Source organism: Phoenix dactylifera, unplaced genomic scaffold, assembly GCF_009389715.1.
Source record: "Phoenix dactylifera cultivar Barhee BC4 unplaced genomic scaffold, palm_55x_up_171113_PBpolish2nd_filt_p 000117F, whole genome shotgun sequence".
NCBI classification, from domain to species: domain Eukaryota; kingdom Viridiplantae; phylum Streptophyta; class Magnoliopsida; order Arecales; family Arecaceae; genus Phoenix; species Phoenix dactylifera.
In genome coordinates, this window is record NW_024067686.1 from 1,166,255 (window position 1) to 1,267,290 (window position 101,036).

At 41.7% G+C, this 101,036-nt stretch overlaps 1 protein-coding gene and 1 non-coding gene across 7 annotated transcripts; both read right to left on the reverse strand.

Annotated features, from left to right (window-relative positions):
• Window positions 1-24,348: 24,348 nt before the first annotated feature.
• On the reverse strand, window positions 24,349-94,048 carry LOC103698297 (probable serine incorporator). Of its 6 annotated transcripts, none has more exons than XM_039116658.1 (13): window positions 93,438-94,048; window positions 39,482-39,714; window positions 38,541-38,617; window positions 38,157-38,316; window positions 37,676-37,700; window positions 35,261-35,350; window positions 30,450-30,621; window positions 27,765-27,838; window positions 27,150-27,219; window positions 25,742-25,813; window positions 25,533-25,669; window positions 25,358-25,431; window positions 24,349-24,634 (listed from the first exon to the last, which is right to left on the reverse strand). In XM_039116658.1, exons 1-13 carry the CDS (start codon window positions 93,446-93,448, stop codon window positions 24,549-24,551), a joined length of 1,281 nt encoding a protein of 426 aa, XP_038972586.1. In that variant the 5' UTR covers window positions 93,449-94,048; the 3' UTR covers window positions 24,349-24,548. The 6 variants fall into 6 exon arrangements, with proteins under 6 accessions (XP_038972586.1, XP_038972590.1, XP_038972589.1 ...); XM_039116662.1 differs by having other exon boundaries at window positions 24,373-24,634; window positions 38,541-38,569; window positions 93,438-94,047; XM_039116661.1 differs by having other exon boundaries at window positions 24,373-24,634; window positions 38,541-38,569; window positions 39,458-39,714; window positions 93,438-94,047.
• Window positions 82,807-82,912, reverse strand: LOC120104826. The gene has a single exon (XR_005507189.1). It is a non-coding gene; the product is annotated as a small nucleolar RNA R71 (small nucleolar RNA).
• Window positions 94,049-101,036: the final 6,988 nt, after the last annotated feature.

Consider the following 101,036-nt stretch of genomic DNA (forward strand, 5'->3'; position numbering starts at 1 on the left):
GCTCCACTGGTCGGATTTACCGGAGATTCGGTCCCGGTCGAGGGCGAGGTTGGCCTCCTCATCACGGTCGGGCTCGCTCTTCGAGAAAATACCATAAGAACGGATTTCCTAGTGGTCCGCCTATCTTCGTCCTACAACGCCATTCTTGGACGATCAGGGCTAAATGCCCTCCGAGCTGTGGTCTCGACTTATCACCTACTTATGCAGTTCCCCACCGATCGAGGAATAGACGAAGTTCGTGGGGATCAGGCAATAGCTAAGCGGTGCTACATGGAAACTCACCAAGCAAAGCAACCAGCTAAGGCACCAAGCTGGGAGGAGCTACCAGCTAAGGCGCCAACTCAAATGTCAGATCAGATGCTGCCCATCGAAACCTTGGAAGTGCGAGACGATCTCCGAAAAGGACAGGTAGAACCTGGTGAGCTTCTTACCCAGATTTCTTTACAAGAAAATTGCCTAGAGCTAAATGTGCAGGTCGGCTCCAGCCTGAGCTCCCTTGAAAGAAACTGCCTGATCGAGTTCCTTCGGTCCAATATGGACGTCTTCTCTTGGTCGCCCGCCGACATGCCGAGGCTAGACCCTGAGGTTATGATTCTGTAATAACCCCAAAAATTTTTATATATAAAAAAAGGATAGAATAGTCCTTTAAAATTGATATAAGGGGTAAAATTGGAAGGAATCAAAAGATAATGGCATAGTTGTAGATGCGTTGAAGTGGTAAGGGTAAAATTGGAAGGAATCAAAAGTTAATGGCATAACAGTAGATATGTTGAAGTGTTAGGGGCAAAATGAAAATTTAATAATATTAAACAAAGGGTGAATGTGCCTGATGTGACTTAATTCATGGGTTGGTGCTGTGTCCGTGGGATGAAACAAAGGAGGAAAGGGAGTCTCAGGCGGTGATAGAGAGAAGGAAAAGAAGAAGAAGAAAAGAAAGGAAGAAAAGAAGAGGAAGAAGAAGAAGAAAAGAAGAGGGGAAGGGAGTCCCGGTTGCGCTGCCAACTGAAGGAAAAAACGTAGATCTCATTTCCCTCTACGCAAAGACCTCGATTTTTCGAAGAGAAAAAGGTAAATACCCATCCCTACCTAGTCTTTTGATGAAATTAGGCTATACAAAGGGTGGATGTAGTCTAGAGGGGTCGGATAAGGGTTGTAGAGGTGGTTAAAAGAGGAAGAATTGAATTTCGACAAGTTTTTCCGGCACAGCGGAAAAAATGTGTCGAAGTCCTAACTTCGGTGAATTATTTCGGGGGTCAATCGGCCTCCGATGGTGATGCATGTTATTTCTCTGGAAACCTCTATAAGTATAGAATATTAGGTATAAATTTCATAAAAATTGGAGTTTGGAAAATGGACCAAAATCGGGATGAAGTAACCCACTGTCGGTCCGATTTACTGTTCATCCAGGTGGGAAAATAAGGAATTTCATGCCATAATAGGGTATTAAGCCTAGATTAGGCTACGGGGGATCTTGTACTCATGCAAGAAAGTCCCTAATACACATAAATGGTGAATTAAAATAAAAAAAAGAAAAAGAAAAGAAAAGAAAAGATTTAGGAAAGGGGGGAGTTGAGTCAACTAAAGCTTTCTATGTTATGATTGATACATAGATAATAAGCCCTTGATACAAGAATAAATGTGTTATTAATGCATGTTTCAGTTGGGCAAGAAACTAAGGATCAAGAGGAAGAAGTCCCCTACTGCCTTCCATAGAGTTTCGGAGGCGTATCGGGACCGTGCCGGATTGGCAGGTGAGTGGGAGTTTGTACTTTGCACCATGAGCACATTCCTTATTCATTTTCATGAATGTTGCCAAGTGTGACTTGATTCTACCTGAACTTATTGATTAATTGTTGTGGTAGATTCTTCTATGTTTTGTTCTCCATGCTTGATTATTTTGTACATGCATTTGAGGAAACATTGAGAGAAATTACGAGGGGTAGATGAGTAATTAAATTGGTTCCGAATTGTGAAATGACCTCTTTTGTAAATTGATTTCATTTCCTCTATTTCAAAGACTTGTAGAGCCCTTCCTATGGTATATTGAGTTGCATTCTACTCCCATGATTCCTCACTCCCAACCCTGATGTTAGTTATGATTGGATCGTGGCCGAGTGAGTGGTAGTCTTGATTATGCTCCATTTTAGTAGAGTATTGGGAGGGTGCATTATGGCATTTATGCATGGCTTGGCAGTATCTACAGGACACCTATAGTCGATGGGGTTAGACATCGGCCTGTATGCACATAGTAGCCTTCTGGGTGGGCGGAGCCCAGTCCCTTCCTAGGGGGGACACGGCCCTAGGCGTAGGATCGGCCGGTCCTACGACTTATATTCTGCTTGCCACCGGGCATAATAAGACCCCGCGAGGTGCAGTATGGCTTTTCGCGGATGTAGAATTCCCGCGAGGTGCCATTTAGTATTCAGATGTGAGATGAGTCTCACGGTTTTCTATGGATTTCTGTTCTAGATACTGGCCAGCATTTACATTATCGGTATGGTGTCTTGTCCTGCATATGCATGTGACAGTAGGGAGTTGTTGTGGTTCGTCTGGGGCGTAAGACCCACCTTCCGATAGCTGTTTAGTGATGACTTCGCATATTGACACCCGATTTGTATGTTCCAGCATTATGATCTGTTGAGCATATTCATGAGTAGCATATATATTTACTTGATTATTCTATATATGCTCCGGATGAGTTGATTGTGATTGTGATGATTTACTCCATATTTCTTATGTTGAGTTATACGTATCTTGTTATTGATGACTGCTCATATGTTCTTGAGATTTCACCTCGAGCCATGATTATATCTTGTCTCATGTGCATAGTACTCACTACTCCACTCACTGAGTATTCATATACTCACTCCCCAGTTTGGTGTTTTTGATTGCAGGGCAGGTGTTGTATAGAGAGGAGCAGTGTTAGAGATTGCCTGCTAGCTGTGCCGCTCCATAGTATAATGTAGATAGAGGTTTATAACTTTTGGTGTATTATAAACCTTCTATTGTATATAGTGTATAGTTACAATCATAGATCCTGTTGTGGATATGGGTTTGACCATGGATGGAATGGAAACCAGATTTTTATACAGATGAGTTATATGCCTGTGATGATGTATTGATATATATTGTCCAGGTTCATTATGTGACAGATTATGTGATTGCTGCTCTGACAGGTAGTGTTGTTGTATGTATTGAGATAATCCTGACAGGTCACCATAGGAAAGGTGATCATGTTGTGCATGCATCATGCCAAAATTTTTCAAAATTTATTGATGATTGATAGGTAGTAGGGTTTTACGTGGTGGCTGGTGGCCTTATGCCTACCCGCACCCTAGGACCGTCGCGGCCGCCCGCCGGGAACGGGGCGGGGGTCGTGACAGATTCACTGACTCTAGGTGAAACCGACCTGCAGACCTGTGTAGCAAAAGAAACGGGGCTCCACCCCGGAATGACAACGAGCAGCGACCGAGGAAGTAGACAAACTTCTCGAGGCTAGCTTCATCCGGAAGGTCTCCTATCCAGACTGGCTCGCCAACGTGGTCGTCGTGAAAAAAGCTAACGGGAAGTGGCGCATGTGCGTGGACTATACCGACTTGAATAGAGCCTGCCCAAAGGATAGCTTTCCCCTCCCCAGCATTGACCAGCTCGTGGACTCCACCTCGGGACATCAGTTGCTGACATTCATGGACGCCTTCTCGGGATACAATCAAATCCGAATGGCGCCGGAAGATGAGGAGAAGACGGCCTTCATCACCAACAGGGACACTTACTGCTACAAAGTGATGTCTTTCGGGTTGAAAAATGCTGGGGCAACATATCAAAGGCTGGTCAGCCAAATCTTTAAAAACCAAATTGGCCGAAATATGGAGGTTTATGTGGACGTGCTGCTGGTAAAGAGCCGAACAGCGAAGGACCATGTGGCTGACCTCAACGAAACATTCTACACACTTAGAAAGTACCAGATGAAGCTCAATCCCGCTAAGTGCGCATTCGGAGACACCTCGGGCAAATTCCTTGGCTTCGTAGTCACCCAGCGTGGAATCGAAGCAAATTTCGAGAAGATCCGAGCACTACAAGAGATGGTGCCACCAAAGACGGTTAAGGAAGTACAGCGGCCCACAGGGCGGGTCGCGGCTCTGGAAAGATTTGTTTTTAGGTTGGCCGAGCGGTGCCTCCCATTCTTCACAATCCTCAAGCGACCGAAGGACTTCTTGTGGTCGGAGGAATGTCAGCAAGCTTTTGAAGAGCTTAGGCACCTCCTTGCTTCCCCTCCATTACTCACAAAACCCCAACAGGGTGAGCTCCTCTATTTGTACTTTGCTGTCTCCCCGGTTGCGATAAGCTCAGTCCTGGTCCGAGAAGAGAACAAGCTTCAAAGACCAGTGTATTATACCAGCTGGGTCCTGAGAGATGCCGAGACCCGATATTCCAAACTGGAGTAAACAATCTTCGCCCTGGTCATCTCGGCTCGGAGGCTCCGGCCCTACTTCCAGGCCCACACTGTGGCCATACTAACCGACCAGCCTATGAAGCAGATTCTGCAATACTCGGATCGCGCCGGGAGGAGTTCGACCTCGAATACCGTCTGAGGCTGGCGATCAAAGCCCAAGCGTTCGCCGATTTCATCGTGGAGTGCACTTTGTCGGACGATCCCGAGCTCCCACTCATGCCAATGGAGGAGACCCCGAGACAGCCATAGGTCCTATATGTGGACGGCTCCTCGACCTCGGGGGGTAGCAGAGCAGGTCTTATCCTTACAAGCCCAGATAGGATAGTTGCGGAGCAGGCCCTACGCCTCGAGTTCCCAGCCTCGAACAATGAGGCAGAGTACGAGGCGCTCATCGTCGGGCTCAAATTGGCAAAGGAATTGAAAGCCGAGGACTTGAAGGTCTTCAGTGACTCCCAACTGGTCGTGAGCCAGATCCTAGGGGACTTTGAAGCAAGAGAGCGATCGATGCAAAGGTATCTCCAAAAGGTGCGAGACCTCACATCCACCCTGGGCTCCTTCAATATCCAGCACATCTCCAAAACAGAGAACCTAAGGGCAGACCAACTATCGAAGCTGGCGACCTCCCGCATGAGCGAGCTTCCTAAGGCAACAATGCTCGAATATCTCCAAATGCCCGGCACGGAGGAGCCTGAGCCGACCCTCTGCATCGAAACCGAGCCGAGCTGGATGGACGAGCTCATCAGTTATCTACGAAATGAAGCCCCTCCCAATGATGAGCTCGAGGCTCGCCGAATCAGGCGTTTAGCCTCCTGATACATATTATATGAAGGCAAGCTCTACCGGAAATCCTTCACCTCTCCTCTCCTCAGATGCCTCCGCCCGTCAGAGGCGGACTATGCCATGCGAGAGGTCCATGAAGGGATATGCAGGAACCATCTGAGAGGCCGAGCACTAGCCCATAAAATCTTGCGCCAAGGATACTGTAGGCCCACACTTCAAAAGGACGCAACGGACTTCGTCCGAAGGTGCGATCGATGCCAGCGGAACGCCAACATCCAGCGCCAACCCTCGGCCCCACTGACCTCGATCAGTGCCCCCTGGCCATTCGCCCAGTGGGGGATCAACATCCTGGGGCCATTCCCCCTGGCAACCGGGTAGAGAAAATTTCTGGTCATCTCCATCGACTACTTCACCAAATGGGTCGAAGCCGAACTAGTGGCCTGGATCACCGAGCAGAAGATGCGGAACTTTGTTTGGAAGTCGATAATCTACATATTTGGACTCCCCCGCATCCTTATATCTGACAACGGCCGTCAGTTCGACAACATCCATTTCAGAGAATTCTGCTCCGAACTTGGCATCGATCACCGCTTCACCTCGGTCGCCCATCCACAGACAAATGGAGAAACCGAGGTGACGAATCGTACCATCCTCTAGGGGCTCTAGGCTAGGCTCGACCGATCCAAGGGGCAGTGGGTCGAAGACCTCTACAATGTTCTCTGGGCCTACAGAACCACATTCCGACTTCCTACCGGCGAGACCCTCTTCAACCTGGTATACAGAACGGAGGCTGTCATCCCTCTGGAAGTTGGACTCCCTTCACCAAGAGTGGAACATTACAACGCAACCTCCAACTCCTCCCAACTCAGGGGCAACCTGAACCTCATCGAGGAGACAAGGGAGGCAGCCCGAGTTCTTATGGAGATATCAACGAAAGACGGCGCAGTACTACAACTCCAGAGTGAAGGCCAAGCTTTTCAAAGTAGGAGATCTTGTCCTCAGGAGAGCAGAAGTTTCCCAGCCCACCGAGCAGGGAAAACTTGCCCCGAACTGGGAAGGACCCTACCGGATCGCGCGGTCCAGCGGCCCGGAGCATACAAATTGGAGTCTCTCGAGGGGACCCTCATTCCACGAAGCTGGAATTCCGAAAATCTTCGGATGTACTACCAGTAAAGCCCCCAGGGGTCTTCAACGATTGGGAATACAACTTTTGCCCCCTACTTATGATAATTCGCTTACAGCTCTCCCTTAATTATTCCATACTCTTTCTGATATTGGGACACTCGTGATTTTCAGAAAACCCGACCAAGCTCGGATGCCCGACCAAGCTCGGATGCCCGACCAAGTTCAGATGCCCCAGCCAAGCCTGGAACGCCTCGCCACATCGATGTCGAGCTCGGTCTCGATCTCCCTCAAAGACCTCGACCAAGATCGGGATACCCCGTTGTTCGACAGTGAGCCCAAGCTCCCTCGACCTCGGAAAGCGTCACCAGGTCGACAGCGAGCTCAAGCTCCCTCGACCTCGTGCTCGATCCCCCAACTAAAGTCGGGATGCCCTGCTGAGTCGACAGTGAGCCCAAGCTCCCTCGGCCTCGGAAAGCGTCACCAGGTCGACAGCGAGCCCAAGCTCCCTCGACCTCGTGCTCGATCCTCTGACTAAGGTCGGGATGCCCCGCTGAGTCGACAGTGAGCCCAAGCTCCCTCGGCCTCGGAAAACGTCACCAGGTCGACAGCGAGCCCAAGCTCCCTCGACCTCGTGCTCGATCCTCCGACTAAGGTCGGGATGCCCCGTTGAGTCGACAGTGAGCCCAAGCTCCCTCGGCCTCGGAAAGACAATAATGGGATAGTACCTTCGCGAATCTCCGAGGCCTTCAACAACGGGATAGTATCTTCGCGGACCCTCGAGGCCTTCAACAATGGGGTAGTACCTTCGCGGACCCCCGAGGCCTTCAACAACGGAGCAGTACCTACGTGGACCCCCGAGGCGTGTGCAGACGTGCCCAAAGCGGACTACGGGCCGAAGAGCACCGCTGAAAGCCAACTTCGGAACGGAGTCGCTTACCCAAGAGGGGCAGAAACCTCTGGAACCTCCCGGAAGAAGAAAAAAAAAAAAAAAGAGAAAGGAGGGCCTTAACGGGCTAGCGGGTCGGATCCAAGTCCAGATCCGAAACCCGTTAGGCCCAAATGGTTCAAATCGATTGGGTGAGCCCAAATGAAGGGTCGATCCAAGCCCAATCAGATTGGATGGGTCAATTAGGCCTAATTGGTGTTGGGCCTGAATCCGACCAAGCCTGAATGAACCCAAATTAAGTAAATTGGGCTAAATCCGGACCCGATTAAACCCAATTCAGCTGGGTCCGAACCATGTTCATAACAGGTTGACCCCAGCAAGCCCAATCAGCCCTAAATCAAGCCCATACCATGCCCAATTAAATTGGCAGAAGGCCAAATTGGCTAGGAAAAGTGGACTTAACCACAAATCAGGCCCAACCTTTCCCTTAGAGGCCCAATTAGGCCTGGTAGACTCAAATTTACTTTAATTGGGCTAAAATTTATGATAATGTGAGTCTTATAAATGGTTCCAGAAATTAAAGACTCGTCGTTCGGATCCAAGAAATTTAAATACTACTTATTGTAAGTAACCTGTTCTAATCTTGTTATGGATCATGTCATGTTATTAATGTTTCCTACGCATTTATTTTAAGTATATATGTTTCATGCATGACATGTTACTATGCATAAATAACTTGCATGATCTCAGAAGCTATGACTATGCATGCAACATGATGATGCTGATATTTTAATCATGCATGTAAGTTTATAAAGTCTTAGCTAGCCAAGAGGCACTATAATGGGCTCAAAGATGCTACTGCTCGAATGCAACTGAGCTGGCCTTGCTAGTGGCCGAGAATAACTTCGCTGGCCTTGCTAGTGGCCGAAAATGACTAGCTGGCCCCGCCAGTGGCCGAATGGACTTCGGAGTAGCATCCGAGAGAATGGACCACGGCATGCCGGGGGCACGGTTTCATATGCATATCTATGAAAATTTTGTGACTTGCACTGCTGCCTTGTTTAATTTGCATACATATTATGCCATGATGATTATTAGATAAATGTGCATGTCAGCTTCTCAAACCCTGATATACATGTTTAGCCTACTAGTTGATCCGGTAAGATTATGCAGGATTACTTACTGAGCCGTGTAGCTCACGTCAGTTTATGCTTCGTTTTCTTTCAGATCCTCACCAGTGATCGCCATCAGATATGTTTTTGTCTATTTTGTTACAGAGCTTCATTATTTTTGGGAAGCTTATATACTTTTGTATATTTGAATAGCAAGAAGTTCTGTATTTTTGGTGTCAGACTTAAAGGTTGTACTACAAATATTTTAATATATAAAAGTTTGAATCCTTTTTGGCTACCTGTTACCCCTGTATGAGGCTGCGTGCTACTGTGGGCAATAGTCGGCAATAGCACGGCCGTGTCACGGATCCGGGTTCGGGGCGTGACATGGCCAAATTAGATTTGCCCCAAAATTATTTCCCAAAAGCACAAAAGAAATGAACCTGATTCGGATCCGAACCCGACTCGGACCCGACCCGATCTTCAACCGGGTCGGATCTGGGAAGGGATCCTTCTTTAGTCAAATTTGTACTCAATGTGTATTTTATCTCTAATTTATGAAAATCTGTGCCAAACCCAAATATAATATTAATCCAGTGAATTTATCATTATCGGTTAGCAATAATACTAATTTAGGTGACATGTAGGTCGCACTTTTGTGCTCTCATCAAGTGGTCTTCGATACACCGATGAGTTCTAATTTATGCATGATATACAGGATAGAGACTATGGTGCACAATCTGATAGAGCCCGCGAGGATACGATTGTATATATGAGACGGACTCCTCGAGATCATTCAGGTTGACACGATGCAGCTGTAGATGACCTCGCACGTGAAGTAGGATCCATAGTTGTATCAAGTTCCGAGTCGTATACTAAATTCTATTATCCGCAGCCACAAGCAGCATATAACCCATATGGATACAGATATAGATATGATGCATCTGAGGTAACTTTCAGTAGCTAATACTCTACGCAGTCCGGAGCATCTCACGGGTCGAATTTTGCTACTGGCATATTCGGATAGCCCCTTTATAGTCGTATTATCAGCCAGATGACACCTCTTAAAGCCAAAGCTTCAGAAAAAGAATCGAGAGTGCTTATAACCTAGCGCGCATTTCTTATGTGATGGATGTACAAGACTCCAACGCCACTTGATTAGAGAAGTGGGTTGATGTGCCTCCTGACTATGCTTATGATCTATATATCTATGAGAGCCATCGCTACGCAATCCGATTTTAGATATCGGCATGTATGTTGTACTTTAAATGTATATAAGTAATTGTATAATTTTTATTTTTTATGTCACTACTTGAATTGAGAATATTTTATAATTTATATCATTTTAAAGCAATAAGATGTATCATCTAGGTTAAACCGGAATCATAGAAACATCAAAAAATATCAAAAAAAATCAAGACAACATCAAAAATGCATCAAGTTTATAGAGAAAGTTCAAAGAGTGATTACCAATTAATTTTTTTGAGAACTGCAAAAAAAATTAGGGTGTGTCGGTCCGTGAACCGGCATGCCCTACCGATTCGATTCAGCACTGAACCACTACCTAACCGTACCGGGCGCCGATTGATAAGGGACCTAGTATTGGTTCGGCGAATCTTGATTGAAAGCCTAACGATTATTATTAACTACCCAATGAGAAGTAACAAAGGAAAATAACGAGAATATTTAATGGATCCACTTCTCACCAAATAAACAGCTACTTTTCTTGCTGCCATGGTTCAAAAATAAAAATGCCTAATGAAAATTCGACCAAGCAGAAATTACTCATCAACTTTTTTTTTTTGTAGTACATAAGAATTGTTATAGGAGTCTTCTAAAATAGTTATAGTAGTTTTTTAGCAATTAAAACAGTCATGCTAGTTATAATGTTATAAAGGTTGTTATTGTGAAACCTTGGATGGCCGTTGGGAGAGAATAGAACTATATGAACAACAAATAGAAGAAAATTAGAAGATTAGTATAACATAGAAGAGAAACTTGAACCAAGCCAACATGGGAGGGAGACCAGGAAATCTCGAGAAAGAGTATCATATCAGACCAGCAGGCCAGGATCAACAAACAGGTGAACAATGGGCGGAAGGAGGCCAGATGAAAATGCTTCTTTTAGTAGGGTTCATCGATAACATTTTCCTATTCATCCTTAATATTATCATGCACCCAAAGCTTTTTATAGTAGTCGACAAACTGTAGCATAATCTTGTCTTGTAATTCAAAAATCCCACCATTTGCCTACTCAATGAACTCGATTCAGATTCTACCGCTTCTCACTAATGTTATAGAGTGAAATAAAGGTGTGTTTCTATCACCATTCTTAACTCAAAGCTTAACCTTCACTTCCATATTATAGTTGTTATATTACTTGATAAAAGAATAGGAAAGGATGTTCCATAAAATGATTACATGTGTTGGGGGAATATAAATTGCCCCAAAGCACGTGATCAGAAGCGCCCGACCTCGGACGCCCGACCAGGCGCTCGACCTCGGAAGCGCCCGACCTCGGACGCCCGACCTCAGAGCGCCCAACCTCGGACGCCCGACCAGGCGCTCGACCTCAACATTCTCGACCTCGGAAGCCCGGCCTCACCATCCACCCGCCGTGGTCACATCCTTCTGCAACTCGACCGGAAACCATGCCCTGCTTCCGCTACCAACAATTAATGCGCATGACCTCTGCTGATCTCCGGCTCACTCAATAATCAATGCGCATGGCCTCTGCTGATCTCCGGCTCACTCAACTATCAATGTGCATGGCCTCTGCTGATCTCCGGCTCACTCAACAATTAATGCGCATGCCATCTACGGATCTCAAACCCTCCACGGCAAACAGCTGACCCACTCGGCTACGTCCGATCAGCCACGACGACTCGTTGGCTCCGGCCTGATCTCCTACGGTAATGCATTAATTCACACGATCGTGCATTAATTCATACGATATGCTCAATCATGACGGTAATCCGTTCGCCCTGTCACATCACAGGTAATTCTGTACCCCTCTATAAAAGGAGAACCCCTCCATTTTAGAGGGAGTTGGACTCTGAAACTCCGAAAATATATTTCTTCCTCTACTCTCATACATTTGCCCCCTCTGACTTAGGCATCGGAGGGCCGGCGCCGGAAACCCCGGCCACCGGCTTTTTTGCAGGCCTCCCAGAGGATGCCGCCTGCCGACGGACCGCCACCCGCCATCTTATGCCGGAGCTCCTCCTTCTCAGCCGACGGCCGCCTCCAGATCCAATTTCCTGCAACAGTTGGCGCTAGAGGAAGGGCCCGAGTCGTGGCCATAAAGTTGAGAAGCAAAGGAGCCTCCAACGCCTCCCGACGTCTCTCACCAAGTCCTGGACACTCTATCCAGAATTCGCCATCTCCGGCTGTTCCAGTTCCCCAAATCCAGCCGAAACATTTCAACATCCTGGTGCAGCAGGTTTAAGCCTTGGTCGCAGCCGTCCAAGGCCTGCAACGTAAGGAAACCCCACCTGTGCTGCCTCCGCAGGCCCAGGTCCAGCCAGTGCTTCCTCCAAACGGACCGGTGCCCCAGGGTCCAAACCTCCACGGCTCCTTGAGGGCCAACAATGAAGAATGATGCTGTCGCCAAGGCTCAGCCCGGGCGTCTCCCCAGAGAGAATTGCCAGGGAGGAGCATAAACAGAAGGCCACAGCTGTCGGAAGCCGAGTCAGCCCCGGACCGTCACGAGCCGGAGCAGACTACGGTGGCGATCCCCCAGGCCGGGGAGCTCGACAGGAAGGTCGAGAACCTTGAGCGCCAGATTGAAGCGCTTCACAGCAGGAAGGCAAAGCGCGAGGGTGACTTTGAGTTTACCACCAAGTCTCCCTTTTCTCGCCAGATCGAGGATGAGCCGGTCCCACCAAGGTTCAAAATGCCCCTAGTGGAACCCTACAACGGAACTACCGACCCCCTCGATCATTTAGAGAGTTACCGAGCCCTCATGGCATTGCAAGGGTCCTCGGAGGCTGTGCTCTGCAAGGCTTTTCCAGCAACTCCTTGGAGAACGGCTCAGCTTTGGTTCTCTGGTTTGAAGCCGAGCACGGTATCCTCCTTTGAGCAGCTCAGTAGGCAGTTCGCCACCAACTTTGCTATCAACCGGCGCCAGTGGCGAACATCAGATTTTCTTCTAGACGTCAAGCAAAAAGAGGGGGAATCCCTCAGAGAATACCTCGACCGCTTTACCGCCGCAACCTGAGAGGTCCGCGAGCTCGACCAGTCGATAGCCACGTCGGCACTAAAGACTGCGGCTCGCTCCTACGGATTTCTCTTCTCCATTGAGAAGAGCTTCCTCGCCGACTTCACTAAAATGCTGGCCCGAGCTTGGAAGTATGCGAAGGCCGAGGAGGCTATCGCCTCCAGGCGGGGCGCGACCGAGCAGGCCTCAAAGAAGCAGAAGAAGTGCCGTGAAGAGCGTGGCCGCCCGAGAAGCCGATCTCCCCGCCGAGATAAGAAGCTGCCTCGACTGAGGAGCCCACCTCGACAGCGGGGACGGCTTGGACCAAGGTCCCCGCCTCGACCGAGATCTCCACCGCGGCCACGAATGCCCTCGGGGAGGTACGAGAATTACACCCCCCTGAATGCCCCCCAAGCAGAGGTCCTAATGGAGATAAAAGGTCGAGACTATTTCCGACCTCCACTCTCGATGTGGGATACCGGAGCTCGGCGCAATCCTAGAAAGTATTGCCGTTTCCACCGAAACCTCGGCCACGACACGGAGGATTGCTTTCAGCTCCGGGATGAGATCGAGGCGCTTATCCGTCGTGGAGTACTCAACCGGTTCGTGCGAAACCGGCATGAGAAAAGGAGGCCAATGGAAAATGCCGCATTGCCCGAAAATCCGAATGACAATGGGCCTATCGCCGGCACCATCAACACTATTGGAGAAGGAAGCTCAGCTGAAGAACCAATCGAGGGAAAGACCCCCCCGAAACGCCCGTGCACCTCCGAAGCCATCTCATTCTCGGACGAGGACTTGGAAGGAGTTGAGACTCCTCATGATGACGCTGTGGTCATCTCCATGATTGTAAACAAATTTGATGTAAAGCGCGTCCTAGTTGATAATAGAAGCTCAGCTAATATTTTGTACTACGATGCCTTTAAAAAAATGGGGATGATGGAAAGCCAGCTTCGGAGAATGAACACTCCACTGGTCGGATTTACCGGGGATTCAGTCTCGGTCGAGGGCGAGGTCGGCCTCCTCGTCACGGTCGGGCTCGCTCTTCGAGAAAATACCGTAAGGACGGATTTCCTAGTGGTCCGCCTATCTTCGTCCTACAACGCCATTCTTGGACGATCAGGGCTAAATGCCCTCCGAGCTGTGGTCTCGACTTATCACCTACTTATGCGGTTCCCCACCGATCGAGGAATAGACGAAGTTCGTGGGGATCAGGCAATAGCTAAGCGGTGCTACATAGCAACTCACCGAGCAAAGCAACCAGCTAAGGCACCAAGCTGGGAGGAGCTACCAGCTAAGGCGCCAACTCAAACGTCAGATCAGATGCTGCCCATCGAAACCTTGGAAGTGCGAGACGATCTCCGAAAAGGACAGGTAGAACCTGGTGAGCTTCTTACCCAGATTTCTTTACAAGAAAATTGCCTAGAGCTAAATGTGCAGGTCGGCTCCAGCCTGAGCTCCCTTGAAAGAAACTGCCTGATCGAGTTCCTTCGATCCAATATGGACGTCTTCGCCTGGTCGCCCACCAACATGCCGAGGATAGACCCTGAGGTTATGATTCTGTAATAACCCCAAAAATTTTTATATATAAAAAAGGATAGAATAGTCCTTTAAAATTGATATAAGGGGTAAAATTGGAAGGAATCAAAAGATAATGGCATAGTTGTAGATGCGTTGAAGTGGTAAGGGTAAAATTGGAAGGAATCAAAAGTTAATGGCATAACAGTAGATATGTTGAAGTGTTAGGGGCAAAATGAAAATTTAATAATATTAAACAAAGGGTGAATAGTGCCTGATGTGATTTAATTCATGGGTTGGTGCTGTGTCCGTGGGATAAAACAAAGGAGGAAAGGGAGTCTCAGGCGGTGACAGAGAGAAGGAAAAGAAGAAGAAAAGAAAGGAAGAAAAGAAGAGGAAGAAGAAGAAGAAAAGAAGAGGGGAAGGGAGTCCCGGTTGCGCTGCCAACTGAAGGAAAAAACGTAGATCTCCTTTCCCTCTACGCAAAGACCTCGATTTTTCGAAGAGAAAAAGGTAAATACCCATCCCTACCTAGTCTTTTGATGAAATTAGGCTATACAAAGGGTGGATGTAGTCTAGAGGGGTCGGATAAGGGTTGTAAAGGTGGTTAAAAGAGGAAGAATTGAATTTCGACAAGTTTTTCCGGCACTGCGGAAAAAATGTGTCGAAGTCCTAACTTCGGTGAATTATTTCGGGGGTCAATCGGCCTCCGATGGTGATGCATGTTATTTCTCTGGAAACCTCTATAGTATAGAATATTAGGTATAAATTTCATAAAAATTGGAGTTTGGAAAATGGATCAAAATCGGGATGAAGTAACCCACTGTCGGCCCGAATTACTGTTCATCCAGGTGGGAAAATAAGGAATTTCATGCCATAATAGGGTATTAAGCCTAGATTAGGCTACGGGGGATCTTGTACTCATGCAAGGAAGTCCCTAATACACATAAATGGTGAATTAAAATAAAAAAAAAGAAAAAGAAAAGAAAAGAAAAGATTTAGGGAAGGGGGGAGTTGAGTCAACTAAAGCTTTCTATGTTATGATTGATACATAGATAATAAGCCCTTGATACAAGAATAAATGTGTTATTAATGCATGTTTCAGTTGGGCAAGAAACTAAGGATCAAGAGGAAGAAGTCCCCTACTGCCTTCCATAGAGTTTCGGAGGCGTATCGGGACCGTGCCGGATTGGCAGGTGAGTGGGAGTTTGTACTTTGCACCATGAGCACATTCCTTATTCATTTTCATGAATGTTGCCAAGTGTGACTTGATTCTACCTGAACTTATTGATTAATTGTTGTGGTAGATTCTTCTATATTTTGTTCTCCATGCTTGATTATTTTGTACATGCATTTGAGGAAACATTGAGAGGAATTACGAGGGGTAGATGAGTAATTAAATTGGTTCCAAATTGTGAAATGACCTTTTTTGTAAATTGATTTCATTTCCTCTATTTCAAAGACTTGTAGAGCCATTCTTATGGTATATTGAGTTGCATTCTACTTCCATGATTCCTCACTCCCAACCCTGATGTTAGTTATGATTGGATCGTGGCCGAGTGAGTGGTAGTCTTGATTATGCTCCATTTTAGTAGAGTATTGGGAGGGTGTATTATGGCATTTATGCATGGCTTGGCAGTATCTACAGGACACCTATAGTCGATGGGGTTAGACATCGGCCTGTATGCACATAGTAGCCTTCTGGATGGGCGGAGCCCAGTCCCTTCCTAGGGGGGACACGACCCTAGGCGTAGGATCGGCCGGTCCTATGACTTATATTCTGCTTGCCACCGGGCATAGTAAGACCCCGCGAGGTGCAGTATGGCTTTTCGCGGATGTAGAATTCCCGCGAGGTACCATTTAGTATTCAGATGTGAGATGAGTCTCACGGTTTTCTATGGATTTCTGTTCTAGATACTGGCCAGCATTTACATTATCGGTATGGTGTCTTGTCCTGCATATGCATGTGACAGTAGGGAGTTGTTGTGGTTCGTCTGGGGCGTAAGACCCACCTTCCGATAGCTGTTTAGTGATAACTTCGCATATTGACACTCGATTTGTATGTTCCAGCATTATGATCTGTTGAGCATATTCATGAGTAGCATATATATTTACTTGATTATTCTATATATGCTCCGAATGAGTTGATTGTGATTGTGATGATTTACTCCATATTTCTTATGTTGAGTTATACGTATCTTGTTATTGATGACTGCTCATATGTTCTTGAGATTTCACCTCGAGCCATGATTATATCTTGTCTCATGTGCATAGTACTCACTACTCCACTCACTGAGTATTCATATACTCACTCCCCAGTTTGGTGTTTTTGATTGCAGGGCAGGTGTTGTATAGAGAGGAGCAGTGTTAGAGATTGCCTGCTAGCTGTGCCGCTCCATAGTATAATGTAGATAGAGGTTTATAACTTTTGGTGTATTATAAACCTTCTATTGTATATAGTGTATAGTTACAATCATAGATCCTGTTGTGGATATGGGTTTGACCATGGATGGAATGGGAACCAGATTTTTATACAGATGAGTTATATGCCTGTGATGATGTATTGATATATATTGTCCAGGTTCATTATGTGACAGATTATGTGATTGCTGCTCTGACAGGTAGTGTTGTTGTATGTATTGAGATAATCCTGACAGGTCACCATAGGAAAAGTGATCATTTTGTGCATGCATCATGCCAAAATTTTTCAAAATTTATTGATGATTGATAGGTAGTAGGGTTCTACGTGGTGGCTGGTGGCCTTATGCCTACCCGCACCCTAGGACCGTCGCGGCCGCCCGCCGGGAACGGGGCGGGGGTCGTGACAGATTCACTGACTCTAGGTGAAATCGACCTGCAGACCTGTGTGGCAAAAGAAACGGGGCTCCGCCCCGGAACGACAATGAGCAGCGACCGAGGAAGTGGACAAACTTCTCGAGGCTGGCTTCATCCGGAAGGTCTCCTATCCAGACTGGCTCGCCAACGTGGTCCTCGTGAAAAAAGCTAACGGGAAGTGGCGCATGTGCGTGGACTACACCGACTTGAATAGAGCCTGCCCAAAGGATAGCTTTCCCCTCCCCAGCATTGACCAGCTCGTGGACTCCACCTCGGGACATCAGTTGCTGACATTCATGGACGCCTTCTCGGGATACAATCAAATCCGAATGGCGCCGGAAGACAAGGAGAAGACGGCCTTCATCACCAACAGGGACACTTACTGCTACAAAGTGATGTCTTTCGGGTTGAAAAATGCTGGAGCAACATATCAAAGGCTGGTCAGCCAAATCTTTAAAAACCAAATAGGCCGAAATATGGAGGTTTATGTGGACGACATGCTGGTAAAGAGCCGAACAGCGAAGGACCATGTGGCTGACCTCAACGAAACATTCTACATACTTAGAAAGTACCAGATGAAGCTCAATCCCGCTAAGTGCGCATTCGGAGACACCTCGGGCAAATTCCTTGGCTTCGTAGTCACCCAGCGTGGAATCGAAGCAAATTTCGAGAAGATCCGAGCACTACAAGAGATGGTGCCACCAAAGACGGTTAAGGAAGTACAGCGGCCCACAGGGCGGGTCGCGGCTCTAGAAAGATTTGTTTTTAGGTTGGCCGAGCGGTGCCTCCCATTCTTCACAATCCTCAAGCGACCGAAGGACTTCTTGTGGTCGGAGGAATGTCAGCAAGCTTTTGAAGAGCTTAGGCACCTCCTTGCTTCCCCTCCATTACTCACAAAACCCCAACAGGGTGAGCTCCTCTATTTGTACTTGGCTGTCTCCCCGGTTGCGGTAAGCTCAGTCCTGGTCCGAGAAGAGAACAAGCTTCAAAGACCAGTGTATTATACCAGCTGGGTCCTGAGAGATGCCGAGACCCGATATTCCAAACTGGAGAAAACAATCTTCGCCCTGGTCATCTCGGCTCGGAGGCTCCGGCCCTAGTTCCAGGCCCACACTGTGGCCATACTAACCGACCAGCCTATGAAGCAGATTCTGCAATACTCGGATCGCGCCGGGAGGAGTTCGACCTCGAATACCGTCCGAGGCTGGCGATCAAAGCCCAAGCGTTCGCCGATTTCATCGTGGAGTGCACTTTGTCGGACGATCCCGAGCTCCCACTCATGCCAATGGAGGAGACCCCGAGACAGCCATAGGTCCTATATGTGGACGGCTCCTCGACCTCGGGGGGTAGCAGAGCAGGTCTTATCCTTACAAGCCCAGATAGGATAGTTGCGGAGCAGGCCCTACGCCTCGAGTTCCCAGCCGCGAACAATGAGGCAGAGTACGAGGCGCTCATCGCCGGGCTCAAATTGGCAAAGGAATTGAAAGCCGAGGACTTGAAGGTCTTCAGTGACTCCCAACTGGTCGTGAGCCAGATCCTAGGGGACTTTGAAGCAAGAGAGCGATCGATGCAAAGGTATCTCCAAAAGGTGCGAGACCTCACATCCACCCTGGGCTCCTTCAATATCCAGCACATCCCCAAAACAGAGAACCTAAGGGCAGACCAACTATCGAAGCTGGCGACCTCCCGCATGAGCGAGCTTCCTAAGGCAACAATGCTCGAATATCTCCAAATGCCCGGCACGGAGGAGCCTGAGCCGACCCTCTGCATCGAAACCGAGCCGAGCTGGATGGACGAGCTCATCAGTTATCTACGAAATGAAGCCCCTCCCAATGATGAGCTCGAGGCTCGCCGAATCAGGCGTTTAGCCTCCTGATACATATTATATGAAGGCAAGCTCTACCGGAAATCCTTCACCTCTCCTCTCCTCAGATGCCTCTGCCCGTCAGAGGCGGACTATGCCATGCGAGAGGTCCATGAAGGGATATGCAGGAACCATCTGAGAGGCCGAGCACTAGCCCATAAAATCTTGCGCCAAGGATACTATTGGCCCACACTTCAAAAGGACGCAACGGACTTCGTCCGAAGGTGCAATTGATGCCAGCGGAACGCCAACATCCAGCGCCAACCCTCGGCCCCACTGACCTCGATCAGTGCCCCCTGGCCATTCGCCCAGTGGGGGATCAACATCCTGGGGCCATTCCCCCTGGCAACCGGATAGAGAAAATTTCTGGTCGTCTCCATCGACTACTTCACCAAATGGGTCGAAGCCGAACTAGTGGCCTGGATCACCGAGCAGAAGATGCGGAACTTTGTTTGGAAGTCGATAATCTGCATATTTGGACTCCCCCGCATCCTTATATCTGACAACGGCCGTCAGTTCGACAACATCCATTTTAGAGAATTCTGCTCCGAACTTGGCATCGATCACCGCTTCACCTCGGTCGCCCATCCACAGACAAATAGAGAAACCGAGGTGACGAATCGTACCATCCTCTAGGGGCTCAAGGCTAGGCTCGACCGATCCAAGGGGCAGTGGGTCGAAGACCTCTACAATGTTCTCTGGGCCTACAGAACCACATTCCGACTTCCTACCGGCGAGACCCTCTTCAACCTGGTATACAAAACGGAGGCTGTCATCCCTCTGGAAGTTGGACTCCCTTCACTAAGAGTGGAACATTACAACGCAACCTCCAACTCCTCCCAACTCAGGGGCAACCTGAACCTCATCGAGGAGACATGGGAGGCAGCCCGAGTTCTTATGGAGATATCAACGAAAGACGGCGCAGTACTACAACTCCAGAGTGAAGGCCAAGCTTTTCAAAGTAGGAGATCTTGTCCTCAGGAGAGCAGAAGTTTCCCAGCCCACCGAGTAGGGGAAACTTGCCCCGAACTGGGAAGGACCCTACCGGATCGCGCGGTCCAGCGGCCCGGAGCATACAAATTGGAGTCTCTCGAGGGGACCCTCATTCCACGAAGCTGGAATTCCGAAAATCTTCGGATGTACTACCAGTAAAGCCCCCAGGGGTCTTCAACGATTGGGAATACAACTCTCGCCCCCTACTTATGATAATTCGCTTACAGCTCTCCCTTAATTATTCCATACTCTTTCTGATATTGGGACACTCGTGATTTTCAGAAAACCCGACCAAGCTCGGATGCCCGACCAAGCTCGGATGCCCAACCAAGTTCAGATGCCCCAGCCAAGCCTGGAACGCCTCGCCACATCGATGTCGAGCTCGGTCTCGATCTCCCTCAAAGACCTCGACCAAGATCGGGATACCCCGTTGTTCGACAGTGAGCCCAAGCTCCCTCGACCTCGAAAAGCGTCACCAGGTCGACAGCGAGCTCAAGCTCCCTCGACCTCGTGCTCGATCCCCCAACTAAAGTCGGGATGCCCTGCTGAGTCGACAGTGAGCCCAAGCTCCCTCGGCCTCGGAAAGCGTCACCAGGTCGACAGCGAGCCCAAGCTCCCTCGACCTCGTGCTCGATCCTCTGACTAAGGTCGGGATGCCCCGCTGAGTCGACAGTGAGCCCAAGCTCCCTCGGCCTCGGAAAACGTCACCAGGTCGACAGCGAGCCCAAGCTCCCTCGACCTCGTGCTCGATCCTCCGACTAAGGTCGGGATGCCCCGTTGAGTCGACAGTGAGCCCAAGCTCCTCGGCCTCGGAAAGACAATAACGGAATAGTACCTTCGCGAATCTCCGAGGCCTTCAACAACGGGATAGTACCTTCGCGGACCCTCGAGGCCTTCAACAATGGGGTAGTACCTTCGCGGACCCCCGAGGCCTTCAACAACGGAGCAGTACCTACGTGGACCCCCGAGGCGTGTGCAGACGTGCCCAAAGCGGACTACGGGCCGAAGAGCACCGCTGAAAGCCAACTTCGGAACGGAGTCGCTTACCCAAGAGATATCCGGCTCCGATGGTGCGAGAGGTATATCCTATCCAACACCTACACTATTGTGCTTACTTGCTTATATTACACGACGGTCAGCAAAACCCCGACTAAGGCCGGGATGCTCCTCCGAATCGATCACGAGCCAAGGTTCCCTCGACCTCGTGAAGCTCGTCTCCGCCAATCTCTGGCTCAATTTTAGTCTGGGCTCCCCCTAGATGAAGGCTTTGCCAAGTCCGAACGTCAGCTCAAGCCGAGATGGCCTGTAACAACGGCTTCAAGCTCTGCCCGATGATACTATGGCCAAGCCCGGAAGTGCCAAGTCACTCACTGTGAGTTTTGATTCTACTTATTGATACTCCGACCAAGTTCGAGATCAAAAACCACGAAAGCTCTAGCGATAGCCCGACCTCGGTCTAGGATCTCTTCGGAGTCCGACCTTAAAGCTTTGACAAGCTTATTCTGGAAGCCGAGCCCAAGGACTTGGCAAAAATTTTCAGAAGATAAACCTAAAGGTCTAGCGGGATCTCTTTGGAGTCCGACCTTAAAGCTTTGACAAGCTTATTCTGGGAGCCGAGCCCAAGGACTTGGCAAAATTTTCCAGAAGATAAACCTAAAGGTCTAGCGGGATCTCTTCGGAGTCCGACCTTAAAGCTTTGATAAGCTTATTCTGGTAGCGAGTTCTCCTAAAATCTAAGCCCAGAGCTAAGCCTAACAACTTAGCGAATACTATCGGGATCTAGGTCTAAAAACTTAGCCGAGCTCGAAGACTTGAAGAAACTCGCCAAAAAGAATCCGACTTAAGCAGCCAAAAATAAAAGTCTATCACTTATGCAAATAAAAGCAGACACAAGTTAAAAAAAAAAAAAGCTCTTCATTAATAAAAGCCCGAAGGCTAAAGTACAAAATTAAGGTTCAGCCATACAATGACTTCAATAGCCGACCTCATTTACAAAAAGGAAAACAAAACAAAGAAAAAGAAGAGACCAAGTCCTAAGAGGCTGCGGCTTCATCGGTACCGGGGTTGTCCACGATGATCACCTGGGGGTCCTCGGCAGGAATTGGCTCGGGACCTTCCGCGGCGGCCTCAGACGGAGCTTCGCCAGCGGCCTCGGGAACGCCCCTGGCAACTTCCCCAACGGGAGTCTCTTGAGCCGTTCGCTCGGCCTCGCCAATCTCGGCCTCGGCGACCTCTTCCTCGGCCTCAAGGGTTGCGGGGAGATCGAACTCGCTCTCTTCGCCGATCCCCGACCTAGGCCGAATCCCCCCGAGATCGAGCTGGGGGCAGAACCTGTGCATCTGCCTCCGAAAATTTTCGAAGCCGCGGAGAAACCCATCCACGGCCTCCTCCTCCAACATGTCACGAAACTCTTCCGACTCCTTGAAGAGTTCCACGGCGTTCTAGGCCTGCTCTAGCGCCCTCTTCACTCGAGCCTCGAGCTGCTCGACTTTTAGGCGGAGGACCCCGCCCTCGTATCTGTGGCCGGCGGCCTCCGAACGGGCCTTGGCCAGACGCGCCTCGGAGGCGCGCAACTCTGACCGCGCCAAAGTGTGCGCGGCCTTCTCCTCCGCGAGCTAGTCGAGCGCTGATCGCCGCTCGGCCTTGGCAGCCTCCATCCGCGCGATGGCCTCCGCCCGCGCGGCCTCAGAGTCAGCGAGCCTTTTCTCGGCCATCTCCAGCTGCCTCTAGAATCGCCGAGCCTTATTCTGGCATCCCGAGGCTATGAATACCAGTGTGTCGATCTCGTGGAGATGCTGCAAGAGAAACAACAATAAGTAAAAGTGGAGGAAATACCAATAACCAAAGCAAAGAAAAAATGATGAGAAAGCGACTTACCCGGGCAGCATTACAGTACGTCTGATCGACGATATCCGCAAGCTTGATGGCTTCGAACTCGGCCCGGTCGGCTGGGAGCAACGCGCGGCGAAATACTGCGCGCGCAACATCGCTGTCTCGGAGGGCCGAACCGCCCTCACGGATCGGGGAGTCCGGGTCACTAGACCCCCTCCCGGAGCGATCTCCGGCCCCCGACCCATTTCAAAAAGAAGGGCGGAGAAGAAAACAAAGAACAAAGAAAGAAAAGAAGAAGAAGAAGGGGAATCCCCGAGCCAACGTGGGAAAATGACCTATGGAGGGGTCGTCGGAAATCGCCTCAGGACATCGCCGGGAAGGCCCGGTCACAGCTGGGAAAAGAGAAAAGAAACGAAGGAAAAAGGGGGAGCAGCAACAACAAGCGGCCAAGCAAGACCTTTCTAGGGCTAAGCTAAGGGGTTTATATAGACTCTTCCGACGGCCCAGATCGACGGGACTGGATCCCGCCTTCTGTCCAGATCGTGCCACGTGTCGGCCCCAAAAATCGAAGCGACATATTTAATCTGGATCGACGCTTCGAATACAGAATCAAGGCAGCGTCCCATCGGATCTCGGAGCCCCATCATAAGCCCACCACGCGAGGCGGCCTCGAAGGGCGAAAAGGCGTCGCCCCATCTCCTCTCATTAAAAGTGCCCCGAAGCGCGCGGAACGCCAGAATAATTTAAGGTTCCCTGGCCCCCACCACTGCAATAAAGGCAACTACTTCCCACGCCCGAACTCGCAAACGGCTCGAACTCGGAAGTCGGGGGTAGTGTTGGGGGAATATAAATTGCCCCAAAGCACGTGAACACATCGCCAGCACGTGATCAGAAGCGCCCGACCTCGGACGCCCGACCAGGCGCTCGACCTCGAACGCCCGACCTCGGACGCCCGACTAGGCGCTCAACCTCGGAAGCGCGCGACCTCGGACGCCCGACCAGGCGCTTGACCTCAGAGCTCTCGACCTGGCGCCCGACCTCAACATTCTCGACCTCGAAAGCCCGGCCTCACCATCCATCCGCCGCGGTCACATCCTTCTGCAACCCGACCGGGGACCATGCCCTGCTTCCGCTGCCAACAATTAATGCGCATGGCCTCTGCTGATCTCCGGCTCACTCAACAATCAATGCGCATGGACTCTGCTGATCTCCGGCTTACTCAACAATCAATGCGCATGGCCTCTGCTGATTTCTGGCTCACTCAACAATTAATGCGCATGCCATCTACGGATCTCAAGTCCTCCACGGCAAACAGCTGACCCGCTCGGCTATGTCCGATTAGCCACGACGACTCGTTGGCTCCAGCCTGATCTCCCGCGGTAAGGCATTAATTCACACGATCATGCATTAATTCATACGACATGCTCAATCATGACGGTAACCCGTTCGCCCCGTCACATCACAGGTAATCCTGTATCCCTCTATAAAAGGGGAACCCCTCCATCTTAGAGGGGGTTGGACTCTGAAACTCCGAAAACATATTTCTTCCTCTCCTCTCATACATTTGCCCCCTCTGACTTAGGCATCGGAAGGCCGGCGCCGGAAACCCTGGCTACCGGCTTTTTTGCAGGCCCCCCGGAGGACGCCGCCCGCCGACGGACCACCACCCGCCATCTCACGCCGGAGCTCCTCCTTCTCAGCCGACGGCCACCCCCGGATCCAATTTTCAGCAACAACATGCATGTGAATGAATTATACTAGCATCAGGGAAAAAGGTTTTCTACCATTGAATTATATACATTGACTTTGTTATATGAAACAAATATATGGGGCTTGAAAAATTGTAATCATATATAGGAGAAATAAGGAATATTTCATGGCTATGAATGTACAATGCTAAGTTAAGACTGAAGTCCCACTGGAACAGAACATGTTCTGGACTAATCTGGATATCATACTGATACTTGAACATTCTGCACATGCTGTTCCGGATTGATGGCTTTGTCCCTCATTACAGCAGGGGAGATCAGTTTCCACACTGCATGGTGACAGATATGAAGTGTCAGCTTACTTACTGAACAACATCAGTATGAAATGGAACTTCAAATACTGAATTTGTCTGATCAAACACTCAAGTAGAATGAAATCAATTTATAGTACCAAAACAATGAGGCTAATGCTGTTTTACTTAATTTGATTCGATTAGAAATTTCATGATTATTTTGGTTTATCAAATATTTATCTTTTTTTTTAGAAATACCAATTCTTTTTTTTTAGACTGTAAGAAAATGTGGTTTAAAGATAGTTCAAATATGATTGAAAAAATTCAAGACGTATGAGAAAATAATGAGTTATATGCTGCTTGTAGCCAACACACACACATATATATAGTCGGTGGACCTATGTTCTTTGTCATTCTAAAAATTAAAGGATCACAAAACACTAATCCTATATTCTTTTAAACAAAAAAATTCAAAGTTTGACAGTTAAAGAAAATGTTGAAATCTGGATAACAAAATATCACCAAGAACCTTTTTCTTTATTTCATTACCATTTACAAGGTGACAAGCTGCTATCTGAGTACATAAATCTCTAACAGGTTTATTTTATCTTAATTATTTTTATATAGGAGTCCGACTGATGAAACTATAGGAGTTTTGACAAGCACTGTTTTTATATGGTGTTATTAGTTAAAAAAGATATTTTACCAAGATAATATCCAATCCAAGTGAAAAATAAAGGAATATATATGAGCACTTACAATATATGCTGGCAGCAAACCATTCGTTGAGAATTTTCACCCATGTACTTGCCCAACCAACATCGATGCTCCATCTGATACAATGATAATAACGCTAAAAATCCAAATGATACGAAACCAACCTTCATACATATTAGGATACATTGAAAGCACATCTTGGTGAAGGATTTCTTACTTTCTAGTTGGTTGATCCATTTCCCAGCTAATGAATAGCATTGCAAAATACATTGCTCCCATAGAGAATATGAAGTGGAATATCTCATAACTATATGGAACATCATCGTCTTCTGATTGAATGTCATCCTTACGAAACTGAATAGCGAATTATTAAAAATCCATCGAATAATTAATTAAACTAAAGATACTTACTTCACAGAAACTCACCTGAAAAGATTGTGAATCAATCCCAGTTGAAAAAGTTGCCATTACAATTGCGCAGATAGCAATTAGAAAGCTCTACAGGGTAAGAATCATGGAGAAAGTATTACACTCAGCATGAATTTCAACATTTGAAAGACAACATTTAATTAACTACAACATCTATCATCCCGAATGATGAAATCTGTCCAGATAATCATATAATAGCATAAATTCAGAAGAAAGATTGATTGAGCATGAATCATAAATAGATTCAATATCCTGCAATGATGCACCTCACTAAGTTCCTTATCTTACAATTTCTTTAAATATTGATATACATAGACTATAGAAGTACAAATTGGTTTTCCATTTTTCCTTCTCAGATAAAATTGATATAGCAGCCAGTACAATGAAAACTACATCAAATCTCTTTGTTTAATATGTTCTCGAATATTTAATCATTCATTCCATATATTGCATTCAATTTTTGTCGCAATGCCTGTAGGAGTTAGAAAGCAACATTCTTCTATAGTACTATTGACGTTCATCATTAGATATAAAGCCATCTTTTTTCATCACAGGATCAAATTCTCATAATGATGCTTTTGGAGTAGTGATTTCTACAGAAGTAGCTCAAAGTCTAGCTAGCGCTCGTAACTATTGTTTGTTTACTAAAAGATTTCAAATTTGATGCTTAATCTTAGATTAAATGATAACAGTTCCTTCTTTTCTCACATTCTTGACAATCAAAAATAGCAGTTGTAAAGAAAACTTCAGATCCGTCTGTCACTAAGCGAACATTGACGCTGCAACTACTGTTTTAAGGTTTCATTGGTAATCAACTTTCTGTTTTAAACGGTTCGATAAATTATAAGTGGCTGATGCTAGGAATTATTTTAAGGTAGTACTATATCAGAGAAATGAAGAGTTACAGTAATAAGACTTATCATCTTGGGAGGATACTGATGCATCAGAAACTAGCAATGTTTAAAAATTTTCAGGAATATAACCTGTTCAACATCCACGAAATCAGTTACAGGCGCAAGCAAGATGTGATTAAGGTTATCTGAAGAAGGATACTAATAATGGGATGCTGATATATGGAAGCATGTTGTAATGGAGCAGGGATCATAGACAGGAGGATTCTTAGATGGAGACTATGTATCAGGAAGGAAAAATGATGCTAGTGAGTGCATGGAGAGCGTTGACATGAAGAAGAGGGTTAATAAAGTAAATGATGTTACTTAGGAGTTACACGATGAGTTGATCACAAGCAGCACAGAAGTAGACCGAGGCACAATGCAGTGAGAGCAAGCAATAACGGAGGTCTTACAAGATCTCTAAAGTGTAAATATCCGATAACTATGACATACCATGGCCATCAACGGCCTCATCATACAATCAAACAAAAGCAAAGATCTATCCTTCTTACCAGTATGGTAGTCCAGTCACCATCCTCAGCCATCATCTTTTTTGTGTTGCATTTCTGGGTGTGAGGTTCACTGTAATGGTGCAAGTCATGTTGTCAAGTACTTTAGTGCATTATACAAAATAAATTGCTGCTATCTTACTAGGGCACGCATGAATATATTATATATAAAGATATATAAGAAAGGTGTTACCACATAGTTTAAAATCTGGTATTAGCATCAAATATCAATATTGTATTATTAATGACAATAAATGCCAAATTTATCTTGAATAGTTAAAGCCCTTGATTTATCTCTAGAACATGACAATTTGTCATCTTAAAGCAACTAAAATGTCCTATATCAGTAAAGGGTTTTCGTAGAAGATCATGGCATGTTGCATATCTTTCAGCAAAGGCCCAACCTGCTGTACTTTTTTATCATTGTATATTTCTTGGATAATCTTTTACAGTTAAGAAGCATCCTCTATGAACTCTAGTCTTCTGAAGTATTAACTTGACCATATAGTCTTCTGAAGCATTAACATTTTAGGAGATGATGACAGGTAAATAGTATAGTAAGTTAAAAGATACTGCAAAATTAAGGGCATGAACCAAGTCTATAAAATGAAAGCATACCTTTGAATTGCAGACCAGCAAAGGAAAACAATGTACGAACACATGATTCCAGAAGATAAAAGGCCCCGATTAACCTGTTACATACAAAAGGGGTACTGAGACGTTCTTTTGGAACATTGCATACGCATTTTTAACTTCGTATCAACCATATAATTATAAGTTCCAACTAGATACATTCTTTGCATAAAACATGACTACAAACATAAGGATAACCAGAAGTATCATAGCCTATTTATATGTCAGTGCAATTTCGAAATCCATCTAGTTTGGGAATAAAAGAAAAAATTCTGTTCTGTTTCGAACCCCATCCTCTATGATATTTTCAGCAAAAAAAGAGTAAAAAGAAGAAAATTTGTGAAAAAGCAAGGATATTAAATCACGTCAAGGGGATAGAGACATCCTAAATCTTTGCATCAATTTTTTGATCTGATTGCTTGAATTACTAGCCCCTAGGGTTTATATGTTTTCAGGTTACTACAATTCAACTAACAAGAGAAAGATGTAATCCTAAAAATACCAGGAAAACTAAATAAAAAGAAATTGTGGAAAATAAATAAGTTTTGCTTAGGAGGTTTTCTTTTCAGATCAGGATTTGCATTGGTCTAAAGGCTTTCCTGAAAACTTTTGGTGATTTTCCCAAATGTTTCCATGATTTATTCAGTGGTTTGTTTTTATATTTGTGTTTATGCTTTATAGCTGATCCTTAAATCTTATAAAGCTTCAGAACTTCTGTTATCTTGGGCTGAAGCCCAAAGGTGGTTGCCCACCCTTGGACTAGCCATCCTACTGTACAAGTGAAGCATGGGGGTTTGACTAAACCAGCTCCTTACACTCTTTAGGTGTCCTAAAAATAGTGTACCACAAAAGACCGTTTCCATCATGTAGATGAAACCAAGTCTGCTTTCATGTTAACATACCCAGTTCAGATTCCATGAAGGGTGTCTTCACACCCTTTGGTTCTCTAACACTCATCTTGAGATAAAAGACCCACAAGATAATGGAAAACAGAGATCAAAATAGAGGCTCTTGAACCTTATTTTGTGAAAATAGACATGCTGTGCCATGTCATGCTGTGTCATTCACATGCTTAGACACATGCTACAGCCCATGATAAACAAAATGCATTACGCTGACTCATACCAATGTATGCCAATGTATATTAGATGCTCACAAGCTTACACCAGCTAGAACCTAGCACTAGAGACAAAATAAGGGTATCCCTGGACCATGCTTGTATCGTGGTGAGAATAGATTTCTTAACTTTGACTAGAATATATTGAGTAAATTAGGCTCAATTTGTACATGAGGATTTTATTGCAATAGGTGACGGATGAAATTCATGAAAGCTCTATTATATTTATTTTGGATACAACTGAAAAATCAAGAAAGCTCTGTTATGTTTGTTTTGACTAGAATTAAAAAAAAAAAATCTATTGATTGGATTACTAGAAGGGATGCATGCATGCATATACATATGTACATATTCAGATCTATATGTGTTTTAGATCACAATCAACAGTTTGAATTTTCAATTTATATGTCCCATCGTGTATTTTAGAACAATGGCACAACTGAAATTATCCATTCCTGCACCCACTTGATGCACAGGTAGGTGGTGCAAGTCAAGATATATAGTGTGATCTCCAAATAGGATGGACCATATTAATTTTGGAATCATTACTTTTTACCATTCTATTTAACCAACCATTATGTAGCTCTTCTGTGTGAATTTATGTATTCAAACATACGTATGAGCATATAACTGCTTTAGTGTTCCAATGTTATTCTGTGAAAGCAATAAAATGGTGTGGACATGTGTAGTAGGATATGCATCATAACCACTACTTAGTTAAGGCGGTACATTCTTCAGCTAGTTCTGTTATTTTTGGAGAAATAAACTACAGATTTACTCTTATGCCCCTTTCTACGAAAGCAATAGAATGGTGTGGACATGTGTAGTAGGGTATGCATCATAACCACTACTTAGTTAAGGTGGTATATGCTTCAACTAGTTCTATTATTTTTGGAGCGGATTGGCTCTTATGGCCCCTCACTACTGAATGCTAATGTTGCACTAAAAGGCATAAAAGTCAGTTTGTAGTTCGTTGCTATAGAAACAACAAGACTAGCTTTGACATCATCACCCCCCTTTAATTAAGGATATGATTGTTTCAACTTTCAACACCCTTCCTATATTGAAGTCTAGTGATATGGCTTAGGAGATATAACAATTATATTGTTACATCTTGGAAATCTTATTTAGCTAATGAGTGAATAGTAGGCATATTTGATCTTTGGGTTTAACTGTAAAAGGAATTCCTACTGCAGTTCACAATTCATATAAATGAAGTAATAAAGAGAATGTTCATAAAAGCATGTAACTAGCGCTTGAAAACTTCTGTAAGTGCTTATTTACTATTCTCTAGCTGTCTAGCATTTATGTCATGTGCCAGATCATATCCCTACTCAGTGTGAGAGGAAATTCTTAGCCTAGAATTTCATATCTGGATTAAGATTAACCAATTTTAAATAAGTAAAATTCAAGTTAATACAAAATTTGGCTCAAGAATGGCAATCATTCTTAAATAAACTACCTATCTTGAAGAAAGTAAGGGATTAAACAACAACATCGTGTCTACAGAAACATAGAAAACAGTGCTGGTGAAAATTCTCCATGGTTCATACCTTAGAATGTAATGATACAATCATCATTACTTTAACCAAGATTGCAGTCCATGTGATGAAGAATATGTTGATAGCGCAAGATGTATCCAGAGCATACATAATGTACATAAGAACAATCCCACAAAAAGAACCAAGGTAGAAAATGGTTGACAAGAACAGCCCAAAGAAGCCACTGAAGGTAATAAAAAGATTAATATTGCATCAAGCTCTAGAATTTAAATAAAATAATCTCATTTTTACGTGCAAAAGAATATCTGAAATGACAAAATAATTGTCATTTTTGGGAAAAAATCCTAGGATTTAAATAGCATGAATATCACAAAATATCATTTATCATAAGTTCTGCCGCAAATATCTAGGCTATATTGACCTCAATTTTATATATTAGAGAATATCCAATGCAGTTCTATCCATTTAATTAGATTTATATGTTAATGTTGGAATCCATGCCTAAAAACCATTTGCATCAAACACACAATATAGCATTTCATTTCAAAATTTGTTTTATGGATATGTTTTCATATTGGTATAAAAGGATACTGAAAAATGGCCTTGTGTTGTGAAAGGATGTACATCTTCTATTGGTTAAAATGAACAATGAGATTCAAGCTACACCATAGGGAGGATTTGTTTACTCTACTCGAATTATTTATAGTTATAGCTGAGTTTTTGTATGTCAAAGTATCTTTGCGATGCATAGTTCCTAGGCTCATTAGAGTGTTTAATCATCAAGAGCTTTGCACTTAGAAGAGATTCTCCTTCACTATGTAGTCAATGCCAAGTATTCACTTCCAAAAGCAGTAAAATTGGTAGGGAGGCACCAAGTTCTTCATGCAATAGTTTAAATGCGGCTGCTTAAACTCAAGAAATATTACTTTAATGTAGTATCAGTCCAGTCACTATGGATTATCACAGTGTTCAATAGTGCAATAAGTGGGACCAGGATGTGTGATCCATTTTAGGATATAAACCTACAAGAAACAATTTTCTGAATCTAGTGTTGAAATTATAATGCATGGCTTCATAAATATATATAAATGACTGTGAACTTATGAAAATGTCTAATCATGGTTTTTTTAAAAGATTGATTTCTAGATGATTGATGTACAATTGCATCATAATGCTCTTTGACTGCTCACTATATCGCTATACTATGCAATCTTCACCATATTTAGAGGGCCAATTAGTCACTCAATTTTATTTTCTTTGTTACTACAACGCTAGACTTATGCGCCCATAGTAGAGCTGAGTAGGTAGGTAATACTATCATTTGATGTTCCACACTTCCACTACTACCTTCTCTATGTTTTCTCTCATATATTGCTCATCTAGAAGCATCTTCAAAGTTATTGTGCTGGTTTTGGAAAGATGATCCAGCACTAAAATAGCATGGAACTTAATTTGCAAGGCTACTTGAGCTGTAAGTAAATGAAATAATTCATTGAAAGATCCAATAATCCTAAACTCAAATAACTGACCCTCTCATGTAGTGTGTGAATATCATAAATGTAACTGTAAGTCTTAGTGGGGGCGTTTGGTAACCCCAACAGGATCACCACGGTGATCTAAGATCCCCGGTGATCCGAATACTGGGGTGATTTGATCCCCAGTGATCTAAGATCACTGTGTTTGGTTGGCCATGATCCAGTGATTAAAAATCTCCAGATATCCATGAGTAACTTATTTGGTATGGTACGGGGATCCAAGATCACCGACCACATAATACCACAAATACCCCTGATATATCTTAAATAGATTTTTTATGTGTTTTTAATTCTCATAAATCAAAAATGTAAGTCAATATGCTAATTTCTATAATAGCTCCATAACTTTGTCACATATTCTACTTTTGCATGCATAAGTATGTATTACATACATGTGAACGTACATAATATGTAACCTTCCTTGTCACTCTCTATAAATCTACTGGCAATAGATTGAGGCTCTCCATTATACTGCACTAGCCTGGTATGGCCTGATAAACCTTAAATTGATGGATATTAGTCTTGTACCTTACTGTTGTGGCTGATGTGCATATATACAATTATACATCATAAGATGGCAACAATATTATCTGGAATCTTTGATTTATCTTAAAGTATGACACTTCAAAATGGGCCCACAAGAAGAAATTCTTAAATATTAAAGGGATCTAACATTGAGACACATATTTGCACTTGACATTCATACCCAAGTCCATGTAAATATCTGTACCTAAGATAATCTAGTAAACCACATAATGAACTTATCTATGAACTTATCTTTACCATGTCAAGCAAGAGCAGAATAGGAATAGGTTATCCCACAGCACTTCATGGTCAAGGTAAAGGGGCATTATGAGAAATTCACTCCATCTAACTAATAAAAATCCCATCCCACCATCTCCCCTTCGAGTACCCAAGCAGCAACTGCAACATCACAGCACAGCAACCATTCAACCCCAAGCAGGAAACTCTCCACCTCCCTTCCATCAAGGGGGAAGACTCGTAGCCAACTCCTGTTTCCGTTTTATACGGGGCCTTTGCTTCCTCAACTCTTAAGACATAGAAAACAGGGCAAGAAACCTCCCTACCCCGCCTCTCTCTCTCTCTCCCTCCTCTCCTCTCTTTATTTCATCGCAAGTCGGTGCCTTTTTGCCTTCTCCCTTCCTTCTGTAGTTATCTTCTCTTTGCCTCCCGAAAGATTTTCTTTGGGTGGAGACCTTCCTTTTTTATGGATCAATTCGGTCAAAAAAAAAGGTAAAAATGAACGCGATGGAGAAAGAAGCAGACATGCCTGGATCCTTGAGGCCTCTCAGATCCCTGCCAGAAGTCGCCGTCGACGGCCGCTTGTCGCCTTCGGACGCCTGGTAAAAACGAACACGATGGAGAAAGGAGAGCAAAGAGATGGGAGAGATCGAAGCGAAGATAGGGAAGAGGTAACGACTCAAGCATAAAAAATAGTTGAGGGGTATTTTGGTCTATAATTTTCAACCTATGATCATTACCCTAGGGTAATCTTGGATTTCCGACCTCAAGGATGGGTACCCCATCACCGGGTTGGGCGGTGATTTGAGAAGTGGAGGTAATTTAGCATCACCGCCACGTTGGATCACTGTGGTGCAACCAAACGCAGTGATCTCATCATCTTTGCACCACAGTGATCTCATCATCTCCACCTCCATCACCCTTAATCCTGGGCCGATCACCCCATACCAAACGCCCCCAGTAGTGTATGTGTTTGCGGTGATTTGATCACCATAAATCATAAACAAGCCAGAAATCTAATGACAGTAAGCCTTTATAGTAGTTTCCAGTAAACAGAAGGGTGTGATCTATCCTTTTCCTCCTTTCGATAATGGATAGATGGACAAAATCAGGCTACTTTCTCTTTTTATGGACAGATTTGATCATCCAATTGCTGCAAGTCCTTCAAATAGATAAATGGACCAGATTGCTCTGTTTCATCTATTTAATAGACAAATCCAACCACCCAATGGCTGCCAAAAAAAGCCTTTCTAATAAATAAATGGGTTAGATCAGCACATTTTGTCTATATTAGGAGACAAAAAGCTTCTCTACTAAATAAACAGACCAGATTTTATCTTAAAGGAAGCAACCGATCATCTAACGGTTCCTAAAGCCACATCTAATGATATATGGACCAGATTGGATTGTCTCATCTATTTAGTGGACAAAGCAGAATATCCAAGAGCTACAAAAAGCAAGTTCATGAATCTTGTGTTTGGAAAAAGATACACCCTAATGCAATAAGCAAGTGTGATCCTCATGCGTTGAAGCAAGTATATGGCTTCTTAAAGGTAATAATCCTGAGAGGGCTCAGATGATTTTCTTGGTAACCAAGGAAGTATAAGTTAAGATAGATATGATACCTGCAAAACTTACCAATTAAAACTTAACTTCGAGTGTACCTTTAAATAAAGGATGTTTGCAGTTACGAGTACCAGCATAGATATCTGTATTCTAGGTACCTTATCCATATGGTATTGACCAGTATGCCACAGTATGGTAGTGTTCCAATTCATGATAATGCCTCCATGTGTTGGCATGGCAAAGATCAGGTTACTACAGGTATTGGCAAGGCACTGGTACAGGGACTATAATTGGTACCTTGGTGGTACGATGTGGTACTTAAATCCTTGTCTAGGACCATGCTCATCAATATAATCAAAAAAGTTTGAAATCCAGCAGTTAATGCCAATTTTGGTTGGTTTATGATTTGTAGTTTAGTTTGGGCCTTAGTTTGGTCCCAAGACCATACAGGTATGAAGAGACAGATTAGGGCAAGAGCATGTGATCTTGTCAAGGGCCACAAGGCTTTATGTAGAAAGAAACCAAGTTGAAAATCCTTATTCTAGGATTTAGAGCTTGTCCAAAAGTCATTCAGCTGGATGCTGCGACTGATAATTGTCATCCACATCTATTGTTCATTATCAAAGGGAGTCGTAAGGACCAAAACAATCTTTCTAATTTCAGTACCTCTCTACAGTCATGCCCTTGATGACTATTAGATCCAGAATGCCAAGCATATAAGGAGGCTATTTATCAGTTGGTTAGATGGTGAATCATGTCCCTTGGAGGAAGTGGTGTATGATGCTTTTATCCCTATATGCTAAGCAAAAATAGTTCTTTTGGCGTTCTAAACAAAATATTAGACAATTATTGTCAATTGCAAATACTCAAAAACTCAATACTCATTGTTTATACTTATTTGTCATTATCCATAAAAATTCAAAACCATAGTAATTAAGAATATAAAGAGGGAGGAAGAAAATTAAATGCATTGTTGTGATTGTGGAGATAATGTTTTACCATTTTTTTGACTGCAAATCTGGCATCCATTTACTATCGCACCATGAGAGGAAGTGAATCAAGCTTATGAGTTGGAGAAGAAGAAATATCCTATATAATTAAAAGCAAAATAGGTCAAATATGCATTAAACATCCTGTAAATTTTCATTCATGAGAACATAATGGCTATAAACTAACCATCTTAAAGACAAAAGTCAATAAATACTTCTTCAGGATTCCTAGAAAAGAAAGGAATAGAAAACCATCATAGTGAATTTATGAAATATGCATGTTCTATATATTGTCTTATATTAGAGTTCAATAAATTTGGTGCGGTTTCTTCATTCATAGGTGGCAACATATATGATGTGCGTATTGGTTTTGACTCTGCTATAATAAAATAACTCATAGAATCCAACAAGACTCTTTACATTTCACAATAATAAAGTATTGAGGCAGGTTCTCCATCTCGGTACCAGACCCCGTATCGATGTCATACTAGCATAGTGTCAGTACAATACCGTATAGTACGATCCGTACCGTCCGGTTCGGACTGGTACAGCATACCATCCGTGAGTATTGCATGCAAATCATCTCCTACATCCTCCATTTGACCCATTTCCAAGTATCAACATTCTGCCATTGCCGACCTCCCTATCCCTAGTACCAACCAGAAAGTATCATGCGTCTTCGGCTACCCAAGACCCTCAATGAGCTCCCACCTAGCACCATCCTATGGCTTAAGCTTCAGGATGCACTAATCAGCCAACCTGTGATCTGATATCTAGAATTGTCAGCTAATAAACTACTTTGCATTAAGAAGGATGAAAGTTTCATGCCAATCACCTATCAGCCAAAGGGACCAGTAACCCGAAGATGCCTTTTGATGGCAAGTCCTAGCCTCTGGCCTATCACTTGCCTCTTCTTTTTGTGCTACAAAAATTTTTAACATTTAGCTTTTTGCTCCAATTCCTTTTTGGTTAGACATTCATTATCAAATGTTCACTCAATTTGAATTTATTCTCATTGTCTCTTTGATATCTGTTTTTTCTTAATATACACATTAAGTTCAGAAATCATATTCAAGTTATAGCATTATCTATAAAATTTTGTGAGATATTTATACACATTCCTAAACCTAGTGATAGTTTATGCTATATTAATCTCCAAGTTCAAAATTTTCAGTATTTTAATTCATGTTTACAAGTTTTATAATTTTTTATCTATTTCCCTATAGAGTTATAATCATCAAGAGCCAATAGTTGAAATACATTGCTTATGCTTTGTTATTGAATATATAGTTCAGATGAGGAGACTTGTTTTTTTGTTTTAAATCCCAATTCAAGGTCACATTCCAAGCCATATACATGGAACGAGTCTAGGCACACTAGCTGAAGCTGGATTGCACCATTTAACTCAATTTGTGCATTGCACACTCATGCCCATACTCAGAGTATGACCAAGCTAAATTCTCAAAGTCAACTATTGGATATCCTAGCATCATAATGATCGGGATACAGGACAGGCCTCATAGAGAGGTAGGGCCTTACCAACTAAACTAAGGATTGGTTAACAAAATTAAATAACCCTCAAGCCTCTTCCCGCCTCCCCCCTCCCCCTCACAAAGACAGCCACCACAACAAAAGAGACATCATGGTTCCATCCCTGCATTACGGTATGGTACCAATGGGTGTAGGGTGCTGGTATCTTACCAGTATGATACAGTACAAGCACCATAGAAGGGACCAGCATCATATGGTACTTTAGTCCTTATTGAACCCTATATTTAGCAAGACATGTACCAGCTATCCTTTAGAGCATCATAAGTTGAATCCCAAGCTAAAGAAGATAAAAATAATATCATTCAGCATCTTGTTAAGACAAAAATGTATACATAGCTGTAAGCATGACAGAACCTATAGGAGATCAAATGTCGTGACAACCTACCTACAGATCATCCTTTTCTAAGCTAACTATACTGTTCAGCATGTATCTGTGGGCCTGCAAACTTAAGCATGTTTGACATATGTATCTTATGTGGGTCATGCATTTGACATATTGAAACACAAAATTAAATTATCTAGGATTCTAGGTAGTGACTTGTCAATAATATACATAAAAGACATGTAACTGTAACGGAACATCTTTTGGAAAAGTGGCAACTTATCATTAATTGTAATTAAAACTATTTTCTTTAATCACTTCTTGATTTATGCTTTTGATCAAATTCAAATTCTACATTAGCAATTTCGATGGAAAATTCTGTAAGTGTGAAAATTTGCAGAAGACAGATAAAATATATAAATTTAATTGTCATAAAATAAGATTATAACTGCAATTTCAAATTCAAATTACACATGTATGCATTTAGAACATGTATTTTGCATTATTAGAATTTACATAAATAAGAAGTGCATGGAAGGATTACAAAATTACCCTGCACCTACGTGAGCAAGTTGACCTGCACAAAGAAAAAGGTAAAATAGCTGTTATCTCCTGTCCTTTTTTCCCCTAGAAGATTTTTTTGGTTCTTGTTTTCCTAGCTTCATGGTGGATAGAGAAATAAAACCCATACACACACAACTTATTAATTTACACATGCTGTATTCTCAGTAAATTAGCTTCCTAATGTCAAAAGGTGGAAGGACATACAGAAAATTTGAAATTTTGTTAAAGGTTTATATATTAGCAGCTCTGCATAAAATCCAACAACTTAGCATCCTTCTGACGTTATGAATTGTGATGCAAAAAAACATGGAAAAAATTGGCATAACAATAAAACAGTTTTGTAGATTAAATAAGAACAGGAAAAAAACCTCCATGATCTAGAGAAACTGCATAAACTGTTTCACTTAAATTAAATGATACAATTACATTCAGTAAAATAAATGTCACGCTCGATAACTTCTTAGCATACCATATAATTGGATGAAACCTGAAGGGATGATGAATGGAACCATCACTGACAATAGATATATAGCAACCTTTAAAGCCCAACATCTAGAATGCCATGAGTTGCGAGCTTCTTGCAGCTTCTCAGCTCTAAGTGTAGTGACAAACATAGATGAAAAAAATATCTGAAAATATTTGTCAAGGTTCCTAATAGATTAACTTTTCAGAAGTTTATACCCATTGAACCATTTCTTCCACAAAATGCAAGTGTGGAATTACAGCCATGAAGGACTTTATTTGAAACAATTAGTATGTCATATTCTGATAATAATGATAATGAATAGCTATATACAAGACTTTAGCTAGAAGAAAACTGGAAGCTCATTGAATTGTATTTATTGAAGGATATGAAGCACCCTAAGCTTATACGAAGCACGCCTGCAGCATGAAAACATTCATCACCATCAATTCCACATACTGTAATATCTGGAAAGATAATTAAAACATAAAAACATGATTTAAATGATAATAAGCTTGTAAATCGTATGGCACATCTCCTTCTCAAACTTTCTATTTATGATCCACCATGTGGTTAGGAAGGGAAGAAGTTTGTTACTGTAAATATATTGGATTAGTGCCCAATGTGAGATAAGCAGCCTAAAAATTAAAAGTGCTACTCTTCCCAGATTGATTGAACTAACTGTTTTTTAATAAAATAAGGAAATGCATTATAGCAGATTACAACTAAAAGATACTCTTTTCCCAAAATAAAAGAAAGGTATTTAATATACCAGTGTAAATATATCGGGTTGCTTCCCAATGTGAGATAAGCAACCTAAAAATTAAAAATGTTATTCTTCCAAGATTAATTGAGCTAACTGTTTTTTAGTAAAATAAGGAAATGGATTATAGCAGATTACAATTACAAAGATACACTTTTCTCAAAGGAAACTTAGAAAGGTATTTAATATACGCATGATATATCTGTAAAAGCATGCATTATTCATTTTCCTTTCAAAACAAAATTATTTATTCATTGAACTAGTACTGTTGTGATAATTAAAGATGGTTCAAGAGAAGAAAATTTTAATATCGAGGAAGTTTTGTGTACATTATAATTTGGTTATGGATAAGAAAGAATTGCAAAGGATTTATCCATTCCATATGCAAAGTTCGGAACTATTAGCCAATAAGTAGCTGATCTGAGTATAAAGATCACAGCTTAGAGTAATCTTCATATTAGTTATGAAGTGCATATCAAAATTATTAACTAAAGCATGAACTTATTTAATATAGTTGTCAAAGGCTCAATAGGAAGAGGCATACATGATGGACTGGATAGTGACCTACAATGAAGAATATGAAGAAATTTGTGCCCGTAGTCACGAACAAACCAGGCCAATAAATTTGTTAGAAAAAATATAAAACCATATATGTATCGAGCTTGCAAAGATTGTTTTCTTTTGACCGAATATATTGCACTTTCTTGTTTTGCAAATATCGATTGCTCCCAACTCCGTATTTCCTCACTCCTGTCACCTTCTACCAGAATATTTTCAGCTGGCTCATCAGGCTTTCTCATTCTGCAAACAAACAATGCAAAAGATTAATGATATGTAATATTGGAATTTTTTTTTCAATTATCTGAGATAATCTAGAGTATTTGGGTTGGGGTCATGAAAGGACTAGAACATGGATAATAAGGGGAATTCAGTGACAAGATGTGGCCACTGGGTTATGCCATCATTGAAGTGTCACAAACCACCTTTTTTATATATTCCTGATTCAGACTCCACCAAACACCCATCTCTGTTTTTGATAACTAGAGTCGTTGATTAAGGGCCCTCATTTTCCTTAACTTAGGGGGTCACCCACAATCTAAACTTGGACAAATAAAAATTAGGTCCATGATATATAGAATAATTCCTAGCAAATTTCAAGATCAATGCAGTGGGTCTGGTGACTAATTTAGTGCAAGTGACAAGCTGAGGTGTTGCTTGAACTTTGCACACACATAGTCAAGAGAGAAAGCAAGAGCCTCAAGGGGAGGTGTAAGAGAGAATGCAGATTGAACAAGATTTTCATTCTTTCCTAGGGTCTTGATGAAATTTGAGCCAAAATGAGCTTAGTATATTAAAGGTTATCGATTCTTAAAATTTTAAAGCTTTAAAAATATCTAAAAGATGTATAAAGGATTTGACATGGCTTGGATGGATAGTGTCAAGGCAAAGACAGTCTTTTTCATCACAATGCTAATCTTTAATGCCCATCACAATTCTTTCCAAAAAGCACCTTGCTGATTCTTAAACACCACCATACTTGAAAACCCCAACCAAAAATTAAGAAAACCATTAAAACAAGCAACTTCCTTTATCCAAGAAACAACACATCAAACAGAACTCATGTTTCACCGTCAGTGTCCATTTTTTTAGGATTAAACCAATAATAAATAATCGAATCCTCAATTCTCATCAAACATAGATTCAAAAATCCCAACGAGCAGCATATTTATTCAATTATTCCAGAAAAACAACATACTTGTAAAACAGAAAACGTAAAAAAGGAGAAAAAACATGTAACTTTTTCAATTGAAAGCCGAAAGAATTACAAAAGGTCATAAAAAGAAGAACGATAGAGTTGGGTAATAAAGAACTCACATTGTTCGAAGTTGAATACAATAAACCAGCGATACCAAAAACGCAGCTGCTCTTCTTCAACTCTTCCCCTCCCTCCCTTTCAATCCCTTCAAGTAACAGCCTTGGTCCGCGGTGGGCCCCCAACATCCTTCGGCAAATCGGCAAAATTACCGAAAGACCAAGAAACCCACTGGATATCAAAACAATCTGATCCGTTCTAGAGATCTCGCGAACCATGAAGTGTCAGCCATCGGATCGGGGGCAAGATAAGGGACCGACCAATCGAACGGTTGCGATTTGATTAGTAGGGACGGAGAGGGAGAGGTGTACGTTGGCCCACCCAAGGCTAGTCGGGGTGTCTTCTAGAAACGAGACATCAGTGACCGTCGGGCAGATCGCTCAGAATTTTTTGTTTAACGTTGTTGCCCAAAAGAAACCTCAATTCGAATCCTTTCTTTTAGTACTCTTCAGTCGATTGTTAGTGGCTGGCGGTGGCACGGGAGATGGATTTGAAAAGGTTGGTGAGGTTTGGTGAATTGTTTGTGAATGTTTGCGTGCAAGTTAGTTTGATTTCAAAACCTTTTTCTTGTTAGAGTAGCATGTAGCTAAAGAAGATTTGAAACTTTGAGATGGGTATTTCGTGAGGGGCACATTAAAATACGTTATTAGGTCGAGCACTTGCGAGGGATTTTAGGGGCTTAGTTGAACTTGGACATGCAAGTCATGGTAGGAGACATTATATCAATGTCTAGTATATTGAGCCTTGAGGTAATTCTATAAAGTTGCAATCAAGGTTCACCGTACCGATATCGGTAGGCATACCGATAGATGTACTGGTTGCCTACTGGACCGATATGCTTCGGTTCGTATCGGAACCGGTCCAGCATGAATCAATAGATTTTTTTTATGTTTTCGTTTTCACATCCGCGCGCGGACACGTGGGATAAATGCTACAGAAGCGCGTGGGCCTTTCGGCCACGCGCTTTCCCACCACACCACATAAAAAAAAAATTACGTATTGGTACCAGCTTAAGAACAGCTAGAACCAGTTTCCACGCTGTCCGAATATCAGTTCTAGTACAAACCCGTATTGGGCCGAACCGGCCGGTACGGACTGGTTCGACAGATCTTGGTTGTAATACTTGGATTATGATTTTACTACTATTCTTTTTAATTTTAACAGAACTTGAGTATTAATACCGGTGCATCGTAATTTCATTAACTATGATTTCTATAAAAAAAAATTTGTACAATTACTTGAGTATAATACAATATTCTTTCTGCATTGCTTTTTTTCATTTTATTTTTCATTAAGAAAATATGGTACAAGTGCCACCTTTTAAGCAATGGTTGTCTTGGTCGATGGCTGACTTGGATGGTTGGGGAGAAGAAATACAAATGAGTAGAGTAGTAGTAAACTAGTAAACTGCTTGGGTTTGTATATACATCCATATATATCTATATATACCTATCTATCTATCTGTCCATCTACCTAGCTATATATATATAGAAATCCAAACTTGTCTTGTTTGTTTAATTGACCAGTACGTTATCAATCTAAGCCCAACCTTTTATTTAGTTTTGCAACTTAATTTTCTTTTTTAGCAAATTTTCAAGCACAAATTGTTAAACTCCTTTCTTTTCAACAAAAAAGTTTAACTATTTATTCATTACCAAATATCAATGCATTTCCATCACTATAGTCACGTATGACTGCATAGTTGAATCTCAAACTTCAAATCCTACGTTACAAATATCATTATATTTTTTAGCAAATTAAGGAAACCTATTATATTATTTTATTGATAAATAAAATGAAGTACAAATAGAAGCCAAAAAATGAGAAAGCAAAAAAAAGAAAGGAAAAGACAAAGATAAACAGAGGAGACGAAGGGGGGACATAGGATGTCCAAGCCTAAGAAACCATACAATCCAATATCAGTCCAATGAATAAAATCTGATCTAGTACAATTCCAGTTTAAACAGAGCATCGAGATAGCAACTATCCCGACCTAAATGGCCCACTATACTTTTTTTCCCCCAAAATTTCTAACAAAAACATGCCAGTTCGCATATTTTCTTCGTAAATGTGAGTGAGTGCTTACAAGTATATTGCTCCGTGGTAAACACAATTTCTATAGTTGGGTGCATATTGTGCCAGGTTGATAAGATATTATTGCCTACACTACATGCAGGCAGCCAATCACGGTCATTGATTTCTGTGGGCTTTATTCATCAAATATGTCCATCATCATAGGAACCAGCGGTTGTGACTAGCTGCAAGCATGGCCATATTAGGCAATAATTTTTTCTAGATTGACTAGGGCAATAAAATGCTTGAGTATAAATTAATTGTTGTGACAACCCAGTGAAGATAACTATACAGTTTCCAATAGTAAAAGAATGAAGGGATCTATCCGTTGGTTGATATGAATTTACTACATAAGAACTTATCTGTACAACATATAAATAAGAGAATCAAGTTCTGCAAACTCTCTTGAACCGAAAAAAGGAGATAAACTGTATATTAAATGGTGGCTATTTTTAGCAAAATATCTATTTTCTATCATACCTTGACATGGATTGGGCGACATAACTTAATCATGTCCAAAAGTTGGGAGTTTGGTCGTGCCCCGATGGTAGATTGCTGTTGAGATACATTTTGCATCGTTGGACGAGAAAGCGGGTTGTTATCCAAACATGGGAATGTCGTCATAACTACTTTCACGGGTCTAATATATCTTTCAGAAAGATGTTTTCACTAACTGGAGAAGATAAAGTAGAGATAAGATCTCTTGGATACTTTCCCATTACAATCTCAAGTGCTACTACTCCAAAACTATATACATCACATTTCTCAATAACCCTCATTGTGTATGCAAACTCTGCAACAGCTATGGAAAAATATATAATCAAAGTTTTATTGTCAACCACTTCTAATAGAGCTAGTTTCGCCCATTTAGTTAATTCTAGAGTCTACTTGTAACTGCAACATAAGGTATCTTGTAAACTTCAAAACATTCTCAAAATTGTGTATGTCCTCACGAAAGCAAGTCAGCATATAATCAATAGTTTACCATGTATTATATAGTCTAGGACAAATTATAGCTTTGAAAATGTAATAGTATTAAAAGTTAAACAAGCATATCTTCATATCAACTTGGTCACATGAATGTCATGGAGAGTAACATGCAATTAGCTAATTCTAATAAGAACAAGAAAGAAACAATAACTCTTTTTGAGGAAAAAATTGTACTATTTCTTTGAGGAGCATGGAAGTGTGTGATGCATTGATAAGTTACCATGGTCATAGATATGTTACTTTTTTTTTCTATAGACATAAACCTAAAGATGCTCTTAACATATCTTGAACAATGTATTAAAAATTATAAACAAATTTGTAAGGCCATTGTTCTTACATTACAAAAATAGAATTGCAGTATACCTGGGGCTAAATATCCTATTGTGCCTGCAAGCATACTCCAGTTAAATGAATCAGGCTTTAGAAGTCTAACACTACCAAAGTTAGGAATACAAGACTTGTATTTTGAATCAAGTAGAATATTATTACTTGTTATGTCTTGGTGCACTAATGGCAAAGCACAATCATGGTTGCATGTATGATAGAGCATGAGCAATATGTTTTACAGTGTCCACTCTCTTAGACCAAACCAATTCAGTGGCACCTTCACTTTGGAGAGTATTTGCCAAGCTCTCTCCATGTATTCACAAACAAAAAACTTATGTCGAGCACTGGAGCAAAAACCATAAAGCTTCACAATATTCCGATGTTGGATCTAGGTTAGTGTCCGAACTTCGTTCCAAAAAGTTTGTGATGTAGCACCAGTGCGGGGGAAGAGGAGAAGAAGGAAGAACAAGAGAAGGAGAAGGAAGAATAGGTTGTAGAGACGCAGGAAGAATAGAGAAGGAGAGGAGAAGAAGAGAAGAAAGAACGTAGGGAAAAGAAATTCTTAATCATTCATTAAACCCTAATCATGAAAATAGTTCCCTATATATAGGGCCCAAATACACAACTTGCATAAACCCCCCTTACACAGAAATAAATCCTAATGAACCCACAAATAACACAAATAAGCCCTAAAATGCAAATAAGCCCAGAAATAAAATAAACCACAAATAAACCCTAGAATGCAAATAAGCCCAAAAATAAAATAATAAAATAAATATGCAAATAAACGAGTCTGGCTCAATCCGGGGGCTCAGGATCATCTGGATGAAGGGCTCTGATGTCCCCATCAACTCCTCCCGGGTGAGAAAAACTCGACCCCGTCGAGTACAGGTCTGGCCGGCTGTCATACTGCTCCAGAAGATCGGGGTCAATGCGCTGCAACTGTGCTTTGGAAATCCACGTCACATCAGACTTTGGTCGACCTTTCCACCGAACAAGGTAACGTTGGTAACCACCGTTCCTGCTTGAAATAACCTGCTCATCCAATATATGTTCTATTTGTTCTCTGCGTGCATGAAATTTGGGAGGTGGTGGCTCAACAGCAGGTAATAGGGCAGGGTGTCCAACATGGGCAGGTATAGCAATAAAGGGGTCAGAAGGCAGGAATATTATCTTTTTGTATGGGACTAAATCTTCAATATTAAATGTCGCACTAATCCCATAGTTGAGGATGATAGTGTTATTTTGATGATTAACAAGCAATTATCTAGAGTATGCTATAAGTTAAATTGATACTTCATTTATAAGTTCATTACTCTCAGTATATTTGGTTAATTGAAAATAGATACATGACCTTGTTCATTTGAATGAATCTAACCTTGAGAATGCAGCAAAGTGTGGATTGAGTCGACCCAAAGGTTGATTGGGTCAACCCCGGCACATCAAGAAATCATTTGGCACACTCCTGCAAAAATGGCACAAATGAACAGTGAGTTGGGTCGACCCAAGGTAAGCATGAGTCGACCCAACCTTGAAGAACCTCAAAAACACAACTGAAGAATACTCTCTGGATTTACTGAGAGGGTCGACCCAAACAGTGGTTGAGTCGACCCAAGCTTGAGTCGACCCAAACCCTGAGAGGGTCGACCCAAAGGCAAGACAGAAAGACAGACAGAAAATGGTTCTCTGGAATTACTGAGAGGGTCGACCCAAGAAGAAGTTGAGTCGACCCAAGTGGACTTTGAGTCGACCCAAAGAATGGTTGGGTCGACCCATGGGAAGGAAGGCTGAAATTGAAGTTTCTGTGGTTTCTGAGAGGGTCGACCCAAGGAATGTTTGAGTCGACCCAAGGCAAAGTTGGGTCGACCCAAGGACAGGTTGAGCCGACCCAAACACGGGCTGAACAGTAACGGCTAGTTCTGCAACTGTACTTTTTGTCCTTCCCAAGGTGAGTAACGGCTAGTTTTTCAAATCTAACCATTGGGACTTGTCCTAAGAAGGTGGGAAGCTATTTAAAGGGGCACTATTCATCAGAGAGAACAACTTTTGAGTGGAATATCAAAGAGTACCCAAGAATACAAAAGTGCCCTAATTTTCTTCATCAAGAGCTTCATTCAAGAATCAAAGAAAGAGATTGAGCAGATTCAAAGAGGCATCAAGAGCTCCATCCCCCTTAAAGTGTGAAGCATCCTTGACAAAGAAGAGCAAAGCGACTTCAAAGCGATAAATACTTTCTAACTCTTCCTTGTAACTTATATTGTTTCATATGCTAATTTAGGAGTTTGAATCTTTCCTTTTGTTATTAAACACTTTGTAAAGGTTCGTTGGTGAGCCCGCAAAACCAACAAAGGTTTTTGGTGAACCCGGAAAACCAAAGTGTATAGGTTCGTTGGTGAGCCCGTAAAACCAACAAAGGTTTTTGGTGAACCCGGAAAACCAAAGTGTATAGGTTCGTTGGTGAGCCCGTAAAACCAACAAAGGTTTTTGGATTGTGAGCCCGGAAAACAATCCAACTGTAATCCGCGAGATTATAGTGAATTCCCAAGGGGACGCTTGGAGAGTGGACGTAGGTGCTAAGGAGAGCACCGAACCACTATATATTGTTGTGTTTGTGTTGTGCTTGTGTTTTCATTTACTCTTGCATCATCTTCTACTCTTGCGTTAGTTTAACTCACTCAAATAGCTTAAGAAAGCGTCCACCGCACTTAATTAAGAAAACGTTTAAAGCACCAAAATTTAGAAGAAACCAATTCACCCCCCCCCCCTCTTGGCTTGTCACCTTGGGCAACAAGTGGTATCAGAGCGAGGTGCTCTAATAGTGCTCATTGATCTAACAATCAAGAGTTAAAGATCATGACAACCCAAGTGGGATGTGCAATGAGTGAGGGGCAATCCACAAATAGACCACCTCTATTTAATGGCACAAACTACACATATTGGAAAGCTAGAATGAGGATATTCATTCAAGCTTCGGACTATGAACTGTGGCAAATCATCACTAGAGGACCTCACATACCCACACTTAACATAGATGGCACTATCATACCCAAACCAGAAATGGATTGGAATGAAAGTGATAGAAGATTAGCATAGTTAAATGCAAAAGCTATAAATACACTTTACTGCTCTTTAGATGTAAATGAATTTAATAGAATATCCACTTGCACCACCGCCAAAGAAATTTGGGATAGACTTGAGGTCACACATGAAGGGACCAATCAAGTTAAGGAGTCCAAGATAAACATATTAGTACACAAGTATGAACTGTTTAAAATGGAATCTACTGAGTTCATAACTGATATGTTTACTCGTTTTACTGATATTATAAATGGGCTTAAAAGTTTAGGAAAGTCTTATTCTAACTCTGATTTGGTGTGTAAAATTCTCAGGTCTCTACCAAGGAATTGGGAGGCCAAGGTAACCGCTATTCAAGAGGCAAAGGACCTCAACACACTGCAGTTAGAGGAGCTCCTAGGATCTCTCATGACCCATGAGTTGACAATGAGGCAAAATTCAGAAGATGAGGTCAAGAGAAGAAAACCCATTGCCCTAAAGACTACCACCCCTAGACAACAAACTGAATCGGAAGATTCAGATGATGATGAAGATATTGATGAAGAAGGGATGGCAGTGCTTGGAAGAAAATTCAGAAGATTCATGAGAGGTAAGAATAAGTTCCATAAAAAGAAACCCTTTCTTAAAGGTAACTCAAGCAAAGAAAAGGTTAAGGATAAGGAAAAAGAAAAGGAGACTCCCATTTGCTATGAGTGTAACAAACCCGGGCATTATAAGATAGATTGCCCAGATTTGAAGAGGATGGCAAGAAAGTTGAAAAAGAAGAATTTTATGGCCGATTGGAGTGAAAGTGAGGAATCAAGTTCGGAGGACGAAGATCATCAAGACACGGCCCAAATATGTCATATGGCCAATGACGATGAGGTAGATTCTGAACTTGACTGTGATTTTACTGTTGATGAATTGCATGATGCATTCTTAGAACTCATGGAAGAACATAAGAAAGTAATTAATAAAAATAAAGCTCTAAAAGAAGAAAATCAATCTCTCATTAAAGATAAGATAAAACTGTCTCATAACTATGAAACATTAAGTAGGAAACTTGAAAATGAAACCAAAAATCTAATTGCTGAAAATGTCAAGCTAAAAGAAGATGCTGAAAAATATAAATCTTTGGTAGATAGATTTACTCTTAGTTCTACCAAATTAAACTTGATTCTTGATAGCCAAAAAGCTGTATATGATAAGGCCGGTTTAGGGTATAGAACAAATAGGAAACAAAAACTCTTAAAGAATATTTTTGTAAAAGCTAAAAGGGAAAATATTACTTGTTATTGTTGTAATAAGATAGGACATAGAGCATATGAATGTAATTTTAGAAAGTCTAGTCAAAACAGATCAAGTAATAATCAAAAGATAAAATTCAAGAAAGTTTGGGTTCCAAAAGGAACATGGAGTACTAACCCTAAAGGACCCAACTTAGCTTGGGTACCTAAAGGTTCTTCTTGATCTTAATTGCAGGTGTGTCTTGCAGCTGATAAAATGGAAAAACGATGGTATCTAGATAGTGGCTGTTCAAGACACATGACCGGTGACGAAGATCAATTTGTCACCTTGGAACCAAAGAAAGGTGGAGTAGTGACCTATGGAGACAATGGTAAAGGGTATATCATTGGAAAGGGTAAAATTTTCATTGCTCCATCTATTTTTATAGAAAATGTTTTATTAGTTAAGGGTTTGAAACATAACCTTCTTAGCATAAGTCAATTTTGTGATAAAGGATTTAAAGTTACATTTGAAGCATCTGTATGCATAATCACAAATCCTAAAGATAATAGCATTGTACTTGTAGGACAAAGGCAAAGAAATATTTACTTAGTAGATCTTCATGAGTTAGGCAAGAAAAATGGTTTATGCTTAATTACTAATGAAGAAAAGAAAATTGAAACTAGTTGGCTTTGGCATCGAAGATTAGGACATGCTAGTATGGAATTAATATCAAAACTAGTTAAGAAGGAATTAATAAAGGATGTGCCAAAATTGATTTTTGAAAAGGACAAAATATGTGGACCATGTTCATTGGGAAAACAAACTAAGTCATCTTTCAAATCGAAAAACGTAGTATCAACAACTAGACCATTTGAACTCATACACATGGATTTATTTGGACCTACTAGAACTACAAGTCTAGGAGGAAAGAAATATGGACTAGTTATTGTTGATGATTTTTCAAGGTATACATGGGTTTCATTTTTGGCACATAAGAATGAAGCATTTTCAGAATTTTTGAAACTATATAATAAAATCATAAATGAAAAGAAACTCACCTTAGTAGCCATTCGAAGTGATCATGGTACTGAATTTGAAAATCAACACTTCGAGAAATTTTGCACTAAAAATGGAATATCACATCAATTTTCAGCACCTAGAACGCCTCAACAAAATGGGGTTGTTGAAAGGAAAAATAGGACATTGGCAGAAATGGCACGCACAATGTTGTGCGAGTCAAATCTTCCAAAGTACTTTTGGGCTGAAGCTATAAACACCTCTTGCCATATTCTAAATCGAGTTTTAATACGACCTATAACTAAGAAAACTCCTTATGAACTTTGGAAGAATAAGAAACCAACTGCAAAATATTTTAAAGTGTTTGGATGTAGATGTTTTATCTTAAATAATGGCAAGGAGGACTTAAGTAAATTTGATGCCAAGTCAGATGAAGGTATCTTCTTAGGATACTCCACATCTAGCAAGGCATACAGAGTATTCAACAAAAGAACCTTAGTAGTAGAAGAGTCAGTCAATATTATATTTGATGAGTCTGATAGTGAGTCTGCTAGGAAAGAAAATACTATTGATGATGATACAGAAATTATCGACTTTGAAAAGTTGAAAATTGCTGACGTGCCAAATCAAGATAAGAGAAATGATTGCGTGCCACCACAACCCCAAGACGTGCCAAAAGAATGGAGGTATGCACATGGACATCCTAAAGATTTAATCATTGGTGATCCATCTCAAGGGATAAGAACTCGATCATCTCTTAGAAATTTAAATGATTATCTTGCTTTTGTTTCACAATTAGAACCTAAAACTTATGAAGAGGCTGAAAAAGATACTAACTGGATAAATGCCATGCAAGAGGAATTAAATCAATTTAAAAGAAGTAATGTATGGACATTAACTGAAAGACCAAAGCATAATTCAGTAATTGGAACAAAATGGGTATTTAGAAATAAATTAGATGAAAATGGATTAGTTATAAGGAATAAGGCTAGACTTGTAGCTAAGGGATACAATCAAGAAGAAGGAATAGATTTTGATGAGACATTTGCTCCTGTAGCTAGATTAGAGGCTATTAGATTGCCTCTGGCATTTGCATGTTTCATGAATTTTAAATTATATCAAATGGATGTGAAGAGTGCATTCTTAAATGGTATTATTGAGGAGGAAGTATATGTAGAACAACCTCCAGGATTTGAAAATCATGAATTGCCAAATCATGTGTTTAAACTACATAAGGCATTATATGGATTAAAGCAAGCACCTAGGGCTTGGTATGATCGACTAAGTAAATTTCTGCTTGAAAATGATTTTTGTAGAGGAAATGTAGATAAAACTTTATTCATCAAAAGAAAGGACAAAAATCTATTAGTGGTGCAAATATATGTAGATGACATAATCTTTGGTGCCACTAATGATACTCTATGCAAAGAATTCGCTGATTTAATGCATGGAGAATTTGAGATGAGTTTGATGGGAGAACTAAGCTTCTTTCTAGGATTACAAATCAAACAAACCAAAGAAGGCATTTTCATTCATCAAACTAAGTATACAAAGGAAATACTGAAGAAGTTTGGGAATGAAAATCATAAGGGAATTGGCACTCCAATGAATCCTACTAGTAAGCTAGACAAAGATGAAAAAGGGAAAAGTGTTGATATTAAGCTCTATAGAGGACTAATTGGATCCTTGCTCTATCTTACTGCTAGTAGACCCGACATTGTATTTAGTGTAGGGATATGTGCTAGATACCAATCGGATCCTAAGGAGTCACATTTAAGTGCTGTTAAGAGAATCCTTAGATACTTAAGAGGAACTACCACCATTGGATTATGGTACTCGAGAGACTCCTGTCTAGATTTGCTTGCATATTCAGATGCTGACTTTGCTGGATGCAAGTTAGATAGGAAGAGCACAAGTGGCACATGTCAATTCTTAGGAAATAACTTAGTATCATGGTTTAGTAAGAAGCAGAACTCAGTGGCATTGTCCACAGCTGAAGCTGAATACATAGCTGCTGGTAGTTGTTGTGCTCAAGTATTATGGCTCAAGCAACAACTAGAGGACTATGGAGTCAAACTAGATAATATTCCTATTAAGTGTGATAATACTAGTGCTATCAATCTCACTAAAAATCCAGTTCAGCACTCTAAAGCCAAACACATAGAAATAAGATACCATTTTATTAGGGATCATGTGCAAAATGGAAATGTATGTATTGAGCATATATGCACGGAAAAACAATTGGCCGACATATTTACCAAACCATTGAGTGAAGATAGATTCTGTATGCTCAGGAGGGAATTAGGCATATGTGATCCTTTTTATTAAAGAAATATAAAAGGGAGATAGTAGTCTCATGATACATTCCTCTAATTTCAAAAATCCCATGAAACATGAGTCAAATTTGTTATCTATAGATTTCTTACTCATGTATCATTGTTCCATAAAGAGTTTATAAGGATTGGAAGCAAGGAAAACTTTTTAGAAGCAAAAAGGAAGAGAAAAGAAAATTTCTGCACTTGGGTCGACCCAACCCAGAACATGGGTCGACCCAACGTTGAGTCGACCCAAGAAAAATCTTGAGTCGACCCAACGTCGGGACCCCACTGTTAAAAGGGGGCCCAAGAGCACATCTAGGGCACTGTTTGCCCTTTGTCTTCTTCCGAAAAGACTAGCTCCCACTCTCCAATCTCCACTAAACTCCTCCAAACAGTAGATTTCCTAAGGATCTTGGAGAAATAGGACCCAAACGAGCCGTAGCCAAGAGATCCGGAAGAGTGACCCGGGTCCAACCAGAGGAAAGGCACCCTACCGAGCCTTCTCCCGTGTCTCCAAGACGTGAGGCACGTGCGGAGGTCCCTCCTCCTTCTTCCCCCTCAGTGATCCTTGCAAGATTTGCGGGGAGGCCGGTTACTACCGGGAGAAGGATCCATTCGGAGTTTTTCAATCAAGAAGAGTTTCGGATTTGGGAATGGATCCAAAGACAAGGTTGGGAGTATCTTTGCTCCCTAGATGTGGTCATCTACCCCGGGTTGGTACAAGAGTTCTATGCCTTCCTCAAGACTGGTATGGGAGGGCTTGTGTCGGAAGTTCGAGGGGTTCGGATCCGTGTGTCCGAGGAGAGCTTGAGTGAGTTACTACACCTACCCTGCATAGGAGCCACTCCGGAGAGGCCAGAAGACAAAATGAGAGCTCTGCAATTGATCATGGAAAACGAGAACTTCGATTTTTCTCAGAAGGTAATAGCTAGTTCTCTTTCCGCTGAGATGAGGTTATTGCTCAATATGATAAATAGGATTTTATTTCCGAAGACCGGGAGATTTGATCTCATCTCAGAGCGAGATCTAGCAGTTATGGAGTGCATGATTCGGGGGACTCCTCTAAATCTTCCGGCTATGATATTAAGGCAGATGAGTAAGGTGATGTGCAGCAACAGGGTATCACTACCTTATGGTATGATACTTACATTGATCTTCCGTCAGCATGGTTTACCTCTTGAGGAGGAGGCATCCAAGAGTCTGCATCACACGGACACGTACACTGCACGGACACTCATACGCATGGGATATGCGAAAGTGAACGGGCAGTGGATTCACACCGGTGCAGGCATTCAGGGTGAGGCGCCAGAGGGAGAGGCACCAGAGGATGAGGATGAGGAGCCTATGGATCATCCTACTGCACCCTCAGAGGCTGGACCATCGTCATCCGCTCCTCCGACAGATACGGATGACTTCTGGAGCAGGATGACAGAGCTCATGACAGCTCAGGCGAGGACTATTACTGACGGGCTCACGAGCCGATTGGACGCCCGGTTGGATGTCATGTCTGCTGAGATCAGTGATCTGAGGCAGCAGATAGGAGCACTCCGGAGAGAGAGAGACACATGGACCGTCTGTGCCACAGGCTGCTGAGTCAGAAATATCGGCACAGAGTCATCCCGCTCGTCGTGCTCCACGCCAGACACAGTCTCACCAGGCTCGACCTCCCCTCGCCACGTATGCTAGGAGGATGAGGACTAGATCCCAGCCATTAGATTCCCCCTAGGCTGATCTTAGCGTCTATGTTTAGAGCCTAGGCTAGATATCTAGTTCTCACATGTATCTTGCTTTTCTCCTATGTATCTTGTTTTTATCTTATGTATCTTTAAATCTTGATTAAGGAACATTGTATCTGTCTTTGTTTTTGACATGAATGTATGAAAATGTTCCTATTTTGATCAATGAAGTTTGAAGTTTATTATTTATTGCATCTTTTCCCATATATATATTTTTGATGATAACAAAAAGGGGGAGAAGAAAAGAAAGAGTATTTAAGAAAAGAAAGAGTATTAAGAAAAGAAAGAGTATTCAATTTAAGTAAAGAAAGAGTATTTTATTTAAGAAGTAAAGAAAGAGTATTAATTTTGGGAGAAGTAAAGAAATATAACAAAAAGGGAAGAAATAAAGATAAAAGTTATGTAAAGAAAAGAGAAATAAATGGGCAAACAAATTGAAAATTATATAAGAAAGCTTATACATCTAAGGGGGAGCAATTTGTAACAATGAAATTGACTAAATCAAAAATTTCCATCAAAGTTCAGAATTTGGCACGCACCTCTCGCACCCCGATACATAACCTGAAACTCAGAGTTTATCTCCAATTTTTGAAGTTTCATTGCTAATGAATTATAAATGAAAGGGGGAGCAATTCAAAAAGTCAAATTGGCAACATTTGAATGATATAGGGGGAGATTTCACAAGTATATATGAAAAGCTGAAATTCAGCAATTTAATCCCTTTTATAAACTGATTTTAAAGACAAGTATCAATAGACTTATACTCTTTATTTTGTAATCATCAAAAAGGGGGAGATTGAGGATGATAGTGTTATTTTGATGATTAACAAGCAATTATCTAGAGTATGCTATAAGTTAAATTGATACTTCATTTATAAGTTCATTACTCTCAGTATATTTGGTTAATTGAAAATAGATACATGACCTTGTTCATTTGAATGAATCTAACCTTGAGAATGCAGCAAAATGTGGATTGAGTCGACCCAAAGGTTGATTGGGTCAACCCCGGCACATCAAGAAATCATTTGGCACACTCCTGCAAAAATGGCACAAATGAACAGTGAGTTGGGTCGACCCAAGGTAAGCATGAGTCGACCCAACCTTGAAGAACCTCAAAAACACAACTGAAGAATGCTCTCTGGATTTACTGAGAGGGTCGACCCAAACAGTGGTTGAGTCGACCCAAGCTTGAGTCGACCCAAACCCTGAGAGGATCGACCCAAAGGCAAGACAGAAAGACAGACAGAAAATGGTTCTCTGGAATTACTGAGAGGGTCGACCCAAGAAGAAGTTGAGTCGACCCAAGTGGACTTTGAGTCGACCCAAAGAATGGTTGGGTCGACCCATGGGAAGGAAGGCTGAAATTGAAGTTTCTGTGGTTTCTGAGAGGGTCGACCCAAGGAATGTTTGAGTCGACCCAAGGCAAAGTTGGGTCGACCCAAGGACAGGTTGAGCCGACCCAAACACGGGCTGAACAGTAACGGCTAGTTCTGCAACTGTACTTTTTGTCCTTCCCAAGGTGAGTAACGGCTAGTTTTTCAAATCTAACCATTGGGACTTGTCCTAAGAAGGTGGGAAGCTATTTAAAGGGGCACTATTCATCAGAGAGAACAACTTTTGAGTGGAATATCAAAGAGTACCCAAGAATACAAAAGTGCCCTAATCTTCTTCATCAAGAGCTTCATTCAAGAATCAAAGAAAGGGATTGAGCAGATTCAAAGAGGCATCAAGAGCTCCATCCCCCTTAAAGAGTGAAGCATCCTTGACAAAGAAGAGCAAAGCGACTTCAAAGCGATAAATACTTTCTAACTCTTCCTTGTAGCTTATATTGTTTCATATGCTCATTTAGGAGTTTGAATCTTTCCTTTTGTTATTAAACACTTTGTAAAGGTTCGTTGGTGAGCCCGCAAAACCAACAAAGATTTTTGGTGAACCCGGAAAACCAAAGTGTATAGGTTCGTTGGTGAGCCCGTAAAACCAACAAAGGTTTTTGGTGAACCTGGAAAACCAAAGTGTATAGGTTCGTTGGTGAGCCCGTAAAATCAACAAAGATTTTTGGATTGTGAGCCCGGAAAACAATCCAACTGTAATCCGCGAGATTATAGTGAATTCCCAAGGGGACGCTTGGGGAGTGGACGTAGGTGCTAAGGAGAGCACCGAACCACTATATATTGTTGTGTTTGTGTTGTGCTTGTGTTTTCATTTACTCTTGCATCATCTTCTACTCTTGCGTTAGTTTAACTCACTCAAATAGCTTAAGAAAGCGTCCACCGCACTTAATTAAGAAAACGATTAAAGCACCAAAATTTAGAAGAAACCAATTCACCCCCCCCTCTTGGCTTGTCACCTTGGGCAACAATAGTCATCAGGAAGATCCACAACATATGCATTCGAACTGGTTTTCTTTAAGATTTTGAACTGTTCTGCACTACAAATTTGCAATTTCTTAAACGTTTCCGAAGAAAGTCGTTCAAACCTAATTCTTATCATGATGTAATCTCTTTCACTTAACTCATTATAACGTCTGTGTAAATCAGCAAAGAATTTATATTTTAAGTTATTAAAGTGACTACAATTACTGATTTCTCGATGCAATGAATGTGGATGTGATACAATTGATTGTGCAGACTCAAAGACTCTATACTGATGAGACATGAAAAACAGGTCTATGGGTTGCCTAGGTTTGTAATCATGCACTACTTCGAATGGACTCGTACCTATGGACTTGTTAACCGAACTATTACATGCAAACTCAACTGTCGGTAACATTAAATTCCAGGTCCTAGCATATGCATTCGGTCTGAGCCTATGATGTAGAAGGTTGGGCAGAGATGCTCCGGGAACTAGATCGATTGCGCGTTGGATATCATGCATTGGAGAAAGTGCATCCGGAAGATCATCAGGGAGTGCATCATGAAACTCCTCTAGAAGGGAAACTACTACCGGAGAATGTTCAAGGTTGGACTCCGCATGGGTAACTTTAGCTACAAGTGCCAATTCAGATGATTGGCTCTCAATATCTGTCACTACCTCTTCCACAGTTGTGATGTGAAGTGGCTTGGTTGTACTTAGATCACTAGTCTCCCTTTGGGAATCATTTTGGACAAAGTCTAATTCTGTAAGTTCGTCTTCAAAGTCTTCTTCATAGTCTTCTATATTTGGTTCATAGACTTCTTCGACATATTCGGCCTCTTGGTTCCTAACTTCTGGTTCAGTAATCGAGTAGGTTTTAGTGGAACATTGGGGCGCTATGTGGCCGAATTGTTGACACCTAGAGTATTGGGTTTGGTGCCTAGGAGAGTGGGGAAGGACTACAGATGGTGCGACCAAACTGATTTTAGGTTGGGCTGTAACAGGGGTTGGCGATTTAGGGGTCCTAGAATTTTGCACGAGCTCACGGATCTCTTGTCTGAATTCCTTGTATCCAGCCCGTATGGCAACGATCTGTTCCTTGATAGACCTCAAAATGTCGGAATTCATGGTAGCTACAGGGGTTTTAGGTTGACTGAGATAGTACTCCATATCACTACAGGTTGGCATGCAATGATGACACTGGGTGATGATGTGAAATGCAGTGTCACTAATGAAACCTTAATAACTATAATGTAGGACCAAAGTTGATGCTGGACAACCTACTAATGCAATCTGTTATGACTTCAGAAATCAGCAAGTCTTCACAATAATAACTTAAAATTTAAATGTTGCTGATTTTTACTTCGGTTATTCAGAATTAAGGATTAAGATTATTCAATTTAAGAAGTTAGATTGCAATCAAGTAGTACAATTGTTCTGATCCTAAATCAATATGATCGAAGAATGTTGAGAAGCATCCAGTTGTTAGGGTGTGCTAATTTAATATTTAGATTTTAACAGGGCAAATAGGATGGGTTTGAAAGTAGGGGTTCTATATTCTGAATTTTGACAACAATATAAATTTTCAAGTATATGGCTATCACGCAAGAGAACTAGAACATAATTAAATGAACAAATCCAAGAAAAATGGAAACCTATCACCTGTGGTGGATGCAGTCAACCAGAATGGTGCGTTCGAGGTCTGGGGCGACTATCAGAAGCGAAGTGCAGCTGATGGGCTTGAAAAGGGAGGAGGGAGGGGGTGGTGTGGCCCCCCTGGAGAAGAAAAGGCCCGTTGAAAGGGGCTCTGCAGTGGCTCGGCCTGCTGACTTGGGCTCGTGAGAGAGAGTCGGGGCAGGCTCCTGCTGCGTGGGCCTGGGGTCGGCCCGTGTTGACTTTAGAAGGAGGGTGGGAGGCGCGTGGGATCGGCCAGATAGGAAGGGGTTTGAGGGGAAGAGGGGCGGCGGAAGGTGACAGGGGTTCGAGATGGGGACGGCCGGCGGCGGAGCAGAGGAGGCGGCAGGCAGGTGGCGGCGGTCTGGTGCAGCGGCAAACGGAGGGCAAGCCGGAGGCGGCGAGGGGCTTTGGTGGAGGGGACGGCGATGGGAGTTCGGAAGGTTGCGGCGAGGCGGAGGCAGCAGTGGGCGGCGTGCGATCGGAGAAGAAGCGGTGGGGGTGGCGAAGGCGGCCAGGCGGAGCGGCGTGGTGGAAAAAATGCTCGGACCGGCGGTTGCGAGGGCGGCAAGACGAAGGCGGCGCTGCGGTGGAACGGCGACGGTGGTCGCGGCAAGGACGGGCGGCGCTGTGGACGGCCGCGGTGACGAAGGCGGACGAAGGCGGTGGCAAGGCGGCGAGGCGGGCGGCGACGGCGGACGAAGGCGGTGGCGAGGGTGCTCACGGTGAGGAAGATGAACAGGTACCTTTTTTTTTTTTTTTTTACGCACGTGCAGTCACGTGCAAAGGTTTTTTTGTTTTTTTTTTCTTTTTTAGGCGGCACGTGCGGTCACGTGCGTCTTTTTTTTTTTTTTCCTCCGGAACGGATCCGGGCTAGTGGGGCGGGCTAACGGGTCTGAGACTTACCCGTTGCCCCAACCTTCTTCAACCTCCCGACGGATTCGGGAGGGCGTCGATCTTCACGGCGGCGGTTGCGGGCCGAGGCAGGGATCACAACGGCGGCTCCGCGACCTGCGGCGGCGGCGAGATCACGGCCACGGCTTCGTGGCCAGCGGCGAAGGTCGGCGGCGGTCCCCTCTATGGACCCGACGCCGACGGTTGGTGGCAGACGCGAAGCACTCGGGGCAGCGGCGCTCTCGTGGGGACGCGACGATCTCCGGTGGCGAGTCGGTGGCGCTGCGAGGTGGGGCGGCAGTTGGCGCAGACACGGCGATGGGCAGAAGGGGAAATCTATGGCGGGGCCCTTCCTTTGTTCTTTGTGACAACCGAGAGGGAGGATGGGGACCTGACCACACTTCGAGGTGGTGACCGCAGGTGGCCTGCGGCGGCGAGCGGGAGTGATGGTGGTCGCGGGTGTGTCGGGCGGTGGAGGATCCCGCTGCAGGGGTTTCTTTTTTTTTTTTTTTTCTCTGGTGAAAACCGACAGAGGGGAGGGAGGGGGGGCTGGTGAAAACCGAGAAAGAGAGCGCCTGGTGAAAACCGAGAAAGAGGGAAGAAAGGTAACGTTGGATCGTGGCTTTGGCAGCAGTGGCAAAGCCGAAGCTCTGATACCAAGTTGATGTAGCACCAGTGCGGGGGAAGAGGAGAAGAAGGAAGAACAAGAGAAGGAGAAGGAAGAATAGGTTGTAGAGACGCAGGAAGAATAGAGAAGGAGAGGAGAAGAAGAGAAGAAAGAACGTAGGGAAAAGAAATTCTTAATCATTCATTAAACCCTAATCATGAAAATAGTTCCCTATATATAGGGCCCAAATACACAACTTGCATAAACCCCCCTTACACAGAAATAAATCCTAATGAACCCACAAATAACACAAATAAGCCCTAAAATGCAAATAAGCCCAGAAATAAAATAAACCACAAATAAACCCTAGAATGCAAATAAGCCCAAAAATAAAATAATAAAATAAATATGCAAATAAACGAGTCTGGCTCAATCCGGGGGCTCAGGATCATCTGGATGAAGGGCTCTGATGTCCCCATCAGTTTGCTTGCTTAGTGAGTTTTCAATTTCTAATGGATGAATTTTCTTCAAAGTTGCTAACTTGCCATTTGGCAATAGTGCTTTGTAAACACTAAAATATGCTCTAGTGCCAATGCAGTACTTGGCATCAAAATCCTCTGTTGCTTGAATGATGTCATTATTTGCGTCTTCTCCATTGAAGTTCCAAATAGAGAATCCACCTTCTTCAATACTTGCATCATTTCTTTTATATTTCTTCCCCCTCAAATTAGCAAAGCAAATACAACAAATAGAAATAAGAGACTAGGAGAAATAAGAGAAGTTTGTGGTGCTTATTTGAATCATCTTTGCTGGTTGTAAATGAGCCACATGAAGGCAAACCTTTCACTGCACCGCACAAGCCCTTGTTGTGGGTAAACCACTCCATTGGAGCATTCTGCAAAATTCTGTTGTTGAGCAATGGACCTTCTAATTCATTGTATGATAAGTCTATTGATGGCAAGCTTATCATATCACTCAAAGAAAGTGGAACATGATCGGTCAGCTCATTGTGTAATAGATTCAAAACTTCTAGCTTATCTAGTTTGCCAAATTGTGATAGTATCTCTCCATTAAATGAGTTGTGACTCAGATCCAAGAAGTATTGCAGGTTTGTTGCCCAGTAGACAACCCAAGAGGGGGGGTGAATTAGGTATTAATAAAACTTAGGTACTTTTTAAGTAATCTAATGAGAATTGTGAAAGCTTTCTTGATTTTAATTTAAGAAGATAAATCAACCTATGAATAAAGCAATAAGGAAAAGTGCTCCAAGAACCATGACACAAACATACGAAATTTTATAGCGTTCGGAGCCAACCCTGCTCCTATGTCCACTCCCCAAGCCTCACTTGGGAGTTCACTATAATTTCTAGGATTACACCTGGTTGTTTTGCAAGCTCACAACCTAACTTGTTGTTTTCACGAGATCACAACGAACTCGATCGATTTTCATAGACTCACCGACTAAAACCAAACCGATTGTTTTTCCGGGCTCACAATCCAATCTAGTTGATTTTTTCCGGCTTACCAACTACAACCTAAACAACGTTGATTTTACACTGGCTCACCAACAATCCTTAATCCCCTTGATTCAATCCCCTGATCGAATCAAGAAACAAAATCAGAATATATGAGTTACAGCACAATATAAACAATATGAGAAAGGTAGAAGCTCTCAAACAGATTTTATGCTGAAGAAAGATGTGGCTTCTCGTTTTCTAGATCCTCTCTTGAATGCGCCGGTGCTTGAGGAATGAATAATCGAGCCTTGAATTTGAGGAGTACTTCTGAAATCAATGTAAGCATAGTTACTCCTCTTTCTCTTTTGAAAAAGGCTCTTAACTTTCTTTTAGAAAGATGTAAACTTGAATGCCCTTCAATAGATACTTTGTTCTTATCTCACTTCTCCTTTTAAACACTTTTCAAGGCTCTTCTTTTTGAAAAATAGCCGTTAGAGAGAGTGTGGAGTGATTGATTAAAACCCTATTTGATTTTGATGAGCTCAAAGCATTTGAGTATATTTCTTGTTTACTAATGAATTCAATTAAGTATTTCAGTGAAAATCTTGTCTAAGTGTCTCAAGACTTGGTTCATAGTTTTTGGATAAGTTAAGAAGTCAGCTTGAACCAAGGTCTGAGACTCGAGTCGACTCCAGAGTATCACGAGTCGACTCCAAGCGTATCAAGTTCACTGGCACGAGCTCGAGTCGACTCCGGATCAGTACGAGTCGACTCCGACTGAGAACAGACAGACGAACAGAAAGCTTCAACTCAGAACCTGTCAACGAGTCGACTCTCGAAGTGTGCGAGTCGACTCCGATGTTCACCGAGTCGACTCCAGGGTAGTAAGAGTCGACTCCAAGAGGAATACAAAGAAAAAGTCAGAGAGCAGTTTTCGGGTCTGAGATTCGAGTCGACTCCAGTGGAACGCGAGTCGACTCCGATGGTTGGCAGGTCGACTCCAAAGACAGCAAGAGTCGACTCTCAGCAGTACACAAAGAAAAAGTCAGAGGGTAGATTCTGGACTCTGAGATTCGAGTCGACTCCCGCATTACGCGAGTCGACTCCGAGACTCCGCGACCACAAAGAAGACAGAAGACCAAGTTACTGCCTCTGAGATTCGAGTCGACTTCCAGACAGCTAGAGTCGACTCCAAGGCAGCTTCACATCAAAAGGGCAGAAGACCAAGTTTCGGAAACTGAGAGCCGAGTCGACTCCGAGGAAGCTCGAGTCGACTCCAAGACTGGACGAGCCAAAAGACAGAAGATAGGGAGTTCGGGCTCTGAGCGCCGAGTCGACTCCCAGGACAGTCGAGTCGACTCGAGTGGACCAAATTCAAAAATACGTCCACGGACTTCATGGGATGAGCCGACTCCGAGAAAGCCAAGTCGGCTCCAGAAGTTGGCGAGTCGACTCTGGGTCAAGACGAGTCGACTCCCAGTCGCGAAGGCAACTTTAATTCAAATCTGGAACAGTTGCAGAGTCGACTCCGGAAAAGTATGAGTCGACTCCCGCTACAGACGAGTCGACTCCTGATCGCGCGAGTCGACTCCAACCCACCAACGGACACATTGTCAGACTGTACAGAGTGTGCAGAACGGGCAGAAAAAGCTCTCTAACGGCTAGTTTCCGTGGGGGTTGGTTTAAATAGCCACAGAGGACTGTAGCAAGGTAGAGAACAACCATTCCACTCCAAGTATTCAAGCATTCAACTCTGCAACTTGTTCTTCAACGAGAAAAAGGGAAGATCTGCATTTACTGCATCCACCTACATCTTCCCAGCAATTAAAGAAGCTCCTCCTGCATTCAAGTCGACTACACATTCAAGAGGAGACCGAAGTTTAAGAAGCCATTCCTTTTCTCCAACTTAAAAGCGTTTGAGGGCTTCTAAACTCCTTTTAGATTATATTGTCTTTCATCTGCTTTTGAGAAGCTTGTTTTTTTGTTTGTCTATTCTATTTACAACTTGTATTTGCTTGATTCAATCGGGGGATTGAATCAAGGGTATAGAGGTTAGTTGGTGAGCCTAGTTATTAAAACCAACGTGCGTAAGGGTTTGATTGTGATCCCGAAAAAATAATCGGGGTGGTTCTAGTCGGTGAGCCTGGGAAAACCGACCGAGTTCGTTGTGAGCTCGTAAAACAACAAGTTGTGAGCTTGGAAAACAACCGGCTGTAATCCAAGGGGTTATAGTGAATTCCCAAGTGAGACTTGGGGAGTGGACGTAGGAGCAAGGGTTAGCTCCGAACCACTATAAAACTTGGTGTTTGTGTTTGATTGTCTCTCTTCTTCCTCCTCTCTTATCACTCACAGCACATAGCATTTAATTAAACAACTTGCAATAGTTTTAATTAGTCATCCACAACGTTTTAAATATCCAAATTATTTTTAAAACCCAATTCACCCCCCCCCCCCTCTTGGGTTGTCTATCTGGGCAACAAGTGGTATCAGAGCCTAAACTCTTTCACCCAAGAGTAAAAGATCAAAATGACAACCCCATTTGGATCTTCCCACATTGAGGGTCAGTCCACTCAAAGACCCCCATTCTTTAATGGATCCGACTACTCATATTGGAAGGCTAGGATGAGAATATTCATCCAAGCCCAAGACTATGAGATGTGGACCATTGTAGTAAATGGGCCATACATCCCATCCATATATGTAGAGGGTGTCACGGTACCCAAACTAGAAAAGGATTGGGATGAACATGACATGAGAAAGGCACAACTAAACTCTAAAGCTATGAATGTGCTTTATTGTGCCTTAGATAGAAATGAATTCAATAGGGTCTCTACTTGCAATTCTGCAAAAGAGATTTGGGACAGACTTGAAGTGACCCATGAGGGCACGAATCAAGTCAAAGAATCCAAAATAAATATTTTGGTTCATAAATATGAACTATTTAAAATGGATTCTAATGAAACAATTACATGCATGTTTACTAGGTTTACTGACATTGTCAATGGCCTAAAAAGCCTTGACAAGAACTATACTAACAGTGAGCTTGTCAGGAAAATCCTTCGGTGTCTACCAAGATCATGGGAAGCTAAAGTGACCGCAATCCAAGAAGCCAAGGACCTGAACAAATTACCACTTGAGGAGCTTCTTGGATCCCTAATGACGCACGAGCTAACCATGAAACAACACAACGAGGAAGAGTCCTCCCATAAGAAAAAGGTAATAGCTCTAAAATCTACTTCATCTAACAAGGACTTATCTTGCAGTAGCAGCAGTGAAGAAGAAGAACATGAGGAAGATGATGGTGAGGCACTTCTTGTGCGCAAATTCAGAAAATTCATCAACCACAAGAAGTCCTATCATCAAAGGAGAGGCCCCTCTAATTCCTACTGCAAGGACAAAGGTAAGGAAAGGGAAAATGAGGGGATTGGGTGTTACGAGTGCAAGAAGCCGGGTCACATAAGAGCTGAGTGCCCTTTACTGAAAAAGGGGAGCAAGTACAAGAAGAAGAAGGCTCTTGTCACAACACTATTCGACTCCGACTCATCATCCTCTTCATCGGATGATGAACAAGAAGAAAAGGCCAATTTCTGCTTCATGGCCAATGAAAATGAGGTAACTTCCGAATCGCATCTTGATTTTTCTTTTGATGAACTTTATGATACATTTAATGAATTAATGATAGAATATAAGGCCATAAATCTTAAGAATAAAGAACTAAAAACCGCTAATCAATCATACCTACATAAATACGATAAATTAGTTAAGGATAAGGATTTAATCACCAAAGAAAATATAGAACTTAAGACAAGCAACCAACTTTTAACTCAAAAGACTAATACCTTAACTAAAGATAATGAAAAACTAACTAAGGAATTTTCAAAACTTAAAAAACATAAACAAATCTTAAATAAGGATCTCACAAAAGAACTTAATGATCTAAAAGTAGAAAATCAAACACTAACTAAAGAACTTAACAAATACAAACCCTTAGTTGAAAAATTTACATATAGCTCTGAAAAGTTAAATATGATACTCAATAGTCAACGAGCAGTATTTAATAAAGCGGGTTTATGGTATAAACCAAGAAATAAACAAAAACTTCTTAGCAACTTCTTTGTTAAAGCGGGGAAACTAAAACTAAGAAAATAACCTGCTTTTGTTGTGGGACTATAGGACATAAGGCAAATGTATGTGACTATAGGAAAAGTAAAACAAAAAGGAAAATTAAAAGGGTATGGGTTCCAAAAGGAACCAACTTGACTAACCATGAAGGACCCAAGAAAACTTGGGTACCTAAGATTATATGATCTACTTGTGTAGGAGTGTCTTGCAGCCAAGGTCAACAAAAACTGCTGGTACTTGGACAGTGGCTGCTCAAGACACATGACGGGTGACAAGGATCAATTTTTCACCCTTGAAGCTAAGAAGGGAGGTGCTGTGACTTTTGGAGACAACAACCAAGGTCACATCATTGGTATTGGTAAAGTTCAAATCACCCCTTCTACTTATATTGATAATGTTAGATATGTTGATGGTCTTAAGCATAACTTATTAAGCATTAGTCAATTATGTGATAAAGGGTATGATGTTATGTTTAAACCATCACTATGCATTATAACAAACCCTAATGATAATAGTTTAGTTTTTAAAGGAATTAGACGAGGAAATGTATATGTTGTAGACCTTGAAGATCTTGCAAAACATAACCAATGTCTAGTTGTTAATGAAACTAAGGATAATGATGCTAGTTGGTTGTGGCACCGTAAGTTAGGTCATGCAAGCATGGACACAATAACTAAACTAGTTAAAAGAGATTCCGTGATAGGGTTGCCAAAATTAAAATTTGAAAAGAACAAAATATGTGAAGCATGTCAATTTGGCAAACAATCTAGGAACTCATTTAAATCCATAAAATGTGTCTCTACCTCTAGGCCTCTAGAATTATTACACATGGACCTATTCGGATCAACTAGAACAACAAGCCTAGGTGGAAATAAATATGGTCTAGTTATTGTAGATGATTATTCTAGGTACACATGGGTCATGTTCCTAGCACATAAGGATCAAGCATTTTCTGTTTTTAAGAAATTCCATAAAGAAGTAACCAATGCTAGAGATACCTCAGTAATAGCTATTAGAAGTGACCATGGTACCGAATTCGAAAATCAGTCATTTGAGGAATTTTGTAGTAAAAAGGGGATAACCCATAATTTTTCTGCACCTAGGACACCACAACAAAATGGAGTTGTGGAGAGGAAAAATAGAACTCTAGAGGAAATGGCTAGAACTATGTTATGTGAAAGTAACCTCCCTAAGTACTTTTGGGGAGAAGCCATTAATACTTCTTGTCATATATTAAATAGAGTTCTATTGAGACCCATCATAAAGAAAACACCTTATGAACTTTGGAAAAACAGAAAACCAAAAGTTAATTACTTTCATGTTTTTGGATGTAGGTGTTTTGTTCATAATAATGAAAAAGATAATCTAGGTAAATTTGACTCTAAATCTGATGAGGGAATTTTCTTAGGCTACTCTACAACTAGCAAAGCCTATAGAGTCTTTAACAAAAGAACCTTAGTTATAGAAGAATCTATACATGTTGTATTTGATGATTCTAGTGACATCTCCTCTAGTAAGAAAGATAATTTTGATGATGATGTTGAAATTTTTGAAGAAAAGATAGATGAGATGGCATTACAAGATGATAATCAAAAGTTGAGTGAAGGAGCATCATCAAGCCAAGAGGCTTTTGTGGATCATGGGCTAACTAAAGCTTGGAGGTATGCTCACGGGCATCCTAAGGAACTAATTCTAGATGATCCATCTCAACCGGTTAGGACTAGAGCATCCCTTAGGAATTTGAATAACCATCTAGCTTTTGTCTCACACTTTGAGCCCAAACATATAGAAGAAGCCGAAAATGATGTAAATTGGATAAATGCAATGCAAGAAGAACTAAACCAATTTACTAGAAACAAAGTGTGGAATCTAGTTGAGAGACCTTCTGAATATCCAATTATAGGTACTAAATGGATTTATAAAAATAAACTTGATGAAAATGGAACTGTTATAAGGAATAAGGCTAGACTAGTAGCAAAGGGTTATAATCAAGAAGAAGGTATAGATTTTGATGAAACCTTTGCTCCAGTAGCTAGACTTGAGGCTATTAGACTATTATTAGTATATGCATGCTCTAAGGACTTCAAACTATTTCAAATGGATGTAAAAAGTGCATTTTTAAATGGGTATATTAATGAGGAGGTATATGTAGAACAACCTCCTGGTTTTGAAAATCATCAATACCCTAATCATGTTTATAAATTGAACAAAGCACTTCATGGTTTGAAACAAGCACCTAGAGCATGGTATGAGAGACTTAGCAAATTCCTATTAGAACATGAGTTCTCTAGGGGTAATGTAGATACAACTCTATTTCTGAAAAAGAAAAATCAAGATATGCTGTTAGTACAGATTTATGTTGATGATATTATTTTCGGTGCTACTAACAATCGTCTCTGCGAAGAATTTGCTAACTTGATGCAGAGTGAATTTGAGATGAGCATGATGGGAGAGCTGACTTACTTCCTTGGACTCTGATGAGAGCACAAAAGTGCGATCTACACATCACTTAAATTAGTATTATTGCTAACAAATGATTATAGAAATGCTGTATTAATATTATATTTTTGTGGGGTGCAGGTGATCGTAAATTAAAGTTAAAATACGTATTGGGTCCAAAAAGATGCATCACCATATGCGACCAGCCAACCATATGGGTCAACCCCAGTTGCATACTAGAAGGAGGTTAAGTTCAGCCTTTCAGGTTCACTGCAGCCAATTCAAAGCAACCTGTGCACCCGTTTATGATTCTCCCACTTCATCTCATGCGTGCAACCCAGCTTCTCCCGTGAGTGACCCTCCACGTGTTCATCCAGCATCGTGCGATCCAGCCTTCTCCGCATCCCTTCGCGTTGCAGCCCCACGTCTCCTTCCGTTCACGAGCATCGCCAGAATCAGCCGTCCACCTCTTTCGCATCATCCGCAGGCCAGCATCCATTCCCTATCTCAAGCTCCATCCGACTTCATCCCAGATTCCTCTCAGCGTTGGATCCTCCCAGCGTCCGTTCGCGAGCAACTCCATCCAAGCGCCAGCAGTCCGATCCTCCTGCGACCAGCCGAGTTGTTCTTCCTCTGTTTCTTCCCAAAACGAAGCATCCCGTGTCCGTGCGATTCTCAGCTTCCTTCACACGTCCGCATGCAGCTCTTCTCGGATCTCCTTCCTCCCCATGTCATCCCGGTTCACAGCGCCTCCCAGCTTCCGTGATCTCAGCGCCAGCATCCCACGTATCTTCTCCTTCCTCCCCATGTCATCCCGGTTCACAGCGCCTCCCAGCTTCCGTGATCTCAGCGCCAGCATCCCACGTATCTTCTCCATATTCATCTCCTATGCATCCAGCTTCTCCCAGACTAGGTGCAGCCACATCCAGCGTCCGTAAAGCATCCTTCACGCGTCCCAGCTCCAGCTCCCATCTGAGTCCGAAGATTTCGCATGCAAGACCCGACCATCCCGAGATCCCAGCGTCCGCAACCATCCAGCGCATCTCCCGCGTCCCAGTTCACAGCAGAGTCCAGATCTTCCCTTCCGCATCTCGTGGCGATTTCCCAGCTTCCGTGATCCCTGCTACCAGCTCCCATCCGAGTCTGACTCTCCTGCGATCCCTCATCCCGTGTCCACGTAACCTCCCAGCGTCGGATCTTTGCCGCGTCTGCAAGCCAACCGTCCGTGATGATCTCGTGCATCAGATCCCCTAGCATCCCGCGAAAGGTTTCCGCGTCCGATTCTCCCGCATCCACAGCCTCATCCGGCCATCTCCACCGCATGTCACTCTGGGCTGAGAAGAGAAGGGAGGCTCTCGGGGGGTTTAAAAGAGAAGAAAAACAGAGGCTGCGGAGCTCTCATTTTGGAAAAAAAAAAGAAAAAAAACAGAGAAAGAGAGAAACAGGGGAGCCCCTGTTTCCGAAAATAAAAAGAAAAAAAAAAAGAAGGAAGAGGAACAGGGGAGTTCCTTTTATGTTTATGGCCGGCTAATTTCTTAGGGAGGGAGATGGATGAACCTTTGATGTATTGCTCTTTGAAGTAAACTCTAAACTTTTGCCTTGAATGAATTATATTTACTGATATGTTTTTGATCCATGCATAGTTATTTCGTAGATAGTTCTTAAATGGATTATGATTATTGATATATGGATTGCTTTAGTATTTGATTCGTCGTAGACGTAGAAAGCACGACGAATGCTTAGAAATTGAGTTCATATGTTCATGAAACATATACTATGATTAGATCTATCCTACCACTCATTTTTAATCAAGAACCATAGAGTTTATTTCTTGGATGCAATATCGTCAAGGGGGATTCCAGATCCCTACCATCTTTATTTTATTGAACTTTGTTTATTGCTATATTGTTCTCCGATTTTAATTTCTGAAGATCAAAACATAATTTTAATCCACAAATTTATTGAATTAATTAATCTAAAATTATATTAAATAATCTCATATATATTTCGTTCCCTGAGGATTCGACCTCGGACTCCCGAGAATTTACTACTTGTGCGATTCTCCTGCACTTGGGAGAACAATTTTATTTTTTCATCAAGTTTTTGGCGCCGTTGCCGGGGAACGGCTTAGTTATTAGTATAATTTTAGATTTAATTAGTACCCTATCAGTTAGATTGAACATTATAGTAAAACTAAAACTGAAAAAAAAAGTTTCTGCTGTTTTTATTTCCTGCACAGTCTGCATCAAACTCTGATATCTGAGTAATGCACCGTCTGATTGGACTCAAATTTTGTCAGCTGGTGTAGGACACAAGTTTCTTTCATCTGAACGGTCTGATTGATATTCTGAGATTTTTACGACCATTAAATTAATATACAACCTTGCTGCTGTCTGCTTTGAATTTTCTGTGTTTAATTTTTTTTAGAATCAGAATTTTATTATCATCATATCTCATTAACCCTTGTTGCTAATTGAAAATTGATAAGAACTTTAAGAAAATATCAAGGGTAATCATTGAAAAAAAAAAAAACAAACAAATAAATAAACTCTAAAATTTTGTATGCTAGGTTGGAATAGGGACAACGCTGGACGTCTGAGTCGACAACCTTTTGACAATTCCTTAGATCACATTATTGAAACTTTTTTGCAAAATCTCAGATCTTGTGAGATGGCTGATGATGATGTAGGAAGTCACCATGGTAATGAAGGTAGACCCCCAGTTATGACACTTCGACAATACTTACATCCCACTAGGACTAGTCAACCTTCATGCATGATTATTCCTGAAAATGTAGGATACTTTGAAATCAAACCAGGAGTAATTCAATTGCTGCCAAAGTATCATGGAATGGAATCCGAGAACCCTTATCTTCACCTTAAGGATTTTGAGAAAATTAGGCATGATAAATCAATTCTAAGAAAATCTTTTGAACCTACACAAAAAGTTCTTTGTTATGACTCTCGCTTACATCTGTTTCCTGGAAAGTTACGATCAAGATGGACAGGTCCTTTCATTGTAAAAACTGTTTTTCCACACGGGGCAATTGAAATTGAGAATCCACAGGATGGCAAAATTTTTAAGGTTAATGGACACAGATTAAAACCTTTTCTTGAAAATTTTGCAGATGAAGAGGACTCCTTTTCCTTGGGGGAGCCTTCTTATGACTGAACATGAAGGCCAAGGTATGTGTATATTAGTTAGAATTATTATTTTTTCTTTTATTTCTAGTTTTCTTCTTATTTTGTAGGTCTTCTTTTCTGGAAATCAACAGCTCAAGGTATTCTTCTTCTCTCTATTATTTTCTCTATTGTCTCTCATATATAGTTTTCTTGCATTTTTTTACATTGAGGACAATGCAATGTTTAAGTTGGGGGGAGGGAAAATTTTGATCAAAAAAAAAAAAAAAAAAAAACTTGTTTTTGCATTTGATTTATTCTATTACTTTCTTTTCTGAGCAAATGCACATGTATTTTCATATTGAGTGTGTACAACTATTAAGGCAAGGAACACATGCATACTATGACTGATCAAAGACCTATTATTAGATCCCCACACGTGTACTTAATGACAATAGGAAGGCCTCAGGAGTTCATATTTGTTAACTGCATTTTTGTTAGCCTTATCCATAAAAGAAGTATGAGTATCCTTGTTCGTACCATAAGGTTCAGGATTTGGTTTTCACATAAAGATAGAGGTTGAATATCCCGACTAGATTACTTAGGTGCCTTATGATCCGACTTTGGTTGACCTATAGTCACGATGCAGTCACATATATAATAAAAATATTTATATGGTTCAGTCTATCATTTCTTTTCTTGCATAATTATTATTCAAAAAAAAAATAAAAAAATATAATACTTATGATGACAAGTCTGGCCTCGTGGCGTAGTCTGGTTCGAGTAATTAAGTCCGAGGGGTGTTTCACCTAATGTCTTGAGCCAACTGGATCGGGGGTCATTGACTGAAAGCTCGCTACATGGACGTTACTAGAGCCTAATGGGGTTGGATAGCTGTAGTTGTCATGTGTATTGAAAAAAAAGAAAAAAAAAATAATATATGAAATGAAATAAAAATAAGCATGAATGAGTTGGTTAGGCTGAACCTAGTGACATGTGGTAATGACTGGTTTGACTCCATTGTGTTGGACCTCTGTGTACCCGGGTTGTTTAGTTGGGATTGATAGCTCTTTCTTTACTTGCAAACCATTCTTGACAAATTTAGACAACATGTGATATTCTGAAAATTTGATGGATTAGGTTCTAATAAAGTGTAGAAAACATTTGTGGACTTGAGTAGTGCACCTAAAACTCAGGCGGTGCTCTGTTGTGGTGGAGGTATTAGTACTCTGAGAAAGTCATATGATTTGATGCACACTACACTTTTATATTCCTTGCTTTGACGGTTGCCATACTTGAAAATATATGTCAATTAATTACATGTGTATTAGCTTAGGGTTTATTTTTATTAGAATCTCATGTCATATAATTCATGATGTTTGTGGGTAACATCCCTGAAAACCCTCACGAGACAACACTCGTCCACTAGAGTAACCTAGGGGTTTAACGGCTTGTTGCACGTGCTAAGTGCAATCGTGATTCCTACGAAAGTGAGTACTTATTTTAATTTTATGCAATTAGTTCTAATAAAATATCAAAGGTTAAACCACATCTTTTGTACTCTCATTTTATTATTTGCTCGTTAATTGCTAGAGACTAGCAATAAGCTAGTTGGGGGGTGTGATGAGAGCACAAAAGTGCGATCTACACATCACTCAAATTAGTATTATTGCTAACAAATGATTATAGAAATGCTGTATTAATATTATATTTTTGTGGGGTGCAGGTGATCGTAAATTAAAGTTAAAATATGTATTGGGTCCAAAAAGATGCATCACCATATGCGACCAGCCAACCATATGGGTCAACCCCAGTTGCATACTAGAAGGAGGTTAAGTTCAGCCTTTCAGGTTCACTGCAGCCAATTCAAAGCAACCTGTGCACCCGTTTATGATTCTCCCACTTCATCTCATGCGTGCAACCCAGCTTCTCCCGTGAGTGATCCTCCACGTGTTCATCCAGCATCGTGCGATCCAGCCTTCTCCGCATCCCTTCGCGTTGCAGCCCCACGTCTCCTTCCGTTCACGAGCATCGCCAGAATCAGCCGTCCACCTCTTTCGCATCATCCGCAGGCCAGCATCCATTCCCTATCTCAAGCTCCATCCGACTTCATCCCAGATTCCTCTCAGCGTTGGATCCTCCCAGCGTCCATTCGCGAGCAACTCCATCCAAGCGCCGGCAGTCCGATCCTCCTGCGACCAGCCGAGTTGTTCTTCCTCTGTTTCTTCCCAAAACGAAGCATCCCGTGTCCGTGCGATTCTCAGCTTCCTTCACACGTCCGCATGCAGCTCTTCTCGGATCTCCTTCCTCCCCATGTCATCCCGGTTCACAGCGCCTCCCAGCTTCCGTGATCTCAGCGCCAGCATCCCACGTATCTTCTCCTTCCTCCCCATGTCATCCCGGTTCACAGCGCCTCCCAGCTTCCGTGATCTCAGTGCCAGCATCCCACGTATCTTCTCCATATTCATCTCCTATGCATCCAGCTTCTCCCAGACTAGGTGCAGCCACATCCAGCGTCCGTAAAGCATCCTTCACGCGTCCCAGCTCCAGCTCCCATCCGAGTCCGAAGATTTCGCATGCAAGACCCGACCATCCCGAGATCCCAGCGTCCGCAACCATCCAGCGCATCTCCCGCGTCCCAGTTCACAGCAGAGTCCAGATCTTCCCTTCCGCATCTCGTGGCGATTTCCCAGCTTCCGTGATCCCTGCTACCAGCTCCCATCCGAGTCTGACTCTCCTGCGATCCCTCATCCCGTGTCCACGTAACCTCCCAGCGTCGGATCTTTGCCGCGTCTGCAAGCCAACCGTCCGTGATGATCTCGTGCATCAGATCCCCTAGCATCCCGCGAAAGGTTTCCGCGTCCGATTCTCCCGCATCCACAGCCTCATCCGGCCATCTCCACCGCATGTCACTCTGGGCTGAGAAGAGAAGGGAGGCTCTCGGGGGGTTTAAAAGAGAAGAAAAACAGAGGCTGCGGAGCTCTCATTTTGGAAAAAAAAAAGAAAAAAAACAGAGAAAGAGAGAAACAGGGGAGCCCCTGTTTCCGAAAATAAAAAGAAAAAAAAAAAGAAGGAAGAGGAACAGGGGAGTTCCTTTTATGTTTATGGCCGGCTAATTTCTTAGGGAGGGAGATGGATGAACCTTTGATGTATTGCTCTTTGAAGTAAACTCTAAACTTTTGCCTTGAATGAATTATATTTACTGATATGTTTTTGATCCATGCATAGTTATTTCGTAGATAGTTCTTAAATGGATTATGATTATTGATATATGGATTGCTTTAGTATTTGATTCGTCGTAGACGTAGAAAGCACGACGAATGCTTAGAAATTGAGTTCATATGTTCATGAAACATATACCATGATTAGATCTATCCTACCACTCATTTTTAATCAAGAACCATAGAGTTTATTTCTTGGATGCAATATCGTCAAGGGGGATTCCAGATCCCTACCATCTTTATTTTATTGAACTTTGTTTATTGCTATATTGTTCTCCGATTTTAATTTCTGAAGATCAAAACATAATTTTAATCCACAAATTTATTGAATTAATTAATCTAAAATTATATTAAATAATCTCATATATATTTCGTTCCCTGAGGATTCGACCTCGGACTCCCGAGAATTTACTACTTGTGCGATTCTCCTGCACTTGGAAGAACAATTTTATTTTTTCATCAGACTCCAAATCAAACAATCTGAAGGAGGCATCTTCATCAATCAAGCCAAATATATCAAGGAGATGCTCAAGAAGTTTGATATGGAGGGAAACAAATCAATCAGCACCCCATGAGTTCATCATGCAAATTAGACCAAGATGAATCAGGTAAATCTGTAGATCAGAAACTGTATCGAGGTATGATAGGATCCTTATTGTATTTTACTGCAAGTAGACCTGATATTATGTTTAGTGTTTGCATATGTGCTAGATATCAGGCTAATCCTAAAGAATCACATCTAGTTGCAGTTAAGAGAATTTTTAAATATTTAATAGGAACTAAGAATATAGGGCTATGGTACTCTAAAGAATCTAGCCTAAACTTAATAGGATACACAGATTCAGACTTCGCTGGATGTAAGCTTGATAGAAAAAGTACCAGCGGGTCGTGTCAATTTCTAGGAGAAAACCTTATCTCATGGTTTAGCAAGAAACAAAACTCGGTTGCATTATCTACTGCTGAAGCTGAATATGTTGCAGCCGGGAGTTGTTGTGCTCAAATCTTGTGGATTAAACAATAACTAGAAGATTATGGCATTAAACAAGATAAAATTCCCATTAATTGTGATAATACAAGTGCTATTAATCTAACTAAAAATCTAATTCAGCATTCAAGAACTAAACATATTGAGATACGACATCACTTCATAAGAGATCATATATTGAATGGTGATGTGACACTCCAATTTGTTTGTACTGATGATCAATTAGCAGATATTTTTACAAAACCCCTAAGTGAAGAGAGGTTTAGTGTGCTTAGGAGGGGATTAGGAGTGATTGATCCATCCTAGTGGTAGTTTCCACTAGATTCATTGATTTTGATGATTAGTTTGTGGTTAAAATAGAGTTTCTCTTCAATGATCATCAAATCAGATCTTAATTTAGTGATTTTCCCTCGTTTGGCACAAACGAAGCATGATTTTTAGGTGCGTGCCAAAGTTAGAGACGACTCGAGTAAGTTTCAGAGTCGGCTCCTAAGGGGGAGTCGACTCGCGCATTTGCGGGAGTCGACTCGCATAGATGGCAGCAGAGGGGGAGTCGACTCACATATAGTCGGGAGTCGACTCGAGGTCTACAGGCGCATAAGGAGAGTCGACTCGCGCATATTCTGGAGTCAACTCGAGGTCGAGTCGACTCGCGACTCAGTGGAGTCGACTCGCAGTCGGGATCCGACTTTTTAACCCTAGATTTGTCGTTTCGAAAACACTTCTTTCTCAAGCCGCCACTGTTCACAAGCCCTAGAGCCGACTCCTAGGTCGTCCCCAATCCTTCCCAAGGCTTTTTCCAATCGATTCTTCACCGGTCTTTGGGTTTTCATCCCTTGCTAGGTCGTCCCCGGTCGGTCCCAAGCCTTCTCCGTCGACCTTTCTCCGTCCTTTAGTTTTTTTTATCCCGTCTAGGTCATTATGCCGCGTAAGACCGTAGTCCGGAAGAGGTCCCGACCCGAGGCCGGTCCCGAGCGGCGCTCCAAGGCGCGGCACGATCCCACGAGGCCACCACCTCCGGCTCGTTCCCCGCCTAGGGCGGTTCCCGTGAGGCCATTGGCCGGGAAGGCCGTCACCACCGGGAGATATGTCGACTTCGACTATCTCTCCCGAGAAGGGTTCACCATAGGTGATAGGCTTAGGGTCCAGGGCTTAGAGTTTTTCCTTACATTAGACCTCCCCACTTACCCTGGCCTTGTTAGAGAGTTTTACGGTACCGTCCATCGGGGAGATGGGGGTATCGAAGGCACAATAGCCGGTGTCCCTCTGTTCGTTACGGAGGATCTCATTGCCCACATCCTCCACCTTCCACAAGTAGGGGTGGCTCCCACACACCCTGAGGACAGGGTTGAGGCCCTTACGGCCGTTCTAGGGCATCCACCCCAGTCGCCTCTAGACGAGGTATCCGCTAGCTCACCACCGATTGAGGTGCGGATCCTCTTGAGTATATTGTCTAGGTCCATCTTCCCTAAGACAGGGAGATTTGATTTTGTAAATGAGAGAGACCTAGCTCTGATGTTTTATATTCTTCAGGACACTCCAATCAACTTCCCCAAACTCATCTATAGGTATCTGTGTGAGCCCCTAGATAGACCTAGGCTCACCCTCCCATACGGCATGCTATTCACTCTTCTGTTTAGGGAGTACGAGATTCCCATTCCTGAGGAGGAACCCTTTCGCGCATTGCGATGGACTGATCGCACGCGTGCAGGGACCCTACACAGGATGGGGTTTCGGAAGAGAGAGGGGATCTGGGTTAGGAAGTCTACCCTCACCACACAGACCACCAGACCTTCCCCCAGTCCTGAGCCAGACTCTGACTTTCCAGACTTACCAGATCTTCCATCCACTCCTGCTCCTACCACCTCCGCTGGACCTTCCTCCTCGGCTCCACCATCCATGGAGGTCCGCATTGATTCTGAGCAGCTCCGGGAGCTGCGGCAGGAGATAGTCCGAGATCTGAGGGATGAGTTGCTTCGGGAGCTCCGAGGTTCGGTGCCTACTCCCTCTCCTGCGCCCACATCTTCCGCATTGGTCCCTTCCTTGACAGCCGTGACAGACATGACGGCTGAGGTGCGGCAAGAGATATACAACATCAGCATGAGTGAGGTCACGAGCACCACTCGACGGATGCAGGATGACATCGGCCGTGACATGTCCACCACCACCGCAGGGGCCGAGCGCTTGTCGAATGTGCTCATCGACAAGCTGGACGGACTGCAGAAGTCAGTACTCGAGCTGGATACGACACAGAGCAGGGCCATCCAGGCCATCATTCGCCAGCTAGAGAACGTGACCAATGCGGTCCAATCACTCGTGGAGCGCATGCCTCAAGGAGATACATCCTCGAGAGAAGGAGCCACATCCTCGAGAGGAGGAGTCACATCCTCGAGAGGAGGAGATACATCCTCGAGAGGAGGATCTACATCCTCGAGGAGACCGTAGCTACTTTTTGTATTTTGCTTTGACATGTATTGCTTTACGTTACTTATTGTATTCTGAAATGTACTTACATACAAATTAATACAATGAGTAGCCGCATTTTTTTCAATAATGTGCCTTTTGATCTATGTTTGATTGTGTGTTCTGTTTACCTCCTTTTTGATATGATGACAAAAAGGGGGAGAAATATGTATAAAATATGTAAAAAGGGGAAAAATATGTATAAAATATGTAAAAGGAATCAATGAAAATCAATAAAAAGATAAACTCTTAAAACACACAAATTTGTTCTAAGTGGATTCGGTACCTCGAGGCTCATTATCTCTCTTTTGGGGCTCCTAATGGAGTAATCTCCAGAATCTATTCAAGGGATATTCGGAGATTAGCTGAATCCTACTCAAGAACAAATTGACAGATTTTTCCTCTAAAAACCAAAATTTCAGTTCAAAAACTTCAAAGCATTAAAAGGAAATTCAAAGAATCAAAACAAAGTAGAATGCATATGTTGAGGGGGAGAATCTGAAATTTTAAGAAAGCTAAATCATTAATTATATATAAGCCAAACAATTGGATGCATGATATGAAGGCTTATATAATTCCAAATGAAAGGGGGAGCTTTAACTCCGAAATTTATTGTTTCACTCCTTTCAAGCTTGGATAAATTGAATTACCAGACATTTGAATTCATTTATGGATTTTATTTGATTGTTTATTGTGCAATTCACTTTACATATACTCAATGTTTTGTCATCATCAAAAAGGGGGAGATTGTGGAGTGATTGATTAAAACCCTATTTAATTTTGATGAGCTCAAAGCATTTGAGTATATTTCTTATTTACTAATGAATTCAATTAAGTGTTTCAGTGAAAATCTTGTCTAAGTGTCTCAAGACTTGGTTCATAGTTTTTGGATAAGTTAAGAAGTCAGCTTGAACCAAGGTCTGAGACTCGAGTCGACTCCAGAGTATCACGAGTCGACTCCAAGCGTATCAAGTTCACTGGCACGAGCTCGAGTCGACTCCGGATCAGTACGAGTCGACTCCGACTGAGAACAGACAGACGAACAGAAAGCTTCAACTCAGAACCTGTCAACGAGTCGACTCCCGAAGTGTGCGAGTCGACTCCGATGTTCACCGAGTCGACTCCAGGGTAGTAAGAGTCGACTCCAAGAGGAATACAAAGAAAAAGTCAGAGAGCAGTTTTCGGGTCTGAGATTCGAGTCGACTCCAATGGAACGCGAGTCGACTCCGATGGTTGGCAGGTCGACTCCAAAGACAGCAAGAGTCGACTCTCAGCAGTACACAAAGAAAAAGTCAGAGGGCAGATTCTGGACTCTGAGATTCGAGTCGACTCCCGCATTACGTGAGTCAACTCCGAGACTCCGCGACCACAAAGAAGACAGAAGACCAAGTTACTGCCTCTGAGATTCGAGTCGACTCCCAGACAGCTAGAGTCGACTCCAAGGCAGCTTCACATCAAAAGGGCAGAAGACCAAGTTTCGGAAACTGAGAGCCGAGTCGACTCCGAGGAAGCTCGAGTCGACTCCAAGACTGGACGAGCCAAAAGACAGAAGATAGGGAGTTCGGGCTCTGAGCGCCGAGTCGACTCCCAGGACAGTCGAGTCGACTCGAGTGGACCAAATTCAAAAATACGTCCACGGACTTCATGGGATGAGCCGACTCCGAGAAAGCCAAGTCAGCTCCAGAAGTTGGCGAGTCGACTCTGGGTCAAGACGAGTCGACTCCCAGTCGCGAAGGCAACTTTAATTCAAATCTGGAACAGTTGCAGAGTCGACTCCGGAAAAGTATGAGTCGACTCCCGCTACAGACGAGTCGACTCCTGATCGCGCGAGTCGACTCCAACCCACCAACGGACACATTGTCAGACTGTACAGAGTGTGCAGAACGGGCAGAAAAAGCTCTCTAACGGCTAGTTTCCGTGGGGGTTGGTTTAAATAGCCACAGAGGACTGTAGCAAGGTAGAGAACAACCATTCTACTCCAAGTATTCAAGCATTCAACTCTGCAACTTGTTCTTCAACGAGAAAAAGGGAAGATCTGCATTTACTGCATCCACCTACATCTTCCCAGCAATTAAAGAAGCTCCTCCTGCATTCAAGTCGACTACACATTCAAGAGGAGACCGAAGTTTAAGAAGCCATTTCTTTTCTCCAACTTAAAAGCGTTTGAGGGCTTCTAAACTCCTTTTAGATTATATTGTCTTTCATATGCTTTTGAGAAGCTTGTTTTTCTGTTTGTCTATTCTATTTACAGCTTGTATTTGCTTGATTCAATCGGGAGATTGAATCAAGGGTATAGAGGTTAGTTGGTGAGCCTAGTTATTAAAACCAACGTGTGTAAGGGTTTGATTATGATCCCGAAAAAACAATCGGGGTGGTTCTAGTCGGTGAGCCTGGGAAAACCGACCGAGTTCGTTGTGAGCTCGTAAAACAACAAGTTTGGTTGTGAGCTTGGAAAACAACCGGCTGTAATCCAAGGGGGTTATAGTGAATTCCCAAGTGAGACTTGGGGAGTGGACGTAGGAGCAAGGGTTAGCTCCGAACCACTTGATAAGTGCTTAATAATTTATAATTTAGTTACCTTTCCATAGCACTTATCAATATTTTTAAACTGATAAATACATATTTTACCATGAAATTGAACAAACATTGAAGTAAGTTTAAAATATGGTAATTATTCTCTTAAACTAGATTCTGAACTTGTCTCTCCCTTGGTTGCAATCTTTCATGAAAATTACAAAAAAATATATAAGGAGATTGTGTTGACCCGACTAAGGTTATAACTAAATGGGCTTTGGTCCTGATTTGATTGAAAGTTATAATTGTATAGGAAAATATTTGATTAACTCTTTTATTAAGTCACGGTCTGATCTGGTTGAGTCCAATCTGAAGCAGTTTAGTAAGAATTAAATGACATTGGGCTCGAGAACGAGTTCAAGCCAAATCAACAATCATGACCCACTTCAAACCCAAAGTAACTCCCAACCAATTCTTTACCTGCCTTCATATAAAATTTATAAATTTAAAAAACAAAAAAAAAAGAAAATAATAAATATAATAAAATAAATAAAAATAATTTCGGGGAATTCACTGTTCATATGAACAGTGTCCCGTGAAAACACTGTTCATATGAACAGTGTTACAAAAAAAAAAAAATAATGTAAACAAGAAGCCACTGTTCATCTTCTCCCCCGCAGTGCATCCGGGCCGTTCCCCTTCTTCCCATCGATTCCGCCTCGTCCTCCGCCTGTGACGCAGCCCGCAGCCGAGACCCAGCTCCGCCATCAAGCCGCGTCGAGGCATCTCCCCGTTGATCCCGCGGCCACCCACCATTCGGAGCGATCCTCCCAGCAGCCGGAAGTCACCCATCCGTGATCAAGGCAACGCAGCCATCTTCCTTCCTGCCTCTGCAACCACGGATCCATGTTCTCCACTCTTCCGGATCTCCAGCTCCTTTCAACGTCCCCGTGATCCCAGCGATCCTGCTTCCAAGTTTAAGCACCAGTCCAAGTTCCCAGCGTCCGTCTGCAGTGGTCCTCCAGCACCATTTCTTCCGCCGGTGATGCATCCCACGCTTCAAGCCTCCGCGTCTGCAAGCACTGTGACCCAAGGACCCAGCACCTCTTCCGTGATTTCCTCCCGTCGATCAAGCTCCCATTTCTTCCGCCCGTTTCAAATGCAGCTGGTGATCCCACGGATTGACGCCCTCCTTCCGTTTCCAAATCCCAGCCCCCAAGCAATCGGATCCCCAGCAATCACGCATCCTCTCCCTCTCGATGCTTCAACGATTGATCTATAAAAGGGAGAGAGGGAAGAAACAGAGGGAGGAGGCTCGGTGGAGAAGAAAGAAACAGGGGGGCTCTGTTTCGGTGAAGAAGAAGAAGAAAGCCGAGAGAAAGAAATAAAAAAAAGAAGAGAGAGGGGAGGAAAGAGAAGAGTCTTGGATATTTTGGGAATTATGGGAGGTGATCAACTTCATTTGAGGATGGGAGGTCGTCCGGAAGCCATGCTCGGCTAAACATCTAGTCTAGGGCTGGATGAAGCCCTAGCAATGTATCAGGGCATTGTAGTTCTTATTTTTATTATTATTTTGGAGCTTGTTTAAATTCTTATTTTCAATGAAATATTCCTTTATGATATTTAAACTTTGAGCATGCTAGTTACTAATCATGTTTGCTAAAGTAGTCTAAGATGATCCATGCCTAGGAAGATGAAGTGTGCTGCATCCTAGAATAGCATACTTAGGTAGACACTTCATGCTATACCGAAGATGGATCTTCCTAACACTCTTTATGTTTTTATTTTAAAAGGCTTATAGCCAAAATTGCATGCCTTCCAAAAGATAAAAATTAAGAACACAATCCTTGATGCAATGCTATGTGGTGGATTCCAAACCCTAGATCTATTTACTTTGATTAAATTTCAATTCGTACTCATAGATTAATTTAGTTGAATCAAGTTAGCAAATCCTTCTTTTTGATTTATTTTTAAAAGAAAAATAACTTGTCTCCAATCCCTGTGGACCGACACCCGTAATCACTATCCTACAGGATACGTGCTATTGCGTGGTTTATTTTCAAAATTGAAATAACCGATCAATTTTTGGCGCCGTTGCCGGGGATTGCTAGCATAGTTATTTTTCTTATTAAAAAAAATTATTTAAAAATTAAAAAAAAAATTCTTTTAAAAAAAAAATTCTATTATTGTTACTTTTCTTATCTTCTTTTTCTCCCTTACTAATTTTTATTTATATTATTTGATCAGGAATCGAGGAAAAAATCTGGGATGATCAAAAGGAGAACTGCCGGAAAAGAAATGTTGTAGAGGTTTGCAAAAAAAAAAAAAATTAAATTGCTGGGGAAATTCCCTTTGGTAACCTCTAAACTTTTCTTATTTAAATTAATTATTGGTTTGAAATTTTGTGGTGATTGTTTGATTTTAATTATAGCAAAATTGTGAATGCATGCTTGATACACATACACAAATCAATTTGCACATAGTAAGGGCAATCACCCCAACAAGATAAGAGCCGGATTTCATCACCGGACTCTTGCCCAACTTAGGTGAACTCAATCTCACATAGTGTCATCTTTAATTAAAATCAATTAGACGTTGGCTCCTAGGGACATTCGAGCTCAATAGGACGAAGATCACCGAAAGTTGCACCAATTTCGCTCTGTGGCTTAGTTGATGTCTAGGCAAGCTTTGTCCCTATAAGGGAGACAGTTCATCTGTTCGAGGCAAGTGGGTTTTAAGTGGGACCTTTGCGAACGCATCGTGACCCCTCCACTTACCTGGGAGCTTACCTGGTCAACTCGGTTCATTAGACCGGATTGGAGGCTTAGGTGACCTCTTCAAACCAGTTAGGAGCTGTCTAGTGATTTTAGGACAAAGACTAGGATTGATATGCTTTTCTCTTTTATTGCATGCTTGATTGATCAAGTACTAGTGTATGCACGGTAGTCGTTCTAGAGTACAAAATCTATTACCTTTTGACCCTGAAATAGAACGAACCCTTAGGAACATTCGAGCTAAGATCAAAACATTAGGATCATCCCCACCTCTTAAGATGGCTGAAGAACAACCCAAACTCTTGAGGGAATACTTTACTCCCACTATTTATACTTCCCCATCTTGCATTCGATTACCTGAGGTAGCAGCTGTACAATATGAAATAAAGTCTAGTGTGATCCAAATGCTCCCATCTTTTTATGGGCTCACCAATGAAGACCCATATAAACACCTAGATGAATTCCTTGAGATTTGCACCACTGTCAAGATTCAAAATTTCACTGATGATGCTTTAAAACTTAGATTATTCCCCTTCTCCCTTAAAGATAGAGCCAAACAATGGCTGAATTCTTTAGAAGCTAACTCAATTCGTTCTTGGGATCAAATGCAACAAGAATTCCTTAAAAAATACTTTCCCATAGGAAGAACGAACCAGTTTAGACGTGCCATTACAAGCTTCTCCCAAACCGAGGGAGAAGAATTTTATGAAACTTGGGAGAGATTTAGGGACCTAATCCGTAAATGCCCTCATCATCAAATACCTAAGTGGCAGCTAGTGCAATGTTTCTATGACGGTTTGACGGAACGAAACCGTCAGATGATCGATGCTGCATGCGGGGGGACTTTCATGCTTCGAAATGAGCATGAAGCATGGCAACTATTTGAAAATCTTAATGAAAACTCCCTCCACCATGCTTCATGTTCTCGTCAAGCATCCCCGAATTTTCAAAGAAAAGGGGCCATTTGTGAAATAAGTCATTCTATGGACCTGTCTAGCAAGGTAGATGCATTGTCCCATAAGATTGACCAACTAATGATAGGAGGACAGGTCGTTAGTTCTTCCCAAGCACAAGTGTGTGCTATCTGTTCTAGCCCATCGCATCCTATTCATGAGTGCCCCTCAGCACCCCAATATCCCGAACTCGTGCAAGAACACATCAATGCTGCCCAAACACAGCCCAGACCGGGTAATGATCCATTTTCCAATACATATAATCCGGGATGGCGGAATCATCCAAATTTTTCTTGGAGGCAGCAAGCTTCTAATACCTCCCAACCCTTCCCCCAAAATTTTCAAAACCCTCAGAATTTTCATCTCTACCGTCCCTCAACTCAATTTCAGCATCCTCCTCCTCCAACCCAAAGAAATACAGCCTTTGAGGAGAAGGTGTTGACTGCCCTTCAAGGTTTGGAGGCAAATACACAACTATTGCACTCTCACACACAATCAATTGCTAAGCTAGAATCCCAAATGGGTCAACTAGCCAATGCATTAAATAAACGAGAGGAAGGTAAGCTTCCAAGTCAACCAATGAGTAATCCTAGGGGACAATATGTGGCTCAAGAAACCCGACTAAATCATGAGCAAGCCAATGCTTTGACTACCCTAAGGAGTGGACGTATAATAGATAATAAGGTTGGGGAGGGTAACAATAAGGAAGATGAAGAAGAGGAGAGGAATGTTTCACATGAAAACCCAAAACCTTCTTCAGCTAGTCCACCATCTGTCACAACCCATACTCCAAAGGCTCCATTTCCTGAAGCACTTAATGCACCCACTCCCTTTGGCAAGAAGGGAACTTCACTAGAAGAGATGATGGAGGTGTTCAAACAAGTTAAAATCAACCTTCCACTTCTTGATGCCATCAAACAAGTTCCCTCCTATGCCAAATTTCTCAAAGACCTTTGCACCCAAAAGCGAAAATCTAGGACACATGTGCCTAAAAAGGTCTTACTTACTGAACAGGTAAGTTCCATTCTCCAATACAACACCCCTCCAAAATTCAAAGATCCTGGCGCTCCCACTATTTCCTGTGTCATAGGAGATAACTCCATTGACCGAGCGCTCTTAGATCTAGGGGCAAGTGTGAATCTTCTACCCTATTCAGTCTATGAGAAATTTGGGTTAGGTGAATTAAAACCTACCTCGGTGTCCTTACAATTGGCTGATCGATCTGTGAAGATACCACGGGGGATGATTGAAGATGTTCTTGTCAAGGTAGACAAGTTCTATTTTTCAGTAGATTTTATCGTCCTTGACATGGAACATGTGCCCAACCTAAAAAAACAAATCCCTGTGATTCTTGGTCGTCCCTTTTTAGCAACAGCCAATGCATGTATCAACTGTAGAACCGGGGCAATGGATATATCATTTGGGAACATGAAAATTAAATTGAATGTTTTTCATGCCGCTGACCAACATGTGAGGGAAGACGAGTGTTGCCTAATTGACGAAATGGATGATCTTGTAGAGGAAGCCCTTCCCTATATCTTAGCAGATGACCCCTTAGAGGCATGTCTGGCCCATTTTGACATTGACAACTTTGATATAGACAAGGCCATAGAAGAAGTTAACATCTTACTTGACAATCAATCTCCAGTGAGTTCCCTTCCTTGGAAGAGCCGACCTGAACCTCTTCCTCCCATTGCCAGCGCGCCACTTTGTCCTTCCATTGATTCACCACCTAAACTTGAGTTAAAGCCACTTCCAACAAATCTTAAGTATGCCTTTCTAGGACCAGAAGATAGCCTCCCTGTAATTATCGCAGCCAACTTATCTACTGAACAGGAGGATAAACTTTTGAGGGTGCTAGAAGAAAATAAACATGCCATAGGATGGTCTGTGGCCGATTTGAAAGGGGTTGACCCCTCTGTTTGCATGCATCGAATTCATCTCGAAGATGATGCAAAACCTACCCGAGAAATGCAAAGAAGACTCAATCCTAACATGAAGGAGGTAGTCAAGAAAGAAGTGGTGAAGTTATTAGATGCCGGAATCATTTATCCAATTTCTGATAGTAAGTGGGTGAGTCCGACACAAGTGGTACCCAAGAAATCAGGTATTACTGTGATTGAGAATACGGAAGGAGAATTAATACAAACACGCACAACCACGGGTTGGCGCGTGTGCATTGACTATAGAAAACTTAATTCAATGACTAGGAAGGACCATTTCCCTCTACCTTTCATAGATCAAATTTTGGAACGGTTGGCTGGTCAAGGTTTCTACTGCTTCTTAGATGGTTATTCTGGATACAACCAAGTACCTGTCTACCCGGACGATCAAGAGAAGACCACCTTTACCTGCCCATTTGGGACATTTGCATATAGGAGGATGCCTTTTGGACTATGTAATGCACCCGCAACTTTTCAACGATGCATGATGGCCATCTTTTCAGATATGGTGGAAAACTTTCTAGAAGTATTCATTGATGATTTCTCAGTTTTTGGCCTATCTTTTGATGATTGTCTGAACAATTTGACCTTAGTTTTGAAAAGATGTAAGGAGACCAACTTAGTACTAAGTTGGAAAAAGAGCCATTTTATGGTTCAAGAAGGCATAGTTTTAGGACACGTCGTGTCCAAGAGGGGCATTGAAGTAGATAAAGCCAAAGTCGATCTTATTTCCAATCTTCCTCCACCAAAAACTGTGAAACAAATCCGATCATTCCTTGGCCATGCTGGTTTCTACCGTCGCTTTATTCAGGATTTCAGTAAGATTTCCAAACCCTTGTGCAATCTTCTTGCCAAGGACACTCCCTTTGTCTTTGATAAAACATGCGAGGAGGCATTTGAAAATCTTCGCTCGAAATTGACCACTGCACCTATCATACGGCCCCCTAATTGGACCCTTCCATTTGAACTAATGTGTGATGCATCCGACTATGCTATTGGGGCAGTCTTAGGGCAACGGCTAGATAAAGTACCTCATGTCATTTACTATGCTAGTAAAGCACTCTCAGATGCACAATTAAACTACACCACCACTGAGAAAGAATTGCTAGCGGTAGTATTCGCACTAGACAAGTTTCGATCTTACTTATTAGGATCCAAGGTTACCGTATTCACTGATCATGCTGCCCTTCGACACCTTCTTGCAAAGAAGGATACCAAACCCCGTCTGATTCGATGGATTCTTTTACTACAAGAATTTGACCTAGAAATTCGTGATAAGAAAGGAACTGCAAATGTCGTAGCGGACCACTTATCTAGGATTCTTCTTGAGCCCTCTTGTAAAAATACCTCACCCTTGCACGATTCTTTCCCAGATGAACAATTATTTGAGGTACAAAGAATAAAAACGCCATGGTTTGCAAACATAGTGAATTACCTTGCCATAGGACGAATTCCTGATGATTGGTCAACTCAAGATAAGAACCGATTCTTTTCACAAGTAAAGTTCTATTATTGGGATGATCCTGATTTATTCAAGTATTGTCCCGATCAAGTCATCCGTCGATGTGTCCCTGAATGTGAATTTCAAAGTATTCTTTCATTCTGCCATTCACAAGCTTGTGGGGGACATTTTGGGGGTAGAAAAACTGCAGCAAAAGTTTTACAAAGTGGATTTTATTGGCCCACACTTTTCAAAGATGCCCATAACTTTTGCCAAACTTGTGAACGGTGCCAACGGATGGGTACCATCTCTCGTAGAGATATGATGCCTCTCAATCCTATTTTAATTGTAGAAATCTTTGATGTCTGGGGTATTGACTTCATGGGCCCTTTCCCACCATCCTTTGGTTTCGAATATATTCTGGTAGGGGTTGATTATGTTTCAAAATGGGTAGAAGCTGTCGCCACTAAAACTAATGACCACAAGGTTGTGATTAAATTTTTACATGAAAACATCTTTTGTCGTTTTGGTACACCCCGGGCCATTATCAGTGATGGGGGATCTCATTTTTGCAACCGATCTTTCGAGGCTTTGGTTCGCAAATATAACATCACCCACAAAGTTGCTACCCCATACCATCCCCAAACGAGTGGACAAGTCGAGGTGTCCAATAGAGAGTTAAAACACATCTTAGAGAAAACGGTACGTCCCGATAGGAAAGATTGGTCTCAAAGGATAAATGATGCACTCTGGGCTTACCGTACCGCCTACAAAACTCCTATTGGCATGTCCCCCTACCGATTAGTTTTTGGTAAAGCTTGTCACTTACCGGTAGAACTTGAACATAGAGCTTTCTGGGCTATAAAAAAATTTAACTTAGACATGGCAGTAGCTGGTCCTCACCGAAAACTCCAACTAAGTGAACTTGAAGAATTGCGTAATGAGGCTTATGAAAATGCTAAAATTTATAAAGCAAGGACTAAGGCTTTTCATGATAAAAATATTAACCGTAAGTCCTTCGAACCTGGTCAAAAGGTTTGGCTGTTCAATTCCAAGTTGCGACTCTTCCCGGGTAAACTTCGCTCTAGGTGGGATGGACCATTCGTAGTGAAAAAGGTTTCTCCTTATGGTGCAGTAGAGATCCAACACCTCAATGGTGGACATGTTTTAAAAGTCAATGGTCAAAGGTTAAAACCTTATGTAGACTGTGTTGCCGACGGGCAATTGATCGAATCCCTTAATTTAACGAACCCTGTTTATCAAAATAATTAAGGACCCACTGTGTCTGGCTGAAGACAATAAACTTAGCGCTTGTTGGGAGGCAACCCAATTCTCTTAGATTATTTCTTAACATTGAGGACAATGTTAGGTTTAGGTTTGGGGGTATTCATCTTGATTTTCATCAAAAAAAAAAGTTTTAAAAAAAAAATATATAATAAAAAAAAAAATCATCTTTAAAAAAAAAATTTTAAAATAATTTTTTTTTAAAAAATGTGTTTATAAAATAATAATAAAAAAATTATTAAAAAAAAAGTTTTGTTGAAAAAAAAAAAACCTAATTTATATACATTTATGCGAGAATGATAAACACACAAGGTATATAAAATCTAAAAGCCCAATGACTAGTGGGAAGTAATACAAATTTAAGTTCTTTTTATTAAGTCTCTCTTAGGGAGTTGTAAGCTAATTAATACTTTGGAATTTCACTACACACTGGCCGACCCTTCTAAGGTCTAGGCTCGACATTATGTTGATAGTATAGTAGCAACCTTGGACCCTGATGAATCATACTTATCTAATCCAATAAAAAAAATAAAAAAAAAAAATTCAATAAAAATGGATTTAGTCAGGAACATCGAAAAGGGCTACCTATTGTCAAAGGTCAAGTGGGCTTGTGATGAGGACTCCGAGCATAAGTCCGTAGGGGAGTCTTGATGCCCGACACCTTATGCCAACTGGTGTGAGAGTCGTCGACTGATTGCTCGTTACACGGAGAAATCACCACAAGAGTAAAAGTGCACAATTTATATATCTTTCTTAAAAAAAAAAAAAGAAAAAAAAGGGAAAAAAAAGCTGTATTGACCGAAAAGACAATAGTGTGAAAGCCGTCGTTGTAAAAATTCGAGTAAACTGGAATATTACAGATAAAGCCCGTGAGGTACTAAAGTAAACATCCACAACTCTCGAAATCCTGCAGATAAGATGATTTTGAATCAGTGAGTAGGTTCCTTCGACCAATCCTTGGAAACTACTGGTATTAGCAATATTTTGGAGATCTGAGCTCTTAGCTTGGGTACGGTCCAGATTTCACTGAGCACTCCAGTATAAATAAGTCTTACAACTCCCTAACGGAAACTTAATGACTTCAACTTGAATTGCATCTTGACCTAGGATTTGGGCTGATTTAGTAAATAAAACCGTGTGTGCTTTGAAATTTTCATCATTTATGTATCTTAAATTAGATTTTAATAAAAAAAAGAGAAAGAGTTTTAGAAATTCTTTACTAGTATGCATTTGGAATTCGATTTTCACTTCATAGATCAATCGATCTAAAAAAAAAAAAAAAAAAAAAAAATTAAGAATAACAATAATAATAAATGATTTACTGAAGTTTGTGGGTATCTTCACTGAAAATCCTCACGAGACTACAACTCGTCCACTAGGGTAACCTAGGGGTTTAAAGCCTTGTTACATATGGTAAATGTAACCGCGATGCCTGCGAAAGTGAGTTAGAATTCTTCTTTTCTAGTTTTATTTTGCTCGAGGACTAGCAAAACATAGGTTTGGGGGTGTGATAAGTGCTTAATAATTTATAATTTAGTTACCTTTCCATAGCACTTATCAATATTTTTAAACTGATAAATACATATTTTACCATGAAATTGAACAAACATTGAAGTAAGTTTAAAATATGGTAATTATTCTCTTAAACTAGATTCTGAACTTGTCTCTCCCTTGGTTGCAATCTTTCATGAAAATTACAAAAAAATATATAAGGAGATTGTGTTGACCCGACTAAGGTTATAACTAAATGGGCTTTGGTCCTGATTTGATTGAAAGTTATAATTGTATAGGAAAATATTTGATTAACTCTTTTATTAAGTCACGGTCTGATCTGGTTGAGTCCAATCTGAAGCAGTTTAGTAAGAATTAAATGACATTGGGCTCGAGAACGAGTTCAAGCCAAATCAACAATCATGACCCACTTCAAACCCAAAGTAACTCCCAACCAATTCTTTACCTGCCTTCATATAAAATTTATAAATTTAAAAAACAAAAAAAAAAGAAAATAATAAATATAATAAAATAAATAAAAATAATTTCGGGGAATTCACTGTTCATATGAACAGTGTCCCGTGAAAACACTGTTCATATGAACAGTGTTACAAAAAAAAAAAAATAATGTAAACAAGAAGCCACTGTTCATCTTCTCCCCCGCAGTGCATCCGGGCCGTTCCCCTTCTTCCCATCGATTCCGCCTCGTCCTCCGCCTGTGACGCAGCCCGCAGCCGAGACCCAGCTCCGCCATCAAGCCGCGTCGAGGCATCTCCCCGTTGATCCCGCGGCCACCCACCATTCGGAGCGATCCTCCCAGCAGCCGGAAGTCACCCATCCGTGATCAAGGCAACGCAGCCATCTTCCTTCCTGCCTCTGCAACCACGGATCCATGTTCTCCACTCTTCCGGATCTCCAGCTCCTTTCAACGTCCCCGTGATCCCAGCGATCCTGCTTCCAAGTTTAAGCACCAGTCCAAGTTCCCAGCGTCCGTCTGCAGTGGTCCTCCAGCACCATTTCTTCCGCCGGTGATGCATCCCACGCTTCAAGCCTCCGCGTCTGCAAGCACTGTGACCCAAGGACCCAGCACCTCTTCCGTGATTTCCTCCCGTCGATCAAGCTCCCATTTCTTCCGCCCGTTTCAAATGCAGCTGGTGATCCCACGGATTGACGCCCTCCTTCCGTTTCCAAATCCCAGCCCCCAAGCAATCGGATCCCCAGCAATCACGCATCCTCTCCCTCTCGATGCTTCAACGATTGATCTATAAAAGGGAGAGAGGGAAGAAACAGAGGGAGGAGGCTCGGTGGAGAAGAAAGAAACAGGGGGGCTCTGTTTCGGTGAAGAAGAAGAAGAAAGCCGAGAGAAAGAAATAAAAAAAAGAAGAGAGAGGGGAGGAAAGAGAAGAGTCTTGGATATTTTGGGAATTATGGGAGGTGATCAACTTCATTTGAGGATGGGAGGTCGTCCGGAAGCCATGCTCGGCTAAACATCTAGTCTAGGGCTGGATGAAGCCCTAGCAATGTATCAGGGCATTGTAGTTCTTATTTTTATTATTATTTTGGAGCTTGTTTAAATTCTTATTTTCAATGAAATATTCCTTTATGATATTTAAACTTTGAGCATGCTAGTTACTAATCATGTTTGCTAAAGTAGTCTAAGATGATCCATGCCTAGGAAGATGAAGTGTGCTGCATCCTAGATTAGCATACTTAGGTAGACACTTCATGCTATACCGAAGATGGATCTTCCTAACACTCTTTATGTTTTTATTTTAAAAGGCTTATAGCCAAAATTGCATGCCTTCCAAAAGATAAAAATTAAGAACACAATCCTTGATGCAATGCTATGTGGTGGATTCCAAACCCTAGATCTATTTACTTTGATTAAATTTCAATTCGTACTCATAGATTAATTTAGTTGAATCAAGTTAGCAAATCCTTCTTTTTGATTTATTTTTAAAAGAAAAATAACTTGTCTCCAATCCCTGTGGACCGACACCCGTAATCACTATCCTACAGGATACGTGCTATTGCGTGGTTTATTTTCAAAATTGAAATAACCGATCACCACTATAAAACTTGGTGTTTGTGTTTGATTGTCTCTCTTCTTCTTCCTCTCTTATCACTCACAGCACATAGCATTTAATTAAACAACTTGCAATAGTTTTAATTAGTCATCCACAACGTTTTAAATATCCAAATTATTTTAAAACCCAATTCACCCCCCCCCCCCTCTTGGGTTGTCTATCTGGGCAACAGAGAGTAAGAGAGCCGTTCTGATATTACTGTGCAGCCTGACAATATGACCATTGAGATTGGAATCGACTCGCGCGACTAGAAGACGGCTCGGCTGAAACTGGAGACGACTTGTATTCTTCAGGAGACGACTCGCTCACTATATCTCTAATAGTGCTGCCCGGGCATTTCATTCAGGACATGGCTCGTGACATTTAGGAGTCGGCTCGCCAAAAGCGAGAGATGACTCGCGACCTTCAGGTGTCGACTCGGTCTTAGTATACCAAAAACTGATTTTCTGTCTTTTCTTATTGGAGTCGACTCGATCTCAGTGTATAAAAAACTGACCTTCTGTCTTTCTTGTTGGAGTCGGCTCGTCCATAGTTGGAGTCGACTCATTATCAGAAGCTTTAAAGACTTGATCTTTGACTTAGTCCTTGGAGTCGACTCGGCCTTCACTGGAGTCGACTCGATCTCAATGCCGTAGAAAATATTCTTCTGTCATTCTTATCGGAGTCGACTCGTCCATAGCTGGAGTCGACTCGATATCAGTAGTCATCTATTATCACAAGACCATATCTCTTTCTGTCTAGACTAGTGGTTCTAGTTGGCCCAAAGAAATCCATGTGGAGTAGTTCTAGTGGCTTAGTAGTTGAGATTGCATTTTTAGACTTAAATGAATTTCTTGTTGGTTTACCAAATTGGCATGCATTGCAAACTTTATCTTTCTCAAATTTGAGTTTTAGTAATCCACCTACTAATTCCTTTTTGATTAGTTTAGATAGTGTATCCATGCTAGTATGACCTAATCTATGGTGCCACAACCAACTTACCTCATTGACCTTAGCATTATTAGCTACTAAACAGTGACTATTTTTAGATCATCTAGATATACCATATATACATTGCCACGTCTAAGACCTTTGAATACTATGCTATTGTCAATTGGATTGATTACTATGCATAATGATGATTTGAATGAAACATCGAATCCTCTATCATATAGTTGACTAATACTAATCAAATTATGCTTAAGACCATCAACATACAATACATTATCAATATAGTTAGGAGGGATGATTTGAATTTTACCAATGCCTATCACACGACATTGGTTATTATCACCGAAAGTCACTATACCACCTTCTTTTGCTTCAAGGGTGAAGAAATGTTCTTTGTTACCCGTCATATGTCTTGAGCAGCTACTGTCTAAATACCAACTCTTTTCATTGTGTTTGGCCGCAAGACACTCTTAGAAGCACACATCAAATAAATTTAAGTATCCAAGCTTTCTTGGGTCCTTCATGGTTAGTATAGGTGGTCCCTTTTGGAATCCAAACATATTTTTCTTTTTTTTGATTTTCTATTTTTCTGTGATTAACTATGTTTGTGGAGAAGGACCACCAGCTTTCCGGCGATAAGATGAAACAATCCGGCAGATAATTCAAAAAGATATTTTATGTCCTATTCTATCATTGCATAAATATGTTAAGCTTTCAGTTTAAGTATCTTTAGCTCTTACAAAAAGTTTTTAAATAATTTGTGTTTGTCTTTAGGTTTGTACCCTAAACTAGCTTTATTAAAAATAATTCTTTGACTTTTAAGGATTATTTGTAATTTTTCTGAGCTAAAAGTAAACTTTTCAATAATTGATTTATATTTATTAACTTTCTTACTTCAGTTCTGATTTTCAGTTAGTAAGTTTATGTTATTGGTTAATTCACCTTTTAAGGATTGATTACTTATTTTTAATTCGGAAACTTCTTTAATTAGTTTTTCTTTTTTCTTTGACAAGATTTCTATTTTATGCATGATAGATTGATTAGATAGCTTTAATTCTTTATTCTTTAGAGTTAGAATTCTGCATTTATCTATTACTTCATTAAATGCATCATATAATTTTTCAAAAGTAAAATCAAGATGAAATTCAGAGCTTACCTTAGTTTCATCAGCCATAAGGCAGTGATTTCGCTTTTCTTGTGGTTCTTCCTCCGATGATGAACTTTCAGTTTCGCTCAAGGATGTGAGGAGTGTTTTCTTTTTCTTCTTTCCAAGCTTCTTTACTAATGGGTAGTCAGCTCTAATGTGCCTCGGTTTTCCGCATTCATAGCACCCGATTGTCTCTTTTTCTTTTTCCTTACCTTTCTCTTTGTCGAAGGCATGAGAAGTATATCTCTTCTTGTAGTAAGGCTTTCTTTTGTTCATAAACTTTCTGAACTTCCTCACAAGTAGAGCTTCTTCCTCATCTTCTTCTTCCTCATCCTCACTACTGTTGCTGCATGCACTTTCTTTGTTAGTAATGGATTTAAGTGCTATTACCTTTCTTCTTTGGCTCTCATCCTCGGTATATTGCTTCATAGTTAACTCGTGGGTCATCAAGGATCCAAGAAGTTCTTCGAGTGGAAGCACATTGAGGTCCTTAGCTTCTTGGATTGCTGTTACTTTTGCCTTCCACGTTCGAGGTAGAGAATGCAGTACTTTTCTAACAAGTTCACTGTTAGAATATAATTTACCTAGGCTTTTCAGCCCATTAATAATATCAGTGAACCGAGTAAATATGTAAGTAATGGTTTCAGTTGGTTCCATCTTGAAAAGCTCATATTTGCGCACTAACATGTTTATCTTAGACTCTTTTACTTGATTAGTACCCTCATGGGTAACTTCAAGTCTATTCCATATTTTTTTGGCTAAAAGACAAGAGAAGATCCTATTGAATTCATTAGGGTCTAAGGCACAATATAAGACATTCATAGCCTTAGCATTCAATTGGGCTTTTCTCCTATCATTGTCATTCCAATCTTTTTCAAGCTTGAAAATAGGGATATTATCTACTGTGTGTGTAGGAATATGTGGTCCATTTACAATGATGGTCCATACATCATAATCTTGGGCTTGAATGAAAATTCTTATTTTAGCCTTCCAATAGGTATAGTTGGTTCCGTTAAACAATGGTGGCCTATTAGTTGACTGTTCCTCTGCAAGGAAAGACCTGAGTTGAGTTGTCATCTAATCTTTTATCCTAGTTTGATTGGAACAACAATCACTATAAGAGCACCTGCTCTGATACCACTTGTTGCCCAGTAGACAACCAAGAGCGGGGTTGAATTGGGTATTAATAAAACTTAGGTACTTTTTAAGTAATCTAATAAGAATTGTGAAAGCTTTCTTGATTTTAATCTAAGAAGATAAATCAACCTATGAATAAAGCAATAAGGAAAAGATGCTCAAAGAACTACACAAATATATGAAATTTTATAGTGGTTCGGAGCCAACCCTGCTCCTACGTTCACTCCTCAAGCCTCACATGAGAGTTTACTATAATCCCTAAGATTACACCCGGTTATTTTACAAACTTACAACCTAACTTGTTATTTTCACGAGATCACAATGAACTCGGTCGATTTTTACAGGCTCACCGACTAGAACCAAACCGATTCTTTTTTCGGGCTCACAATCCAACCTAGTTAGTTTTTTTCAGCTTACCAACTACAACCTAAACAACGTTGATTTTACACTGGCTCATCAACAACCCTTAATTCCCTTGATTCAATTCTCTGATCGAATCAAGAAACAAAATCAGAATATATGAGTTACAGCACAATATAAACAATATGAGAAAGGTAGAAGCTCTCAAATAGATTTTATGCTGAAGAAAGATGTGGCTTCTCCTTTTCTGGATCCTCTCTTGAATGCACCGGTGATTGAGGAACGAATAATCGAGCCTTGAATGTGAGGAGTACTTCTGAAATCAATGTAAGCATAGTTACTCCTCTTTCTCATTTGAAAAAGGCTCTTAAACTTTCTTTTAGGAAGATGTAAACTTGAATGCCCTTCAATAGATACTTTATTCATGTCTTCCTTCTCCTTTTAAACACTTTTCAAGGCTCTTCTTTTTGAAAAATAATCGTTAAAAAGAGTAAGAGAGCCGTTCTGACATTACTGTGCAGCCTAACAATATGACCGTTGAGATTGGAGTCGACTCGCATGACTAGAAGACGGCTCGACTGAAACTGGAGACGACTCGTATTCCTCAGGAGACGACTCGCTCACTGTATCTCTAATAGTGCTGTCCAGGCATTTTTTCCAGGAGACAGCTCGCAACATGTAGGAGTCGACTCGCCAAAAGCGAAAGACGACTCGCGACCTTCAGGTGTCGACTTGGTTTTAGTATACCAGAAACTGATTTTCTATCTTTTCTTATTAGAGTCGACTCGAGCACAGTTGGATTCGACTCGATCTCAGTGTATCAGAAACTGACCTTCTGTCTTTCTTGTTGGAGTCGGCTCGTCCACAACTAGAGTCGACTCGTTATCAGAAGCTTTAAAGACTTGATCTCTGACTTAGTCCTCGGAGTCGACTCAGCCTTCACTCGAGTCGACTCGATCTCAGTGCCATAGAAATTATTCTTTTGTCATTCTTGTCGGAGTCGACTCATCCATAGCTGAAGTCGATTTGATATCAGTTGGCTTAAAAATGAGTCTTCTGTCTTTTTGCAGGAGTCGACTCGCCCACAGTTGGAGTCGACTCGATATTAGTTGGAGACGACTCGATATCAGTTGGCTTGAAAACTGATCTTCTGTATTTTTGCAAGAGTCGACTCGCCCATAGTTGGAGTCGACTCGGGCATTGTACCTTAGAAAATATTTTTTTGTCTTTGCTCTTAGAGTCGGCTCAATCTTAGTCGGAGTTGACTCGTGCTCTGCACTTAGAAATCCTGCTTTCTGCCAATCCACGATGAGTCGACTCGTCCAAACTGGGAGTTGGCTTGAGGGCGTGCCAATTACCAGCCTTTGTTTCAGAGTCGACTCGAGAATCTTGGAAGTCGACTTGAGTGCAGGGCGAAAATTAAAATGGTTCCAAACATAGCAAAGGTTGAATTTAAAACTCTTGAACCAATTTTTAAGTCATTCTAGCACATTCAATAATGTTTCCCTGAAACACTCATTTGAATTCATTAGTATAATATGAAATATACTCAAGTATTTTGGGCTCATCAAAATCAAATAGAGGAACAACAATCACTCAACAAGGTTGACTAGAATTTCAATTTGAAAAGGAATGTTTTCATTAAAATAACCGTTGTTAAGCTTCAACGATTGAAGTTTCATGCAGTTAGTTACCTAATTATTCTGGTACCCTTTCTCTCAGTTGATTTATTAACAGATCAAGAAACTCCAAATTAGATAGTTCTTCAAATTCTGGATATACCTCTCCAATAAGTTGGTTGTTGCTCAAAGTCAAGTTATATAGATTAGTTAACTTGCTCAGATCTTTCCGAATCACTCGTGATAGATAGTTCAAGGAAAGGTCAAGTTCTTGTAGTCGAGTCAACTTTTTGAGTTTTGCTAGTATTCTTTCTGTAACCTTGTTGTTGGAGATTCTTAAGAGCGACAAATTATGACACCCTCTCCAATTTGGTGAAAGCTTACCAGATAGTCTGTTGAAGCTTAAATCGATGTACTAGAGATGTGGATACACTCCAAAATTTTCAGATATATCCCCAGATAGTTGGTTCTGCTCAAGTTAGACGGTGCTTAGGCTTGTACAATTTGTCAAGCTGTTGGGAATTGGAAATTCAAAATGGATGTTGCTCAAAACAAGATAATATAGAACTCTTCCTTCACATATGTCATGGGGTAAATGGCCACAAAAATTGTTATTCATCAATTGGAAAACTTTCAAATGTGTAATATTGTTAAATTCCTGAGGCAAAGAACCAGATAGTCGATTGTTGAATAAGTGCAAATCAGTAAGATTGGTTAAGCTTCCAAAAGATGGAGAGATTAAGCCAAAGATTCGATTAATGGACAGCATCAACACATTAAGCATCCTCAAGTTCCTAATTCATGAGGAATTGACACAGAGAACTGATTTCTAAAGAGGTACAAGATTTCAAGCTTGGTTAAATTTTTGATACTAGTAGGGATTGAACCATCTAAAAGGTTGGTATCGATTTCCAAATCTCCTGAGCTTACCAATTTCCTAATTCATGAGGAATTGATCCAGAGATCTGATTTTCAAAGAGGTACAAGAAAATATAGATAAAACTTTTTGTTCTATTGAAAATATAGAGGTATTTTTGTTCCTATAAAACATTGGATTCTCTTTGTTGCTTAATATGACATTCTAGAAAATATAGATAAAACCTTATATTTCATACAAAGCTCCAGCTAGAACATCTCTTCTATTGAATCCATCATATACTCCACAATATAGTCATCCATTTTCTTTAGAACATACAGCCTGCACACGATCCTCCCATATCACACCGCCACCTATTTGTACATCCACATTACAAAGAAAGCTTGAAGATTCAACCCTTGTAGGAGCACTAATGGAGTTCCAAAAGTTTCTACTACTCTCGATCACATTGCTATCAATTGATACAATACCACTCAATGTGGATATGCTACTTTGGGAAGATAATGATAGCTGGTTCAGCCTTGAAATAGAAGAGGAAAATATCATCCTTCCAAATGACTTGGTGAATCAGGCAAGGGTTTTCCTCCAATAAGGCCATTGCATATATTTGTTGTTGCGTATGTCTTGAGTTTACAAGTTCTAGAAGATTGAGTCCAAATCGACTTAGGATACCAGCTCAAGTCTAAATCGACTTAGGACGCTAGTTATATATTGGGGGTTTGATTTTGTAAGAAATTTTATACCTGTAATCTCCAATTTTTATTATAATAAGGCTTTTACATCGTCTCTGTTTGTGGATGTAGGTCGTCTATATAAATGTTGTGTGCTCTTGTTCTTCTCTTCTCTTTTCTTTTTTTTCTTCTTGTTTTGTTATTCTTCCTGCCTGCCATAACATTTATATTTGCCAAAGTGGCATTTGCATTAAATGTAGTGTTGCCCAAGGTGACAAGCCAAGAGGGGGGGGGGGGGGGGGGTGAATTGGTTTCTTTTAATTTTAACTATCTTACTTGTGTTAAATGATGAGTTAGTGAACTTAAACAAATCACAATGCAAACAACAAGAAGTATAGTGGTTCGGTGCTCTTCTTAGCACCTACATCCACTCCCCAAGCGACCCCTTGGGAATTCACTATAATCCCGCGGATTACAGTTGGATTGTTTTCCGGGCTCACAATCCAAAAACCTTTGTTGGTTTTACGGGCTCACCAACGAACCTATACACTTTGGTTTTTCGGGTTCACCAAAAATCTTTGTTGGTTTTGCGGGCTCACCAACGAACCTTTACACTTTGGTTTTCCGGGTTCATCAAAAACCTATGTTAGTTTTACGGGCTCACCAATGAACCTATACAATTGGTTTTACGGGTTTACCAACAACCTACGTTGGTTTTACGGGCTTACCAACAACCTATGTTGGTTTTACGGGCTCACCAACGAACCTTTACAATTGGTTTTCCGCGTTCACCAATCAACCTATTCCGTTGGTTTTGCGGGCTAACCAACCAACCTTTACAAGTAGTTTAATAAACAAAGGAAGAAAATTTAAACTCCTAGATGAGCAAATATAACAATATAATCTACAAAGAAGAGTTTAGAGAATATTTATCGCTTGATGTGACTTCTCTCTTCTTTGTCAAGGATGCTTCACTCTTCAAGGATGGATGGAGCTCTTGATGACTCTTTGAATCTGCTCAACCACTTTCTTTTGATTCTTGAATGAAGCACTTGGATGAAGCTTGCCTTGCTAGGGTTCTCTCTTGAATGCACTTGATGTATTTTCCAAAGCTTACTTCCTCTGATGAATACTCCCTCTTAAATACTTCTCCAACCTCCAAATAGTCCTTCCTGACCGTTGGATTGAAGAAACTAGCCGTTTATAGCCGTTGGGAGTCCAAAAAGCACTTCTGCACAACTAGCCGTTATGCTTCTGCCCGTGCTTGGGTCGACCCAAACATTTCTTGGGTCGACCCAAACCTTTCTTGGGTCGACCCAAACCTTGGGTCAGCTCAAACTTTTTCTTGGGTCGACCCAACCTTCAGAAACACAGAAACTTGGAATTCAGCTTTCCTTCACTTGGGTCGACCCAACCTTTCCTTGGGTCGACTCAAGGTTCAGTTGGGTCGACTCAATTTCTTCTTGGGTCGACCCTAACAGGATTTTCAGAGAACCTTTTCTGTCTTCTGTTCTGTCTTGCCTTTGGGTCGACCCACACAGGGTTTGGGTCGACTTAAGCTTGGGTCGACTCAACTTCATCTTGGGTCGACCCTCTCAGTAAATCCAGAGAACCATTTTCTGAGTTGTTTTGAGGATCTTGATATTTGGGTCGACTCATGCTTTCCTTGGGTCGACCCAACACACTGTTCATCTGTGCCATTTTTGCAGAAGTGTGCCAAATGATTTCTTGATGTGCCGGAGTCGACCCAATCATCCTTTGGGTCGACTCAATCCACACTTTGCTGCATCTCAAGGTTAGATTCATTCAAATAAACAATGAAATGTATCTATATCAATTTAAACAAATATACTGAGAGTAACAGACTTAAGAATGTAGTATCGATTTAACTTATAACATACTCTAGATAATTGCTTGTTAATCATCAAAATAACACTATCATCCTCATGTAGCACTCGACAAACAAGAAAATGAACTACTTTGGAATTTGGTTCTAGAATTTTGAATTTGAACTGGTGCAGAATGTTTAGATTTGTAGTTGATTTCAGTAGAAGAGTATTGATAGGCATCACACTGGTAAACAAAGATGGCATTGAGGTCACCATAAGACTTAAAATTTCTTTCAGACCCTTTCATGATTTCTGTAAAAACGGAAGGCTTCTCGATCTATATTAGTTGAAGGCAGCTTTATGCTCGTTAGAAAGTTTTGATTTCAATTCAGACTGAAAAACACAATTCCTTACACTTAAAATCATAGGAAAATTGAACCTACAAAAACATGTGATTTCACAATTTTCAATAGCTTTCAATAATTATTGAAAACCACTAAAATAACATGCCAAAACAAATTAAAAATATCTTTAAATGGTTGATCAATGATGTTGAAAATACAAATTTTCAAAAGGAGCAATACTTTGCTTATTTTCAACTGTTATGCATTCTTATACTTTTTAATATTTCTAAATCGTTTATGGTTGAGACTAGGACGGTATCTGATCGTCTTCGAGCCTCCAACTCTTGTTCTTGATTCATGAAAATATTCTTAGCAAACGCTTTCGCAGTGGTTTGTTTTTCATAAATCCAAGAATTTCACCTCTTGATGGATTTTTCTTGAGGGCGATTCATTCATAGTGATTGACTAGATCCAGAGCGGGCATGCCAGGTCAGATCTGCACCCCTTAGTCCGGGATATTCTTGGCAACACATCACTCTGGGGCCGTCTTATGGGGGTCTTTGATCACATGCCGTTGGCACTAGATCGTGTACTGTACTGTGACTGTTTTGGGCATATGTAGTGCCGTTGCACCAAAAAAAAAAGGAGCAATATTTTGGATTGATCTAATTTCTTGACCTACTAAAGCAAGTCAATGTTGTATTTTAAAATTGATAACTATGGAAAATTTACATTTACGAAGAATCCATTATTGTAAATTATAGTGGACAG

What these genes read in the sequence shown, in the direction of transcription:
- LOC103698297 (XM_039116658.1), bottom strand. An exon ending in CTTGCTCACGTAGGTGCAGG is followed by an intron (nt 35,351 to 37,675) that starts GTAATTTTGTAA and finishes TTAATTATATAG; the next exon opens with GATATTTCTTCTTCTCCAAC. An exon ending in TTGATTCACAATCTTTTCAG is followed by an intron (nt 25,670 to 25,741) that starts GTGAGTTTCTGT and finishes TTCGCTATTCAG; the next exon opens with TTTCGTAAGGATGACATTCA.